This window comes from Hemitrygon akajei, chromosome 15 (genome assembly GCF_048418815.1).
Source record: "Hemitrygon akajei chromosome 15, sHemAka1.3, whole genome shotgun sequence".
Lineage (NCBI taxonomy): Eukaryota > Metazoa > Chordata > Chondrichthyes > Myliobatiformes > Dasyatidae > Hemitrygon > Hemitrygon akajei.
Window position 1 is genome coordinate 58,662,900 of NC_133138.1, and position 130,871 is coordinate 58,793,770.

General features: G+C 39.7%; 1 protein-coding gene across 4 annotated transcripts; it reads left to right on the forward strand.

Annotated features, from left to right (window-relative positions):
• Positions 1-44,021: 44,021 nt before the first annotated feature.
• On the forward strand, positions 44,022-119,875 carry fbxo38 (F-box protein 38). 4 transcript variants are annotated; one of them, XM_073067633.1, is made up of 22 exons: positions 44,022-44,110; positions 59,091-59,260; positions 62,316-62,449; positions 62,798-62,961; positions 65,481-65,646; positions 65,762-65,899; positions 66,084-66,221; positions 67,469-67,562; positions 69,512-69,642; positions 69,815-69,985; positions 70,851-70,993; positions 77,072-77,261; positions 79,220-79,333; positions 83,580-83,753; positions 84,450-85,226; positions 97,013-97,113; positions 98,021-98,123; positions 103,440-103,606; positions 110,389-110,534; positions 111,533-111,636; positions 117,895-118,008; positions 118,887-119,875. In XM_073067633.1, the coding sequence occupies exons 2-22, from the start codon at positions 59,133-59,135 to the stop codon at positions 119,063-119,065; spliced, it is 3,576 nt and encodes a 1,191-aa protein (XP_072923734.1). In that variant the 5' UTR covers positions 44,022-44,110; positions 59,091-59,132; the 3' UTR covers positions 119,066-119,875. The 4 variants fall into 4 exon arrangements, with proteins under 4 accessions (XP_072923734.1, XP_072923735.1, XP_072923737.1 ...); XM_073067634.1 differs by lacking the exon at positions 118,887-119,875 and adding an exon at positions 115,983-116,075; XM_073067636.1 differs by lacking the exon at positions 118,887-119,875 and having other exon boundaries at positions 117,881-118,008.
• The last annotated feature ends 10,996 nt before the right edge of the window (positions 119,876-130,871 follow it).

Consider the following 130,871-nt stretch of genomic DNA (forward strand, 5'->3'; position numbering starts at 1 on the left):
ATTGATTTCAATTTTACCGGGGTTACTCGATGCCACTCTCAAATAAATGTTGCCTTGTGCCGACAACACCCACTCTCATCTCAACCAGTGGAGTTCAGCTCTTCGGCTCATGCTAGGAGTAAATCAAGGCTTGGTGAGTAGGTTATTGGTGAGCAAATGCTGCTTGATTGCACTGTTGATAACACTTTTCATAACTTAGTTGTCGATTGAAAGGAGATCGATGGTAGAATAGCTGGGTAGGATTGTCCTGTTTTTACTTGTGAATTTGGACACATTTTCATATCGTGTTGCAACTGTCAAAAGTCAAAGTCAAAGTAAATTTATTATAGAAATCTAGAAACATAGAAAACCTACAGCCCAATACAGGTGCTTTGGCCCACAATGCTGTGCCAAATATGTACTTACTTTAAAAATTACCTAGGGTTACACAAAGCCCTCTATTTTTCTAAGTTCCATGTACCTTCCAGGAGTCTCTTAAAAGACCCCATCATATCAGCCTCCACCACCATTGCCGGCAGCCCATTCCATGCACTCACCACTCTCTGCATAAAAAAGCTTAACCCTGACATCTCCTCTGCACCTTAAAACTGTGCCCTCTTGTGTTAGCCATTTCAGCCCTGGGAAAAAGCCGTTCTGACTATCAATGCCTTTTATCATCTTTTACACCTCTGTCATGTCTCTTCTCATCCTCCACCGCTTCAAGGAGAAAAGGCCGAGTTCACTCAACCTATTCTCATAAAGCATGCTCCCCAATCCAGGCAATATCCTTGTAAATCTCCTCTGCACTCTTTCTATAGTTTCCACATCCCTCCTTTAGTGAGGTGATCAGAACTGAGCACAGTACTCCAAACGGGGTCTGACAGGGTCCTATATAGCTGTACATTACCTCTCAGCTCTTAAATTCAATCACACAGTTGATGAACACTGTTTGCCTTCTTAACTACAGAGTCAACCTGCACAGCAGCTTTGCGTGTCTTATGGACTTGGACCCCAAGATCCCTCTGATCCTCCACACTGCCAAGAGTCTTACCTTAATACTATATTATGCCATCATATTTGACCTACCAAAATGAACCACCTCACACTTATCTGAGTTAAACTTCATCTGCCACTTCTCAGCCCAGATTTGCATTCTAGCGATGTCCTACTGTAACCTCTGACAGCCCTCCACACTATCCACAACACCCCAACCTTTATCAAATTATGTATTCTTTACACAACCTTGAGATTTGTCTTCTTACAGGCAGCTACAAAGCAAAGCACCCCAAGAGAACCCACTGAAAGAAAAGAAAACCTTCAAGCATCCAACGTGCAGAGAAAAAGAAATGTGCAAACAATAAAAGTAAGCAACTAACTTTCGGAACTGAAATTCACAGAAGTGAGTTCGGTGAGAGTTGACTAAACATCATGGAGTAACAAGTTAAATTAATTTGAATTTGAATTTAATTTGAATTTATTTAAATTTTACATCCATCTCACATCGTGAGGGAGCGCATTATGACAAATCTTTGCATTATGACTCTGTCACAATGTACAGACGAGCGAATTTAAAAGTCTAATGGCTTGTAGAAAGAAGCTGTACCATAGCCTGTTGGTCCTGGTTTTAATGCTGTGGTACCATTTGCCAGACAGAAGTAGCTGAAACAGTTTATGGTTGGGGTGACTGGTGTCCCGATGATCTTCCAGGCCTTCTTTATACACCTGCTGCTGTAAACGTCCTCAATGGAGGGAAGTTCACATCCACAGATGTGCCGGGCTGTCCATACCACTCTCTGCAGTGCCCAGCGATCAAGGCTGGTGCAGTTCCCATACCAGGTGGTGATACAGCCAGTCAGTATGCTCTCAATGGTGCCCCTGTAGAAGGTCTTGAGGATTTGTGGCCCATGCCAAAGTTCTTCAATTACCTGACGTGGGAGAGATGCTGCTATGCTTTTGCTTTAGCCACACAGCCAGTGTGTACAGTCCAGGTGAGATATTTGGTGACGTGTATACCGAGGAACTTGAAACTATTCACCCTCACAACTGCAGTCCCTTTGATGTTGATCAGGGTGAACCTCTCTCAGTTCCTCCTGTAACCCAAGTTCAGCGATGAGACAAGTAAACCTCACTGAGCAATAATCTGAACCAGCCTATTGTTCACCTCCAGCCCTAACTCCCTGTCCTTTTCAATCTGGCCTGGCGCTTAAATCATCCAGACCTTGCTCTTGGACTCAGACCCTGCCGCATCAATACGCTCTTGGCCCGTGCCCCACCACCTCAATTTGGCCCATACCCAACTTTTCCAATTTGGTTCAGCTCTTAAATCGATCAAACCTCAGGTCTTTCTCCACTCTCAAGCCCAGGTCCAGGCTCTGGCATCTCGACTCTGCATCGTCTCCACTCACCGCACTTTGTTCTGCCGAATCGAATTGCCTCAAGTTCGCTCCAGGAATGGCCAAGCCGTGGCTCATTCCGGCTCTCCCCAGCGCCTTGATTCAGCCTGTAAACACAACTCCGCAGCTACCCTGCACCTTCGAGACTTCAGTTCACACTGCAAAAATGCCAGGTCATACAGGCGGTTCAAAAGCTCAGCTCCAACAGGGAAGTTATAGTCTATTGTCTGCACTGATCGTTTAACAAAACAGGTGTAATCAATGAAGTATTGAGTAGGTTTTATTTTCCACCGGAAACCAATCACTGAGCTTCACCAGCGACATCTTACACCAGAAACTGTGTAATATCTGTGTAAAAAACAACACTAACCACTCAATGTAGATAAAAAATATTTTCCTCATTTTAGCTCTACATTTGTTGCCAATCAACTTAATTTATGCTGCAAAGTGATGGGTCATTCACCTTCATTGGATTCCATGTCAGTTTTAATGTTGACTGTAGATCTCCAGCTCCCCTATAGGGTTAATAAGTCTGTCAGAGCTCACTAGGTTTGCCCACTCCCACTGAGTACTTAAATGAATGCCAGAGGACAGCTAAGATCAATAGTGTTAGTCACCGTATTCAAGAGAAGAAAGAAAAACATTGTCAGAAACAAATGTGCAAAAGAAAATGAATAAATATTTGGACACAATAAAGCTCTGATTAAGTACAATATATGCCAAAGAGATAATCTAATTCTATGAGCAACACAACGTGTTGGCACTGTGGAACACTGTGCCAACTTGTCTAGCTGTGTAGAGTATAATGTCAGATTAGAACAAGATCTAAGTTTTGCTTTATTTTAGGCACAAGTGAGGTCTTAAGGAGCAGAATACATTATGCACTGACTATGATTATGTCAGGAGCTTGTGATCTGAGGAAGGAGTGAGACTAGTAAAACTAATAATAAAATCTTGCTGATGCTGAAAATCTGCAGTAAAGAAGAAAAGGATGGTTTGTACAGGATCCATAGAGAGTGAAAATAAACTTTGAGTTGTTTGCCTTTTGCCCAAATTCAGAGACTAAATAGAATTTCAAGATGCAGAGGAGGAAAGCAGTGGGACAAAGGAGGAATATAAGAAATACTGTAGATGCACCAATTTGCTATTCTTCCCTTTGTACCTACTCCACTATTCAAAAATTACCAAGGCTAATCTTTTATTTCAGTCCACTTTTCACCACTAATTCTGTAATCCAAAATAATAGCAGAAAGTTGAACGCTGTCATGGCAACAATCTTGCACACAATGTCAGTAAGACCAAAGAACTGATTGTGGACCTTCAGAAGGGGTAAGGCGAGGGGACACACACCAGTCATCAGAGAGCGATCAGAAGTGGAAAAAGTGAGCAATTCCAAGTTCCTGGGTATCAATATCTCTGAGGATCTATCCTGGGCCCAACATATGGATGCAGTTACAAAGAAGGCATGACAGCGGCTATATTTCACTGTGAGTTTGAAGATATTTGGTATGTCACCAAAAGCACTTGCAATTTCTACAGTCGTACCATTCTAACTAGTTGCATCACTGTCTGGTATGTGTGTGTGTGTGTCTTGGGGAGGGGGGAGGAATCAAAATAAGCGGCAGAGTGTTGTAAACTTGGTGAGCTCCATCATGGGCACTAGTATCCAGGATATCTACAAGAAGTGATGCCTCAAAAAGATGACATCCATCATTAAGGACCCCATCACCCAGGTCATCCCCTGTTCTCATCGTCTGAAGGCACACACTCAGCGATTCAGGAACTCTTCCCCTCTGCCAATCTGATTTCTGAATGGTCATTGAACCATGAATGCTGCTTTTTTATTTTTATTTTTGCACTACTTATTTACACACACACACACACACACACACACACACACACACACACACACACACACACACACACACACACACACACACACACACACACACACACACACACACACACACGTATATTTTTTCTCTATTACAATGTATTGGATTGTACTGCTGCCACAAAGACAACAAATTGCATGACACATGCTGGAGATATTAAACCTGATTCTCATTTTATTCTAACCCCTTGACTTCTTTGATATACAAAATCCAGCAATCTTTTGAATATTCTCAGCACTTGAAATTCCACACCTCTTTCTTGGGCAAAGAATTCCAAAAATTTACTGTCCATTGGCTGTTGATATTTTTATTGTCATCTCAGCTCAGAATGGCCAGCCACTTATTTTGAAACACGCACCTGTGGCTCTAGACAGTCCATCCAAGGGCCATCCCTGTACGTTTCAAGATTATGGTGCATTCATCTAACTCTAGAAAGTATATGCCAGCTGGCTTCATTTCATTTCCTAGAATAATCACCCATGTCCTATTCCCATGACATCTTCCCTGCCACACATCAGTGAGCAAAAGAATAGATTTGCAATAGGTTAGAAAGCAGGAAAAATCAACTTTCAGTAGGGCAAAACTGAAAAGAAGTAGTATTAGATGATAGTTGATCCATCTAAGTTTCTACTTTATTCCAAAGGAACATTAACACATCTGCATGGTAGTCTGAGAGGAAGTGAAAGAGCAAGGTATATAGCTGGTGGTCCAGTGTAGATTCCATCATTCCAGATTACGACTCCAGTTCTCTGCTGAAACTCACCATTTGCTGCTCACTGCTACATCCACACTTTGTCTACTCCTTCTGGGCACGATGTATACATGTCTTCCCCGAAATGCAGGCATCTTTAGAGATTCTGCTCTAACTTATCTGTAAGTTTAATGGGCCACATCTCAAATAACAATGAGGAAAGAGATAGAGAGACTAGTGACATGGTATCATGACAACAACCTTTCCTCCATCGTCAGCAAATCAAAACATCTGGTCATTGACTTCAGGAGGCGGGGTGAGGAGGTAGTGCACATGCTCCTGTCTCCATCAAAAGAGCTGAAGTTGAGAGGGTAGGGAGCTTCAATAGTCTATCCTGATCCAACCACGTTTGTGCTATGGCCAAGAAAGCTCACCAATGCCTCGACTTCCTCACAAGGCTAGTGACTTCAAGAAACGGCAGAGTTGTGGACGCAGCTCGGCACATCACATAAACCAGCCACTCTCTAAAGGTCTATAGGATCTGTATATATTTTTCACTGTCTCAGTAGAGCAACGAGCATAATCAAAGACACCTCCAGACATTCCTCTCCCATTGGACAGGAGGTACTAAAGCAGGAAAACACGTACCACCAGGCTAGAGGACACTTCTACCTCTCTGTAACAAGTCTATTGAATAGTTAGTTAGTACAATAAAATTGACTCTTGACCTCATAATCTACCTCATTATGGATTTAGCTGTGTGCTTAACCCCCCCCCCCCCCACTCTACACTGTGTGGCTAAGCACAGCTTCAATGTCGTATCAAGTTTGCTGTCAAACTAAGTCAAAGGTGGCGATAAACCTGAATATAAGAGGGAAATATGGCTGAGAGATGCCATAACAACAACCTCAATGTCAGCAAGACCAAGGAGCTAATTACAGAATTCAGGAGGAGAGAATCAGAGGTTCCTGAGCCAGTCCTTATCATGGACAGGGTCAGCAGCTTTAAATTCCTTGGTGTTATCATTTCAGTGAACCTGTTCTGGGCACAGCATGTAAATGCAATTACTGTACAAAGAAAGCATGGCAGCACCTCTACTTCCTTAGGAGTTTGCAAAGATTCGGCAGGACACCTAAAACTCTGAAAAACTTGTCCTGCTCTTTTCTCACTGCTATCATCATAAGGAAAGTACAGAAGCCTCAGGACACACACCACCAGGTTATCACCCCTCAACCATCAGGCTCTTGAATAAAAGGGGTAACTCCAATCAACTTTGCTTTCTCCATCACTGAACTGTTCCTACACCCTAGGACTTACTTTCAAGGACTCTTCATCTCATGTTCTCGATATTTATTGCTTATTTATTTATTTATTTATTTATTTATTTTCTCTCAGCTCAATTGTAAAAGCTGAAGTATGGGCATAGTCAAGCATGCTCATTCCCCAATTGCTTTGAACTTTCTGACTAGTCTAGTAGTGCTTAGTATTGTGGATTTCTGAAGATGTACATAGATATTACTGTGTAGCCCTAATTGTTTAATGCTATTGTGTAGTGTCTTTGGAATGATTCCAATTGTAGATATTACTATTGGGAGGGTGTATACCCTGTTTGTGTTCCACAGTCTTTCAATTTCCTCTTTTAATTCAGCATATTTCTGGTATTTTCACATTAATTTCTGTAAGTTATGTGTGTTTGGAATGGCTATACTGTACGGATTAAGTTATTTTTGCTTGTTAATCCTATATTATCATATCCATATAGTTATTGTGGATTGTAGTAGCTGTTCAGCCATAATATAATCTGTGGTATTCTGACTCTAAAACTAAATCAGGGTTGCATTTATAGTAAGGTGTGATTTCATTTATGAGTTTGTATTTTAAAGCAAGATTTTGATGAATGACATTTGCCACTTGATTGTGCCTGTGTAAGTAATCAGATTGAGTTAAACTGCTACAAGATGCTGAAGTGTGTTGGATTGTTTCTGGTTTTTCTCGGCATTTTCTACATTCATCATCTTGAATTGGTGGGGTTTTATTATGTATTTTTGATTTTTTTGTGTTAACCACCTGGTCCTGTTTCTGGGAAGAGGTCTCCAACTCTGAGCAAGGTGTTTGGTGCTTCTTTGTTGACATCAAGTCTGCTCAGATTGTGGGAATGTCTTCCATGAAAGGTCATGTTCTTTCATTGGTTAACTTCTTCTTCAATGGTGCTAATTTTTTCATTTTTCTGGGTTGTGCTCTCATTTAAGTTTAGTGGTGTATACTGCTCACTTGGTGGGCTGAATCCTGTTTTCACTGATGACAATATATCCTTAGAAGTTTTATCTGACTGCTGTGTGTATTTTTAATGTCTATTATCTCTCTTCCCCCTTCAGTCCTAGGTAGTGTAATCCAAGCACATTCGAGTGTACATAATGCTTGCTGACATTTGTCATTTCAGTTCTTATTTTTCTTTGTAAATTTTCCAGATTAGATTCAGACCAAGATATTATGCCAATGTTAGTATGAGTAAAGCAAAAGTGTTTGCTGCCTTTCTTATCTTTTTACTGTTGAGCTCTGTATGGCAGATTTTCTTAAGCCTTGTGGTAAATTCTGTCAAAAGTTTTATTATCGTTATTAAAATTTCATTCTTTTTGCATTGCACAGTTTGCTGTCTTTTGCACACTGGTTGTATACCCTAGTGATGTGGTCTTTCTTTGATTGTATTATGGTTATTGGTTTATTGAATATGCCGGCAAGAAAATGAATCTCAGGGTTATATATGCTGACATATATGTACTTTGATAAATATTAAAGTTCCAAATAACTTTATTAAGTCCACTTTATTGTTTGACTGCACTGCTCTTTCTTTGTAGCTGTTACGCTTTATTCTGCATTGTCATTATTTCACCTTGGTCCACCTCAATGCACTGTGTAATGATTTTTTTTTGAATGGACAATATAGAAGACAAGCATTTCACTGCATCTCAGTACATGTGACAATAATATACCAATGCTAATACCAATCAGTATCAATATCCGCATTCACAGTGACATCCCTGGTGGATCCAATCAGGATCACTTGATTGTAGTCCCAGAAGATCTGTGGCATACGGTATGTTACAAGGACATTCTCTTCTTTGGTCACTGCTCTCCATACAGGTCCCTCAGATGAATTGAAAGCACCCTCTAAGCTGCACCCTGACAACAGCATTCCCCCCATCACCAGCACCTGCATGTTCAATTCAATTCAATCCACCGTGAGAAACTTCGTTTGTGTCGTGGTAGGGACAACATCACAGCACTTAAGATATACAACACCACACTACATATAATTAAACACAATATAAAATACTCACAATAGATAGTAAATACTAAAAATTAATGCATGTAATTTACAATACAAATACACATAATAAAACTGACTGTTTTTACTGTCAAAGCTCCCTGTTTACCACTCTCATGCTGATCTAATCATAATTTAAGCATTCATCAGTAAAGGCTGTCTCCAGGTAATGTATGTGTTCTATTTTTATACCATAGTTAAGTCAATTCTGTCCATAAATTGGAAGCTACACACACAAAAAAATCACTTGCCATTATTACCATACAACCACAGAATAGTTAGCCAGCTGGTGGCGTGGTGGCACCTGTGAATGGTCTCGGGTTCAAATCCGGCCGGCTCCTTGCGTGCTTTCCACCCATACTGGGTAAGTGTCTCAGCCTCGTAAAAATCAGAAAATGCTAATGAAACGACAAGGTTGCCGCCCCGTGTGCCATAAGGTACAAAAAGGAACAACACCACCCACAGTATTGTAAAGAATCATGTCAAAAACACATCAGACTGATTTGAAAGAATAATGACTAAAATGGAAAAAGAGAGGAAACTAATTCCGTTGTTCATAACAAGAAAGATATGTCTACATTTTGGACTTCTGAATGTATAAATATTATGAGAACTTGTTTGTATGTAGAAATGACCATAAGCCTTGGTTCATAACCCAGAGACACACTTCAGCTGGAAGCGAGCTGCTTGTATTGTTGTCTGTCACTTTTGGGGCTGATGAATGATGTTAGATCTGTGAACCTAAGTGTTGACAGCTTCAACAATTGTTCAAAACTATAGCTCATGCTGAAAATGACATAATGTGGGATTTCACAGGAAACCTGACAGTGCTGTTCAGGGAACTGCTCACAAAGGAGTGCATTGTTTATATGATTTGTTAAATAGCTTTGTGTACAATACAACACTCATGCTAATAGCACTGACAAGTAGTAAAGCTGCCTCTTGGCCTCTTAATTTCAAAATTAAAATAATCCTCTATCAAAATTATTACCGTTTTTTTCCTACTTTTCTAAAATATTTTGTATTCAGGAATAACGTAACAACTATTCCTCCCTTTTATGAGCCTTTTCCTTGTACCGCGGCCTAGAAGACGAGAGTAGCTTGGGGGTTCTGAGGTTTTGCAGCCCTGGGGACAAGCCGATTCTAGGCCGGTGCTGCCGACTGAAGCGTCATGGGAGGAAACAGAACGGAACGATGGATCTGTTGTTGGGGGCTCTGTATCTAATCACGCTCTCTCCCTCTCTTTATCTCATTGGTGGGGGAGAGTTTGGTGCTGATTCTTGAGTTGGAGAACTCGGGGGCAGAAAAGCAACATAGCAGACTTTAGCACCATGAATCAATGAGTTGTTTTGCTTAGGTCTCCCCTCCCGCTGTGAAAGGGTGACACCTCCCTGTCCCTTTATTAAGGAGAAAGAGAGTCTGTGGTATGTTGAATTGTCAGGTGAATGATCAGTTTTTGTTGTACTGCAGATCATGGTCTTTCTTGGGGCCTTTGCTATTGCTTGCTTGGTGAGTGAAGGGCGATGATGCTTCTTTTGGAGAAATAAGTGGAGCAGGAGGAGGGTCGTTGCTTTGGTGCTGCTTGTGCAAAGGAGAGGGGGAGTAGGGGGGCTTTGGGGTTCTAAGATTTTTGCTATCACTCATTCTTTGGGGAACTTCTCTGTTTTCATGGATGTCTGCAAAGAACAAGAATTTCAGGTTGTATATTGTATACATTCTCTGATATTTAATGGACCTATTGAACTACTGAACTGTCACCAAATCTTCTTACTTTCACGTAACATCACGGTTTGGTACAGAAACATATGAAGCTGCAGAGAGTAGTGGACTCAGCCCAGTACATCATTGGTACATCCCTCCCCACCATCAGGAACGCTGCATCAAGAAGTCTATCATTCAGGCTATACTATCTTCCCTTAGCTACCAGTGGGCGGAAAATACGGGATTTTGAAATTCCGCACAAGCAGACTCAAGGACAGTAACCATTCAGTTCTTGAACAAATCTGCACATCTCTAATTACTGCAAGATGGAGACATCAAATGAGAACATGGTCACTGACAAATTCATTTACAAGTTGCACTCCATTCTGACTAGTAAGTATGTTGTTGCTCTTTCATCTTTGGTGGAACTCACAAAGCACCAGTATTGTTGAAATATTATCACAAGAAGACTATTGATGTTCAAAATGGTCATTGGTATAGACAGCAAAAAACAATGGACCCAGCATCAATCCCTGTGGTACACCAGTAGTCACACACCTTCAGTCCAAGAGGTAACTATCTACTACCACTCTCTAGCTTCTCCTTCTAAGCCAATGTTAAATCCAATTTATTGTTTCATCCTGAGTGTCAAGTGATTGAAACTTCTGGACCAGCCTCCCATGCGGGACTTTGTCAAAGGCTTTGCAAAGGTCCAGGTAGACAATGTACATTGCTTTTTCTTCCTCAACTTTCCTGGTAACCTCCATAAAAAATTCTATAGGATCGGTTAGACACAACCTACCATGCGCAAAGTCATGTAGACTATCCTTAATGAGGCACCGTCTATCCAAATGCTTAAAGGTCTATCCCATCCCTCAGAATGCCTTTCAATAATTTACCCACTTCTGATGTTACCCTCACTGACCTATAGTTTCCCCATTTATTCTTGGAGCCTTTCTTTTTTTATTATTAGTTTTTTTATACATTTTCTACATAGCTACAGATAAAAAAAAGCCCGGATCAAAATGAAGAACATTGATACAGTGCAAAAATAAACATACAATAATAATATGATACAAAGAAAGATAATTGAGAAAGCACCCAAATTGAAGACATGTAAAATTAGTATCCTCCCCAAGCCCCGCAACAAAAAAAAACTCCAGACCAACCACAACACAATGTAGAGAATATAAATCAGGACAATCAAACCCCCAGAACTGTAAATACACTTAGCAACAGAAGATATTAATGCCTACTACCAACAAAAAAAAGGAGCTGAAAGCAAGGGACCGAAAAAAAACCTTAGTTAAGAGGAAGGTTATGAAAGTACTCAATAAAAGGTCCCCAGACCTTATGGAACTTTAAATCCGAATTAAGGACTGAATAATGAATTTTTTCAAGGTCTAAGCAGGCCATAATATCGTTAAGCCATTGAGCATGTGTGGGCGGGGCAACATCTCTCCATCTAAGGAGGATTAAATGTCTAGCCAGGAGAGAGTCAAAAGATAATATTCGACACTTAGTCGAACTCAGACGTAAATCTGTCTCACCCCAGAAACCGAACAAAGCAATTAAAGGGTTAGGTTCTAGGTGGTGATTCAGAATATACGATAACGTTATGAAGACATCTTTCCAAAATTTCTCCAAGCTAGGACAAAGCCAGTACATATGAATGAGAGAGGCCTCGCCCCTTTTGCATTTATCACAAAGCGGACTGATGTTAGGGTAAAACCGAGATAATTTGGATTTAGACATATGGGCTCTATGAACAATCTTAAACTGTAGAAGGCAATGGCGAGCACAAAGAGAGGTTGAGTTAACCGATTTGAGAATCGAGTCCCAAGTCTCATCGGATAAGGAGGCATTTAAATCATGCTCCCATGCCATTTTAATTTTATCCACAGGGGCACATCGTAGGGCTGCTAATTTATCACGAATAAATGATATTAAACCTTTACCTAGTGGATTAATAGAAAGAAAGAAATCCATAACATTTTTCTCAGGCATTTCAGGGAAGTTAGGGATTAAAGGAGTAATAAAGTGTCTAATTTGGAGATATCTAAAAAAATGAACATTAGGCAGATTGAACTTAGCAGAGAGCTGTTGAAAAGAGGCGAAGCGATTATCAATAAAAAGATCTTCAAAATGTCTAATGCCCTTCCTATACCAATCATGGAAGGCTGAGTCATACGTAGTAGGTAAAAAAAGGTGATTATGTAAGATAGGGCTAGAAAAGGAAAAACCATGGAACCCATAAAATTTCCTAAACTGAGCCCATATACGCAAAGTGTGTCTGACAAGAGGATTAACTATTAATCTGGACAAACTACTGGGGAGTACAGAGCCGAGAAGTGCAGAGATAGATAATTCTTTAGTGGAGCTCAACTCCATTGCCACCCAGTTAGGGCACTCGGGTTGGCCGTGGAAAAAAGACCAAAAGGTAGCACAACGTATATTGGCTGCCCAATAATATAAACAAAAGTTAGGTAAAGCCATGCCACCCTCTTTTTTAGGTTTTTGGAGATAAACTTTGTTAATTCTAGAGCGCTTATTCTTCCACAGATACGACAAAATAATAGAGTCTAAGGAATCAAAAAAAGATTTAGGAATAAAAATTGGGATTGATTGAAATAAATATAAAAGTTTAGGGAGAACATACATTTTAACAAAATTAATACGACCTACCAAAGACATAGATAGAGGTGACCATTGTAACAGACTCTGTTTAATAGTATATGAAAGATTGGCAAAATTTTCACGAAAGAGATCTTTAAACTTCCTTGTGACTATAATCCCAAGATAAGTAAATTGATTGTGGACTACTTTAAAAGGGAGATCACGAAATGTTAATTCTTGTGCTTCTTTATTAATTGGGAAAAGTTCGCTCTTATGTAAATTAAGTTTATATCCAGAGAACTGGCTAAACTGGTCAAGAAGTGAAAACATTGGAGGTAAGGATGTAGATGGATTTGAAAGAAAAAGTAATAAGTCATCCGCATAAAGAGAAACTTTATGCTCAACACCCCCTCTCCAAATCCCGGTCAGTTCAGGACAATTTCGAAAAGTTATCGCCAAAGTTTCTATAGCCAAATCAAAGAGAAAGGTACTTAAAGGGCATCCCTGATGGGTGCCACGTTTGAGGTTAAATAACTGGGATTTCTGAGAATTAGTTAAAACAGAGGCAGTAGGACACAAATACAGCAATTTGATCCAAGAGATAAAACTTTGACCGAAGTAAATTTTTTTAAAAACTGCAAAAAGGTAGTTCCACTCTATACAATCAAATGCTTTCTCCGCATCAAGGGAAATAACACATTCAGGAATCCCAGTTGGAGGTGAATATAAAATGTTAAATAAATGCTGAATGTTAAAAAAAGGAAGACGGTTTTTAATAAAACCAGTTTGATCATCAGAAATAATAGAGGGGATAACAGTTTCTAATCTATAAGCCAAAACTTTGGCCAAGATTTTAACATCAACATTAAGCAATGAAATCGGCCTATACGAGGAACACTCTGTTGGGTCTTTACCCTTTTTTAATAAAAGAATAATAGAAGCCTCATTGAAAGAGGGTGGCAATTTGCCGTAGTTAAACGAGTCAGATAATACTGAAAGTAACTGAGGGGAGAGAAGTGAAGAGAATGATTTATAAAATTCTACGGGGAACCCATCAGGTCCAGGAGATTTCCCTGAGGACAATGCAGAAATTGCAGAAGATATTTCTTCTGATGATATAGGCGCATTAAGTTTAGCTTTAAAATCAGATGAAAGCGAAGGAATATTCAGATTATTTAAAAAATGATCGATAGAGATATTGTCATTCAAAGATTCAGAGGAATAAAGTCGAGAATAGAAATTTTTAAATGCGTCATTGATTTCTAAGTGATCCGATGTAAGGTCTCCATTCTCCTTCCAGATCTTTGTAATATGTTGTTTGGCTTTGGAACGCCTCAGCTGATTGGCTAGAAATTTACCAGATTTGTCACCATGAATATAAAAACGACTCTTACTTTCAAGAAGTTGGCGTTCGACAGGTTGAGTGGACAGAAGATTAAATTTAGTTTGAAGTTCTACACGTTTCTTGTATAGTTCAAGATTCTTAGTTTGAGCATACAGTTGATCCAATTCTTTAATCTGATTAATGAGGTCTAATCGATCTGCACAGGACTTTCTATTAAGATTTACTGTATAGGAGATTATTTGACCCCTCAGATATGCTTTCATGGCATCCCAGACAATCTGGGATGACACTTCAGGTGATGTATTGGTGTTAAAGTAAAAGGTTATCTGATCCTTGATAAATTTTAGAAAATCATCATCCGATAGTAAAGTCGAATCAAACCGCCAGTGTTTATTCCTCTGAGGGAGGCCAGGAAAATTTAAGGACAGAGTAATTGGGGCATGGTCAGAAATCAGTATACTCTGATAATCACAAGAATAGACAAATGGAATGAGTTGATTGTCGAGTAAGAAGTAGTCAATTCTAGTAAAGGTATGGTGAACATGTGAAAAAAAAGAATAATCTCTCTCAGTAGGATGAAGGAAATGCCATATATCAGAGATACCATAATTAGAGAGAAACGATTGAATAGCTGAGGCAGATTTAGTAGGTGGTCTAGTAACAGAGGACGATCGATCCAAACTAGGATCTAACCAACAATTGAAATCACCACCCAGTATAAGAGAGTATGAGTTTAAGTCTGGTAGTGAGGAGAAAAAACATACAAAAAAATTAACATCATCAAAATTGGGGGCATACAGGTTTGCTAGTACAACTTTAGTATTATATAGTTTACCAGAAACAATAACAAAACAGCCATTTGTATCAGATATCTTATTATGGAGTTCAAAAGGAATATTTGAGTTAATAAGGATGGAGACCCCCCCTAGCTTTGGCAGCAAAGGATGAATGAAAATGCTGACCCGCCCACTTTGACAAAAGCCGGGAGTTATCAGAACAACGGATATGAGTTTCTTGAAGGAAAGCAATGTCCGCTTTGAGTTGTTTAATATGTGAGAAGACCTTCCTTCTTTTAACAGGGTGATTCAATCCCTTTACATTCCAGCTCACAAATTTAAGTGTATTAACCATTATCAATTGTTAGTGCGTAGAAGGCAGCAGGCATATAAAAAGTCAAGTAGTACAATAACAGTCTGGGAGCAAAAATGTAAACATAGATTCGTAGAATCAAAACAGAAACATGTCCTGAGTAACAGAGGAAAGCAAAGGAAACAGTGAGTGGTGTTGGAACTGGAGAATCCACCCCACCTCCCAACCCAAAACTAGACGGCTACCAAAAAAAGCAGCTAGCTCTACCAAAAAAATCAACCCAAATATGACTTCCAGTTCTGTGTCATTAACAACAGTTCCGTATAAATACTATAGCAAATGGTAACTAGTTTATGCACTAGAAAACATAACAAATAGGAGCAGCTTCAGCAGAAGTGTGAGACTTAATACAAAGAAAATCAAAAGAAAACCAAAACTAACTTACCCGCGAAAAATTATAGAAGATTAAAAGAAAAAAAAAGGGGAGGGAGAAAAGAGGAAAATTATAGATTCGAAAAGAGTACTTATCAACCATTTACAGAAAAAAAAAAGCAAAACTTAAACTATGAATCAACCAACAGGGAGGCCTTCAATAAAAACTCCCAACCTCCAAAACAAGTTAAATTGTAGATCTCTATAGATAAAGTTATACAAGAATACAATAGATTGCACAAGTACAATCTAAACGTCCGCAGGGAAACATTGAACTCAGATTATCTATTTAGAAAGAACGCACCAAGTCCAGGGAGAGATTGTCTACAGCCCTTAGAGTCTCAATAGATAATGTCTGAATTATTCAAGTACAGTCTGAGTCAGGAAAAAAAATAGCTTTACTACAAGAGGTACTTATCCACCATTTTAGAAGGTCAGACCGGGTTCCTGAGGAGACGGGATAGCCGGAAGACTTCCAACAAATGCTTCAGCATCCTTCACTGATTTAAACCACTTATATTCTCCAGTAGTAAGAGTAATTCGCAGGTCGGCTGGATTGCGAAGAGAGGGTCTAAAACCACGATCAAAAAGCACTTTCATTACACCTTTAAACTCAGCGCGCATCTTCAGAACCTGGGGGGCAAAATCCTTCACAAAACGAATGACTGGATTTTGAAAAGCAAAAGTACCTCTGCGGCGTGCCTCCATAAACAAACGGTTTTTCACCTGGTATTGATGAAAGCACAAAATTACCGGCCGTGGGCAGGAACCCAGAGTTGCATGGGGAACGTAGATCCTTTCAAGCTCAGGTGGAGTCGGAAGAAATTCTTTCCCAAAAATCTCACAGAGAAAATCGGAAAAAAAATTCCACGGGAGAGCCCTGTTCGGCGGCCTCTGGCAAACCAAGAATTCGTAGATTACAACGTCTGCTCCTGTTTTCAAGATCCACCATTTTGGAGAAAAGCTTACAATTCTGCTGCTCCAAGCTGGAGCAGAGGGTTTCCAAATATTGGGCACGGCGTTTTAAATCTTCAGAAGTTGAGTCGATGCAAGATAAATGTTCGGCATGTTCATCCACTCTAGCGTTGATCCGATCCAATTTGACATCCAGCTGGTTGAAAGAAGTTCTAAATTCCTTTAAAATATCTTGTCGATGCTGTTCCAAAGCAGCGAGAATGTCAACTGGCAAAGTTGAAGACATTTCTTTTTTCCCGGTTTTTGTACTTTTGTTAGACATTATAAGATAGATGTGTTCGCAGGCAAGTAAGAGAAACCTAATAAAATACCTAACTAAGGTTTAAGAATGGAGACATATAGTGCAAAGGTAGGGAAAATGACGGAGCAAAAGTTCAGAACAGCTAAACAGTTGCCATCTTGCCGGAAGGGCCTTTCTTAAACAAAGGAACAATGTTATCTGTCCTCTACTCTTTCGGCACCTCACTGCGGCTAAGGAAGTTTTAAATACCTCTGGCAAAGCCCCTGCAAATTAAGCAATAGCCTTCCACAAGGTCTGAGGAGACACCTAGTCAGGTTCTAGGGCCTTATCCACCCTAATTTACCTCAAGACAGCAAGAAGCTCCTTTTCTGTAATTCAGATACACTCCATGACCTCCCTGCTATTTTGCTTCAGTTCTATACACTGTGTTTATACAGATACAGAAAATCTATTCATAATCTCCCTCCATCTCTTTTGACTCCATGCATTGATAACCACGTGGATCTTCAAGTGGGGCAATGTTATCCCTTGCTATCTTTTTGCTATTAATATATCTGTAGAAACTCTTGGGATTCTACTTCACCTTGTCTGCCAGAGCAACCTCATGTGTTCTTTTAGCCCTTCTGATTTCCCTCTTAAGTGTCTTCTTATGCTCCTCAAGCTCTTCATTTGTTTCTTGTTGCCTAACCCACTACACATCTTCTTCTTAGCAACAGCCTCAATATCCCCCAGAAGCAAAGGATCTCTAAACCTGTTATCCTTGTATTTTATTCCAACAAAAATATACAAATTCTGTATTCTCAATATTTCACTTTTGAGTGCCTCCCACTTACCATGCATCCCTTTTCCAGATAATAACGTTTCCCTTAAGACCATGAGAGATTAAACCATACTGTCGGAGTAGAATTAAGCCATTTGGCTCATCAAGTCTTCTCCGCCATTCCATCATGTTTGATTTATTATTCCTCTCAGCTGCATTCATCTGCCTTCTCCCTGTAACCTTTGAAACCCTTACTAATTCAGAACCTATCAACCTCCACTTTAAGTATACCAAATGATTTGGCCTTGAGAACTGTATGTAGCAATGAATTCCACAGATTCCCCATCCTCTGGCTAAGGAAATTCCTCCTCATCTCTTTTCTGAGGCTGTGCCTTTGGGTCCCAGATTTCCCACAATGGAAACATTCTCTCTACATCCACTCTGTCTAGGCCTTTCAATATTCGATAGGTTTCAATGAGATCTCCTCCTCCTCCTTCTAAACTCCAACAAGGAAACACCCAGGGCAATCAAATGCCCCTCATATTTTAATCGTTTCATTCCCAGAATCATTGTGACCCTCCTCTGAACCCTTTCAAATGCCAGCGCATTTTCTTAGATAAGGGGCCCAAAACTCCTCACAATTCTCCAAGAATGGTCTGACCAATACCTTATAAAAGAATAGCATTACATCTTTGCTTTTATATTCTCATCATCTCCACATGAATGCTAACATTGTATTTGCACTCCTTACCACCCTCAACCTTTAGGTAACCTTTAGGGAATCCAGCACGAGGGTTTCCAAGTCATTTTGCACCTCTGATTTCTGAATTTTCTCCCCATTTAGAAAATTGCCTACACCTTTAGTCCTTCTACAAAAATGCAATTCCAGTACATTGTTCCATCTGCCACTTCTTTGTCCATTCTTCTAATCAGTCTAAGTCCATCTGTAGATTCCCTGCATCCTCAACACAACTTGCCCATCCATCTAACTTTGTATTGTCTACAAACTTGTGTCAAAGCCATCAATTTTGTCATCCATATGTAGGGTTCTTAGTAATATTAACTGCTAACTTCTAATAATGAAATAGCTTCTCTGCAGTGTTATAACGAAATGGCTTCGCTGTAGTGTTAACTATGAGGTAATGTTCTCTGTAGCTGAAACGTTTGGGTTATAACTACTGATAACAGGAGAACTGACCAATGGGTCTTGTTGTTCTATCTGTATGTGTGGGAACTGGGATTGATGCGTGGGAGATTCAGGAGGGGAAGCGAAGAGGAAGGACGTGCAGGAAGTGCTCTGGTAGACCACCGTGGTTGGTCCCAGGCTGAGGGTCGAGGAGTTCGGAGCAGATTGTTCGGTGGAGGAGTATCTGCTGCGTGAGCTCCAATGATTTCTTTGTGCATGAACTATTTCATTAAAAGTGGCGCCTTTTTCTTTTTCTTTTCCATTTATATTCTGTTTCTCTGTTAACCCTTTAGCCAAAGTAAGAGTTCTAAAGTGTAATCATTTAATTGCTTAAGGTGTACTGTCTGATATTTTACATTGTGGGTTGTACCGGAGTGCATTACACAGCATCCGCACAAACGTGATTACACCGCTTGGAGGGGCAGACGGCAGCTTTCCCTAGACGAACGTGACTTAATCGAGCCTGAGTGTTACACATATAATGTGAAAAGAAGCACTGACCCCTGACCCCAGCACTAGTTACTGGCAGCCAACCAGAAAAGGCCCTCTTTACTCCCCCTTTGCATTCTGCCAGTCAGCCAATCTTCTATCCATGTATCTTTCCTGTATCTAGTATCTTTCCTGCAATACCGTGGGTTCTTATCATGTTTAACAGCCTCCATAGGCCTTCTGAACATTCAAGTAAACAACATCCACTGATTCTCCTCTGTCGACCCTGCCTGTTAGTTCCTCAAAGATATATAACGGAATTGTCGAGCAAGATTTCCCCATAAGGAAACCATGATGACTTCACTCTATTTTATAATTTTCCTCAAGGAACCCCAAAACCTTATCCTTAATAATGGACTCCAACATCTTGCCAACCACTGAAGTCAGGCTAACTACCAACAATTTCCTGTCTTTTGCCTCCCTCCCTTCTTAAAGAGTGGAGAAACATTTGCAATTTTCCAATACTGTGGAACCATTCAGGAATCTAATGATTCTTGAAAGATCACTACTGATGCCTCCACAATCTCTTCAGCTACCTCTTTAAGAACTCTGGGATGTATACCATCTGGTCCAGGAGCCTTACCTACCTTCAGACCTTCCAGCTTCTCCTTTTGATGCTTCTCCTGACTTATAACACCTACATTCACTTCTGCCTCCCTGACACTCACAAATTTCTGGCATACTGCTGGTATACAACGAAGGCTGATATAAAATATTTATTAAGTTCAGCCACCATTTCTCCATCCCCCATTAGTACCTCTCCAGAGTCACTTCAAGTGGTTCAATATTCACTTTTGCCTCTTGTTTACTCTTTATCTATCTGAAAACTTTTGATATCCTTTTTTGTATTATTGGCTAGCTTATCTTCATATTTCATTTTTTCTCTCCATATTGCTTTTCTCGTTGCCCTGTGTTGCTTTTAAAAAGCTTCCAAATCCTTTAACTTTCCACAAATTTTTGCTATTTTATATGCCCTCTCTTTTGCTTTCGTGCTGTCTTTGACTTTCCTTGTCACACATGTTTGTCAACCTCCTATTAGAATACTTTTTACTCTTCAGGATGTATCTATCTTGCTCCTTCCAAACTGGTCCCAGGAACACCAGACATTACTATTCTCCTGTCACTGCCTGCTAGTAGCCCCTTCCAATCAACTTTGGCCGGCTCCTCTCTCATGCCTCTGTAATTCCCTTTATTCCACTGTAATACTGACACATCAGACGTTAGCTTCCCCCTGTCAATCTGCAGGGTGAATTTGATCATATTATGTTCACTGCCTCCGAAGTTCCCTAATCAAATCTACTTCATTACACAACACACAATCCAGACTTGCCTTTTCTCTAGAGGGCTCAACCAAAACCTGCTCTAAAAAGGCATGCTACACAATCGGGAAAACTCACCAATGTCTCTACTTTCTAAGGAGGCTGAAGAGAGCTGGACGATGCATGTCTACACTCACATCATTCTATAGATGTGCAAGCCGTGTCTCTGCATGGTATATAAAAAACTGCACTGCGGTGGACAGGAAAGCTCGACAACAGGTAGTCAAATCTGCTCACTGGCACCAGCCTACCCACCATCAAGGACATAGATACAGAAAGGTGCCAGAAAAGGGCCAATAACGTCATGAAAGATCCCATCCAACCTGCTCAAGGACTGTTTGCCCCACTCTCATCAGGGATAAGGCTATGTAGCATCTGTGCCAGGACCACAAGACTCAATAACAGTTACTTACCCAACACAGTAAGGCTGGTTAACACCTCCATCCACTTCATGCCCCCAACCATCATTACTTTATCACTTCCTCTTACAGTCTCCTTATGTACAGGCACCCATGTGCCTAGTGCCACTTTATAGGTGTACAATCAGTCTATGTCTGTAAGCTATCTTATGTATTCACGGTATCTTTATTGTGTGTTTTCTTATTATTATTGTGTTCTTTATCTAGTTGTGTCTTTTATTTTGCTGCATCAGACCTGGAGTAACAATCACTTTGCTCTCCTTTGCATTTGTGCACTAGAAATGACATTAAACAATTTTGAATTTTAAATCCTGAAGTCTTTAAATTCCACCTCTTGAGATCCCACACCAACCCAATTTTTCCAATTTACGTGCATATTGAAATCCCCCATGACTATCATAATACTTCCCTTTTTACATGCCTTTTCTATTCCTCTTTGTAATTTGTACCCCACGTCCTAGCTACTGTGTGCAGACCTGTACGTAGCTCCCATTGGGGTCTTTTAACCCATGTAGTTTCTACGCACAAGGATTCTACATCTTCCAGTCCCACTGTATGTCACCTCTCCCTAAGGATTTGATTTCATTCTTTTACCAGCAGAGCCACCCCTCTCTCTATCTGCTTGTCCTTTTGATACAATGTGTATCCTTCAACGTTAAGCTCCCAAATATTACTCTTATTTCAACCGTGACTCAGTGATGTCCATGACATCATACCTGCCAATCTCTAACTGCACTACAAGATCATCTACCTTATTCCATATGAAGCGTGCATTCAAATATAACATTTTAAATTGTGTTCACCCTTTTCAATTTTGTTCCGATTTTACATCTCAACTTAATTTTGCCCAGTTATCTCCCTGTCCTTCCTCACAGTCTCACAACACAGTACATGGACTTGTATACCAACTGCCCCATTCTTAGCCCTATTACTCCATTTCCTACCCCCACCAAATTAATTTAAAACCTCCCCAACAGCTCTAGCAAACCTGCCACAAGGATATTGATTCACCTCAAGTTCAGATGTAACCCATCCTTTTTGTACAGGTCATACCTTCCCCAGAAATAGTGCTGATGATCCATATAACTGAAACTCTACCCACTGCACCAATTCCTCAGCCACACATTCATCTGCCAAATCATCCACTTCCTACCTTCACTGACACATGGCACAGGCAATAATTCAGAGATTATTGCCCTTGAGGTCCTTCTTTTCAGCTTTCTACCTAACTCCCTATATTCTCTCTTCAGGAGGTCATATGTAATATGTATCACAACTTCTGGCTGTTCACCCTCTCCTTTTAGAATGCTTTGGACACAATCCGTGACATCCCTGACTCTGGTACCTGGGAGACCAACCATCCAGGTGCGTATTTCACATTCACAGAATATCTTGTCTGATCCTCTAATTATGGTATCCCATATCACTACTGCACTCCTCTTCAACCCCCTTTCTGTCTGAGCCACAGAGCCAGAGTTCTGGTCACTGTGGCTTCCCTTGGTAGGTTGTATCCAAAGTGGCATGCTTATTATTGAGGGGATCAGTCACAGTCAATTTAAAATTTCAACCCAAGAATCAGTCCTATCCTTCTCCATAACTATCTTAAAATGAATGGAATTATGACCACTAGATCCAAAGTGTTTCCCTACACACACTTCTTTCACTTACTTTGTCTCATTCCCTAATAGGAGATCTAATCTCCCATACTCTCTAGTTGGGACCACTGTATTTTGATTAAGAAAACATTTCTGAACACATAACTCTATCCCATCCAGTCCCACTATCATAACTTTATTTTTCTTCCAACTGTCTGTTATCTCTCGACAAATATGCTCCTCTAAATACCGCTGAATATTGGGTGGTCTATAATATAATCTCACTTCTTTCTGATTCCTCAATTCGCCCATACTGCTTCAGTAGACGAGCCATCCTGTTTTTCTCATCTGGGCAGTACTGTGATATTTTCCATGTGCTATCTTCCCTCCCTCTTAATACTTCATCCTTTGTCATGTCTAAAACAACAGAGCCCCAGAATACTGAGCTGCCACTCTTGCCCCTCTTGCGACCAAGAGTCACTACTGGCCACAATATTATAATTCCACGTGCTGATCCATACTCTAAGCTCAGCTGCCTTATCTACAATACTCCTTGCATTGAAGATGCAGCTCAGAACGTTAGTCCCAACATGCCAAACCTTTCAGTCCCTGTCTTTTTATGTAGGCTTAACAGCATTTTTCCCTACAATCACTCCGCTAGCTGTCCTACTTCCCATCCCCTTGCAACTCCAGTTTAACTCCCCGCCCCCGCCCCCCACAGAGCAGCACTAGCAAACCTTCCTGCAGGGATATGTGGAAGTTGTGAAATGACAAGGGTTAACATTATGCCCAGGCATGAATAGATTGCAGATGATGCAGAAAGCACAGGCAAGGATAGATTGCAGATAGACAGAGTGCAGAAAGCCCAGGCAGGAAAGATTGTGGATGAGCATAGCTTTCATTTTCACACCAGGGGTCTCAAGACAAAATAAGCAATCCAAGGCACCCACACCAACTAAGGAACAATTGCTTACTAACTTCAGAGTATTTTTGGTTGTTTGCATGTCGGTTCTATTGACTTTTAACACCTGTATTGTGAGTGGTGATTAATCTTGCAAGTAAGGAATTCAAACATACACAATTTACCAAATGATCAATATCCATAACTGCTGGTCAATTCTGAACATAAATGGCATTTCTCTGTTGAGACTTTAGAACAGTGTGGTGACAGGGCCCATGCTGTTCTCTTTGTACAGAAGTCAAATAAAATGTGATTGAGGAATGAGTACATGTGTTCAATCTAGTTAATTGGTGACTACAGTTACTTGTCCCCCTCCAGTTCAAGTGCAAAACATCCTGCTATGACGTCAAGTTTTAATCTAGGATCAATTCTGATGAATTCCTGTTACCATCAGGTAGGAGGTACAGAAGCCTGAAGGCACACACTCAGTGATTCAGGAACAGCTTCTTCCCCTCTGCCATCCAATTCCTAAGTAGGTATTGAACCTCTGAAAACTACCTCACTTTTTAAAATATATATTATTTCTGTTTTTTGCAGAATTTTAAATCTATTCAATAGATATATACTGTAATTGATTGATTGATTTATTTATTAATTTATTTCTTCTTCTATATTATGTATCGTATTGAACTGCTGCTGCTAAGTTAACAAATTTCACGACACATGCCGGTCGTGATAATAAACCTGATTCTGAATTCTCCTCGATGTATTATGTTATCATGACTTTTTTTGCTTCATGGTGCTTGTCTATTTTGTATTTTTTGAGGCACTATTGTCACCCTCACTAGCATTCATTGCTCTTAACAGCATCGAACTTCAATAGCATTCTTCCATTGCATTTCCATTCTAACATCCAGCAGTCCATGATTCTGAATTCTGCTTGTGAGGAGAGACACAATCATGAAGATACCAAATGCAACCAAGGTCTCTGACCTCAGATGAAGATGATTGAGTCCATGGGAATTTCAATGTGAACTGCAGATCATTCAACTTTGAGCCTCTAGTTGTGACACATGATTAAGCAGTGGTTTGAATGTTTGATCTAATCTTGTCCTTGGACATGTGTACATGTACCTAGCTTCAGGCTTATGAGAGATAGGGTCAGGGTTAGTGTTGCCAACATTGCATTCTAAATGTGATTAAGTAGTTTGGAGCAATCTTGTTGCAGAACGGCCTCAGTTGCCTTAAGGGATAGAGTTCTAACTGTTCTTGGAAGGACCCACAGGTTTCATTAATTTTTTTTGCTGCTGACTGGAAAGTTCAAAGTTCAAGGTAAATTTATTATCAAAGTACATATATAACACTATACACAACCCTGAAATTCATTTTCTTGCAGGCTTTACCAGTAAATACAAGAGATGTAATAGAACCAATGAAAGACTGCACCCAACAGGACAGACAAAGTGTGCAAACACCAAAAGAAATAAAATAGAAATAATAATAATAATAATAATAATAATAATAATAATAATAATAATAATAATAATAATAATAATAATAATAATAATAATAATAATAATAATAATAATAATAATAATAATAATAATAATAAAGGCAATAAACCTTTCACTAGACCTATATTAATGTTTTCTTTTGGCATAATACCTTGGTCTGAAACCAAACTGGAAAATTTACGAAGAAAAATAAGAACTGAAATGATAAATTTCAGAAAACATTATGCATATTCGAATGTGCTGACCTAACACTACCCAGGACAGAGGCGGAACAGGAATGACAGACACTAAAAATCTAAACAGCAGTCAGATAAAACTTCTAAGGATATACTTTCATCAACACAAGCAGGAATCAGCACTCCATGCAAGCATATGCAATTCTGGTAAGAAGTATACACCACTGAACTTAAATGAGACCACAAACCCAGAAAAATGAAGGCATTATCACTATTGAAGAAAAAGTTAACCAATGGAAGAGCATGGCCCTCCATTGAAGACATCACCACCATCTGAACAGACTAGAACACCTGGAAGTGGAAGCATTGAACACCTGGCTCAGAGTTGGAGACTTCTTCCTGGAGTCAGAAGAAATATTAAAAATACATAATAAAAGACCAGCAAATTCAAGGTGATAAATGTAGGAAATGTCAAGGAAAAACAGAAGCAATCCAACGCATTACAGGATCTTGCAGCAGATTAACTCAATCTGATCATACGCAATCAAGTGGCAAATACCATTCATCAAAATGTTGCTTTGAAATACAAACTCATTAATTAACTAACACCATCCTATAAATAAAAGCCTGATCCACTTTTAGAGTCAGAATACCACAAATTATATTACAACCTATCAGTTATTACAGATAAGACAATCCATATAACCGTCCGGATATAATACTACAGGATAAACAAGTAAGAAAAACTTACTTAATAGATACAGTATAGCCATTCCAAACACACTTAACTTACGGAAATTAATATGAAAAACACCAGAAATATGTTGAAAGCAAAGGGGAAATTGAAAGTCTTTGAAACATGAACCAGGTATACATTTTCCCAGTAGTAATATCCAGAACTGGAATCATCCCAAAGGCACTACACAATAGCATTGAACAATTAGAGCTACACAGTAATATCTATGTAAATCTTCAGAAAGCCACAATGCTAAACACCACTAGACTAGTTCGAATGTTCCAAGCAATTGACAAGTGTTTGTGCTTGGCTATGCCCTTGCCTCAGGTTTTTTCAGCTTTAGCTGAGAAAAAATAAATTAAAAATAATAATTATTATTATGAGCATTAAGAAACTTTTAACATATATAAATTACACCCAATACATGTGAAATTCCTTTGACTTCTGATGAAGTTTTGGTGTACTATAATTACCCTATCTATTAACAATTAAACAAAACAAGCACCATTATCAACATAAACTGAGGCATTTTCGAGGAGAACTCTCTAAGCCCTCTATCGTTGTGTCCAGATTTAAACCTGCTCTCTAATTTACTGAATCAGATGAAAATAGGGTATCAAATCAGAGACAACCAAATAAGTTATACCTTAGGACTCCTTTCACACATAGACAATTTGAAAGTGTACGCTCCTATATCAATAAAGCTAAAGCAATTAATTCAACCAGTAGAACTATTTTTGAGAGATATAAACATGAACTGGACTAGATAAGTGCTTAAGATTAAACATAAAGAAAGGTGCAGAAGATAATACAGAGCGGCAGGATATAGCACAACCAATGGGTGAATATGAAACATATAAATTCAGGGATATCAAGAAGCAAAGAAAATTGATCATATTTGCAGTAAGTAGAAAACTTTCAACAGAATTTACTTCAAGTTAATAGTTCAAGTTAATACTTTACTTCAAGTTAGAAGGGCCAAGATGGCCTGTTTCCGTGCTGTAATTGTTATATGGTTATATGGGTTCTGGGCTGAGTGTGGGCCAGTGGGACTAGGTGAGAGTAAGCATTCGGCATGGACTAGAAGGGCCGAGATGGCCTGTTTCCGTGCTGTAGTTGTTATATGGTTATATGGGTTCTGGGCTGAGTGTGGGCCAGTGGGACTAGGTGAGAGTAAGCATTCGGCATGGACTAGAAGAGCCAAGATGGCCTGTTTCCGTGCTGTAGTTGTTATATGGTTATAAGTTTTAAGAAAATGTGCCAAACAGAGCTCAATAGTAAAAATATAACAAAGGCAATAGACACTTCCGCTCTACCATATTAATGTAGTCTTTCTGCATAATTTGAAAGTCATATTTCAAACATAATTTCAAACATATTTGAAAGTCCTTTATTTGAATGCATGTAGTATTAGGAATAAAATTGATGAGTTGACGGTACAAATAATTATGTATGGTTATGATATTGTGGCAATTACGGAAACATGGCTGCAGGGTGACCAGGACTGGGAATTAAATATACAAGGGTATTCGACAATTAGGAGAGACAGGCAAGAAGGAAAAGGAGGTGGGGTGGCTATGTTAATAAAGCAAGAAATCACTGCAATAAAGCAAAATGATATTGGCTCAAAGGATCAGGATAACTAAACAATTTGGGTAGAAATAAGAAATAGTAAAGGGAAAAAAGCAGTGGTGGGAGTAGTCTATAGGCCTCCAAACAGCTGTAACTCAGTCGGTCGGAGCATAAATCAGGAAATAGTTGGGGCTTGTAATAAGGGAACAGCTATAATTATGGGGGATTTTAACTTTCATGTTGACTGGACTAATCAAGTCGGACACGGCAGCCTTGAAGAAGAGTTTATTGAGTGTATTCGGGATGGGTTCCTTGAACAATACGTTACTGAGCTGACAAGGGGGCAAGCAGTCTTAGATCTGGTCCTGTGTAATGAGACAGGACTAATAAAAATGTCCTAGTAAAGGATCCCCTTGGAATGAGTGACCATAACATGGTCGAATTCCATATTCAATTAGAGGATGAGAGGGTTGGATCTCAAACAAGCGTACTGAGCTTAAATAAAGGAGACTATGATGGTATGAGAGCGGAATTGCTTAAGATGGATTGGGAAAATAGATTAAAGGGTAGATCGGTACTTGATCAGTGGTGTATGTTTAAGGAGTTATTTTACAACTATCAAGAAAAATATATTCCACTGAAGAAAAAAGGGTGTAAAAGAAAAAATAGTTATCCGTGGCTAAGTAAAGAAATAAAGCAAAGTATACGACTAAAAAGAAAGTTATATAAGGTAGCTAAATCTAGTGGGAAGATTGAAGATCGTGAAGCTTTTAAAGATCAGCAGCAAATAACAAAAAGATTGATTAAGAAGGGGAAGATAGATTATGAAAGTAAATTGGCGAAAAACATAAAAGCAGATAGTAAGAGTTTTTATAGTTACATAAAAAGAAAAAGGGTGGCTAAAGTAAATGTTGGTCCCCTAGAAGGTGAAACCGGGAAATTAATGGTAGGGGACATGGAGATGGTGGAAACACTGGACAAATATTTTGTATCAGTTTTTACAGTAGAGGACACTCAAAATATCCCAACACTGGATAAACAGGGGGCTCTAGGGGGAGAGAAGCTAACTACGATTCAAATCACCAAGGAAATGGTACTTGATAAATTAATGGGACTGAAGGTGGATAAAACCCCTGGACCGGATGGCTTGCATCCTAGGGTCTTAAGGGAAGTGGCGGTCGGGATTGTGGATGCATTAGTGATAATTTTTCAAAATTCGCTGGACTCGGCAATGGTCCCGGCAGATTGGAAAAATGCTAATGTAACTCCTTTATTTAAAAAGGGCAATAGACAGAAGGCTGGGAATTATAGGCCAGTTAGCCTAACATCTGTGGTTGGCAAAATGTTGGAATCGATAATTAAGGAAAAAGTAACAGGGCATTTGGATAAACATAGCTTAATAGGACAAAGTCAGCATGGCTTTACAAAAGGGAAGTCATGTTTGACAAATTTGTTGGAGTTCTTTGAGGACATAACATATAGGGTAGATAAAGGGGAACCAGTGGATGTGGTGTATTTGGACTTCCAAAAGGCATTTGACAAGGTGCCACACCAAAGATTATTACTTAAAGTAAAAAATCATGGGATTGGGGATAATATTCTGGCATGGGTGGAGGATTGGCTTTCTAACAGAAAACAGAGAGTTGGGATAAATGGTTTATTCTCAGACTGGCAGTTGGTGACTAGTGGTGTTCCTCAGGGGTCGGTGTTGGGACCCCAACTCTTTACAATCTATATTAATGATTTGGAGAAAGGGACTAAGTGCAACATATCGAAGTTTGCTGATGACACAAAGATGGGAGGGAGTGTAGTGAGTGCGGAGGACATTGAAACCCTGCAGGGGGACATAGATAGGCTGAGTGATTGGGCAGACATTTGGCAGATGAAATATAATACTGACAAGTGTGAGGTCTTGCACTTTGGCAGGAAAAATAATAGAGCAAGTTATTATCTAAATGGAGAGAAACTGGAAAGTGCTTCTGTGCAAAGGGATCTGGGGGTCCTGGTGCAGGAAACACAAAAAGTTAGTATGCAAGTGCAGCAGGTGGTCAAGAAGGCCAATGGAATGCTGGCTTTTATTGCTAGGGGAATGGAGTATAAGAACAGGGAGGTCTTACTGCAGTTGTACCGGGTATTGGTGAGACCACACCTGGAGTACTGCGTGCAGTTCTGGTGTCCATATTTAAGAAAGGACATACTGGCTCTCGAGGCAGTGCAGAGAAGGTTCACTAGGTTAATTCCGGGGATGGGTGGGTTGATGTATGATGAGAGGTTGAGTAGATTGGGACTCTACTCATTGGAGTTCCGAAGAATGAGAGGCGATCTTATTGAAACATATAAGATTGTGAAGGGGCTTGATTGGGTGGATGCGGGGAGAATGTTCCCAATGATGGGTGAAACTAGGACTAGGGGGCATAATCTTAAAATAAGGGGATGCCGTTCCAGGACTGAGATGCGGAGAAATTTCTTCACTCAGAGGGTAGTGGGGCTGTGGAATTTACTGCCCCAGAGAGCTGTGGAAGCTACTACACTCAATAAATTCAAAACGGAGATAGACATTTTCCTGGATAAAAATGGCATTAGGGGATACGGTGAGCGAGCAGGTAAGTGGACATGAGGCTAGGTTTAGATCAGCCATGTGATCTCCTGGACCAGTTTTCGATAGCCTGGATGGGTCGGAGAGGAATTTTCCAGATTTTTTCTCCTCAATTGGCAACTCAGTTTTTTTTCCCCGGGTGATCACATGGGTTTGGGCGGGATGAATAATAAAATAAAATGGGCAGCCCTGTTGGTTGGCACTGTTGCCTTGTGGGATTCGGTGAAAACTAGAGTTAAGATTGGATCAGCCATGATCTTGTTGAATGGCGGAGCAGGCTTGAGGGGCCGATTGGCCTACTCCTGCTCCTATCTCTTATGTTCTGATAATATCTTGGACTGAAACCAATTTGAAAAACTTACAAAGAAAAGTAAGAACTGAAATGACATATTTTAGAAAACACTATCTACACTCAAACACATTTAGATTAACACTAGCTAGTACAGAAGGGGGAAGAGGAATAACAGACATTAAAACTTTACAAAGCTTCTAAGGATATATTTTCATCAACAAAAACAGGATTCAGCACTCTGCACAAGCATATACAATTCTGATTAGTAGTATACACCACTACACTTAAATGAAAGTGCAACACACAAAAATGAAAAAAAAAAATCACCAGAGAAGGAAAAAGTAACCAATGGAAGAGCATGACCCTTCATAAGGACATCCTCACAATCTCAGCAGATTAGATATTGACAAGGAAGCATCGAACACCAGGCTCAGAGTTGGAGGCCTCGCCCAGAAACAGAAGGGTTTCTTGTGGCAATACAGGATCAAGTGGTTAACACAAAAAAATGATCAAAAATACATAACAAAAGACCAACAAATTCAAGACGATAAATACCAGAAAATGCCAAGAGAAACCAGAAGCGATTAACACACTGTAGGATTGTGCAGCAGTTTAACTCAATCTGATTACTTACACAGGCACAATCAAGTGGTAAACATCATTCACCAAAATCTTGCTTCAGAATACAAATCATACTTTACCATAAATACAAGACTGATACTGTTTTCAAGTGAGAATACCACATATTATATTATGTTTGATCAGTTATTAACAATAGGACAATCTATAATAACTGTCCAGATTTAATATTACAGGATAAACAAGCAAGAACAACTCAGTTCATAGATATAGCCATTCCAAACACACATAACATACAGAAATCAACAAGGGAAAAAACACCAGAAATATGCTAAATTAAGAGGAAATTGAAAGAACATGAATAGGGTATACTTTGTCCTGATGGTAATATCTACAACTGGTGTCATCCAAAGGCACTACACAATAGCATTAAACGATTAGGATGACACAACAATATCTGTGTAAATCTCCAGAAACCACAATACTAAATTCCACTAAAGTAGTCTAAAGATTCCAAATCAATTGAGAAATGAGTGTGCTTGGCTATGCCCGTACCTCAGGTTTACCAGCTCAAGCTGAAAAAAAAATCAATCAATTAATTAATAAGCAAGCAATAAATATTGAGAACATGAGATGAAAGGTCCTTTAAAGTGAGTCCATAGGTTATGGGAAAATTTCAGTGTTAACAAGCTGACACACCTACGATACCTTGACACACCTACAATACATGGACGATTTGAAATTCCATGTTCTTTCATCAGTATAGCTGAATCAATTCATTCAAATAGTAGAAATGTTTTCAAAAGATATAAACATGAACTTTGGCTAGTTAAGTACAGAACATTAAACATAAAGAAAGGTCCAATACAGCTAATAGAAGACAAAACGAAGCAGCAGGATACAATACAACTGATGGATGAATGTGAAACCTATAAGTACCCAGAGTATCAACAAGCAAAGAAAATCGATCATAGTGTGATAAACAGAAAACTTTCAACAGAATTTACTTCTACACTTAAGAAAATCTGCCAAACAGAGGTTAATAATAAAAATATAACAAAGGCAATAAATACTTTCACTATACCCATATTAACATATTCATTTGGCATAATATCTTGGTCCAAAATCAACCTGGAGAATTTACACAGAAAAATAAGAACTGAAATGACAAATTTTAGAAAACACAATGTACACTCGAACATGCTTTGATTAACATTACCTAGTGCAGGAGGAGCAAGAGGAATAACAGACATTAAAAATTTACTTACACAAGTCAGATAAAACCTCTAAGGACATTTTTCATCATTGAGAACAAGATTCAGCACTCAATGCAAACATATGCAATTCTGAGAAGTACAGACCACTAAACTTCAATGAAAGCACAACCCAGTAAAATGAAGACAATTTCTTTTGAGAAGAAAAATTTAACCAGTGGAAGAGCAAGACTCTCCATGGAACGCTTTGAGCAGACTAGAAGTTGACAAGGAAGCACTAACCACCTGACTCAGTGTTCAAGACATAGAAACATAGAAAACCTGCAGCACAATACTGTGCCGAATATGTATTTACTTCATAAATTACCTTAGGTTACCCATAGTCCTCTATTTTTCTACGCTCCATGTACTTATCTAGGAGTCTTTTAAAAGACCCTATTATATCCACCTCCACCACCGTCGCTGGCAGCCCATTCCACGAACTCACCACTCTCTGCATAAAAAACTTACCCCTGACATCTCCTCTGTACCTACTTTCAAGCACCTTAAAACTGTGCCCTCTCATGTTAGCCATTCCAGCCCTGGGAAAAAGCCTCTGACTATCCACACAATCAATGCCTTCCATCATCTTATACACCTCTATCAGGTCACCTCTCATCCTTTATCACTCCCAGGAGAAAAGGCCAAGTTCACTCAACCTATTCTCATAAGGCATGCTCACCAATCCAGGCAACATCCTTGGAAATCTCCTCTGCACCCTTTGTATAGTTTCCACATCTTTCCTGTAGTGAGGTTACCAGAACTGAACACAGTACTACAAGTGGATTCTGACCCGGGTCCTATATAGCTTTAACATTACCTCTCGGCTCTTGAACTCTATCCCATGGTTGATGAAGGCCAATACACCATACGCCTTCTTAAGATTGGAACTTCTTAAGTTAAGATTGGATCAGCCATGATCTTGTTGAATGGCGGAGCAGGCTTGAGGGGCCGATTGGCCTACTCCTGCTCCTATCTCTTATGTTCTTATGTTCTTAACCACAGAGTCAACCTGCGCAGCTGCTCTGAGTGTCCTATGGACTCGGACCCAAGATCCCTCTGATCCTCCACACTGCCAAGAGTCTTACCATTAACACTATATTCTGCCATCACATTTGACCAACCAAAATGAACCATCTCACACTTATCTGGGTTGAACTCCATCTGCCACTTCTCAGCCCAGTCTTGCATCCTATCAATGTTCCGCTGTAACTTCGTACAGCCCTCCACATTATCCACAACACCTCCAACCTTTTTGTCATCAACAAATTTACTAACCCATCCCTGTACTTCCTCATCCCTGTCATTTATAAAAATCATGAAGAGAAGGGATCCCAGAACAGATCCATGAGGCACACCAGTGGCCACCAACCTCCATGCAGAAAATAATCCGTCTACATCCACTCTTTGCATTCTGTGTGCAAGCCAGTTCTGGATCCACAAAGCAATGCCTCTTTGGATCCCATGCCTCCTTCAGATTCAGATTCAGTTTATTGTCATTTAGAAACCACAAATGCAATGCAGTTAAAAAATGAGACAACGTTCCCCCAGAATGATATCACAAAAGCATATGACAAAACAGACTACACCAGAAAATCCACATAATGTTTGGCAATCCCCAATCCAGAGTCCGGAGAGACTGCTGCGTATTAATATCGCGCTACCGTCTAGCGTGTTCCCTGGAAAGGATCTCCAAATCCACCAGACAAAAACAAGACCAAAAACTAAAGCTACAAGACCTGCACAAAACCACATAGTTACAACATATAGTTACAATAGTGCAAACAATAGCATAATTGATTTTAAAAAGAACAGACTATGGGCACAGTAAAAATAGTCCAAGATGTTAAAGGACTGTAAGTTCAAAAGAAATCACCACAGTTTCCACAAGTCCCCAGGGAACCAACAGACTCGCCATCACACGCCGGCAGCAGAAGGGAATACCCCCGCTATGGACTTCCACGGCGCCGCCCGACTCAGCCTCGCAGATGCAGCACACACTGAAAGCAACCTGAGTCCGTCAAAAGGATTCCGAGTCTGTCGAACTTCTGAGCCGACGACCATCCCCTCCGGCACAGCTTCTCTGAGCACCATCCTCTGCTGAACGTATTAAGATGGCCCCGCCAACGGCCATTGGCAACGCGACCCCGAGGACTGGGGGCCTGTTCTTCCCAGCAGAGTCCCGGCCCTCACAGCAGCAGCAGCAACGAAGAAGATCTTCCTGGAATTTCCCGATGTTTCTCCGTGCTTCCACGTTCGTTTTCAATCAATTATGATTGCGCACGGCACCCCACTTCACAAATAACAAATAATCAGTTCCGGAGTGGCCGCTGCAAGCTGCGTCGCACCGCCATCTTTCGCGCCTTACTTTCTCAATAAGCTTTGTAAGGGGAACCTTATCAAATGCCTTGCTGAAATCCATGTACACCACATCTACTACTCTACCTTCATCAATGTGTTTAGTCATATCCTCAAAAAATTCAATGAGGTTCATAAGGAATGACAAAGCTATGCTGACTATTCCTAATCATATTATGCCTCTCCAAATGTACATAAATCCTGCCTCTCAGGATCTTCTCCATCAACTTATCAACCGCTAGAGTAAGATTCAGTGATCTATTATTTCCTATGCTATTTCTACTCCCTTTCTTGAATAAGGGAACAATATCTAGAATCCTCCAATCCTCTGGAACTTCTCCCGTCCCCTCTGATGATGCAAAGGTCATTGCCAGTGGCTCAGCAATCTCCTCCCTCGCCTTTCACAGTAGCTTGGGGTATACCTTGTCTGATCCCGGTGACTTATCCAACTTGATACTTTCCAAAAGCTCCAGCACATCCTCTTTCTTAATGTCTATATGCTCAAGCTTTTCAATCCGATGTAACTCATCCCTAAAATTGCAATGTCCTTTTCCATAGTGAAAACTGAAGCAAAGTATTCATTAAGTATCTCTGCTACCTCCTCTGGTTCCTACAAGCCCAGATAAGAACATAATAGGTGTAATTTTTAATTTGAAACCTTTTGAAAATGGCTCAATATCTTATATTTATGGTCTGTTGTCGGGATAGAGAATGCCTTCTTTAGATAAAATTTAAAAAGATTGGGAAAAGGATTTACAGACTTCATTATCTGATTAGACCTGGAGGGTTATTTTCAAAATGGTTAATTCTTCATCATTATGTGCTTGTCATTCCCTCCTACAACTTAAAGTAGTACGTAGGGCTCATACGCCTAAAGACAAGCTCTCTCGTAAAATTGTAGATATATCTCCTTATTGTAACATGTAATAATGGAGAGGCTTCATTAATTCATATGTTTTGGTCATGTTCATGCCTTGAAAAATATTGGAAAGATGTATTCCAAACTTTTTTCTGTACTTTTTAAAGTTAGTTTTAAGCCCAATCCTTTGACTGCCCTATGTGGTATTGTTGAGGAAAGAGCTATAATTTTGGAGCCTTCTCATTCACGGGTACTGGCTTTTATTTCTCTTATGGTTTGGAGGGTGATCTTGCTTAAATGGAAGGAGGTTGCCCCCCCCCCACACACATGCTCAATGGTTATGTGATGTTATGTCATGTTTAAATCTAGAGAAGATTCATTGTTCGATTTCTGATTCTAACCAAGATTTTCAAATGTTATGGGGACCCTTTCTGAACTATTTTAAAATTCTTTGAATTGTTATTAAAATATAGATCTGGGTTACTATTATAAAACACTATATGGTAAAGTACTTTTTTTTCCTCTTTTTTTTTACCAACCAGCTTTGTCTTGGTAGGGGGTGTAGATTTTTTTTATAATATAATTAACCATACTTTTGTATTTCATCATTCAATTAATTTTATTTGATTGATCATCAATATGGGATACTGTGATTGTATCAGTATGATTTATATATAGTGCATTTTGTGCTATCTTATTTTGATTTATAATAAGTATACTTATGAATTCTGTATTTGTGTATATGAAATTTAATAAAAATATTGGAAAAGAATCCTGCTCACCAAGGCCTTCTCATGGCCCCTTCTGGCTCTCCTAATTCTTAAGCTACTTCCTACTAGCCTTATAATTTTCTAGATCTCTCTCATTATCTAGTTTTTTGAACCTTCGTAAACTTTTCTTCTAGACTAGATTTTCAACAGCCTTTGTACACCACAGTTCCTGTACCCTACCATGCTTTCCCTGTCTCATTGGAATGTAGCCTTGCAAAATGCCACACAAATATTCTCTGAACATTTGCCATATTTCTGCCATACATATCCCTGAGAACATCTGTTCCCAATTTATGCTTCCAAGTTCCTTCCTGATAGCTTCATATTTCCTCTTACTCGAATTAAACATTTTCCTATCTTGTCTGTTCCCATCCCTCTCCAATGTTATGGTAAAGGAGATAGAATTGTGATCACCATCTCCAAAATGCTCTCCCACTGAGAGACCTGACACCTGACCAGTTTCATTTCCCAATACCAGATCAAGTACAGCCTTTCCTCTTGTAGGCTTATCTACATACTGTGTCAGGAAACCTTCCTGAACACATCTTCCCAGAAACAGAAGGGTTCCTTGTGGCAATACAGGACCAAGTGGTGTTTAAAGAAATCAAGAATACAAAACAAAAGACCAACAAATTCAAGATGATAAATGCAGAAAATGTCAAGAGAAACCAGAAACAAACCAACACATTAGAGGATCCTGCAGCAGGTTAACTCAATCTGATTACATACACGGGCACAATCAAGTAGCAAGCACCATTGCCAACAACTTGCTTTAAAATACAAACTCATCAATTAAATCACGCCTTACTATAAATACAATCCTGATCCAGTTTTAGAGTCAGAATCCTACAAATTATATTACAACAAATCTGTAATTATAGAAAGGACAATCCATTGTAACCGTCTAGATAAACAAGCAAGAACAACTTACTTCATAGATATGGCTATTCCAAACACACATAACCTACAGAAATCAATGCAAAATACACCAGAAATATGTTGAATTAAAAGAAGACTGAAAGACTATGGAACATGAACAGGGGAGACATTGTCCCAATAGTAATATCTACAATTGGTATCTTCTGAAAGTCACTACAGAATAGCATTAAACAATTAGGGCTACACAGCAATATCTATGTAAATCTCCAGAAAGTCACTATATTAAATACCACTACAATAGTCCAAAGGTTCCTAGCAATGGAAAAATTAGTGTGCTTGGTATATGCGTATCTGAGGTTTTACCAGCTTAAGCTTCAAGAAGAGTAAAAAATAATAATAAATGAATGAATGAATAAACATACAAACAAACAAAGAACTAAATAAGCAATAAATAAAGAGAACATGAGACGAGGGGTGCTGGAAAGTGTTTTTGAGAACAGTTCAGTCATGGAGAAAGTGATGTTATCCCGTCTGGTTGTTAATACCTCCAGTTGAACTTTGTCTTTTTGTGTGTTTTCCTCCTAGCTGTCAGTCTGTGGTTTTGTATTGCCATGTACTCTTGTTCATTTTCGTGCCCCAGCCCCTGTATCACTGATTACTCTGCCCTCACCTGTTTCTCATTATTACCTGCTTTGCTGCCACTTCTGTCTCATTGTGCTCCACCTATCATCTGCCTCTCTGTTTATTGCTCAGTGTATTTTAGTCCTGTGTTTTTAATCTATTTGTTGCTAGATTGTGCCAGTGAGTTTTCCTGAGTCTTTCCAGCATTTGTATCTGTAATCTGTCTGTCTGAATATCAATGCTGCCTGTTTCCTGATTCTGGTTTTTGGATTTCTCTGAATGTTTTGATCTCTGCCTGAACTTTGACGCTGACTTTGTTTGCACCTTGGGATGTGTTACTCAATTAATATCACTGTGTACACAGTACTGGGTTTGTGATTGGATCCCTGCTTCAGCGTCCTAACACTGAACGTAAGAAATAGGAGCAGGAGTCGGCCATCTGGCCCATCAAGCCTGCCCCACCATTCAATAAAATTATGGCTGATCTGTCTGTAAACTCAGCTCCATCTACCTGCCTTTTCCCCATAACCCTTAATTCCCCTACTATGTAAAAAGCACTGGTTCATCAACCTAATGGCTGAGGGGTAATAACTGTTCCTGAACTGGTGGTGTGGGCCTGTGGCTCCTGTACCTTCTTCCTGATGGCAGCAGCAAGAAGAATGAAGGGTCTGGATGGCAGGGGGTCATTGCTGATGGATGCTGCTTTCCTGTAACTGTGCTCTGTGTAGATGTGCTCAATGGCGGGGGAGGACTTCTGCCATGATGGACTGGGCCATATCCACTCATTTTTGTTGGAATTTCTATTGATGTTTCCATGCCAGGCCAAAATACAACCAATCAATATACTCTCCACCACACATCTACAGAAGTTTGTCAAAGTTTTAGATGACATGCTGAATCTTCACAAACTTGTGCTTTTTTCATAATGCAATTTACATGCTAGATCCAGAATAGATCCCCTGAAATGATAACACAACAATTTAAAGTTTGTTGACCCTCTCCACCTCTGATCCCCCGATGAGGACTAGCTCATGGATCTCCAGTTTCCTTCCCCGGAAGTTAATACTCAGCTCTGTGGTCTTGCTGACATTGATTGAGGGGTTGTTGTAGTGGCACCCTCAACCAAATTTTCAAGCTACCTCTTATAAGCTGATTTGGCACCACCTTTGATTTGGTCGACAACAGCAGTGTTGTCAGCAAATTTAAAAATGGCATTGGAGCTGTGCTCAGCCTCACAGTCATAAGTGTAAAGAGAGTAGAGCAGGGGTCTAAGGACACAGCCTCATGGTGCACTTGTACTAATGGAGATGTTGTTGCCAATCTGAACTAACTGGGGTCTGCAAGTGAGGAAATTGAGGATCTCCAACATCCAGATGTTTCAGGTTGAATGAAGAGCCAATGAAATAGCATCTGCCATTGACCTGGTATGATGGTCGGCAAATTGGAGCAGATCCAAGTTGCTTCTCAGGCAGGAGTTGAAACGTTTCAGCAACGACCTCTCAAAGTACTTTATCAAAGTGGATAAAAACTATATACTCTTCTGCCTGAAGTGTAAAGTAATGATGCAGACCTCAGTTCTATCAGATTTCAGCCTGGGATGGGAAAATTGTTAAAGTAAATGCTCATCCCATTCTGATATTGAGTGGATGACTCATTTCCATTTAAATACAAGGGACTTAGTTCATTTTAGGAATGTTGGGAACCATAATCCTCATTGCTCGCTGCTCTTTGCACTTTCCTTGCTCCTTCTGAGCTGTGCTCCTCCATCTTCCTTTCATAATTCCTCTCTCCTCCCTTTCCATTCCTCTCACTTCCTCCCATTCCCTTGCTTCCACCCCTTTCCTTCCTCTTTCTCTCATCCTCTCTTCTATCCTCCATTCTTCTTTTCTCTCTCCTTGTCAGATACCTTCCCCTTCCTCATATTTCTTCTACTCTCACATTTTTTTCCTTCCTTGCTCCTCTCTCCCCTACCCATCCTTTACTTTATTCTCTCTCCCACCTTTCCTTTCCCTATCCCTGGTTTCATTCACTTCAATTTCTCTTTTTTTTCTTGTCTCCTTTCCTCTCAATTCCCTCCTTTCCTTCTCCCAATTATTCACTCTCTCTCTCTCTTTCTCACTCTCTTTCTCTCTATTCTCTCTCTACTCTAGCATCAGCCATTCATTTCAAGACAGCCAACCAAGTCATGTCTCTGGCCCACCCAGATGGCTAAAAGGACATTTAACTTCTTGAGCAATACTGCTATGTGTGGGGCTTGAGCCTCCCATGGTACTCACTGAGAAAATCTATTCATTTGCAGTTATCAGGGAGATGGCAATATGCAGTCATCTCAAAGAAAAACTGAAGCCTTTTTAAACAGCAAAAAGCCAAAGAACTATAGTGTACACTCAGTGGCCACTTTATTAGGCATACCCATACACTGGCTCACTAATGGAAATACTGTACCTATTCAGCCAATCATTTGTCAGAAACCCAGTCTGCAGACAGTTCTAAAGCTGGACCATGCAGACACTGTCAAGAGGTTCAGTTTTGGTTCAGACTAAACATCAAATGGGGTGGAAATGTGATTTAAGCGACTTTGACCATGGGACAATCATTAGTTTGAGTAACTGAGGAACTGCTGATCTCCTGGGATTTGAACTTAACAACAGTCTCTAGAGTTTATAGAGAATGGAGCGAAAACAAAAAGAAAAAATCCAATGAGTGCCAGTTCTGTGGTGAAAAACACCTCATTAATGAGAGGGTTCAGAGAAGAATGGCCAGATTGGTTCAAGCTGACAGGAAGATGACAGTAACACGTGTTACAACAGTGGTGGGCAGAAGAGCATCTATGAATGCACAACACAACGAACTTCAAATAGGAAGGGCTAAAGTAGTCAAAGACCAAGCACATACACTCCTTGGTCACATTATTAGGTACTTCCTGTATGTCTCAATAGACAATAGACAGTAGGTGCAGGAGTAGGCCTTTCGGCCCTTCTAGCCAGCACCACCATTCACTGTGATCATGGCTGATCATACACAATCAGTACCCTGTTCCTGCTCTCTCCCCATATCCCTTGACCCCACTATCTATAAGAGCTCTATCTAACTCTCTCTTGAATGCATCCAGAGACTTGGCCTCCACTGCCTTCTGGGGCAGAGCATTCCACATATCCACCACTCTCTGGGTGAAAAAGTTTTTCCGCATCTCTGTTCTAAATGGCCTACCCCTTATTCTTAAACTGTGGCCTCTAGTTCTGGACTCACCCATCAGCGGGAACATGCTTCCTGCCTCCAGTGTGTCCAATCCCTTAATAATCTTATATGTTTCAATCAGATCCCCTCTCATCCTTCTAAATTCCTGTGGCCACTGAACGTATTTCCAAATTAAGATGGTGATGCACGTAAGAGAACCTGTATATGGCTCCAGTTCTCTTGCACCCTTTGCACTTCTGATTATTATAAGAGATGTGTCAGCTTTGTGTAATACCTCCTGGGAATGGAACACACAGCAGTTACAGTCTGCCTTGAGTATGCCGAGTAAATGTTGAGCGCAGTAGTTGGTCTTTTGTCTTAAGGAATATGTTTATTCAGTGCTTCTCTGAGTATGGCTAATCAGGATCTTCATCCTGACTTCTGTCTTGTAGGTGTTGGAAAGTCTTTCGAGAGCCAGGAGCTGAGTTGCTTGCTTCAGGATCTCCAACTTTAGAACTGTCCTGCAGACTGGTTACTATATGACAGGTCATTTATTGAACCTAAAAATATTGGTGATTGGTAGAATATGATGATTCTGAAAAAAAATGAATATTAAGGAGAGATGACTTGACGTTTGTTTTTGCCTGGACGTGCTGAGATGGTGCATGGTCCAAAGACATTGTGAGTGATTATCTTGGAAGTGTTTATTGTGATTGCAAGACCCTGTTGGACATTGGTAATGTATAACACTGCAAGTGTGGTTCACTGGTTCACCGGAGAGACTGACAGCAAGGGAGCCAGGCGGCCTCGGTTGCTGTGCGGACAAGACCCTCATGCCTTGGAGTCACCTGTTGCGGTTGCCAGTAAAGGAATTGCCTGAGCTGACTGTGTGTTGCTGGATTTCATACTGGCTTGGAGGCTGACCCATCCGTCAGTGCTGCTTTTCAGTGTTCACTCAGTCCTGCCCTCGAGTGTTTGCTCAGGGACAGATTAAGCTCAACCAGGACAACTCAGATATTTGTTATCACTTTGTGACTATAGTTTTCTGAAATTGTAAGCATATGTGCTGTTTCTGCTGTGTGCTATGTGCAGTGTGTGGTTGGTAATGTGTTTTGCACCTTGGTCCTGGAGGAGCCTTGTCTCATTTGCCTATATTTGTGTATGGTTGAAAGATAATTAAACTTGAAACTTGAACTTGATTTACTCTAGTTGGAAATGGGCAATGTCTAAAACATCTAAAGTACAAAATGGTACTTGCCACTGATCTTCTCCACTTCCCTTCCATATCCCTACATCCTTTAATTTTGAGTCCAAGTCCTGCATTAAGACCTGATGTAGGGTATCAATCCAAAATGTTGACAATTCATTTGCTCCCACAGACGCTGATCAACCCTTTGGATTCATCCTGGAGACTGTTAGTTACCCATGTTCAATCCTGACCAGTTTGCATGCCCTCTGTGATTCTGCCAAGTGCTCTGATTTTGTCACATATCCCAAAAATTTTCTCATAAGTTAAGTGGCACATTTATTGCAATAACATCTTCACCTTGATGACAATCAACACTGGTGCACCTCAGGGGTGTGTGCTTAGCCCACTGCTCTACTCTCTCTATACCCATGGTTGTATGGCTCGGCATAGCTCAAATGTCATCTATAAATTTGTTGGCAGAATTTCAGACGGTGACGAGAACGTGAACAGGAGCGAGATGCACCAGCTAGGTAAGTGTTGTCACAGCAACGACCTTGCATTCAGCGTCGGTAAGACTAAAGAACTGATTGTGGATTTCAGAAAGGATTAGACAAGGGAACACATACCAGTCCTCATAGAGGGATCAGAAGTGGAAAGAGTGAGCAATTTCAAGTTCCTGGATATCAATATCTTTGATGATTTAGCCTGGACCCAACATATCAATGCAGCTACAAAGAAAGCACCAAAAACACTCACAAAATACTACAGCTGTACCGCGGAGAGCATTCTAACTAGCTGCATCACCCTCTGGTCTGGGGGCGGGGGGGGGGGGGTGCAACTGCACAGAATCAAAATAAGCTGCAGAAAGTTGTAAACATAGCTCCATCATGGGCACTAGCCTCTGTAGTATCCAAGACCTCTTCAAGGAGCGATGCCTCAAAAAGGCAGCATCCATCATTAAGGATCCCATCACCCAGGTTACGCCTTGTTCTCGTTGCTAGCATCAGCAAGGAGGCACAAACCCAACGATTTCTGAACAGACACTGAATCCATGAACTACTTTTTTATTTCTACTTTTGCACTACTTATTTAACTTACCTCCAAGAGGATCACGACATTGTCACGGTTTGGAGGCTTGCGTGCCTCAATGACTCCTCCATGCTGGCTGGAGTCAGGGTTTTGGCTCTTGGTAGGTTCATCTATGCCAAACAGGTCAAAGGGTAGCGATCAGGCTAAGAGTAGTCCACTGGTTCTCCAGGTTCGGGAGTTCAGCTTAGGGCTAACAACCCTGATTGGTAAAACAAAATTTGTTACGGAAACAGCAACGAAGAACCATTTGACATCTGAATGTGATGCTATTCCTGAGTCTCCCCCGGGACTTGCCTGTGAAAACCAAGAAGTTACTGACATGATGAAATAATCTCAGAACACCGCTAGAGATGGAGGACCTTCGTTGGTGCCCTAAATGCCTGTGGTGTAACAAACAATAAATATTTAATTTAACTATATATATATATATATATATATATATATATATATATATATATAATTACAGTAATTTAGTTTTTTCCTATTATTATATATTGCACTGTACTGCTGCCACAAAAGCAAATTTCACAAGCATATCTACTTATCTTAAACCTGACTCTGATTCTGTTCATATGTAATGTGTGAAAAATGAGTGAGATGGATCACAAATAAAAAGCAGAAAATCCTACAGATATCCTAAGCATATGAAGGGTCATATTAATTTGAATACTCCTCCGAAGGCTATAGGCCTGAAACGTCAACTATTTATTCATTTCCAGAGATGCTGCCTGACTTGATAAGTTCCTCCAGCACTTTCTTTGTGTGTCTTAAGAGCGGATATATTTTACTTTGTGTTTTTTTCCCGAAAGAATACACAATGCAATCAGTACATATATCGATCATGTCATCAAACTAATGCAACCATAGTTCCGATATTCTTTTAAAGCACCAAAGCCGATGATCGAATTAAAAGAGGAAACTCAGGCCCAAACTGGGAAAGAAGCGAAACGCGTTTCCAAATTTGAGGAGGTTTATTTGGCTTCGCCAGCTCGCCGTGGCTGCGGAGCATGCGCAGTGACAGCCAGCGGACAGTGGGGGTAGGTGACCGATGTTGAAGTCGCCGGTCCCGAGCTCTCAGAGCGGCGGCTCCTTGGAGCAGGTGAGGGGAAGGGGGGCAACGGCCGGTCGGAGCTCAGAACGTGCATTGGGGTGGTGGCGGTGGTCGGGGGTCAAGCGTAGGCCGGCCTCCACCGGGGTGCGGCGGGGCTGCTGATTAGCAAAGGCACAGCACCGGGCCTGATCAGCACGGCCCGGAATCCCAAGTGACGGGAATAACAACAGAACTGCCCGGACCCATAGCCAATCAGTCCCGTCTTACCTCCCCACCAAATGACAACTCTATCCACCTTCCAAACAACGACCTGTCCTCCCCTCCCCCTCCAAATGCAGCCCCGTCTCCTCCATCCCAGTCCCCCCCCCCCCCCCCCAAGACAGCTCCAGCCTCCTCCACCCCGACCCCCCAGATAGACCTGGCCTCCTATAACACGCCAGAGACAGTCTCGACCTCCTCCTCCAAACCCCCCCCCCCCCCAGATAGCACCAGCCTCTTCCATTTCTCGGAAGCAGCTCCTCCTTCACCCCCCAAAGACAAGGCTTTCACTCCACCCCAGAGTCAGGCCTGCTCTCCTCTCCACAGTCCAGAGACACGTCTGCCCTCCTCCCCACACCCCCAGAGACACGTCTACACTCCTCCCCACACTTCCATGATGGCACTGCCTCCATCCCCACTACTACACAGAACCCATTCCTCTCCACAACTCAGAGACAGCCATATCTTCTCTAGGAACAGCCCTGTCCACCTGTCCATAAAGACAGTGCTGCTGCCCTCCATAGTACCCCTTTATTGTCATCCCCCCCCCCAACAGAGATGGCTGTTTTTCCATCCCCACCTTCAAAGGGCAGTCCCATTACCAAACTCCTCCCACAGAAATGGCCCTGTGTTTCCACCCTCCTCAGAGGTGTCCCTTCATCTTCCAGTTACAGACTTATCATTTCCACTGCACCACAGCCATAGACAGCTCCATCCCCATCACTTCACACATCTGCCCCTCAGAGACAGCTTTGCCCCTGGCCCGGCAGTGCAGTCTCTACCCATGTCCCAGACAGACATCCTCATTTCTGCTCAATCAGATTGATTGCCCATTTCTGACCCTGCAGACAGTTATTAGTGTCTTCTCCCCTCAATTTCCCCCCGCCCGCCCAAGCCATCACAGTGCAAGTGTCAGCCCCATCTCTAACCAATCCCTCCACAATTTACAGATAACCTCTTTTGCCTTAACTCCCCGCCATCTCTCCCATTCTACTCAGCCCAACAAATTCTTACAAACATACAACAGTAGCCGACAGCCTGTGGAATAAACATTGAAATTTCCAATTTCAAGTGCCCTGCACCCCCTGTGCTCATTCCTTTCCTGATCCATCCAGGTTCTCTCACTCTCACTTCTAACACCCAGACTTGCTACCCTCACTCTTCTTGTTTTGCACATATTTAATCCACGGGGTCTTCTGTCTCATCTCACAACTGGATCTGTCTGCCATTATCTCTTATTTAGTTCCATTTAGTACCTCCCTTATTCATCAACATCTGCAACATCTTGTGTCTCTACGTATTAGCTTCCGCTCTCCCCTCCCGCCACACATGGCCATCATCCCTGCTGTCATCTAGTTTTCATTCCCCCCTCCTTAATTTTATACTGGCTCTCCCCTCTACACTTGGAGTGTTGATGCACACTCTTGATCTATGTCGACCATACCTCTGCTTCCACAGGTGCTGCTTGACCCTGCAGCAGTCAGATTACAAAAGTTGCTTGATAGACACTCTCCCATCTCGCCCCCAGTGCCCTATACATGCCTGTTCCACTCCTCCTTCCTCGTTCCACAACCCTATAATGATATATTCAGCCCTTCTGTTATATTTTTCTCTCAGTTCTCCTGCACTCCCTGTCACCTGCAGGGCCAATATCAGCTGTGACCATCTCGAACTGTAGTCAGCCTTCTTTCCCCCATATAGGTCTACAGATCTACCTTTTGTTTCCATCCCCACCTGTATCAAGAGGCATTTTTCCATGTTGTATTTATAATCCATTCCTTACTACAAATGCCAGATTACTGTTTTCCTATTTACTATTTGCCAATATGCTGATACGTTAAGAGACGTGGATGAATAAAATGGAGGGTTATGGCCTGTGAGAGAGGAAACGTTTAGGTTGGTCAGCGCAACATTGTGGGCCTGAGAGTGCAGTCTATGTGGGTTCTGTTCTGGGAGATGTGGAGCTTTTGAAAATGACAAATTGCATTCCCTACCTTCACTTTTAAAACCGAAGAATGTTATCCATAATTCAACATTTCCTGGACATTTGTTTTTCTCTCATTTTTACTCTTGCTATTTACTTTCGCTGTTTCATACTGTATGATTGTTGATGGAGGTTAACTTGTATATACAGTATATTTAGATTTCCAAAATGCATTTGGGGCTGCTACTTAAATGAAGAGCTGAAGACATTGGAAGAATTGTTCCTTCATGGATTGAAAATAAGATGCCACATAGTAAACAAAGATTTGGAATAAATACGTCTGTTTTCGAGGGATATTTCAAAATTTGGTTTTTGACTTTTATTGACTTGGAGGACAGATGAATTGTAAAGTTTCCCAACTTGCTGCAATGATGAAAATCATTGGAATTATCATGAATATCATGATGATTCTGTAATGGGATTTAGATAAATTGAGTTCAGAGTCAGATTCAGGCTTAATATCACAGTACCTGTAAAAAGTATTCTCTACATGCCACCCCCTGGAAGTTTTCATGTTTTATTGTTTTACAACATTGAATCGCAGTGAATTTAATGGCTTTTTTGACACTGATCAACAGAAAATGACTCGTCATGTCAAAGTGAAAACAGATTTCTATAAAGTGATTTAAATTAATTACAAATATAAAATACAAAATAATTGCATAAGTATTCACCCCTTCAAGGCAGTATTTAGTAGATGCACCTTTGGCAGCAATTACAGCCTTGAGTCTGTGTGGATAGGTCTCTATCAGCTTTGCACATCTGGACACTAATTCTCCCCCATTCTTCCTTATAAAACTGCTCAAGCTCTGTCAGTTTGCATGGGGATCGTGAGTGAACAGCTCTTTCAATTCCAGCCACAAATTCTCAATTGGATTGAGGTCTGAACTCTGACTTAGCCACTCAGGACATTAACTTTGTTGTTTTTAAGCTTTCATTGTGTAGCTTTCACTTTATGCTTGGGGAAAACAAATCTCCCAAGTCACAGTTCTCTTGCAGATTGCATCAGGTTTTCCTCCAGGATTTCCCTCTATTTTACTGCAATCATTTTACCCTCTACTTTCACAAGACTTCCAGGGCCTGCTGCAGAGAAGCATTCCCACAGCATGACGCAGCCACCAGCATGCTTCATGGTAAGAATGGGGTTGTATTGATGTGCTGTGTTTGGTTTACACCAAACTTAGCATTTGGTCTGATGGCCAAAAAGCTCAATTTTGGTTTCATCAACCATAGAACCTTCTTCCAGCCAACTTCAGTCTTCCACATGCCTTCTGGCAAACTCTGAGATTTCATGTGAGATTTTTTCAACAGTAGCTTTCTCTTTGCCACTTCCATAGAGCTGCAACTGGTTAATCACCCAGACAACAGTTGTTTCATGCATATTCTCTCCGATCCCAGCCACTAAAGCCTTTAACTCCTCAAGAGTTGTCATAGGTCTCTTGATGACCTCCCTCACTAGTCCCCATTAATGCATAGTCACTCAGTTTTTGAGTGTGGCCTGTTCTAGGCAGATTTACAGCTGTGCCATATTCTTTCAATTTCTTGATGATTAACTGTACTCTAAGAGATATTCAGTGACTTGGAAATTTTCTTGTATCCATCTCCTAATTAGTGCTTTTCAGTAACCTTTTTGCAGAGTTGCTTGGGGTATTCTTTTGACTTTATGGTGTAGTTTTTGCCAAGATACTGATTCACCAGCAGTTACACCTTCCAGATACAGGTGTATTTTTACTACAACCAACTGAAACACCTTGACTGCACACAGGTTTCCAAAAACAGATCTCTGTTTTAACTAATTGTATGACTTCTAAAACCAATTGGCTACACCAGTAATGATTTGGTGTGTCATATTAATGGGTGATGAATACTTATGCAATCAATTATTTTGTATTTTATATTTATATTTAATTTAGATCACTTTGTAGAGATCTGTTTTCTCTTTGAAATGAAAGTGTCTTTTTCTGTTGATCGGCGTCAAAAAAGCCAAATTAAATCCTCTGTGATTCAATGCTGTAAAACAAAATAAAACGCAAAATCTTCTGGGGGGGGGGGGGGGGTGGTGAATTCTTTTTTTAGGCACTGTATGTTACGAAATTTGTTAACTTTGTGGCAGCACTACAATGCAATACATGATAGAGAAAAAAACTGAATTACATTGTATATATACATATTAAGTAGTTAAAATAAGTAGTGCAAAAACAGAACTTTTAAAAAAAGTAGTGAGGTAGTGTTATTGAGTTCAGTACCCATTTAGAGATTGTATGGCAGAGGGGAAGAAGCTGTTCCTGAATTGTTGAGTGTGTGCCTTCAGACTTCTGTACCTCCTACCTGACGGTAACAGTTAGAAGAGGGCATGTCCTGACTGGCAGGAGTCCTTAATGATGGACGCCGGCTTTCTGAGGCACTGCTCCTTGAAGGTGTCTTGGATATTACAGAGGCTAGTAACCATGATGGGGCTGACTAATTTTATTCCTCTGTGCAGTTTACTTTGATCCTGTGCAGTGCCGCCCTCCTTCCCCCCCCCCCCCCCCCCACCACATACCAGACAGTGATGCAGCCGGTCAGAATGCTCTCCACAGTACATCTGTAGAAGTTTTTGAGTGCTATAAATGATAAACCAAATTTCCTCAAACTTCTAATGAATTATATTCTCTGTCTTGCCTTCTTTATAGCTGCATCACTGTTGTTACCAGGTTAGATCCTCAAAGATATTGACACCCAGGAACTTGAGATTGCTCACCTTCTCCACTTCTGATCCCTCAATGAAGACTGATTTGTATTTTCTCATCTTGCCCTTTCTGAAGACCACAATCAGCTCTTGGGTGAAAACCTAATAAACAAAGTTTAATGTGGGGAAACCATGCTCTCTGGTAAGAGGTGTCAAATGACAGGTTATTGTCTAATGGAGAGAGCCTGTAAATAACTAGCTCAGAGGGATCTCGATGTTCTAGTGCATGAATCAAATACAGTTAGCAGGCCTATCCATAAAGTATTTAACAAGGCAAGTGACATGATGGCCTTTATTACAAAGGGGTTGGAATTTAATAGTTAGAGAAGTTCTGTTACAATTATGCAGTTTTGATGAGATCACACTGGAATACTGTGTATAGTTTTAGTATCCTTGTCTAAAAGTGGATGAAGTGGCATTGGAGGCAGGAATGAAAGGGTTATCATACGAGGAACGTTTGATGGCTCCTGGTCTGTACTTGCTGGAATCCAGAAGGATGATGGGGGATTGCATTGAAACCTTTCAAATGTTGAAGGGCTTAGGCAGAGTAGATGTGGAAAGAATGTTTCCCATGGTGGGAGAGTCTAAGATAAGAGGGCTCAGCCTCAGGATAGAGGGGCGCCCTATCAAAACAGAGATGCAGAGAAATTTCTTCAGCCAAAGGATGGTGAATTTGTGGAATTTGTTGCCAAGGCCAAGTTGTTGGGTGTATTTAAGGCAGAGATTGAACGGACTTGAAGGTTCCAGGGAGAAGGCCAGGAACTGGGGTTGAGGAGGAGATAGAAAAAAAGGATCAACTATGATTGAATGACGGAACAGACTCGATGGGCCAGATGGCCTAATTCTGCTCCTATGTCTTATGGAAACACAGATTCACCAGGATAATACTGGGTTGAGGGGTTGTCCTGTAAAGAGACACCAATTTGCATCTATATTCCTTGGGAGTTGAGAGAAATGAAGGGGAACCTTATTCAACACTTAAGATCCTATTGGGGGTTGACAGCATGGGTGCTGAGATATTCTCCAATTAGTGAAAATCACAAAATAATAAGATATGGAACTATTCATTCAAAAGTGCAGTGCAAAGAATTTGTTCTCTCAGACAGTAGTGCATCTGTGGAATTCACTGCCGCCAAGAATGGTAGAGGTTGGATTGTTAACTATTTATAAGATAGGGTGGATAAATGATTAACCGTTGGACCTGCTCCTTTTTCTTTTGTAAAGTTTGCTCATTCATCTTTGACCTAATAGTGCTATGATTTATTAATTGCCAAATTTAGGCAAACTTTTCTGTTAGGCTTACTTTTGCATCAAGGACATACAGATGAATTGTAAGACTGTACTAACACTTTAAAACATAGCTATTACTTTTTATTGTCATGCTTTTTAATGTATTTGCCTAGTTAACCACAACCAAATAGCCTTTATAATTTCTTATATTCCAATTAGGAATACTAATTTCAGACCACAATCAGAGTCAGGTTTACTGTCACCAATATATGTAGTGAAACTTTGTTAATTTTGTGGCAGCAGTACAATGCAGTACATGATAATATAGGGGAAAAACTGAATTCAAGTAAGTGATGCATATTAAATAAGTAGTGCAAAAACAGAAATAAAAAGTAGTGAGGGAGTGTTCATGGGTTCAATGTCCACTCAGAAATCAGATGGCAGAGGAGAAGAAGCTGTTCCTGAATCACTGAGTGTGTGCCTTCAGGCTTCTATACCTCTTTCCTGATGGTAACAATGTGAAGATGGCGTTTCCTGGGTGGTGGGGGTCCTTAATGATGAACGTTGCTTTTTTGAGGCACCGTTCCTTGAAGATGTCTTGAATGTCTAGAAATTTTCAAGTGTTTAGGTGACATACCAAGTCTCCTCAAACTCCTAATGAAATATAGCTGCTGTCTTGCCTTTTTTATAGCTGCATTGACATGTTGGGACCAGGTTAGGTCCTCAGAAATATTACCCAGGAACCTAAAGTTGCTCACTGTCTCCACTTCTGATCCCTCTATGAGGACTAGTATGTTTTCTCTCATCTTACCCTTTCTGAAGGCCACAATCAGCTGTTTGGTCTTACTGATGTTAAGTGCAAGGTTTTTGCTATAACACCACTCAACTAGCTGGTATATCTTGCTCTTGTTTGCTTTCTCGTCACCATCTGAAATTCTGCCAACAATTGTTGTATTGTCCCCAAATTTATAGATGGCATTTGAACTGTGTCTAGCCACACAGTCATGGGTGTAGAGAGAGTAGAGCAGTGGGCTAAGCACACATACTTGAGATGTGCCAGTGTTGATTGTCAGTGAGGTGGAGGTGTTATTTCCAATCCATATCGATAGTGATTTTCTGGTTGGGAAGTTGAGGATCCAGTTACGGAGGGAGGTACAGAGGCCCGGGTTTTGTAGCTTTACAATCAGGGCTGTAGTAATGATGGTGTTAAGTGAGAGCTATAGTCAATGAACAACATCCTGACATAGGTATTTGTATTATCCAGATGATCCAAGGCTGTTCGAAAAGCCAATTACATCACGTCCATAGTAGACCTATTGTGGCGATAGGCAAATTACAGTGGGTCCAGGTCCTTGCTTCCGCAGGAGTTGATTCTAGCCATGACCAACTTCTCAAAGCAGTTCTTGTAGATGTGAGTGCCACTGCACAATAGTCATTAAGGCAGCTTGCGCTGCTCTTCTTGGGCGTTGGTATAATTGTTCCCCTTTTGATGTAGGTGGGAATTTCCAACTGTAGCAGTGGGAGATTGAAAATGTCTTTGAACACCCGTCTGTCGGTTAGTACAAGATTTCAGAGCTTTACCAGATACTCCATTGGGGTCTGCTGCCTTGTGAGGGTTCACCCTCCTGAAAGATAGTCTGATATCAGCCTCTGAGACAGAGATCATAGGGTCACCGGGATCCTCATAGTCGTAGTTTTATTCTCTCTTTCAAAGCGAGCATAAAAGGCATTGAGCTTGTCTGAGAGTGAAGCATCACTGCCATTCATGATGTTGGGTTTCACTTTGTAGGAAGTAATGGCATGCAAACCCTGCCAGAGTTGATGTGTATCCAGTATTGCCTCCAACCTTGCTTGGAGTTATTCCTTAGCTCTTGAAGTACCCTTTTGCAAGTCATTTCCTGGTTTTCTTTACAGGCTTAGGTCACCAGATTTAAATTCCACAGATCTAGCCCTCAGCAGACTATGAACCTCCTGGTTCATCCACATTTTTTGATTTGGGTATGTACAGTAAGTTCTCATAGGCACACACTCATCCACACTTAGTTTTAATGAAGTCGGTAATGGCTGTGGCATACTCATTCAGACTCAAAGATGAATCCCTGAATGCAATCCAATCCACCGATTCAGAGCAGTCCTGTAAGTGCTCCTGTGCCTCCCCTCCATACCTTCTTGGTCTTCACTACTGGTGCTGCTGTCTTCAGTCTTTATCTATACCCAAGAAGTAGAAGTACAGCCAGGTGATCAGACTTTCTAAAGTGTGGGCTTGGGATAGCATGGTAAGTACTCTTGATAGTGGTGTAACAGTGGTCCAGTGTGTTGGTTCCTGTGGTACTACAGGTGATTTGTTGATGATAATTATTTAGAGATTCACTACAATCTTCACCATCTACCCTCTTCCCACCTTCTTCTCAAACTTGTATGGTACTGTGCAAAAGTCTTGGGCACTGTGGAGATATATCTGTAACCCTGACTTCTTAATGAATTTCTAACTTTTGTAAAATGTAATGTGACAAAATGGAGCCTATAAAATCCCAGAATGGTTTGCTGTTTTGGATAGAGGCTTATAAGAAGCTGTGTATGTTTTATGACAGGAGATGTGAGTTTAATGGCTGGGGTGGTTTAACAACAGAGGTAAATAGGACACAACTTCTAAACAAATGTCAGGACCAGATAAAGATGCAAATAACTGTGGAATGTTATACAATAGAATTAATTATTGTTCTTTGTAAAAAGTATAAAAGTCGTTTGGTTTGAGCTATAAGAATGAAGCTATTTCCAGATGTATGGTGTTAGATCTTCCTTTGCAAGTAAAATAATAAATGTGCTATTATTTGATCCATTCTAAATTTGTTGTAGTTTGTTACTACTGGATATTAGAAGACCTTTCTGAAAGGTACACAACTGCACCCTAGATGGTTTATAAAAAGTTTCTTTTAAATGCTTTTTTCTCTCTTCTGCATTAGTGTGTCAGTAGAAGAGAGTACATTTTAGATTTTCAAACATTCCTTTTCCAAAAAAATTAAATGTTACAAAGAAATTGTATTTTGATAAATAAAGTAACATATTAAGTAATGTGCCACTTTTCAGATAAAAGCTTGATTATTTTGTAGGAACATAGCCTTGTATATGATTAACCAAAGATAACAGACAGGTGCTTATGATCAATGACTGAAACAGAAACGGATGTAGAAGGAATCAAACTGGGTGAAGGACAAACAAACTAATAGGTGACAGTGTGGCAGTTGTGACAGTTTAACCTTCAAATCATTAGTTATTATACCATGGCAAAAGTGATCATAGCAACAAGATGCAAGGTGGTTATCTTGCATCAGCAAGATATCTCCCAAACAGAAATTTCACAGCAGACAAGAATTTCAAGATGTGCTGGCCAAGCTCTTAAGAAGCACAAAGAAACAGGCAAGGTCGAAGACCAGAAACGCAGTGGTCGGCCATGGAAACTGAGTGCATCAGATGAGAGATACATCAAACTGACATCCCTTCTAAATTGGAATAAGTGCAGCACTGTTATCAGCTCTGAACTCTCAGAAATCACTGGAATCCAAGTACATGTCTCTACAGTCCTGAGAAGTCTTGTCAGAAGTGGTCTTCATTGGAAGAGATCAAGTCAAATCACTTTTTATTGTCGTTTCGACCATAACTGCTGGTCAGTACACAGTAAAAATGAGACAATGTTTTTCAGGACCATAGTGCAACATGAAACAGTACAAAAACTACACTGAACTACGTAAAACAACACAATAACTACACTAGACTACAGACCTACCCAGGGACTGCATAAAGTGCACAAAACAGTGCAGGCATTGCAATAAATAATAAACAAAACAATAGGCACAGTAGAGGGCAGTAAGTTGGTGTCAGTCCCGACTCTGGGTGTTGAGGAGTCTGATGCTTGGGGGAAGAAACTGTTACAAAGTCTGGTCGTGAGAGCCCGTATGCTTCAGTGTCTTTTCCCAGTTGGCAGGAGGGAGAAGAGTTTGTATGAGGGGTGCGTGGGGTCCTTCATAATGCTGTTTGCAGATGCAGTGTGTGGTGTAAATGTCTGTAATGGCGGGAAGAGAGACTCCGATGATCTTCTCAGCTGACCTCACTATCTGCTGCAGGGTCTTGCGATCCAAGATGGTGCAATTTCCAAACCAGCCAGTGATGCAGCTGCCAAAAAGCCAGTCCTCCAAAGTGGAAACAAAGCCAAAAACACAAGGATTGTTTTGCTGAACAATGGCAGCAAGTGCTCTGGACTCACAAGTCAAAATTTGAAATTTTTGGTCCAAACAGGAGGAAGTTTGTCTGTAGAAGAGCTTAAGAGGTCTACATGGATGAGTGTCTGCAACCAACGGTGAAGCATGGCAGAGGTTCACTGCGGGTTTGGGGCTGCATTTTTGCAAATGGAGTCAGTGATCTGGTCAAAATTAATGGAGTGCTCAGTGCTGAGAAGTATAAGCGGATTTTCATCCATCACGTAATACCATCAGGTCTGACTGGTCCCAACTTCATTCTGCAAAGGGATAATGACCCCAAACACAAGGCCAAAGTCGTAAAGAACTATCTTCAGCAGAAAGAAGAACTAAGAGTTCTGCAACAAATGACATGGCCTCCTCGGAGCCCTGATCACAACATTGAGGCTGGCTGAAATTATCTGGAGAGACAGAGCAAATGAGACAGCTAAAGTCTGAAGGCAAACAATGGCAAGTTCTCCAAGATGCTTGAAACAACCTACCAGTCAATTTTCTTATAAAACTGCATGACAATGTACCAAAGAGAATTAAATCAGTTTTAAAGGTAAAGGGAGGTCACACCAAATTATCTTTTTTTTCTGTTTACTGCTTTTTATAGTAATATTTTTGATATTTAGAAGCTTTTCATTTCATTATTCTTGAAAGCGTCTTCACATTACAGAATTTTTCTCACATGTGTGTCTAAGACTTTTGAGCAATAATGTGTGTCAGTTATTTGGATGAAGACGTTGATGGCTTTATGGTCAAGTTTGTGGACGATACCAAGATAGGTGGAGGGGCAGGTAGTGTTGAGGAAGCAGAGTGTCTGCAGAAGGACTTAGATTGGGAGAATGGGCAAAGAAGTGGCAGATGGGATATAGTGTTGGGAAGTGCATAGTAATACACTTTGGTGGAAGGAATAGAGGGGTGGACTATTTTTTAAATGGGAAGAAAATTCAAAAATCAGAGGTGCAAAGGGACTTGGGAGTCCTTGTGCAGGATTCCTTAAAGGGTAATTTGCAGGTTGACTCAGTGGTAAGGAAGGCAAATGCATATAGATAGATACGTTATTGATCCCAAAGGAAATAGGTGTCGCAGTAGCATTACAAGTGCATAGATATACAAATATTAGAAAAGAAGCCAGAAAGAATAGTAAGTGTTACCTCAAGCAGTTGAACAGTAAAGGGTTATCTCTTCCCCAGCTATAAGCTGACTCACTATAGAATCTAATGGCCAAGGGTAAGAATGACCTCATGTAACGCTTTTTGGAGCAGCACAGTTGTTTTTGTTACTAAAAAGTGATCCTCTGTTCAGCCAAGGTGGTGTGCAGGTGGTGAGAAACATTGACCAGAAAAGATGTGCTGGCATTGGAGAGAATCCGGAGGTGCTCCATGTGAATGATCCTAGAAATGAAAGGGTTAACATATGAGGAGTATTTATGAGGGTTAATATATGAGGAGGGCCTGTACTCACTGGAGTTTAGAAGAATGAGAGTGGATCTCATTAAACAGAGATGAGGAAAAATTTCTTTAGCCGGGGATGTGGAATTCATTGCTACAGACAACAATATAGGTTAAGTCATTGGGTATGTTTAAGGCAGAGGTAGATAGTTTCATGAGGGAGACGAATGGGGTTGAGAAGGATAGTAAATCAGCCATAATGGAATAGCAGAGCATTCCATTGATGGGCTGAATGGCCTGATTCTCATGTCATATGGTCTATGGTCTGTTTCACTCAATTCATGGCACAATTAATGTAGGATCTGATTTTCATTGGAATTATTTTCTGAGACTCAAATTAGCAGATTAAGAGACTAGCTGGTTAATAGGTACAAAGATCTGGTACAATTCTCATTAGGGAGGAGAGCCATGAGGAACTGGAGTTTAGGGAGGGGATGAGTGGTGAATAATGATTCAGATGCTTGTAGATTATTGGTCTGTCAGGTGTGCAAAGGAGAAGGGACACAGGATATAGAGAACATATCCTCAGGGAAGCCACTGGAAGATTTCAGCTCATAAAGAACATCATGAAGGCATTGAATGATAATGGATTTTGCAATTATTGTGGATGTAAACTAGATAGGTTGGGCTGTGGGAGAGCTTTTCAGATTCACCAGCTATGTTGGACAGGTACTGAACTGTTAGAACAAGCAGTCAGAATCTCCCTTTAGCTGCTGGAAATTCCAAGATTTACAAAAGTTACTGACAAATGTTGCAGTTAGAACAGAAATAAAATCATCAGGCATGCAGTGTGATAAAAATATTTCAATCAGGAGATCTGTTCTTGTGAGTATTCTCATATTCACCTATGATAAAATCAGACATAGCTATACGATGGTCATTGGGTTTGTTTCTAAATTAGTTAACTTCCCATATAATTAATTTCATTCCTCCCTGCTCCAAATTGCTGCTCACCCTATTTTTAAAAGTACTCATTTTCACTCCCACAGCTCTTGCCTGGTCAACTGAATATGCTCAGTAGTGTTTTTTTTTATTTTGAATTTCCAACTTTTGCAATGTTCTTCCTTTTCTCTGTTTTACTTTCCGTCTTTAATGAGAAAAAAATCATTGTGCTTCATCGTGTCACTGGATGATAACATCGATTAGTTGTGATATGTAATCTGAGTCACCCCAACCACAATCTATTCCAGCTGCTACCATCCAGGAAACAGTACCGCAGCATAAAAGCCAGGACAAACAGGCTCCGTAAATTCTTCTTCCACCAGGCCATCAGACTGATTAACTCACACTGATTTGAGTATATTTCTCTGTTACACTGACTGTTCTGTTTATTATAAATTACTAGGATTCCATATTGCACATTTAGATGGAGACGTAACTTAAAGATTTTTATTCATGTATGTGAAGGATGTAAGAAATAAAATCAGTTCAATTCACTACTATTTTAAGCCAAATGTAAGAAAACTTTACACACAAGATCCAGAAGAGCTGAGTAAGATGAATAGCCAGGTTTTTCTTTCTTTCAAGTTTAGTGAGGAATATTATCCAGACCACTGCTCCTTCATTCTACAAGAGGTTTATATCTTCTCAGGGCCACACTTAATTTTCAATTTGGCTTGTTGGCTTATGTGACATTGAAAAGATTGTTACAACCTGATCTGATTTGATATTTCAGTTCATTATTTTGTTACCTTTATGTTTTTTAAATAATATTCTACTTTTTGTCACTTAAAAAAACCTGCCTGTGTAAGATCCTGGTTTAAATGTTGACTTAAACTGAGTACAACATTTACTGTGACCTCTTATGCATTTTTGCAAGAAAATCTAAGACCTCTCAGTAACGATATTAAAGAAAAAAAAATTAAAAATGGAATCAACCTAGAAATACACAACAGTTCTACTGCACCTGTTAAGAGAGGAAGTAGAAGAGAGAGACTTTCATGTTGGTGACCTTCTGTCATGTGCTGAGTCTTTCCAGAAGTTTCCACTTTGGTTTCAGATTAGATATTAGGTATTAATTAGGTATTTCTTTGTTCTACTGTGATTGCTCACAAGAAAATAAATCTCAAGATAGTATATAGTGACATATTCATACCTTGATACTAAATTTACTTTGAACTTTAATTTCCAGAATCTGCAGCATTTTGCCTTAGTACTAAGTTACATGGGTCTAAATGATAATTATTAATCTGTTATGCAGGTAACTGAATGGGCAGATTGCACAAGTAAGAAATATATAAAGACATGAAGCATTATAAAGGAAGTGAAGAGATGCTGTCCCACATTAGGTCTAGTGGTAAAAGTCAATTCAAGGGTGTTCTCTGGAACAACTTTTTCACAGGTTGAAGGATACCATTAAAGTTGTATTTGATGTTGTAATCTCACAAATCTTGATGCAAGAATGACCCTGTGTTTCAGACTAGGTTTATATGTAATACAAGTTGCTGTGACAGTGAGTTTAGTGTGCAGTGCATCGCTGTTGCACTTAAGAAAATGAGAGCAAGGCCCCCGTGCATATTTAGGTGAACAAAAAGTACCTTGTGGGATCTAGTGAAGAGCAGAAAATTCTCATGGAACACGAGACAACAATCATTCCTTGCGCAGTATAATCATATAATCATCTTAATCAATGCAGAGTGTATTAGTTGGCAGATGAGGAACATACATCTACATGGCACACAAGTGAATCAGCATATACTTACCATCTCTCTGCCACAGTTCACTTCTGTACTGTACCTTATTAACATGTGCAATAAACCACCATTTGTTTCCTGATTGTTTATATAAGCTATTCAAACAATAAGCTGCCTGCTAATTTTTGTATTCTAATGTTTTCTACTAGGGATGGAATGGCAAAAGATCTGTCATTACCACTTACATGAGATTGTCACTTGGTGCTAAATTGTGTTTTATTTTTGCCGACAGTTCTTGTTAATTAGAAACTTACTTTATCAGTGTAGATGAGATCAGAAGAACTATGTCAATGCCAAGCCATCTTCATTAATTAAGGTTATTTTTCTCAATTGATACTGCCCAACCTGAGCTTTTCCAACCTTTTGTGTGTGTTGTTCATTAATTAATCATATGATCCTAACTTACTGATTATTTTTTGAAAATGTTATGTTTGGATTTTTAGTGACTATATAAAGGAGTATACTCGAAGGGGTACTTGCTGAAGATGGGACCTCGACGAAAAATTATCAAAACATGTCCAAATTTGAATAAAATAGGTGAAGTTGCAAAAGAAGATGAGCCAAGGGATTATATGAATCATTTCTCGCATGAAGTGCTATGTCATATATTCAGGTGTGTGCATATAAGAGCTTTTACTATTTTTGTGTGGCAAGAGAGAACTATTTGACTTGTGACAAATATCTTGGTATGTACCCTACCTTTTAGGAACAGTAATCTCCAACTGAGGATACTTAACAACTTCTTCACCAAGCATGCGATCTAGAAGTGACTCACGATAATCTCATTTGTCCATATCAGCTCACTCAGTGCGGATGGACTATTTTTCAAATGCATCTGCAGTCACTGTTTTCTATGTGTGTATAGAATGTCCATTTATTTGGTAGTGATGGTCTGCCATCCACAAGTTTATTGTGGGAGATGATGACATTCTTCTTAAATGAAGCCTTTTAGTCTTGTTACATTTTCTACCACTTATCCTGCTTAGACTGACGCAGTGGTGATATTACTCTTATCACCTTAGTCCATTGTCAATACCTCCCCATTTCTCCTACCTCCAGCCCAATCAACTTTTCCCCGGCACTTCCATCTTTTTTGAGCATCTTGTGTTCTTCCTTTGATTCATTTGACATCCTGTTTCTCAAGTTTCCCACTGGATAGTTTCTCCAAAATTCTGCCTTGCAATTTCTTATTTTCGCCTTAACTTCCACCTTAATTCATCACGCTTGCTCTCCTCTCTAATTTCACTGATATCCCAAGCCTGATTAAATTTATTGGCTGTTCAATCTTAATTGAAACCACAGTTTTAACTTTGACAGCTCAAGTGTTTCTGTGATTAAAACCATAGATTTGGTCATCCATGTCTGAAGATAATAAATTTGCATCCATATTCCCAAGCTTTCTTCCTGTCCTGTTACTTTTTTTTAAATTTTAGCCAGTATTTTGGGGGTATCAAATGAAGCTATGTGGGTAGAATTTGGGAATAAGAGAGGTACAATCACTGTGCAGGTTTATGCTAGAGAACTTCTGTAGTCAATGGGAATTAGAGGAAAGAGATATGTAAGCAAATGGCAGAAAGGTACAAGAGTAATAGTTAGGGATTGTAGTTTTCGCAGTATTGACTATGGTTTCCTTAGTGCAAGGGGCTTAGATGGGTTAGATGCAAGAGAGGTTTTTGAGATGATACGTAGATGGCTCCACTAGAGATGGAGCAGTACTTGACTTAAGGAAATGAAACTAGGCATGTCCTAATGAAGGGTCTCAACCCAAAATATCGATTGTTTAATCCCCTCCATGTTGTCTGTCCACCTGAGTTGCTCCAGTATTTTCTGTGTGTTGCTCAAGATTCCCAACAGCTGCAGTCTCTTGTGTCTCCATATAGTAGAAGTGTCCATTTGGGAACAAGAGTCATATTTCTGTAAGTCTTAAGGTCATCATGGAAAGGGATAAGGTCAGTCCTCTAGTTAAAGGGAAGACTGATTTCAATAGTGTAGAAGAAAATCTGGCGAAAGTTGGGAGAAATAACCCAAGACATTCCATATATTTATCAATAGCAAGAGCAGTGTGCAGAAATAAGGTGGATCCATTTAGGATCAAAGGGCTAATCTGTGCAGGCAGGGTCATAAATAAATACTTCTCATCCTTGGTGTTCATCAAGGAATGGAATGTGAAAGATAGTGAGTGGTAGGGTACATTCATGGTCTGGAGCATATCACTATTAAGGGTAAGGTGTTAAATGTTATGGAATACATAGAATCTATCCCAGAATGCTGTGGGAAGCAATGAAAGAGATAGCTGGGGTCCTGAAAAAATTTGCATCTTTGTTAGCCACAAGTGAGGTAGACTTGAAGATATCTAATGTTGTTCCATTAGTTAAGGAGGGCAGCAATGATTAGCTTGGTAATTACAGGCTGATAAATAAATTATTTGAAACTTTATAAAGAATAGGATGCATGTGCATTTGGAAAGACAGATCAATGACTTGGATGTGACTGTAGGAGAAATGATTAATAATTTTGTAGATGACTTCAAAGTTCAAGGTTTTGTAGATAATGATGGAACTTATCCAAAGCTACAGCATAGTATAAATCAGATGGAAAGTTGAGGGAGTGTTGGCAGATCATATTTAATTGTGTTAAGTGTAAGGTGGATGCACTTTAGGAAGCCAGGTTGAGGTAGGACATAACAGTAAATGGTAGGGTGTAGAGGAATATTGATGAATAGGGAACCTTGAAGATCTAGATCCTAATTCCTTAAAACAGGTAGATAGAATGGTGCATAAAGTATGTTGCATATTTGCCTTCATCAGTCAGCATAAATCCGATTAAAGGCAACTTTACAAAACAGTTTAGTACATGTTTTGAGTGTTGTGTACAATTATGTTTGCCATACTGTGGGAACAAACTCATTGCCCTGGAGCGGCTACAGAGGAAATTCTTCAAGGCATGGAGTGGATTGGAGAACTTAGTTATGAAGAGCGATTGGACAGGCTGCACTCCCACCCCCGCCCCCCCCCAGAGTGAAGGAGGCTGAGAGATGACCTGATAGAGGTACATATATTGCAAGGTTAAATGCCTGATTCTTTCCTCTTTTGCAAATCAGACTTTTCAACCTTCGTCGCCTCTTCCCTTCCAATCTTGTCTTTAATACAGGTAAGAAGCTCTTTGACTTCTCTACACTAAAGTTGAATAATTTTGCTATATCTTCTTTATCCCTTATCTTAGTTCACAAAATCAGACTTCTTCCAATTGTTTCCTGTCCCACCCCTGAACTTGCACATTTCCCAAATTTTTCATTCTCGCTGAAGGTTTGTTAGTCAGGTCTGCCTATGCCGTTTTGACCCTATTTATTTAAAACTGCTAGCAATGTAGTTTTATGTGTGTTTTTAATGAGTAAATGTGTTAACTGATCTACTCAGGTTCTCTTATTGTAAATTTGTTGGTAGTGCTCTGTTTACCAAATAACAAGAGAAGGGTGAGAAGGCTAATTTTGTTTCCATAACAATGTGATTATTTGACCTGTGGTATGTTCATTTCCAGTAATATTCCATATTTTATCAACATTATTTCAATCAGCATTCTCTCTGACCTTGAACTATTGACTAACCAGGCATAATCATGTCAGTTTTCTAGGAAAAACTGTTATTGACCACATCCCAATCTTTTTGCAGGTATCTTCCGCTACAGGATATCATGTGTATGGAATGCTTGTCTCGGAAGTTGAAGGAGGCTGTTACAGTGTACATGCGAGTAGTGAAGGTTGTTGATCTTTGTGCTGGGTGTTGGTGGGAGTACATGCCATCAGGTACATCAAACGTAACAATAAATTACTGATTTATGCATTGCTCTCGTTTTAGGATTTAATTTAATTATACCATAATGTGTTACATTGTATTGCTGCTCCCAATAGTTTACTAACACTAAGAAGTTATGGAAACTGATCCATCTTGTGCACTTGAAATGACCTTATTATACTAATGTTATATAATCAGTATAATCTTATATGTCAGATATCTATTAATTTGATATATTGAAGATGCATATTGTTCTCAAAATGTTTAACTAAAATGTTATTACATTTGTTCCACTTAATGTTTCTAGTTTTGAATTTGTGGAAGAGTAATATGAACTAATTCTGTGTATTCAAAACCAGGATTCGTCGATGCCAGTTTTTTAACATTGTTGAAGAAAATGCCTGATTTAGAACAGCTGTATGGGTTGCATCCTCAACACTTAGAACGGCGGCGAGTAAGGGGACATGATGCATTCAGCATTCCTGGTGTACTTGAAGCTCTACAGGCCTGTCCTAATCTGTTAGTAAGTAAAGTTAATCTCCAGGAAGTGGTATAGTTTTAAAAGTTAACCATAAGGAAAGGCAGAATTGAGATTGCATGAGGTTCAGTTCCATTTAAAATTCCACTGTGCATTATCCTGTGCCCAGATACAGCAAAACCTGGAGAGTATTTGGCCATAGTTCATATATCACCTGTATCAGAAGCTGTACAAAATTAATATAGATGATTGCTGTTTTGAACAAGATGTACATGAGCGTCCTCTCCTGCATGCTCAAAAGCATGTTCATTGCTGAACGCTGTCAATATCAATATCGTGGTATGGGGATGTGATGACAAGAATTTTAATTGGATATAAACCGAAGAGCAGGTCAAAGAAAGTTTTCTTCAAATGACTCATAACATGCTGATGGGTCGAAAGCTTAGAATGGTTTACCTAACAGTATTTTGGAATATCTTTTAAACAAGAATCTAGAGCTCTTTTTACACCTGGTGAATGAAATAGATATTAAATAGTGAATATATTCTGTGTTTTTAATCTTAATCATTGTCCAAGAACCTGTTTTCAGCATTATGGTGTTTTGTCATTATCAGTGCAGGAGACCAAAATAAACAGGAATTTACAGCAAGACAGATGAAAACCTAAAAAAAAACTTGTTTCACTGTCATTTGTCTGAGTCTGCTGTTCGTTAAATCTTTTCACTAAATTTCAAATTCAGATGCTGTTATTTTGCAATTTGAGAAAATAGAGTAAATTGGTGTACTATTGTAACAAGTACTGAGACACAGTGGAAAGGTTTTGTTTTGCATGCGGTTGTATACAGATAATTTCATCACATTAGTGCATTGAGGTAATACAAGGGAAAGGCAATTACAGAATGCAAAATAAAATTTTAAAGTTATAGAGAAAGTGCAATGATTAGATCAAGGCCATAAGGTAGATTGTGAGGTCAAGAATCCATATTTACAAGGGGACCATTCGATAGTCCTATAACAGCGGGATAGAAGCTGGTGGTTCATGCTTTCAGGCTTTTGTGTCTTCTGCCTGACGGGAGGAGTGAGAAGTGAGAATGCCTAGGGTGCGCATGTGTTTGATTATGTTGGCTGCCTTACTGAAGCAGCAAGAAGCGTAGACAGAGTCCATGGAAGGGATGCTGCTTTTTTTGATGTGCTGAGCTATGTCCACAACTCTGCAGTTTCTTGAGGTCTTGACAGATCAGTTACCGTACCAAGCTGCAGACATCTAGATACAATGCTTTCTATGGTGCATTTGGAAAAGTTGGTGATGGTCAAAGGGACATACCAAGTTTCTTTAGCCTCCTGAGGAAGTAGAGGTTCTGGTGTACCGTAGATTCCGGACTACAGAGCGCACCTGATTTTAAGCCGCTGGCTCTAATTTTAGAAATAAAATCATTTTTTTAATTGTAAAGGCCGCACCGGATTTTCGGCCGCAGGTGTCCCACGTTGTAATATGAGATATTTACACAGAAAGATATTACACGTGAGGATTTTTTTAACTTTTAATTAAATCCATATGGTAACAAAAACAAATACATATTGCAAATGCTTTTTTTCGAACCGTGCCCGTACGCGGCTACTTTTAAATATACGTTGCGTATACTTCTTTACTGAACAACATTCCAATATCTCCTAACGACTGGTAAAAAATATATATACTGCAGCCTACCAGGAAAAGTTATTGATACCTTTAACTTAAAAGCAGAGTTCGCTCAGATCCAAAGCCGCTCGCGTAATGCGCTCCCCCCTCCTTTCCGTTTCATCGCAAACGGCATTTAAAAGCAGAGTTCGCTCAGATCCAAAGCCGCTCGCGTAATGCGCTCCCCCCCTCCTTTCTGTTTCATCGCAAACGGCATTTAAAAGCAGAGTTCGCTCAGATCCAAAGCCGCTCGCGTAATGCGCTCCCCCCTCCTTTCCGTTTCATCGCAAACGGCATTTTCCTACAAGACACCGCGAAACCGGGTGTGTCGTCATAGCATCCCGCGATGTAGTACAGAAAACAAATATAGTTTAAACTAAGTAGGGTAGGTAGCACAATGCTTCGAGTGTTTTCCATGTTGATGAGGGTGAGTACAAATGACTGATTTACAATAATTTAATTGTGAAAGTGCGCTTGATTTATCGTACAATTTCATTGGACCTCTGTGAACTACTCATCAATTTTATTGGTCTACTGTTACGAGGCAAAATGTTTACGAGGCGGCATGAAAAAAATAATGCATTAGCCGCTTCGGATTATTGGCCGCAAAGTTCAAAGCTGTTCAAAATGTGGGAAAAAAGTAGCGGCTTAAAATCCGGAATCTACGGTACTTTCTTGGCTGTGGTTTCTATCTGAATGAATCCCATTTTCCTTGCAGAAAGCCCTCAGTGATTTTCCAAGAAGTTTCTGACAAATGTGGAAATACATATTGACTGAAATGTATAATTTACCATCATGTATTTTAGATCAAAGTAAACTTTAAAGAGTGTTGGCTGTGCTTTTGTTTCCTCCATACCATCATAATTATGTTTTTTTTACTTTGGCAGGGTGTAGAAACTTCTCATTTAGAATTAGTTGAAGCCATCTGGAATTACATGCCACAGGTCCACATTTTGGGAAAATTTCGAAATCGTAATGGTGCTTTCCCAGTCCCTACAGAAAATAAATTAACAATTCCAGTAGGAGTGAAGATACAAACTCTTCATCTAGTTGGTAAGCCCTTTCTCTGACGTATGATTCACTGTTAGAAATGAAGGATTTTTCTCTTAAAATCTAACAGCTAAATTATTCCATTAAACTTGCATTAATTAATTTATTTTTCTTCTAGGAGTAAATGTTCCAGAAATTCCTTGTATCCCAATGTTGAGAAACCTGTATTTGCAGTGGGTGCGACTAATCAAACCTCAGCCTTTCAAAGACTTTCTCTGTGTCAGTTTACGTACATTTGTTATGAGGAATTGTGCAGGTACTAAGGAAGAATAATTCGAGCATGTGTTTTTCTGTTTTTTTCAAGTGTACTTTTATAAATTCTGTTGTAAGCCATGATTTATATATTTTAACTTTTAACTAATATTTTAACTTTATATAGTTTAACTTGTTCAAAGATAAATTTCTAAATTAAAATTTGTGTGTTATTTTGTATTTTTTAGGTCCCACAAATTCCTTAAAGTATGTTCCATTAGTGACTGGGTTAGCTTCAGCCAGAAATTTAGAACATTTAGAACTGGTTCGAGTACCTTTTCTTGGAGGATTAATTCAACATGTTGTTGAGGACAGCTCAAGATCAGGTACTGACTTGTCATTATACAATGGACTAATGTGTTAAAATTTTGACTTAGTTTATTATTCACACAGAAAAATAGTCCTCGTGCAAAACTTCAGTTACATCTAGCTCTAAGTAAACAAACCCCAGAAGACTTTCATTTAGTTAGAAGATTTGGAATTGAAGTGATAACAGATTGAAATATATTTGTGTGCTTTATGTTTGAAAGACCACCAATTTAATGGGATCTATATCAGGCTTTCCTGCATGTGCATAGCGGGAAAATATCATGCAATTTACATTCTTGTAATTTCCGAGAAAAGGTTGGTATTTCAGGAAAAACCAGGAATGACTTTCAACTTCAGTATTGAAGCAAAATTGGAGGAAATGAATTGGCCATCCATAATATATTAATTCTAATATTCTTATCCAGTGTGAAGTGCATCATTAGTGGGAGATCTAATATTCCATCTATCTTCTGTATTTGCTGAGCTTAGTCTCTTTTTAAAAATAGAATTACAGAAAAATCATTTATAAAGGATTATAATTATATTTAATTTGCACACTTTGTTACTTCGGTTTACTCCAGGAGCTAAACTGTAAATATAGAACTGCTTTAACAAAGTTAAATTTTTAGTTCAGTGTAAATATGTTCACTTTCTATTTTAATGTGTAAGTGGGGTTTGATGTGATAGTCTGCAACTCTTGAAGATCAAAATGAGATTTTGTGAATGCATAAAGTAGCCGAGTACTTAATGCAGTTACTCAACAGGATTTAATGATCAGCTGCATTACTGAACACTGCTTAGATGTCATGGTAAGTTTAGATAATCTGAAAGGTGCATGATGATGGGATTCTCCCTTGAAAGTGATCTCATAATACAGATAGTCACATTGATTTTTCCCAGGGTAGGGGAGTCTAGAAGTAGAGGGCATATATTGTTAGAAGGGAAAAATGTAAAAGGGATCTAAGAGACAATTTTTCAGACATAAATTGGTGGGTATATGGAACAAATTGCCAGAGTAAGCTATAGTATATAATTACAACATTTAAACTACATTCATACAGGATTTGGACCAAGTGCAGCCAAATAGGACTAGCTCAGGGCAACAACTTGGCCAGCATGGACAAGTTGAGGTGCAGACTCGGTCTCTGTGCTGTATAACTCTGACGCTGTGGTACAAAAGTTAAAGGCTTTTTTTTTTAAGATAAGAAATTTGCTTATGCCTCTCAGAATCGAACCTCTATAAATACTTTTTTTTTCATCATAGGTGGCTTCAGAAATCTGCATACTATTGTATTTGGAGCATGCAAAAATGCACTTGAAGTGGACCTTGGCTACCTCATTATTACTGCTGCACGTAGGTAAGTTTATGTAACATACTTCATAACCATTGTGAGTTGCATTGCATGCCTGGAATACTATGTGCTTCTGGACAGATTTGCATTTCATATGTTTTTTGTTTTAGTCATTTCAAATTACATTTCCTTAAAAAAAAACAATAGTGTGCCAAATGCAATAATATGTGAAGGAATACCCTAAGTATTTTATTTTAAAGATATCATGCTTGTTTTCTATATGATTTTTTTTTCTGGTGATGTCTCAGTAACATAAAGAATAACTAAATATTGTTGGAACAAATTGGAAGATAGTTCCGATGTGAAATTATTTTTTATAAGCTGGAAGATTCATAAGTTAATTTGTTTCCTCTGCAATATCATAAAATAAGAACCATTTTGAATTCTTAATGTCGTCTGTAGCTGTTGTACTTTATTCTGCATTCTGTTGTTGCTTAACTTTCTACTACTTCAATGCACTGTGTAATGACTTGAACAGTGAACAGTATGCGACAAGCTTTTCACAATACCTCAGTACATGTGACAATAAAAACCTAATTTCAATTCCATGTTGTGGGACTACAGGAAAGTTAACAAAAGGCTAACAAAAATGAAAGTAGAAAGGTTTGTGAGACAAATAAGATTTGAGAAAAATCTTGTAAACCTGATGGGGTTAAGAAGCTCATGAAAAATTATTGTATATTAATAATAATATCATGATGAAAACCTTAAATTGAATACTCTTTGCTGTCTGATTGATTTTAAATAAAATCTAACTTTAAATTTAGGAATCAGGCAATATTGGCACATCATGGAATCACAGAAATCTTGGTCTAATTAAGTATGAATTTCACTTCAAATGTGTATCACAGTGTTAACATTGCTACTGGAAGTAATATGTTCACATTTTATTGCTTTACACAAAATAATTGACGATCTTTTATGTACACTATATGGGTTATATCACAAAAACAAGAAAGTCTGAAGATGCTGAAAATCCAAAGCAGCACAGGAAGAACTCAATAGATCAGACCACATCAGTGGAAAAGAGTTTTGGGCTAAGACCCTTTTTCAGGACTGGAAAGGAAGGGGGAAGGCCTGAATAAAAAGGTGGGGGGGAGGGGAGAGAGGCCAGCTGGAAGGTGATAGGTGAAGCCAGGTGGGTGGGAAAGGTCAAGGGCTGGAGAAGAAAGAATCTGATAGCAGAGGAGAATGGACAATTGGAGAAAGGGAAGAAGGAGGAAAGTAATAAGCATGTGAGAAGTGAAAGGTCAGAGTGGGGTAAAGAGGAAGGGTGGTGTGGAGGAATTTGTTCAGCGAAAGGAGAAATCAATACTCATGCCATCAGGTTGGAGGATACCCAGATAGAATATAAGGTGTTGATCCTCCACACTGAAGGTGGCCTGACCTAAGCATAAAAAGAGGCCGTGGACTGACACGTCAGAATGGGAATGGAGTTTTTAGCCACTGAAGTCACGCTTGTAATGAATGGTGCAGAGGTGCTCGACGAAGTGGTGTCTCAGTTTACGATGGGTCTCACCAATGTAGAGGAGGCTGCATCGGGAGCATGTACATACACTGCAACCAAGGAAGACTTCAGTTTGTGAAGCTTGTTCATACCATTGGATCCGACCTTCTGGGATCGAGAGAGTTGAACTGCCCTAGTGCGACAGCTTTTCCACAACTGCCACCACCATGGAGAAGGGGAATGCAGGGTTGGTTGATGAGTACTCAAATATTCATTTTGGATGGGCAATGCACCATTGAGCAAAAACAAATAGAATAGAAGTGAAAGAAATATTTAGATTTACACCCAAAGCAAAAAGTTGAAACTAACAACATTTGTACGTTACTGTGCAAACAAGGCAGTACTTACTGTGCTCTGAGCTATTGGTTTAGTGAGTGATAAAATATTTAAGTTTTAACGAACTATTGAATTTACTAATAGAAAAATTGTTCTGTTTGTTTTACTTCAGGTTACACGAAGTTCGTATTCAACCTTCACTAACCAAAGATGGTGTTTTCTCAGCACTAAAAATGGCAGAGCTAGAATTTCCCCAGTTTGAAACTCTACATCTTGGATATGTTGATGAGTTTTTGTTGCAATGTAAGGATCTAACTTTCTTTTCCTTTTTCCTAAGCTGATGCTGATTTGATGATAATAAATCAGGGTGTTTTTGTAAACAGATACGACAGCTTGTTTGGAAAGAAGATGTTAATTATCTCTATATGCTCAAACTATCAAGTATGGTTTACAAGATGTACTTCTATTTTGCCAGGTCAAATGAATAATGCTGAATTAGTGAAACACGGTTTGGCAGATGTGGTGGAAAATCCGGGTATCATTACAGATATTGGGATGAAAGCAGTAAATGAAGTATTTCCTTGCATCAAATATTTACATATTTATAACTGCCCACATCTCCACAATGCTCACAACTGGATAACAGGTACATTGAAATTGTATAAGGTCTGCAGTTATATTATTCATATTTTTGTTAATTTTGATTAAGTAACCTAGACTTAAATTATCTGAACATAAATTGACTGAGGATACTCCAGATGCCTGAAGTTGAACCAGAATTGGGTTTATTATCAGTGATATATGTTGTGAAATTTGTTGTTTTGCAGTAGTAGTACTAAAAATTACTGTAAGTTACAAATATTAAATTGGAATTAAAATGTAAATTGCTTAAGAAAATCAAAAAAGCTAAAGCTGCCAATTTCAGTGACTAAAGGTAAACGGTCATTGTAGGTGATATTAAAGTCACTTTGAATCCAGAAAAAATGTCAATTATACCCCTTTTTAGTTCACTAAATTAACTAAGTTAATGGCATTATTTTACATTTGTCAGAAAGTGGTATACAATAGTAGTGATACCAGTAGGAAGTAATTTTTAAGAGACTACTTACTGCTACATTGCTTACAGTATATAATTTGTATATAAATGCAATATAAATACATTCTTTCAAACAGTTCATAAATTGAACCAGGCAAAAGAAGGTCTAGGCTTTCAAGTGCCTCAAATGACATATTCAGATTTCACTTGCACTGAATTAGATTAAAGAACTGTGACAGTGATAAATAAATTTGAAGATTTAAGGAAACAGACGTGACTTTCAGCACAATTCTTTAATATTTTTTTAATTGTGCAGTCTCATGCAAATAGGAATTAAAATTATAGCATTAATGTGCTTTAATATGGAGTAATTACTGAAATTCATAATGCATGAACAATATTACACTCATCATGTTTACTAGTTTAAATGTTAAAGAGAAATTCATTCTACAAGTAATCGTTTGATATTTTATAGACCACTCAAGATGGAGTCGCCTAGTGGATCTCACACTTGTTCGTTGTCATGCCATTAAATTGGAATCATTTAGTCAATTTGTAGAAATGTTGCCAAGTTTGGAGTTTATTTCATTGGATCAAATGTTCCGGGAACCTCCAAAGGTATGATATTTGTTGTTGTAAGAACAAACGCATCAATGGTAATTCTTTATAAACTGCTGTTTTGACTGTGTGGTCTCCAACTTTAATAGGCGCTATTTTGTCTGAAGGTTTTTTCAAGTTAAATCAATTCTGAGATTCATGAAACTGTTCTCCAAGCTAGCATATTCCATATTCCCTCGCGAGCAAAAACAACATTTCAGGAGCTTTCCTTAAATATGTTTCAGTTGGTCACCTTTGCACTTTCAAGGTTCAAGCTGATTAACCCAGTCATCCTTTGTCTCACTGTCTCATGGTACATATAACCTTACTAAGCAATGAGACCACAATTGTATTCAATCACTTAAGTCTAGAAGCAGAACTTCCTTACTATTGTGCTCCATTTCCTCTTAATTGAAGCCAGTATTTCATATGTGTGTTTGTTTAATTGCCTGCTGCACCTACTTGTTGAATTAGTGTTTCTTGTATATGGACTCTCAAGACCTCAGTGCATTCATTCAGTAGTGTCTCTCTTTACATATAATGAATAATATCATGTTTCTCCACACTGTTCCACATACATTCGTTTTATAAACCCCATCCTTCTCACGGTCTCGCATTCACCTTTGTATTATCAGCAAACTTCAATCTAGTACACCCAGCCTCCTAGTCTAGATACAGTGGATTCCGCTTAATTGGGATAGATTGGGACCAGTACATTTTGGCAAAATTAAGCAGCTACCCCAATTAGCTAGTTTCATGGAAATAGTTAAAAAGTCTAATGTTTAACTGAGTAACAAATTATGTATTTAAATTAAATACAAAAAAATTAGAACACTATCAATACTCCTACAGTATTATAAAACTGTTAGTTCTTAATAGTTATCGACTGAAGAGTTCATCCAATGTACTCTTTTGATTGACAGTAAATGAACAAAATCAGCGCAGACACCTAGTGTAGATCACATCTTCTAAATCCTCATTTTCATTTAAGATGATTGTCAATAACCTTCAAATTTTTCAGCGATTTGAAGGGTTATTTCTTCAGCAGTTTGAAGGGTTATTCTTCAACGGTTTGAATGGGGCATGACTGCGCAAACGCGTGGATGTCAGCCAGTGAGAACAGTGAGAAGAGTTTAAAAGTGAGAAGAGTTCAAAAGGTGATAGTTATTTCTGCAGCGGTTTGAACGGGACACGACTGCACAAGCGCGTGGACGTCAACCAGTGAGAACAGTGAGAAGAGTTCAAAAGGTGACAGCTGTTTCTTCAGCGGTTTGATCAGGACACGACTGCGCAAGCGAGTGGACGTCAACCAGTGAGAACAGCGAGAAGAGTTTAAAAAGAAGACAGGTTTATCGGAGTAGAGGGATACAGAGTAGGAAGGCTTTGGCTCAACGGGGCTTCGACAATAATGGGTTGAGGCAAGGTAGGTTATCAGTGTAGAATACAGACAGTAAGTATGTGTGTAAGGCCGGTTTTCTGTGCTCACTGTCAGATGTGGGAGGTCTGGGAGAATCCCAGCCTCCCGGATGACAACATCTATATCAGGTGCGTTGAGCTGCAGCTCCTTAGGGACCGCGTTAGGGAACTGGAGATGCAGCTTGATGACCTTCGTTTGGTCAGGGAGGGCAAGGTGGTGATAGAGAGGAACTATAGGCAGGTAGTCACTTCGGGGCCTGGGGAGACAGATGTGGGTAACTGTCAGGAGAGGGAGGGGCAAGAGGCAAATGTTAGAGAGCCCCCCCCCCTGTGGCTGTCCCCCTAAACAATAAGTACACCTGTTTGAGTACTGTTGGAGGAGACGGCCTACCTGGGAGCAGCAACAGTGGCCATGCCTCTGGCACAGCATCTGGACCTGTGGCTCAGAAGGGTAGGGAAAGGAGGAAGATGGCAGTAGTGATAGGGGACTCTATAGTTAGGGGGTCAGACAGACGATTCTGTGGACACAGGAAAGAAATGCGGATGATAGTTTGTCTCCCAGGTGCCAGGGTCCAGGACGTTTCTGATCGCGTCCATGATATCTTGAAGTGGGAAGGAGAACAGACAGAAGTCGTGGTACATATTGATACCAACAACTTAGGTAGGAAAAGGGAGGAGGTCCTGAAAACAGACTACAGGGAGTTAGGAAGGAAGTTGAGAAGCAGGACCTCAAAGGTAATAATCTTGGGATTACTACTTATGCCTCGTGACAGTGAGTATAGGAATAGAATGAGGTGCAGGATAACTGCATGCCTGAGGGATTGGAGCAGGGGGCAGGGATTCAGATTTCTGGATCATTGGGACCTCTTTTGGGGCAGGTGTAACCTGTACAAAAAGGACAGGTTGCACTTGAATCTGAGAGGGATCAATATCCTGGCAGGAGGGTTGTAAAGCCTATTGGGGAGAGTTTAAACTAGAATTGCTGTGGGATGGGAACCGAGCTGATATGATGGAGGAATGGAAAGTTGTCTAACAAATAGAAAAAGCATGGAGATAGTCGGAAAGGCAGGATAGGTAGATGATAGAAAAGGTACGCACTCAGACCGATAGTTTGAGATGTGTCTGTTTTAATGCGAGGAGTGTTGTGAACAAAGTGAATGAGCTTAGAGCGTGGATCAGCACTTGGAGCTATGATGTTGTGGCCATTACAGAGACTTGGATGGTGCAGGAGTAGGAATGGCTACTTCTAGTGCCAGGCTTTAGATGTTTCAGAAAGGACAGGGAGGGAGACTAAAGAGGTGGGGGGGGGGGGGGGTGGCACTGTTGATCAGGGATAGTGTTACGGCTGCAGAAAAGGAAGAAGTTGTGGAAGGATTTTCTACGGAGGCTCTGTGGGTGGAAGTTAGGAGTAGGAAGGGGTCAATAACTCTACTGGGTGTTTTTTATAGGTCACCCAATAATAACAGGGAAATTGAAGAGCAGATAGGGAGACACATTCTGGAAAGGTGTAATAGTAACATGATGGGAGATTTTAATTTCCCAAATATTGATTGGCATCTCCCTAGATCAAGGGGTTTAGGTGGGTTGGAGTTCAGTAGGTGTGTTCAAAAAGGTTTCTTGACACAATATGTAGATAAGCCTATAAGAGGAGAAGCTGTATTTGATCTGGTATTGGGAAATGAACCTGGTCAGGTGTCAGGTCTCTCAGTGGGAGAGCATTTTGGAGATAGTGATCACAATTCTATCTCCTTTACCATAGCATTGGAGAGTGATAGGAACAGACAAGTTAGGGAAACGTTTAATTGGAGTAAGGGGAAATATGAGGCTATCAGGCAGGAACTTGGAAGCATAAATTAGAAACAGATTTTCTCAGGGAAACGTACGGAAGAAATGTGGCAAATGTTCAAGGGATATTTGCGTGGGATTCTGCGTAGGTACGTTCCAATGAGACAGGGAAAGGATTGCAGGGTAGAGGAACCATGGTGTACAAAGGCTGTTGAAAATCTAGTCAAGAGGAAAAGAAGAGCTTACGAAAGGTTCAAAAACTAGGTAATGATAGAGATCTAGATTATAAAGCTAGCAGGAAGGAGCTTAAGAATGAAATAAGGAGAGCCAGAAGGGGCCATGGCGGATAGGATTAAGGAAAACCCCACGGCATTCTACAGGTATGTGAAGAGCAAGAGGATAAGACTGAGAGAATAGGACCAGTCGTGTGACAGTGGAAAAGTGTGTATGGAACCAGAGGAGATAGCAGAGGTACTTAATGAATACTTCAGTATTCACTACGGAAAAGGATCTTGGTGATTGTACGGATGACTTGCAGCGGACTGAAATGCATGAGCATGTAGATATGAAGGAAGATGATGTTTTGGAGCTTTGGGAAAGCATCAAGTTGGACAAGTCACCGGCACCAGACAGGATGTACCCCAGGCTGCTGTGGGAAGCGAGGGAGGGGATCGCTGAGCCCCAGGCAATGATCTTTGCATCATTAATGAGAATGGGAGAGGTTCCAGAGGATTGGAGGGTTGCAGATGTTGTTCTCTTATTCAAGAAAGGGAGTAGAGATAGCCTAGGAAATTATAGGCCAGTGAGTCTTACTTCAGTGGTTGGTAAGTTGATGGAGAAGATCCTGAGAGGCAGGATTAATGAACATTTGGAGAGGCATAATATGATTGGGAATAGTCAACTTGGCTTTGTCAAAGGCAGGTCATGCCTTATGAGCCTGATTGAATTTTTTGAGAATGTGACTAAACACATTGATGAAGGTAGAACCATAGATGTATTGAATAAGGATTTCAGCAAGGCATTTGATAAGATACCCCATGCAAAGCTTATTGAAAAAGTAAGGAGGCATGGGATGCAAGGGGACATTGCTTTCTGGATCCAGAACTGGCTTGCCCACAGCAGGCAAAGAGTGGTTGTAGATGGGTCATATTCTGCATAGAGGTCAGTGACCAGTAGTGTGCCTCAGGGATCTGTTCTGTGACCCCTACTCTTTGTGATTTTTATAAATGACCTGGATGAGGAAGTGGAGAGATGGGTTAGTAAATTTGCTGCTGACACAAAGGTTGGGGGTGTTGTGGATAGTATGGAGGGATGTCAGAGGTTACAGCTGGACATTGATAGGATGCAAAACTGGGCTGAGAAGTGGCAAATGGAGTTCAACTCAGGTAAGTGTGAAGTAGTTCATTTTGGTAGGTAAAATATGATGGGAGAATTTAGCATTAATGGTAAGACTCTCAGCAGTGTGGAGGATCAGAGGGATCTTGGGGTCCGAGTCCATAGAGCACTCCAAGCTGCTCTGCAGGTTGACTGTGTGGTTAAGAAAGCATATGGTGCATTGGCGTTCATCAACCGTGGACTGAGTTTAAGAGACGAAATGTAATGTTGCAGCTATATAGGACCCTGGTCAGACCCCACTTGGAGTACTGTGCTCAATTCTGGTCCCCTCACTACAAGAAGGATGTGGAAACCATAGAAAGGGTGCAGAGGAGATTTACAAGGATGTTGCTTGGATTGGGGAGCGTGTCTAATGAGAATAGGTTGAGTAAACTTGACCTTTTCTCCTTGGAGCGACAGAGGATGAGAGGTGACCTGATAGAAGTGTATAAGATGATGAGAGGCATTGATCATGTGGATAGTCAGAGGTTTTTCCCAGGGCTGAAATGGTTGCCACAAGAGGACACAGGTTTAAAGTGCTGGGTGTAGGTACAGAGAAGATGTCGGGTAAGTTTTTTATGCAGCGAGTGGTGAGTGCGTGGAATGGTCTGCCCACGACAGTGGTGGAGGCCAAAACAATAGGGTCTTTTAAGAGACTCCTGGATAGGTACGTGGAGCTTAGAAAAATAGAGGGCTATGGGTTAGCCTATGTAGTTCTCGGGTAAGGACATGTTCGGCACAGGTTTGTGGGCCGAAAGGCCTGTATTGTTCTGTAGGTTTTCTATGTTTCTAAATTACTAACATGTTGAAATAGTGAAATCGTTTTATTTTCATTTCCAGCTGTTTCTGGCATCTCCAAGCCTCAAGGTTTGAAATCGCAGTGAGCAAACCAGTTCTGAATTGTCTTGCTGCTTATTTCTCACGAGCCATCAGTGACAAAGATCACTGTTTTTTGAACACAAGCACACACAATTGACGCTATTTTAAAACTGTTCATACTAAGCATGGTGTAATATCTAAATGCCACATAAGTGCACGTGTCTGATACTAGTTAGAAGCTATTTGGCCACAGTCTCCTGCCCCAATTCAGCTGCATAGTGTTCCAAATAAATGAAGGGAATCCCAGCCTTTTTCTCAATTAGATTTTACTCTGTAAGAGTTCTCCCAAATAAGCAACTGCCCCGATTAACCAGTGGCCCAGTTAACCAGAATCCACTGTAACTGGTAAGGATTTGTAAATACATGAAATTTCTATACTGATCCCTGTAACATCTATTAGTTTGCTTGCTGTTTCTGAAAATGAGCTTGAAGCATCAGCATTGAATTTTTTGTTGTATTTTATGTAATGTAGTTGATGGATATCATTGGAAGAAGAATATTTGCTTTAACTGACTGCAGTCACCCGAGTTTATCAATTCCAGCCACACATAGATTTTGCTGATAATTCTGCAAATCATTTAATGCAAGGAAGAAAGCTTAGAATGAAATTGTAATAGTTGCTGTTTTTCTTATCTGTTACTTCAGGGCTGTGCTCGTGTAGGGTTGAGTGCCGGCACAGGAATTGGTGTTTCTTCTGCTCTTGTTAGTAATCAGAACTCCAACAATGATAATGATAACCACCAAAATAATCACGCTAACATCAATAACAACAATAATGAGGAAAATGATGTCCAACAAGAGAGAGCAGCAGCTGATCTCCCGAACCCAGTGAATGGTAATTTTTCTTTCAGCAGTTCTATAGTTTACTCAACTTTATGTTGCAAGATCCACATTATCAGATATATGAAGGAAACCCATATAGTCATGAGAATGTGCAAACTCGTCACAGCATCAGAGGCCAGGACTTCAACTGTCTCAGTGGACCTGTTAGCCAAGCATCTCTACCAGCTAGGTCTCTGTGTGTGGCTAAATCAGAGTGGATGCTTTGAGAGCTGGCAGTTTTTCAGCAGTATCTTTAGCTTATTCTGGCCAACATCATTCTTCCCTGTGATGGGATTTACACTATGCTAGTGCATCAGATAAGACTGTTGTAAATTTGTGGTTGCCTTCCCCATGTTCTCTCAGTTGTATGCAAATAAAGTAATTTTCAAGTTTGTCGTCTGACGCTGTACATAGATATATACAGCCAAACAAAACACAGTTCTTCTGGACCATGGTGCACCTACGAAACATGCATATACACAACTTGTAAAACAAAATATTACCACAAGTAAATTATTAAGTATAATTCAAAGTGCACATAGTGTGTAGCACAGGTAGACAGTAAGTAAACTATTTGTTGTCCTAGTGATAAGAACTTGGTGACAGGGTATTCATTAGTCTCACAACCCGAGGGAAGAAGCTGTTACCCAGTCTGGCAGTCCTAGTCCTGACGGTAGTGGGTCAAAGAAATTGTGGGGTGGGTGGTAGTGATCCTCAACAACGCTTCAACCCCTTTCTATACAACACTCCCAGTAAATGTCACAAATGGGGTGGGGGGTGGATTCCTGGTAATACTCTCAGCAGTGTTTACTATCTTAGAAAGGTTCTCGCAATCTGAAGTCTTGCAGCTTCTGTACCACGCAATGATGCAGCCTGACAGGATACTCTCGATGGTGCTCCTGGAGAAAATTGTTAAAATGGGGTCGGGGAACCTTGCACACTTTAGTCTCCTCAGAGAAAGTCTGGACACTGCTGTACCTTCTTGACTAATAAGAAAGTGTTGTGGGTCCTATTTGATTGTCTTTTCTTTTAAGTGCACACCGAAGAAGTTTGTGTCCACCACTCTCTGCAGCGGAGCCATTAATGCGCAGTGGAGAATGGTTGCCCTGCACCTTCCTGAAATCCAGAAACATCTCTTTTGTCCATGTTGGGTCAGCAGCACACTGAGCACGCAGTCCTGGGAGGCACCAGTACTCAGAGCGATGGAGCTTGAGATGTTGCTGTTCTCACACCATTTTACAAGCCTCTTTACCTCTCTCTGTATGTCGACTCATCGTTGTTGATGAGGCCAACCACTGTTGTATCATCAATGAACTTGATGCATTTTGAGCTAAATCTGGCAGTGCAGTCATGAGTCAGCAATGTACTGAGCACACAGTCCTGGGAGGCACCAGTACTCAATGTGTAGAACTTGCGATGTTGCTGCCAACTCAGACTGACTGGGGTCTTTCCATCAAGAAATCCAAGGTTCAGTTACAGAGAGAAATGTTGAGTCCTAACGAGGACAGCTTACCGGCCAATCTCTGAGGGATGATCTTGTTAAGCACTGAGCTGCTGAAGTCCATGAACAATAACATGGTGTATGAGAAATAATATTTTACTTCGGACAGAACAGAATGGAGGGCTGAGGCTATGGCATCATCAGTGCACTGGTTTGAACAGTAGGCAAACTGGAAAGTGTCCAGTATAGCTAGAATGTGGGATTTTATAGTCCAGAGATCAACAGAAAACATGAGCAGCTCTTCCCAAAATCTGGATCATTGTTACATGGCGTTTGCTTGAGGCTGTGGTGCTGCAGTTAGCATAAGGGTTGCTCCTTAAGATCACTTAAATAAGTAACACATGTTTACTTTATTGGCTTTTTCAGATGTTATAGTGACATTTTCTTTGTATTGGTAATTAATAATACACAGTGCTGCCTATTATTTTACTTTCTATATGTTAGGTCATTGAGGTCTTTTGCTATTTCAGAACAAGGACTTCAGGAAGCAGTCGAGGAAAGCAGGCCAGGTGGTGCTGACTGTAATTATGACCAAAATAGTGAACAATCTGTGACTTCCATGGATGTTGATGAAGAGCAAGCAGGTAAATTATTATGAGCATATAATGTTTGGATTTTTGGGCAGAAATCATCCCTGTCACTTCTGTGCTTTGTTTATGCTTCTCACACTTGCCACCTTAGTTCCTCATGATGCTAAATAATAAATTATTTAACCTTAACCAATACACTTTGTCATAAAATATCTGCCAACATGTTCAGTGATAAACATCATTTGTGGTGTTTCATGTCTTTGACCCTAATCATAGAGTTATAAGACAATACAGCATAGATGAAGAATGTCACAGCAGGACCCTGAAAAAAGAATTGTATTGTGTAGATTCAATATGGACTTATGAAAAGGAAATTGTGTTTGATTAAGCTGTTGAATTTCATTATGAAAACTATTAATATAATAGATAAAGGGGAAATGGTGTATGTAGTGGTGCATTTACATAGGATTTGATAAGCTGCCACACGGGATATCAACAAGAAAAGAATGTGGAAATAGGAGTTATAAACTAGCATGACCTGGAAGTAAAGAGCATGTGTAAATTAATATTTCTCAGGTTGGTGGGCTGTGATTAGTGTGTTGTCAGAAAGATTGGTACTTGTGCTTTGGCTATTCATAATCAATTGCAATAATTGGCTGAGTAACAAAGTAGTATATTTTGATTGTGAATTGGAAGTGGGTGGGCAAGATAATAGCAGAATAAATAAAATGTGGGAAAATCTAAAATCTTGTACTTAATACAAAGCAAGGAAAACAATATTTGTAAAATGTAGAGAATTTGTTAGTGCTGCTATTTAAAGGAATCTGGGTGCCTTTGTACGTTTGTAGATGCAGCAAGCAATCTAAAGTACAAAAACAAAGTTTATTTTCATATGCACAGGTACAATTTAAAAAAAACATGCAACCACATCACAAGCACTTGGCATCAGATATATAACTGTAACACTTACCCAAAAGGCTGGTATATGTCTAGGGGAGAAGGAGATCCAGCCACACACCAACCCCACCTCCCGTACACGCAGGTGCTGTGAGAATCGAGTTTATGCCTCGCGCCGCCCACCGTATCAACTTCACACCAAATACCGTTATGAAATGCACTTTATAGAGTTTACTAACATTAACTAAAGAAGTATTAGGCAATACAATATATATATATACAAGGAAAGAAAAAAACAAAAGGCGCCAACTTATCAAAGTTCAGTCAGTGTAGTGCACATCGTAGGAGCTCAATCAACGAATCATCCGACAGCCACGTCTTTGCACCTGGGACCACCCTGGTGGTCTTACGAGCAGTCCAGCGCCCGTCCGCCTTCCTCGTCCGTCTTCCTCCCGACTCTCTTCACACTCCAAGCCCGCGCAACCCCTCCCCCAAGTTCCCAGCCTCACAAAACATTTCCCATTGATTAACAAATGAATACAATTACCATATCAGCCATTCTAAAACGAAACAACGGTGAGAGAAACATTTATCAGACAAAGAAGCATTCCTACTCGTAACAAACCAAAGAAGCCATTTTGAGTAACATACACAGGACATTGTACATAACATTCACAAGAAGTCAAGTTTATGTTCCAAGTTTAATTGTCATTCTAAGTAAGTTTTATTATCAAAGTCCATACGGTTGCAAGAAAAAGTTTGTGAACCTTTTGCAATTCTCCTGGTTTTCTGCATTAATTGCTTATGATTTGCAAAATATCATCTGAAATGTCTTATTCTTTTATATTCAGGGGAATGCAGATGGGTAATGTATGCTAGCATTACCAGCAATTGGCACAGGAGCGGGATAAAGACAATTGTAATAATGTCTTGATTATATAGGACTTTAACAAGACTGCATTTGAATGTAGTTTTGGTCAATTTATTGAAAATTTGATTTACTTGCCATTGTGAGAGTGCAGTGAAAACTCATTTGACTGGTTCCTAAAATTGCATTTGTTGTATTTGTATCCAATTCCATAACTTTCTACTTCTGAAATTTGCATTTGTTCTTCCTCATCTGAATATAGACTTCCAGTCTATATCCTTCTTCCTTACTGTCTATCATGTTGTTTTGTTTTGTATCACAGCTGTGCTTTAGAATCTACTGTAAATCATTTATAGTTTCTATGAAAAACATTTGGTCAAGTATTGATCTTTGTAGAATCTCACAGGAGATTGCCTTCAAGACTAAGATATTGGTTGATAAATTACTTTGTTTCTGTCACTGAGCCAATTTTTAAGACATTTATCACTTCCTTTGAATTACCTTGGCTTTTATATGTTTCTCACCATTATGATATTGATCCTTGATATAAACCTTGATAAAACTCAATGTATTGTTTATGATGAGGCAGAGGATAGATTTTTTTTGTGTATTCATTTATACAAGGCAACTGTTTTGAAATGCCTCCCCCCTGAATTTAAGATTTCCCATTATAACTCCCTTTCAACTGAAAACAAACCTGATCTATCCAGTCTTTCCTCACAGTTAAAACTCTTCATTTTGGTCACTCGCCTCCATACCCTCTGAGTACATTTCCTGCCAATTAATACATTAAAAACATTATTGTCTAATAACCCCAGTACCAGATATCAACCAATGTACATATTAAAAAATGCATATTCGTCAAATCCCCTTTAAAATTATTACTTTTCTTCGTAAACTTAAGCTTTCTTGTTTCTAACTGTCCAACTACAAGAAAAATGTTTCTGACCATTTATACCTCTTATTTTATATAACTCCTATGAGATCACCCCTCAGTCTCTTGTGTTCTGGATAAAACAAATACAGCCAATTCAATCTCTTCCCATAATGCATCCCTTTTCCAGGCAACATTGTGGTGAATTTTCTCTAGTGCAACCTCATCTTTCTCATGGTGACCAAAACAGATTATCAAATCCCAACCCAAATCATACCAAATTTAAATCACTCGTGCAGCAACAAAATCAACAACCCCCAATCCCCTGCACTAAAAAGCCTTACAGATTGTACCAAATTTAAATTGTACAGTGGCAACAAGAGCAACAACCTTTCACCCCCTCCCCAGCAGAAAAGCAAATCGAGCAAACTCAAAGAACATCAAATCATAGCAAATTTAAATTGCTCAGACAGCAAGAGCAACAACCCTTCCACACCCCCCCCCCCCCCCGCGCAGAAAGAACTTATAGATCGTGCCAACCTAACACCCCACCCCCCACTCCTGGCAGAAAGACAAATACCCAGTATTGCTAAGTTAACAGTTTGCTGCATTTATTTTGGAACTTCATGAGATGGATAAAGTGAAAGAACTGAATCTGTAAATTTAAACCCATTGAAAATATTAATCTGTAGCACTTCCAGAGGCTACTACTGCTTGAGTCAGAAAGCCAAATTGTTTCTGCATGTGGATGGACTGTAATATTAATTTTATCTTTGTTGAATATACTAGTCTTATAATTTTAGGTTTTTTGGCTCTTTGTCATCCTTCATTTTTGTTGGAAGATCCTAATGCAATGCTGAATTGTGACTGCAATGATTTCATGCAATATTTTGTTGCATAGCTGTTTTACTGCCATGATATTCTTTAGTTTTCTACCAAACTAAGTCAGTATTAGTAAAGTTAGACATCCAAATTAATACTTAAGAATTCTTACAACAGTTTTGCAATATAAATGTGACATTTTCATTGTCAGGATACCGGATACTTTCTATATGATTTATCAGTTTGACTTGTGTTCATTCATTATTTGATATAAAGGGAAAGTTTGATTTCAAGTTATTAAATCTTGGTGGAGGATTTTTGAGTTTGAGTGTTTAATTATGGGAGTTGTGCTTGTAATCTAGGTTGGCAATCTACTCTGGTATTGTATAAATGCACCACTGCTCCCAAATTTCTGCATTTGCCCAATTTAGATCCCTTGTACATCTTAATTACTCCATTATTGTCTATTGTGTTCGGCTTCCTGAGCTTTGTCATTCTGAAGCTCAACTGAACTTCTATCCCACTACACTTTTGCTTTAACATGCATCAACTGTGTTAATAAAGCTTCACCTGGCCTAGTATTTTGAGTGGCTTGTCACATTTTGTTTAATGTTCTTATGAATTCTCTTCATTAAAAACACTAAATCGTTGCACTTAGTTGTAAATAAATTTCAAATGTGTATGTTGATCATCAAGAGATGATTAATTTTCTTAATAAATGCAAGTCCTTTAGTTTCCAGAACATTTGTGTACTTGCTTTCTTGATTTTAATCCATATATATAGGTGTTTACTTTGAGCAATACATTTACTATAGCTATGTGTAACCTCATTTATTTAGGACCAAGTGGACTGCAGCCAACTGTCAAAGTAAATCCAGTAATTGTACATGATTCAGATAGTGAAGATGACGATGAATATAACATGGATACTTCTGGGAATTGGAATGGACACAATGGTGATAATTTTTCAGATGAGGGGACAAAAAGTACACATGTACTTTGTGAAGGAACTGGTGAGTGTTGAAGGTGGTGTGCTTGTATTTTTTCCCTGAAGCTTTCGTTTGTGTATTATCTGAGCATCTTTTGGATGTTAGTTGTCAGTTAAACATTTTGTGTTGAGTGACATGATGTGTTGTACATAATTACATTTAGTATTTAAAAATGAATGCCAGCTTGAAATGAATAGGTAATTTTCATTATTTGCTATATGGACGTTAGTTCTCAAACTAATTGGGGCTAATGTTCTTGACTGGAGTTTTAATTCAAATTTTCCATCTGAACAATTAAAATTCATTTTTCCCTTCATCTCTAGTTCTCTTATTATTATTCTTGCTGTCTTTCTGGAAGTAGTCTGTTATTTGCAGCAAAGCATATTTGAGCACTTAAAAAAAACACATGTGAATGTGTTTAAGGAATATTAATTTTATTTACCACAGTTTTTCCTAAAGCCTTGTGGCCTATTTTATTCCAGTTTTCCAATCCAAAGCGTAGTTGGAGGTATTTGATCCAAGTAAAACCTTTATTATACGTTCATTTGAAGCTGCTTTCATCAATATAACTTTCATTTTTGGCTGTTCTCCAAGTTGCAAAAAAACCCCAGCTTATTTAGTTAGATGAGATTTTTGTATAATGTAAGTAATACAGTTTTAAACAATTTGGACATAATGCAAAATACATTTGTTTGATGCTTGATTAATTTTTATTTGCAGGCATTTGTGGTAAAGGCAAGGCCCCATTACGGAAAAAAAGCCCAGTTAATCAGTCCGGTTTGCCAAGACCATCCGTAGTGGATGAAAGCAGTTGTGAGAAAAGCTGTCAAGTGACCAGTGAGCAAATAAAAGCTGATATGAAAGCAGCCAGTGATATCCCAGAGCAGAATAGAGACAAAGATGTTTCTTCTACAACTGGAATTTGTTCAAGTCCATCAGGAGCCGCCAACTCAAACATTGTTGCATCTTCTCAGAGTATGGAATCTAAGGGGACAGACACCATGAATGGAGGCTGTGGACATTATAATGCAACATATTCATCACAGTTTGATAGTGGAATTCATACCCATTCATGTTCAACGCATAGTATTGGGGATTCGGCTAATAGCAAGGAGCAAAACTCAAGTAACGGCTCAGTTCCTACTTCCTGCATGTGCAACACAACTCAGGTAAATGAAAGGAGGACGTGTGGATGCTCAGAGCCTGAAGAACCTTCTACAAGCAAGGCTTTTTCTGAGAACTGTGATATAAAAGGGCACTGTAAAACAGATTCAATGGTAACAGAACCTTCACAGAGGGAACCTTCCATTTGCACCCAAGAGCAACAGAATGTTGATAATGGGAGGACTAATGGTGAGTGTGGTGTTACCAGAGACACAGAGAATGTGAATCATCATCCTATGTACTCCAAAGGGGGCCAGCATGAAGGCTATCCACGAAGACCTGTTACAAGATCAAGTAGCAAATTTGGCCAGATTCCATTGATCACAGAGCCAGGTAAAGCATATTTAACTGCAATTTTTTTGCAATGCTTTATACTTAATAGTACTAACTGTTGAAATTTTTTGCTGTAATACGAATATGGAATAGGATAACAATTTAGTTCATCCATGCACATCCCTTCTCTACACCAGAGCTTCCTAACCTTTTTAATGTCATGGACAATACCATTAAACAAGGGGTCAGTGGACCCCAGCCCTACACCAATGCATCTCTGTTGTTGTTTGCTATTTTTCTGTATGAAACACTTCACTTAGCTGCTTTGCAAATATTAATCTTGACAAAGGTATCTATTTGAAAAAGGTTTTTTCAGAGGTTCAGATAATCCCAAAGTCCTTCAATTTAAGTGATTAATTTTGAAGTTGAGCTCAATTTATTATTTGGACAAACCTGGCAACTAATTTGATAGTGTTCTACAAATAGAATTACTGTTTTACATAGCACTGCAACAAAGTTGATTCTTTGTACATGTACCTTTGCTCTCTGCATATGAAGTTAAATTGCTTTATTATTGTCACGTGTACCTAGGTAGAGTGAAAATCTTATTTGGCAAACCATCCATCTGGGTCTTTTCATCACATCATTACATTGAGGTTCACTCCACTGAACTAAAGGAAAATCAGCCTCTTTCTCAACCATTCTTAGCAGCTAAACATTAGTTTTAATTTTTTTTGTGGCAGCCACACATATAACAAGCCTTGGGGATGCAATAGGCTGACATGCTGGATCTGGTCTGCTTCTTCATTTCAGTGGTCCTTCATGGCCGCAGATACTTGAGCTGGATGCAGTGGGCTAATCTCTTTGACCATCTGTATTTAACGTTCCTAGGTCTTAGCTGTAACTGGGCCTCAAGTGACAAAGTGATGCACATCCAACCCTTGTGAGGTTCCTGGCAGATTCTGACAGAAGGCAAAGCTGGCTGAGGACCTTTGCCTTCTGTCATAACTGTTTCAGGTTTCAATATTTTCTAATGCCTGTGATTTTAGGCATTTAAAACTATTAAAATGGATGTAAATTATTTTAAAACATGCATTTTAAACAAATCTAAGGATAGATTACTACCTTATTAAATAACTTTCTCTTTTGCCTACTAATCAATAAGATTTAGATATTTGACTTGGTCTCATACAGGCTTTGCACTGTTATTTCCCATATTTAAGCCTGCTGGGGTACACAAAGTTAAGTGAGAGCTTAGATGTTATCTATAACTTGGGAATTGATAGATAACATACTCAGAAACACCTGCATGAAAATCACAGACCTAGTTTTAATAGCTAAAGTTTGGTTTTGAACAAATTTAATGTACGGGGGAGGAAAAAAACTTGAATGACTCTTAAGTAAAGCATTTTGATGTTGATTGCCAGGAATTTGTTCAAGTTTAATGTTGATGCTTTTCATGGTCTCCTGACCCAAAGTACCATTAGCCCTAAGCATCATTGACTGTAGTTAAAGTCAGAGAGCTATACAGCACAGATATAGGCTTTTTGATTCAATGAGTCCATGTTGACCACGATGCCCACCCAGCCAATCCCAATTTCCCATGTTCAGTCTATATCCTTTGGAGCCCCATCGTTCTGTGTACCTATTCAAGTGTTACTTAAATTATACTATTGTACCTCCCTTAACCACTTGTTGTTTCATATACTCACCACCCTCTGCATGAAAAAAATGGCCCTCGGGTCCCTTTTAAATCTTTCATGTTGCACCCCAAACCTATGTTCACTAATTTTGGTCTTGCATACCCTGGAGAAACACTATTACCATCTACCTTATTTATGCCCCTCATAATTTCAGACATTTCTATAAGGTCGACCATTAACAACTTACATAAGTGCCACATAATGTCCCAGCTCCTATTCTCAGTGCCTGGCTGAAGAAAGCCAGCATGATGAATGGATTTTTCACCACCCTGTCACTTCTGATATTGCTTTCAGTGAACTCTGCAGTTATGCTCCCAAGCCTCTCTGTTCTATTGTACACCCAAGTGCCCACTAATCATTGTATAAAACCCATATTGGTTTTACTTCACAAAATATATTACCTCACACTTATCTACAGTATATAAAAATCCAATTGCCACTCCTCAGTCACGTCCCAAACTGACCAGGGTCCCCTTGTAATCTGTAACAACCGTCTTCATTACCAACCACGGCACCTAGTCAGCTGCAAACTTACTGATCAAGCCTTGCGTATTCACAAACTAATTTATTTATATAAATAAGGAATAACATAGATACCAACACTAACCCCTGCAGCACTCCAGTAGTCACCAACTTATATTTTAAGAAACAACCTTTAGCTTCCTACCTCAGCCAATTTATGAACCAACTGTACAGGCTTTTCAGGGATTCTATGGGATTTTACCTTTCAGAGCAGTCTACCATGCAGGACCTTTTCGAAGGCCTTTTTAAAGTCCAAATAGACAACATCCACTGCCCTCCTCTCATCTACCTTCAGAAAATCTAAAAGGTTCATCAAACATGACTTTCTACATACAAAGCCACACTGACTCCTCTAGCTATCCAAATTATAATAGATTCTGTCCTTCAGAATTCCTTCAATTACTTATCCACTACTGATGTCGTTCTGACTGGGGTGTAGTTCTATGACGTATCCTTGCTATCCTTTATAAACAACAGAATACATTAGCCATCCTCCAGTTAGCAAATAACAGTTGCAAGGAAAAGTTTGTGAACCCCTTTCAATTACCTGGTTTTCTGCATTAATTTCTCATAAAATGTGGTCTGATCTTCATGTAAGTCACAATAATTGATAAACACAACATGCCTAAACCAATATCACACAGACATTTGTACTTCTTCTCATCAATGGTGAGTACACCATTTGAGCAATCAAAATCTTAAGTTCAAAAAAGCATGTGAGCCTCTGGAATAATGCCTTCTACAAAAACTATTTCAAAGGTTCATTTAGTATCAATGCATGTTTCCAAATACAGCTCTGTAATTTCCCTCCATATAGTCATGGAACAAAGAAAGGACATGAGAGTCATCCAGAGAGAAACATCAAACCTACCTCCCCCAGCCCCCTCCACACAAAAAAGAACAGCATCCCAATCATCAGCCCTCCCAAAACATCCCTTCCCTGCACAAAACAGAACAGGAAAATCAACCCCCAAACACCCACCCCTCACACAACAAAATGGAAAAGGAATGGGTGATTTAAAAAAATATATAAAAACCATAAGTCTGAAAAAGTCCACAGTCTATAGACGCAGTAATCCAATTCATAAACGCAGATTCATGATACCATCTGACAATACCAGCAATAGTCATCAAAAGAGAGGGATACTACATGAGGCAGAGAGGGAGGCCTACCCACCTGCCACAGCGAACCACAAGGTGATAGGTCGCTCACAGACTCCTTCTCTGGCAGCGATCAAAAGGTAAGCAGTTGGTGCTGAAACTCTCGCTCACCTTCCAGATGTGACTGGATGTCTCAATCTTCCTTGACACTTTAACGGCAATTAATGGACACTTCAGCCAGTGAAATGTCTTCACATCAGGGAAGTCCAAGTACCCGCTTGCTTCAGAGAATCTTCTCGGAGACAGCAAAGCGCTGAATCACTCAAACTATCTCTAAACTGTAAATCACAGGCTGTAGCAGTTGCAGGAACACATACAAGGTGAAAAACAGACTTAAAAGAAGTTAAAAAAATAATTTATGTAAGCTATCTGGAAGATGTCCATTGAAGGAGTGCCATCTTGACTGGATGTTCCAATCAATGTGATGTAATTGGTGGTGTGGGTTGTAGAGGTGCCCTGCCCTATAAAAAAGACACACAGATTACTGACAGAGCCTGCTCTTCTCCAGTAAGATCTATTTATGTACACCATGCCTTGATCAAAAGAACTTTCATAGGACCTTAGAAGAATTGTAGAGATGCATGAAGCTGGAAAAGGCTACAAAATAATTTCTAAAGATCATTTCTGAGTGTTCATCAGTCCACAGTAAGATAAATTATCTATAAATGGAGGAAATTCAGTACTGTTGCTACTCTCCCTAGAAGTGGGTGTTCTGTAAAGATCACACCAGGAGCACAATATACAATGCTGAAGGAGGTGAAAAAGAACCGAAGGATAACAGGAAAAGATCTGCAGAAATCTCTAGAACTTGCTAAAGTCTCTGTTCATGCGTCCACTATAAGAAAAACACTGAACAAGAATGCTGTTCATGATAGGACACCATGGAGGAAACTACTGCTCTCAAAAAAAATAATTGCTGCATGTCACAAGTTTGCAAAAGATCACATGGATGTTCCACAATGTTTCTGGGACAATGTTCTGCGGACAAATGAGACAGAAGTTGAACTTTTTGATAGAAATGCACTCCACTATGTTTGGAGGAAAAAGGGCACTACACATCAACACCAAAACCTCATCCTAACTGTGAAGCATGGTGGAAGGAGCATCATGGTTTGGGGCTGCTTTGCTGCCTCCGGGGCCTGCAAGTTATTGCTGCTAAAGGAGGTTCTACGAGTTACTAAATCCAAAGGTTCACATACTTTTTCCAGCCTGGACTCTGTATAATTAAACAATGTTTTCAATGAAGACATAAGAAGTACAATTATTTGTGTGTTATTAGTTTAGGCAGATTGTGTTTGTCTTTTATTGTGACTTAGATGATCATGCTATGTTTTATGGGTAATTAATGCAGAAAACCAGGTAATTGCAAAGGGTTCACAAACTTTTTCTTCCAACTGTATTTCTGCAAGGGACTTTGCAATTTCTCCTCTCACCTTCCACAAAGGGCCAGGATGTACTTGGTTAGGCCATGGAGATTTATCCACCTTAAAATGCTGTAGGCTGCAAATACTTCCTCCCTAGTAATATGAAAGCATCTTCATTTGTTTTACTCATCTCTTGAGCAACTATGATTTTTTTCAGTAAACACCAAGGAGAAATATTCAGTAAAAAAAAACCTACCCATCTCCTGCTGCTTGAGACATAGGCAGCCCTGCTGATCACTAATAGGACCTACTCTCTCCCTAGCCACCCCTTTACTCTTAATGTAGCTATAGAACTTATTGAGATTTTTCTTAGTCTTCCCTACCAGATCCATCTCCTACCTATTCTCTGCCCTCTTGATTTTCTTTTTAAGAGTATTCCTAATCTCTTTATAGTCATCAAGGTATTTACTTAGTCCTGTCCTTCTAAACTCAGTGTATTCTTCCTTTTTCTTGACTCGGTATCTCTTGGCAGCCAAGGATCCCTAAACTTGCCAGATTTACCCTTCACTGTAACAGGAACATTCTGCTCCTGGACACTTGCTTTCACACTTAAAAGCCTTCCGCTTCTCAATCCTTTCAAATTTCCCTCAAAATCATCTTTGCTGCAGTTTTAGTACCTTAACCTGTGGACTAGTTCTATCTTTTATGATCACTATCTTAAAGCTAATAGAATTATGTTCTCTAGCCAAAGTGCTCCCTTCTTTTCAGAATCAGCTTTATTATCATCGGCATATGACGTGAAATTTGTTAACTTAGCAGCAGCAGTTCAATGCAATACATAATCTAGCAGAGAGAGAGAGAGAAAAAAATAATAAATAAAACAAGACATAATAAATGGACAAGTAAATCAATTATGTATATTGAACAGATTTTTTAAAAGTGTGCAAAAACAGGAATACTGTATAGTCGGCCTTCCATATCCGCGAGTTCCGCATGCGCGAATTCAACCAACCACGAATCGAGAAAACCCGGAAGTGCTCTTCCAGCACTTGTTGTTCGAGCATGTACAGACTTTTTTTTTCTTGTCATTATTCCCTAAACAATGCAGTATAACAACTACTTTACACAGCATTTACATTGTATTAGGTATTATAAGTAATCTAGAGATGAATTAAAGTAGTTGGGAGGATTTGCGTAGGTTATCATAGATCGAGATTGAAAAAAATTGGATGTTCTCTTACTAAGTAAGTCAGAACAGGTACATCCCTTATTATTTAGCATCAGTTAGTCCAAAACGTTTGTCTTAGTATATAGTAAATACTTAACCTTTCTATGCATATAAAACACTTAAGAATGTATGTTTCAGTGCCGGGCATGGGAACGAAAGTTCCCGAGTTCGATCCAGTGACAGTTCGCTTCCGAGTGTGCTCTCCGTCCATGCCTGGTTGATGTGGAGGATCAAAAAACCCAAAACCCAATAATTAAACTACTGCATTGCTTAGTAATATTTGTAGCTTTCATCAGGGCAGGGCCTTTCTCACTTTATCCTTTAAAATTGTTCCGATCGTCGACCGACTGTAGCCTAACACTTTTCCAATAACAGATGGCGTTTCACCTCTTTCCGATCACTTTATTATTTCCACTTTATTTTTAATCCTGATGGTGATTATTTTCGTGAACAGAAACACTGCGGATTCAGAAGTCCTCCACCAGGTCCTAATGTCCACCGCACTGAAGCAGGTTAAATAAGGTCTGGGGTTCTGCTGGGTCCTAAAGTCCACCGCATTGAGACGGGTTGAATAAGGGACTTGAGCAGCCATGTTTTTTGGTATCCGTGAGGGGTCCCAGAACCAATCCCTCGCGGTTAAGGAGAACCGACTGTATATGTAAGAAAAAGTGAGATAGTGTCCAAAGCTTCGATGTCCATTTAGGAATCAGATGGTAGAGGGGAAGAAGCTGTTCCTGAATCGCTGAGTGTGTGTCTTCAGGCTTCTGTATCTCCTACCTGTTAGTAACAGTGAGAAAAGGACATGCCCCAGGTGCTGGAGGTCCTTATAATGGGCGCTGCCTTTCTAAGACATCGCTCCATAAAGATGTCCTGGGTATTTTGTAGGCTAGGTCCCAAGATGGAGCTGACTAGATTTACAGCCTTCTGCAGCTTCTTTCGGTCCTGTGCAGTAGCCCCTCCATACCAGACAGTTCCAGGTCCCCTAGGTGCCCCGAAACTACAACTTCAGTTACTCGCCTTTCCTCAATCCTTAAGAGGAGGCTCTATATTGCACTGTATTGGGTAGGATCCTCTAAATATAAACTCTTAACTATATTTTAAGAATGAAAGACACACTTTCTTGGACATGTCTCACAAATTCCACTCTGTCCAGGCCCTTAAAATGGGGGGCCTCAATCAGTAGTGAGGAATTTAATACAGCCGCATTATTTTTCCAACCATGGACAATTCCTCTATGCATTCTTGAGGTGTGCTAATGTTGATTGTCAGCAAAGAGGAGATGTTATTTCTGACCTGCACTGAGTGGTCTTCTGATGAAGAGGATCCAGTTGTAGTGGGAGCTAGAGCTTTAGAAATATTTTACTGGGTATATTCCTTCATTATTGGAGAATAATTTTGACTTTAAAACTGATTTAGAGACAACTGGGTCCTTTAATTCCAATACTCTTTTTCCAAACCAAAAATACAGAAAATTCTGGAGATGTACAGCAGAACAGGCAGCATTTGTGGAGAGTGAAACAGTTAATGTTTCCGATTGTTGATTTCAATCAGAATTCATAAAAGATCATCATCCTGAAACAGTATCTGAATCATAAATAACTCCAACATTTTCTGTTTTTCGTTCATAATTCCAGCATGTGTAGTTTCTTCCTAAATTGTTCACTATTGCATGCCCCACATATCCTTGCTTCTGTTCATACACTGCTCTAATTAACATGATCTTTAAATTTTGTTGCTCTTTATGTATTCGCTGGTCTTCAGACCTAAAAAAAAATGTGTGCATCTTTAGAATAATGTTGAGTCCTGAATATTTTCCATTGCAATTAATTTCTTCAACGTTGCCCCTGACTCATAATTCCAAAGCATACAAAAAAACTGATCAGCAACCACTGGGGCATCTCCGTTTTGAATGCATTATTTAATATCTTCAAATTTATTTAGTGTGCATCATTTACTAGAAATTGTGATTTTATAAACAGAATCTCAGAAACATAATGGCACCAAGGGAGATTATTTGACCCTGAAAATGCTTTAAATCCTTAAAAATGTTATGTTTCATATTTTTTTTAATTGCGAAAATATCCATGATGCTTCAAATTGTGTTTGTCCTTATGGAACAAAGCATTCATTTACGGCAAAGTGGCCTTTACTTTATTGCACTTCTACTTATTAAAATGTAGTTATTAAACATCTGTGATTGTACAGCATCTAGGTGGCTTATCAGCCAGTTATTTAGTTATTTCTGTAGTAATGTTTGTCACAACCCAAGAATGAGAAGACAGAATCAAATTCAAAGTGACTCTTTCTTCAACTGAATGAGAACTGAAAGCTATCCAATATGCATTAATGAACAATTATTCAACAGGAGAGCATTGTTTTCCAGAATCGGATGAACAAAACTGGGCATTAACTTGTGTTTATCATTAGGTGTAAAATAACTCAAATGTTAGAAAATTATCTTTGATGCTTTTTAAAATAAGTTAAGACCCAAGCGTGATCTTAAGAAAGCAAGGATAAAACTGGACAATGTGAAATCATCAAACAATACCTTTCATTCCCATCACTGTCTGTAAAGAGTTTGTTCTCTCCCTGAGCAGGCGGGTTTCCTCCGGGTGCTCCAGTTTCTTCCCATGGTCCAAAGATGTACCAGTTGATAGGTCATCAGATCTACCAACATCAGACACTCTCACCCAGGCGACCCTGCCAGAAGAGTTGGATGTACTCAATGTTAATCGTTCCGTGGTTAATCTATGATTAAATTGGGTGTTGCTGAGCAATGTGGCTTATAGGGCCAGAAGGACATACTACACACTGTATCTCAAAAAATTAAGGACAATTAAAAACATTTTCTGTGAGGTTATGAGTAGCTAGTGAAGCAAAGGAAAAGATTATTCAGTCTCAACTATCATCCATGTATATACAGTCGGCCTTATTATCTCCGGGGGATTGGTTCTGGGACCCCCCCGCGGATACCAGAAAAAGCGAATGCTCAAGTCCTTTATTTAACCTGTCTCAGTGTGGTGGACTTTAGGGCTCAGCGGAGTTCGGGACCCACTGCCTGCAGTGTTTCTGTTCTGTTGATGGAAAACGATCACGATCGAAAATAGAGTAGAAATAATAAAATGATCGGAGAGAGGTGAAATGCTGTCAGTCATTGGAAAAGTGTTAGGCTACAGTTGGTCAATGATCAGAACAATTTTAAAGGATAAAGTGAGAATAATGGAGCATGTGGAGGCCCTGCCCCGATGAAAGCTACAATTATTACTAAGCAACGCGGTCGTTTAATTATTGAAATTCATACGTTTCTTAAGTGTTTTATATGCATAGAAAGGTAAAATATATGCTAAGACAAACGTTTGTCTAACTGACGCTAAATAATAAGGGATGTACCTGTGCCAACTTGGAGAACTTTCCATTTTATTTTCACTTCCCGATCTGCATGTGTGCACCTGTATACTTTAAGTCATCTCTAAATTATTTATAATACCTAATAAAATGTAAATAGTTGTTATACTGTATTGTTTAGGGAATAATGACAAGAAAAAAAGTGTACATGTTCAAACAACAAGTGCTGGAGAGAGAACTTGTGGGTTTTCCTGATCCGTGGTTGATTGAATCCACGCATGTGGAACCCGCGGATAAGGAGGGCTGACTGTATTCCTACTGATGGTAATATTGACAATTCAGGCATTTAATTTACGGTGGTAAAAATCCATTTTACATGCTTAACTCCAAAATTTTAAATAGTATTTAGTTCATTGATGTTTTAAGTCTTAGTTTTGCACCTTCCAAGCGTGTGTACAGTGATGCTAGAAAGTCTGTGAACACTTTAGACTTTCTCTGTTTCCCCATAAATATGACCTAAAATGTGATCAGATCTCCATTAAACAACACAAAAAATTATACTTTTCATTTATTTATTGAGAAAAATGATCCAATATTACATGTATTTGTTGGAACCTTTGCTTTCAGTAACTGGTGTGACCCCCTTGTACAGCAATAACTTCAGCGACACATTTTTGGTAACTGTTGATCAGTCCTGCACATTGGCTTGGAGGAATTTTAGGCCATTTCTCCTTACAAAACTGCTTCATTTCTGGGATGTTGGTGTGCTTCCTTGCATGAACTTCTTGCTTCAGGTCCTTCCACAACATTTCTATAGGATTAAGGTCAGGACTTTGAGTCAGCCATTCCAAAACACGAATTTTCTTCTTTTTAAACCATTCTGTTGTTGATTTACTCTTCTCTTTTGGATCATTGTCTTGTTGCATTAACCAACTTCTGTTAAGCTTCAGGTGATGAACACTACCCTGACATTCTCCTGTAAAATGTCTTGATACAATTTTGAATTCATTGTTCTCTCAACGATTTCAAGCTGACCAGGCCCTGAGGCAGCAAATCAGCCCTAAACCATGATGCTCCTTCCACCGTGCTTCACAGTTGGGATGAGGTTTTGGTGTTAGTGTGCCTCCCTTTTTCCTCAGAGTACATATCTATGAAGAAGTTAAATTTTTGTCTCATCTGTCCACAGAACATTGTTCCAGAAGTGTTGTAGAACATCCAGGTGGTCCTTTGCAAACTTGAAATGTGCAGCAGTGTTTTTTTTTGGGAGGCCAGTGGTTTCCTCCGCAGTGTCCTTCTATGAACACCTTTCTTGCTCAGTGGTTTTCTTCTAGTGGACATATGAACAGAGACGTTAGCAAGTTCTTGATATTTCTGCAGGTCCTTTTCTGTGTTTCTTGGGTTCTTTTTCACCTCATTCAGCATTGCACATTGTGCTCTTGGTGTGATCTTTGCAGAATGTCCATTCCTAGGGAGAGTAGTAACAGTACTGAGTTTCTTCCATTTGTAGACAATTTCTCTTACTGTGGACTGATGAATGCTCAGGTCTTTAGAAATGCTTTTGTAGCCTTTTCCAGCTTGATGCGTCTCTACAATTCTTCTTCTAAGTTGTTTTGTTCGGGGCATGGTGCACATAAACAGATCTTTCCGGAGAAGAGCAGGCTCTGTCAGTAACCTGACTTTGTGTGTCCTTCTTATAAGTTAGGGCACTTCTACAACCCAAGCCTCCAATCTCATCTCACTGATTGGAACACCTGACTCCAAATAGCTTTTGTGGAAGACATTCCCCCTGAGGTTCACATACTTTTTCCAATAAATACATGTAACATTGGATGATTTTTCTCAATAGTTAAATGAACAAGTATAATGTTTATTGTGTTATGTATTTAATTTGGTTCTCTTTATCTCGAGTGAAGATCTAATCATATTTCGGCCATATTTATGCAGAAATAGAGAAAAGTATACAGGGTTCACAGCTTCCTAGCACCACTGTAGCAGAGGAGCTGAGGTGGATAGAATCTTATGTTGGCCCAAGCAGAGGTGCCCTTTCCCAGCTGTATTTTTTTGATGCTAGACTCATTAACCGTAGTTAAGACCAAATTGTCAGTCTTGGTTGGTCAATAAATTTTGCTTTCAGCCAGCTGTTTAATGTTTTGGCAGGAACTTTAATTGCAATAGATGAAGAATATTTTTCTCTTGCATAAGGCTGCTATTTCATTGCTAACATATTTTGCATCATCAACAGTGCTTCTGGTTCTGTGAATGAACTTGTGTTTCACATTTTTAATTTGTGCAGAATTGTGAATAAATAGTGCACAAGTTTGGGGGAAAAAGTAGGAAACCTGACACCACGTTAATATGGACATGCAATTCCTTTGTAATAATTCAGCTGTCCAAATGTAAAAGTTATGTTAGAAATATCCTAACTCCATCTTAGATTCTACAAAATGAAGTTATTAAATATATTCCTATTCACTTGTTTTATTTATGTTCTCAGTTTTCTCAGTGAACTATTTTTGTTTCCAGATGTTTCTAAACCTAAGCCCAGGCAAACTGTCAAACGGAAACGTACTGCAGATAAATCCACAAGCACCAGTGATCCTGTCATTGAGGATGATCATGTCCAGGTGAAATATGACATCAGTTCTTCAAAATTACTTGCTGTTTAATTTATGTAATATATCCAGCAAGAAGCATCCCAGCAATTGCCTCTTATGTTCAATGGAATTAACATCACAGAATGCCCTGCTGTCAATATCCTGGGGTGGGTACCATTGACTAGCAGTAGCCATATACCCAACATGACTCCAAGAGCAGGTCAGCGGTTAAAGATCCTGTGACTTCACCTCCCAATTCCCCATTGTGTACAGTGCTCAAATCAGAATTGTGACAGAATGTTCTCCACTTGCCTATGGCACTGTGGAGCATACACTCCTCTCAAGGACCACACTGCTTCAAGAAGGCAGCGCACCACCACCTTGAGCAACTAGGAATTTTCAGTAAAATGCTAACTAAGCCTGTGAAGTCGAAATCCCATGAATGAATATAAAACCATTGTCATTAGTACAAAGAACTCCCAGGTTGTTTTCTTTTTCATCGTTTTCAACAGACTTCTCTTTTTCCAGTCCATCTGAATATTCTGCCTCCATGTTGAGCTCTTGTGGGTGCCCTTTGGCCATTTTGCACGTGTGAGCCTTAGCAATGAATGTCAGGAAACAATGCAATCACATGGAACATTGGCATTCTTCAACCTCAAGCACATTGATACAGAATAATCATTGGGAATGAAATGCATTCCATCCCTCACTCCCCGCACCCCTTTTAGCAACTGTGCTGCTGCTGTGATTGCAATGATAGCACATGCCTTGAATCTTGCAGCAATATGCAGTTCAGTTTCCATTTAAATGATCAAATAATGCATTTATTAAATTGACCATTATCATGGTCTATGGGCCAGTTTTTGACCATTTTTATATAAATTACATAGCTGCCATTTTTGCGACTTCAATAATTAACAAGTAATATGTTTTGCAGGTTCTTAATCTCAAATCCAAAAATTTAGTTGGGATTACTCTTACAAATTGCGGAATTACAGATTTACTGCTCAGAGATTGTCCTAAAATGATGTTTATCCATGGTAAGTAGTAGCATTATTTTGGCTAAATCACCATAATGATATACTGGGACAGTATTTTTTAATATCATATGCCAGTCTCTTTAACAATGTAAACATGCTCTTGTGGGTAGTGTTCACAATCAAGAAATGAGGAAGCAGTTCAGCTTTGTAGAAGTACATTCAACTGTACCAAACTTTTTAAAACTATTACAAATTACTTTAAGTTTGCAATGCTGCCATAAGATATTCATTGTTTAAGACTGTTTTTGTTTTAAATGTCACTGGGTCAGTATCATGATAACATCATTGTAGGTGAACCGAACATAAAATTCTATTTACAGAAAGGTAGCAGGCCATTTGACCGAATAGATAGATGCTGGTGTTTAAATTTACACACAAACTTTCTTACACTTCATGGCATCATATCCATCTTGTTACTTTCTCTTTGTGTATTTGGTAGTTAATTGAAAAAAAATCATACAAGTTACTCATCTCAACCCCCCCCCCCCCCCCGATGAATAGTTCCACATTCTAGTGATTGAATAATGAAAATTCTCCCAAATCAATTATTTAGTTTTTAAGTATCGTATCTGAATTTACATCTGTTCAACACTGCCCACAATTACCTTCCGAGGAACAAAATTAGATGGACAAGTTGCCAGTAATGTCCTTAATTCCAAAAATGATTTTTTTTAAAAAAATTCATTCAGAAAGTATCCTGAAACATGAGGAAATCTGCAGATGCTGGAAATCCAAGCAACACACACAAAACACTAGTGGAACGCAACAGGCTAGACGGCATCTATAGGAAGAAGTGCAGTCAGCGTTTTGGGCTGAGACCCCTCATCAGGACTAACTGAAAGAAGAGATAGTAAGAGATTTGACAGGGTGAGAAGGAGACCCAAAATGATAGGAGAAGACAGGAGGCGGGGGGGGGGGGGGATGAAGCTAAGCACTGGAAAGTCGATTGGCAAAAGGATACAGAGTTGGAGAAGCGAGAGGATCATGGGATGGGAGGCCTAGGGAGAAAGAAAGGGTGAGGGGAGCACCAGAGGGAGATGGAGAGCAGGCAAGGAGTGATTGTGAGAGGGGCAGAGAGAGAAAAGAAAGAGGGGAAATAATAAATAATTAAGGGATGGGGTAAGAAAGGGAGGGGGGCATTAATGAAAGTTAGAGAAATCAATGTTCATGCCATCAGATTGGAGGCTACCAAAATGGAATACAAGGTGTTGTTCCTCCAACTTGAGTGTGGCTTCATCTTGACGGTACAGGAGGCCATGGATGGACATATCAGAATGGGAATGGGACGTGGAATTAAAATGTGTGGCCACTGGGAGATCCTGCTTTCTCTGGCATACAGAGCGTAGGTGTTCAGCGAAATGTTCTCCCGGTCTGTGTCAGGTCTCACCAATATATAGAAGGCCGCACCGGGAACACCGGATGCAGTATGGTACACCAGCCAACTCACAGGTGAAGTGTCGCCTCACCTGGAAGGACCGTCTGGGGCCCTGAATGGTGGTGAGGGAGGAAGTGTAAGGGCGGGCGTAGCACTAGTTCTGCTTACAAGGATAAGTGCCGGGAGAGAGATCGGTGGAAAGGGATGGTGGGGGGGGGGGGGGGGGTAATGAATGGACAAGTGAGTCGCGTAGGGAGTAATCCCTGCGGAAAGCAGAAGGGGGGGAGGGAAAGACGTGCTTGGTGGTGGAATCCCCTTGGAGGTGGCAGAAGTTACGGAGAATTATATTTTGGACTCGGAGGCTGGTTAGATGTTAGGTGAGGACAAGGGGAACCCTATCCCGAGTGGGGTGGTGGGTGGATGGGGTGAGAGCAGACGTATGTGAAATGGGGGAGATGTGTTTGAGAGCAGAGTTGATGGTGGAGGAAGGGAGGCCCCTTTCTTCAAAAAAGGAAGACATCTCCTTTGTCCTGGAATGAAAAGCCTCATCCTGAGAGCAGATGCAGTGGGGATGGAGGAATTGTGAGAAGGGGATGGCATTTTTGCAAGAGACGGTGGGAAGAAGCCACACTCAGGTTGGAGGAACAACACCTTGTATATTCTGTCTGGGTAGCCTCCAACCTGATGGCATGAAGATTAATTTCTCAATGCCCCTCCTCCCCTTCTTACCCCATCCCTATTTATTTATTATTTCCCCCACCTCTTTTTTCTCTCTCTGTCCCTCTCACAGTCACTCATTGCCTGCTCTCCATCTCCCTCTGGTGTTCCCCTCCCCCTTTCTCCCTAGGCCTCCCGTCCCATGATCCTCTCCCTCTCCAGCTGTGTATCCCTTTTGCCAATCAACTTTCCAGCTCTTAGCTTCATCCCTCCCCTTCCTGTCTATCATTTCGGATCTCCCCCTCTCCCTCCCACTTTCAAATCTCTTACTGTCTCCTCTTTCAGTTAGTCCTGATGAAGGGTCTCGACCTGAATTGTCGACTGTACTTCTTCCTATAGATGCTGCCTGGCCTGCTCTATTCCACCAGCTTTTTGTGTGTGTTGTTCAGAAAGGATCCTAGTCTTTTCTCTGTAGTGCTCAACAAAACAACCATATTTGAGAACTCTGGCTACCTTGGGCTTGGGCAGGCAGACTTCTCCTCCTTGGGCTACCACTGGTTCCAGCACACCCACAGCAGGGGGCCAGCTGATCATCTATCAGATGTAGCTATTTCCTCATGCATAGAGATATGTGGGAAGACGTCCAAGGCAAATTCTGATGTAAGATATGTCTAGCCAACATCTTGAGCAAAAAATAAAGGCATATGTGAAATTAGATAATCAGAGCAAAATGTCATTGACGAAGTCAACATTCTGTGACATATTCAGTATTCAAAGTTATGTTTTCCCATATACTCTAAAGTCATGTTCTGAAACGCCAGAAGAAGAGCCAGTAAATTTGTCATAGTCAATAGGAGGAGAGGCTGTTTACCCTTGCCAGCCCTCTTTGAGTGTGACTATAATTCCCAAAAACAGATAGTAAATCCCAACTGTTGAAGCTGCATGTGATAATTCACATCTTAAGGTCATTGCTGATAAGAATCCCCATTTGTCTGTTCTGCTAAGATTCTTCTGCTGCTTGACAGAGGCACCATTTGTGTACATAAGATGTGTGAACAGCCAAATGGTCAGCACATTACACCTTATGCCTAATGACGTGAGCTAGGTTGGGTCATAATTGGTGATGCATGCTGCAGTACTGCTCATCAGCCTGCTGTCATCACATTTAAGACTAATGTCCTGGAGAATCTATACAAAAGTTTGTAGTAAGCAAACCAAGTGCCCCGACATTCTTGCCTCTGCTCAACCAGATTTAGGCAAGCTGGCACCTTCCATCGAAAGTGAGGTCTTTGAATCACGAACAAAGAGCCTAACAAAGATGAATCAAACAGTTGGGGTGCTCCCCTTCCCTTCCACTCTCCATGACAACTCCTACCAAACACAGAGAGCAGGCCCTTAGTCGACTCATGTCCTTTAATCGCACATTGAGAAGGAAACCAGAAATGAAAGATCATTACGTGGAGCTCACCAAGAGACTCTGGAGGAACAATCATGTTGATCTAGCTCCTCCACTAGATCCGAACAAAATAAAAACTGGTATTTGCCCAACTTTGGTGTTTACCTCCCCGAGAAAACTGCACTGGTACAAATTGTCTTTGATTCAAGTGCTCAGTTCAAAGGCCTATCACTGAACAATGTACTCATTTGGGGTCCAGACCCCAATAACAGTTTGCTCAGCGTTCTCATGCCCTTCAGAACTGAATCCGTTGTAGTGATGGCAGACATAAAAAAAAATGTTCCACACCTTCCTAGTGTGAGGATCGTCGAGGCTACCTCAGATTCTTGTGGCTTTGTGACCACCAACTTGATAAAAAGCTTCTGGCATAGAGCATGAGAATTCATATACTTGATAACTGCCCCTCACCACCTGTGGCAATCTATGGCATTAAGAGGATAGCTATCTAGGGAGCAAAAAATTTCAGCACTGAAACATGGAGATACATCGAAAGGTAATTCTATGTTGATCATGGTCTTAGATCCTTTCTAGTGCCGAAGAAACAGCATGCTAAAAGTAGCATAAGGCATGTTGGCGCAAACTAGTTAAGATTGCCTCTAACGGTGCCGGGGTTATGCAGTATTTCCCATCTGACCAGAATCCGAACTTGGACAGGACCTCCCTCCTTTGCAGCACCACAGTCTAGGTCTTGGATGAGACCTCATTACCAACACCTTACTTTCTAAGTTGCTGATACCAAAAGATCTTTTACGTGTCATTGTGTGCTGTTGACTATTAACAGTCTATTTGACCCTCTTGAATTTGCTGCTCCAGCTAGTATCCAGGGATGCTTCATGTTAAGAGAGTTGACCACGGGCACTTGTGGATGGGATGTCCCACTCCCTAATGAGAAACATGAGCAGCGGCAGTAGTTGTGTTCTTCCATTCAGCATCTTAAAGGCTTGAAAAATCCAGGAATCTACACAACAAATCCACTAACTGCAGGAACACTCACAAAATGCTGGAAGAACTCAGCAGGTTACACACCATCTATGGAAAAGTGATGTTTACTCTTTTCCATAGATGCTGCCCGGTGTGCTGAGTTCCACCAGCATTTTGTGTGTGTTGCTTTAGATTTCCAGCATCTGCAGTTTGTCTCATATTTGTAATACCACTATCTACAGGGCCCTCTCTCTCACCGGATCTCTCAGAGGAAGGTGTCCACATACAAATGGTCTATTTTCGCCCTCTCAAATGACGGTGCAGGAGTCCTGGTTCTTGGGCAAGGTTTAATTGACACAGTTTGTGGTTTGGACTCCCAACAATCACATTTACCACTCAATTAGGATTGTTTGTATATTTTCATTCTACAACCAGTAACTGATACTTACGCTATGTCGCTAACCCCCTCACCCCCATCCTTCCCCTCCCCACAATTGTTGATTGGATAATGATGTTGAATAGCAAAGGGGAAAGTGCATGACAAGTAAAACCACAATGATTAGTCAGAAAAGGGTGTAAATCAGAAAAGTAGAATTGAAATTGCAATGGGATAATATCATGGATGCTGAGCATCTGAACTGAATCAGAAAATTCTGAGAATGCTCATCTCAGATTGAATCCTGAAGATTGATGTGCTTTGTCCAGTAAAATGAGGTGTTGTTCCTTAAGTTTTGTTGTTACTAATATTACTAAAAGAGAAGCCTCACAGGTATTGTTGAACAGAACCAGAAATGTAGTGTATACTGATTAAAACTCTTACTGTGCTAACCTTCCTGTCTGGCCCAAATAATTAATTTTCTATAATCTGTTATATAAACCAATGTGTAACGAAGCACTTCTTTTTAAGCTACACGTTGCAGGGTACTGAAACATTTAAAGGTGGAGAATGCACCAATTGTAAACAGATTTGACTACGTGCAGTGTCGGAAGCTCAACATTGAACAAGTTCTTGACCAGATTTTACGAATGCCTCCGGAAAGAAACCGAATCATTTATCTCCGACCAATGCAACAGGTGAATGAACCGAGTTACTTTTCAAATGAATTTGACTTTTTATACCCTTAAAATGAATGTTATCTTTAATTTCCTTTATATTTCCACATAAACAGTGTTTCATTTTGAAGTGGTTTTAATGTAAGTACATACAATTGCAAGAAAAAGTTGGTGAACCCTTTGTAATTACCTGGTTTTCTGTATTAATTATTCATAAAATGTGGTCTGCCTAAATTAATAACGTACAAACAATTGTACTTCTTGTCAATACTGTAGAAATATGTTCTCAAGTTTCAACCATCACTCATTTATCACTGTTCCACCTTGGCAGTGCATGCTTTGAGCATTTTTCATACTGAGTCCACCATTTAAACAATCACAACCTGCGTTCAAAAAAGTATGTGAACTTCTGGGATAATGTCATCTGCATAAGCTATTTGCAGTCAGGTGTTCCAATCAATGTGATGAGATCTCTGGAAGTGCTTCATCTCTAGAACCTGCTAAAGTCTCTGTTCATGTGTCCACTATAAGAAAAACACTGAACAAGAATGGTGTTCATGGAAGAACACCATGGAAGAAACCACTGCACTCCAAAAAAAAACATTGCTGCATGTCTCAAGCTTGCAAGAGACCACCTGGATGTTCCACAACATTTCTGGGACAAATTTCTGTGGACAGATGAGACAAAAGTTGAACATTTTGGCAGAAATGTACACTGCTATGTTTGGAGGGAAAAGGGCACTGCAAACCAATACCAAAACCTCATCCCAACTGTGAAACATGGTGGAAAAAGCATCATGGTTTGGGCTGCTTGCAATCGTTGAGAGAACAACAAATTCAAAACTGTATCAAGACATTTTACAAGAGAATGTCAGGGTAGCGGTCTGTCGCCTGAAGCTTAATAGAAGTTGGATGATGCAACAAGACAGTGATCCGAAGCACAAGAGTAAATCAACAACAGAATAGTTTCAAAAGAAGAAACTTGTGCTTTGAATTAGCCTAATCAGAATTACAAGGTGTGATTGATAAGTTCGTGGCCTAAGGTAGAAGGAGATGAGTTATTAACTTAGAACTTTCTGCATAATCACTCAAAGAGTTGACCTGCATGTGCATGTAACGAGAGCTGTATTTCCTCTACCTTAGGCCATGAACTTATCAATCACCCATGCAGTGGACACTTTCTGGAGGTTCAAGATCCTTATGCTCCACGACCGCTGGACTAAGTGTGTAAATGTAGGAGGGGACTATGTTGGAAAAAATATGCTAAGTTTTCTAAAATTGACTCCTACCTTAGGCCACAAACTTATCAGTCACCCCTCAGAAGACCTTAACCCAATTGAGAAGCTGTGGCATGACCTGAAGAGGGCTTTTCATGCAAGATATCCCAGAAATATTGAATGAACTGAAACAGTTCTGTATGGAGGAATGGTTTAAAATTCATCCTCTTCATTGTGCAAGTCTGATCAGTAGCTAAAGGAAACATTTGGTGGAGGTGCTACCAATTATTAAATACAAGGGATCACATTTTTCCAGCCTGGACTGTGAATAATTAAATAATGTGTTCAATAAAGACATAAAATGTACAGTTGTTTGTGTATTATTCGTTTAGGCAGATTGTGTTTGTCTATTATTGAAACTTAGATGAAGATCAGATCCCATTTCATGAGTAATTAATGCAAAAGCGAGGTAATTGCAGAGGGTTCACAAACTTTTATTGCAACTGTACCTGCAAGGTAACATTTCAACTTTCCATGGATATTCACTGTTTGTTTGACGTTGGATAGTGTTTATTTGGGTGAAAATTAAATTGCGAATCCAAGTCACAGGCTGCATTGAATGCAGTAATATGTAACATGGCAATTTGAATGAACGATCTTAGAGTAAAAGATCCTCTTAGAAGTAGTAGACACAGCTTAATGGAATTTAGCATTCATCTTCAGAGCCTTCAGCTCTTTCACTTCTTTATTGAAATGTTCATGTAATGAAAAATATCAAAGTATGTGGTTCATTTTGGTAAAGTTGAATTGAGCGGGAAATATGGTGCACACGGAATTAATCTAAATTTGGTAATAAAACAGAAAATACTGAGATACTCAAGTCAATCTACATCTGTGGAGAAATACGGCATGACATTTTGGGCTAATGCCTTATCATCAGATCCAAGAAGAGCTAGTAATAAATTCTGAGGTGCAGGGAGAGGAGAGAGCAACAGGAAAGGTTGATAAAAGAATAGATTGAATAAAGATGTTAAATATTAAAGGGGAAAGTGCAGAAAAGTAGAATGGAAATTAATTAGGAGTACTGTGGATGCTGGCCATCTAATGTGAAAGTGGAAAATTCTGAAAATACTCATCATCCCAGACCAATTCAAGAAGACAGTGATGGGCTGTGCCCGGTAAGATGAGATGTTATTCCTTAAGTGTAGATGTTACTGATATTACAAAAAGAACACATATATCACAACTGATTTTGTGAGGCTGAATTGAACCAGAAATGTAATGTACACTGAATTAAACTGCTTTTGTAGCTGCCTTCATAGCTAGCATAAACAATACATTTATTGCAATCCAATGTATAAAAGTGTTTCTTTTTAAGCCGCACAATACCGGGTACTGAAACATTTAGAGGATGAAAGTGCTCTAATTATAAATAAATTTGACTATATGCAATCTTGAGAGAAATTTGGGTTGGAACAACATTTTTAAATTTTAATCCATCTTGAAAGACTCTCACCATCCATGACACGCCCTCTTCTCACTATTACTATCAGGGAGGAGATATAGAAACCTTCACCATTAGATTTCTGAACAGTTTATGAACACTATCTCAGTATTTTGCTCTCTTTTTGCTCTGTTTATTTTAGCTTATATTTCTTATTGTAAGTAATAATCATTTTTATGTATTACATTGTACTACTGCCACAAAACAAATTTCATGATATATGTCAGTGATAATAAAGCTGATTTTGACCAGGGAGTTATAAAGAAATGGGAAAAGAATTAGCTAATTTAGCACGTCAGTATGGAGATGCAACAGGTAATTAGGGAGGCTATTGGAATATTGATTTTTATTGCAAGGGGTTTTAATAGTAAGTCATACTATTAAGTACAAGTCACTACTGAGACTTTTATACAGAGTAGTGCTTGTTCCCCTTTTGTTTAAGGAAAAATATTATTGAAGGCAAATTAGAAAAGTTTTACTGGGGTGATCCTGAGCATGGGATTATGTTATGAAAGACTGAACAAATTTGCTATATTTTCATTGGAGTTTAGAAGAATGAGCAGATTTGTAATCCATGTAATATGACACTCCCAGGTAGCTTGACACCATAAATGCCAGGAGGATATTTCTCTTCATAGGATAGGCTAGCAAAAAAGTACATAGTAAGACCATAAGATATAGGACAGAATTAGGCCATTTGGCCAATTGATTCTGCTCTGCCATTCAGTCATGGCTGAATAGTGAGGGGATGTCACGCTATGATTGAGATGACTCACTCAAAGGCATGCGCACCTTTGGAATTCCTTGTCCAGGAAGCTATGGAGGATGAATCCTTGAATATATTCAAAGTTGATACATGTTAGATTTGTAATCAATAAGGGAGTTGACAGTTACTGGAAGAGAAAAAGAAAGGGGACTTGGGGATAGCTGAATAAGACTTGATTTTATTTAAATACAGTGCAGGCTCAAGGGGCAGACAGTCCTACTCCTGGGGTTATTTTTTATGGTCATAGTGGAATGGATAGATTGCCTTAACTACTTGTTTTGTATTTTAAACAGATTTAGTTTATTAAGTGAGAGTTGACCTGCTCAATAATATTTGCTCCTTGTTTATACTTTCTCCTTGTGATCTATCTAATGTACTTCTGTATCCATATTGGTAAAGTCATGTAAATGAGGAAGTCCTAATAATTTCTTTGCTCCACTTGCAGCTAAGAAGTGTTACATGCAAGTACAGAATCCTACAGTGAAAAGTGAGACCATCATGTCTTTACTAATCTTTCGAAAGATTTATCTAATTAATTTCACTTCCCTGCCCTTTCCCTTAAAAATGGGATTCTACAATGGGGCTGTGGGAGTAACTTCACCACATTGTCTGCATTAGTTCAAGATGGAAGCTTACTAATATCACCATCAGCAGGTTGCAGTCTTTTGGGAATGGTAATACAAAAGTTGTGTGCCATTGATGCTTCCATCTCTTGAAAGAATTATAAATAAAAATACTGATGTAGCAGTATTTCAGTGGAGTAAATGAAATTACAGTGGTATGAGTGAGGAGTTGGCCATAGTCAGTTGGAAGGAGATGTTGGCAGAGATGACAGCATAGCAGCAATGGTGTGAGCTTCCAGGAAAAATGTGGAAGGTGCAGGATAGATGTATGCCAAAAACAAATACTCAAATGACAAAATAGGTCAACCATGGCTGACAAGGGAAGTCAAAGCTAATGTAAAAGTAAAAGAGAGTGCATACAACAAAGCAAAAATGAGTAGGAAGACAGAGGATTGGGAAGCTTTTAAAACCCTACAGAGAGCAACTGGAAGAATCATTAGGAGTGAAAGGATGAAATATGAAAGCAAGCTAGCAAACAATATCAAGGTGGATAGTAAAAGCTTTTCACGTATGTAAAAAAAATAAAAATAAAAGAGACATAAGAGTGGATATAGGACCGCTGAAGAATGAGGCCGGAGAAATAATATCGGGGACCGAGGAGATGGCAGATGAACTAAATGAGTATTTTGCATCAATCTTCACTGTGGAAGACACTAGGTGTCAGAGGTTAAGGGGAGAAAGCAGAAGAATGGGATTGAGAAAGAAAATAAATCAGCTATGATTGAATGGCAGAGCAGACATGATGACCAGATGAACTGCACCCTAGGGTTCTGAAAGTGGTAGTGGTAAAGATTGTGGAGCCATTAGTAATCATCTTCCAAAACTCATTGGACCAGGGTACCAGGGAACTGGAAAATTGCAAAGGTCACTCCACTCTTTAAGAAAGGAGGAAGGCAGCAGAAAGGAACTTATACACCAATTAGCCTGACCTCAGTGGTTGGGATGATATTGGAGTCAATTGTTAAGGATGAGATTATGGTGTACTTGTTGACACAGGACAAGATAGGACAAAGTCAGCATGGTTTCCTTAAGGGAAAATCTTGCCTGGCGGGCCTGTTGGAATTCTTTGAGGAGATTACATGTAGGTTAGATAAAGGGGATACAGTGGAAGATGTATATTTGAACTTTAAGAATGCCTTTGAAAAGATGCCACACATGAAGCTGCTTACCAAATTAACAGCTCATGGCATTACAGCAAAGTTACTGGCATGGTTAGAGCATTGGCTGAGTGGTAGGAGACAGCGAGTGGAATAAAAGGATCCCTTTCTGGTTGGCTGCCAGAAACTAGTGGTGTTCCACGAGGGTCGGTGTTGGGACTGCCTCTTTTTATGTTGTATACCAATGATTTAGATGATGGAATAGATGTCATTTTTGCCAAGTTGTAGATGATATGAAGATTGATGGAAGGGCAGGTAGTGTTGAGGAAACAGGAAAGCCACAGAAGGATTTGGACAGATTAGGAGAATCGGCAAGAGAGTGGCAACTGAAATACAATGTTGGAAAATACATGGTCATGCACTTTGGTAGAAGAAATAAATGTGCAGGCTATTTTCTAAATGGGGAGAAAATCCAAAAATCTGATATGCAAAAGGTCTTGTGAGTTCTTGTGCAGTTAACTTTGCAGGTAGAGTTGGTGATGAGGAAGGCAAATACAATGTTAGCATTCATTTCAAGAGGTTTAGAAATTAGAGCAGGGGTGTGATGCTGAGGCTTTATAAGGCACTGATGAGGCCTCACTTTGATTATTGTGAACAGTTTTGGGCTTCTCATCTAAGAAAAGATGTGCTGGCATTGGAGAGGGTTCAAAGGAAGTTCACTAGGATGATTCCAGGAATGAAAGGGTTATCATGCGAGGAACGTTTGATAGCTCTGTGTCTGTACTTGCTGAAATTTAGAAGGATGAGAAGGGGTGATCTCATTGAAACCTTTCAAATGTTGTAAGGCCCAGACAGGGTAGATGTGGAATCGTTGTTTCCCATGGTGGGGGACTCTAGGATAAGAGGGCACAGCCTCAGGATAGAGGGGCATCCATTTAAAATGATGTGAGAAATTTCTTTAGCCAGAGGGTGGTGAATTTGTGGAATTTATTATTAAGGGCAGTTGTGGAGGCCAGGTCATTGTGTAAGACAGAGTTTGATAGATTCTTGATTGGGCACGGCATCAAAGATTACAAGGAGAAGGCCAGGGAGTGGGGCTGAGGAGATGAAAAAAAGATCAGCCATGATTGAATGGTGAAGCAGACTTGATGGACAAAGTGCCTAATTCTACTCCTATGTGTTATGGTCTAAAAACAGAATAATACAACTGTTGGAATCAGAAATTAGAGAAGAGTATTTCAAAAGGACACACATGCCAAACAATATCTACTCAATGTTGCTGTTTATTATTTACAGTTTCAAAGTTTAGTGCTGAATTATTGGTGAATTGAAGATTTTTTTTTGTTTGCATTGTTTCTACTTCAGTATTTTATTGATGTCTAAAGGTCATTCACCCTCATTTCTACCAGTTTCAACAGTAATCCCTTAAGGAAATGTTAAGATGCAGAAAATTAGTGTAACTATGAAGAATAATTTAAATTGAAGGTTATCCACTTCATAAGAAAGAACTTTTGATTGTACCTATTGTAGATTTTTTAAGCAATTACTGAAAATAGTTTCAGTATCATTTCTGATACCATTCATATTGTGTTACAGATTGATACTTTGAAACTGGAACGGAGCATATTTAGTGGACCATATCCTTATCATATTTGTATTATTCATGAGTTTAGTAACCCACCAAATGTGCGAAATAAGGTTCGCATTCGGAGTTGGATGGACACTATCGCAAATATTAATCAGTAAGTATTTCTGTTCCTCAAAGTTAGGATAACTTGAACAATTCTTTTAAAAAAACTTGGCTTGTATAATGTGTAGATGGTGACTAATTATTATAAGAATTGTTTTGGTAAAGCTTAAACTGTCTTTAAAAAAATGCAAGTTATTTGGCATTTTCTCATACTAGTCATTTTGACTAGATGCAATTGGTCAGAGAATAGTTGGTTGGTTTGTGGGACGTGCATTAGATAGTGTCTGAAAGGCGTATAAACGATACAACTACATGATGGAAGTTTATGGTTCAGGAGATAACATTCTGATCCAATCACATTGAACTATGATTACAGGAGAGCAAATTAGTGAAGACATTAAATTATGAATTTATTAGGGAATTCTGAACAGGATAATTATGAATTTATTGAGGAATTCTGAACAGGGTAGTAAGTGAATTAACCAAAGATTCTTGTTGAGTTCAGCATTTAATCATAATTTTATTCTTCATTTGATTTAAGGACCTGCTAAATCTAAAAAGTGTGTGAGCAATAAGAGGTCCAGCTGCTCTAAGTAAATGAATAAATATTGTATCAAAGATGAAATCAAGTAATTTGTGTTTTTTAGAGTCTTTATCTTCCATAGGACGTTTCATGGTACTTTGCCAATGTTGTCGCCGTCATGAAAAAGCAAACACTTCAAATGTTATCACTTTCATTTGGAATGTTAAATGAAGCAAATTAATCAAATGAAAATTGTATTCCCTTGGGTCTGGACAGTTGAGTGAATGCGTGAATATTTTTAAGCTTTCAGAACAGGAAAATGGAGTTGGGTTACAGAAAAGTCAACTGATTTAATGACAGAAGGTACCACTGATTAAATGATTAACTTCTAAGCACTTTTTCGTGCTTAGAGATTAATTATATTTTGTATTTTTACAAAAAATGACATACTTTGCAAATTTGCTAGATAAGTACAATTTGAGATTTACAATGATTGCTGATTCCAACTTTAATTTGTTTTTAATTAGGGAATTGATCAAGTATGAGTTCTTTCCAGAAGCTACTCGGACTGATGATGATGTGAAGAAATATCCAAAGTACCCATGGGGGAGGGATATCTACACATCAGAGGGTAGGTATTGGAAACATTTACTGATTTTTTTTTTGTTTCATTGAGCAGGAATTTGTTCACTTAAAAAAGTCAGAAGGTCCCACTGTGGAAATGTGTTCGCTATGGAGTAAATACAGTTATCTAGTTATTCATTGTATTTATTTTTAACTAATGGGATAGCAGTAAGAGACACATTATTATTTTCAAAGTTAAGTTTTCAACTTTCAGAGCCTAGGTGTAATGATAAAAATAGGGTCTTGTGCTTTCCCGGTAGAGGTGATGAATAAACTCTTCTTCAGCTTTCAGCCGTGTAGAGGTATCGATTATAACCAACGTTTGGATGACAAACTCTGCCATCTTCTTCAGGAATAATGCTTGGGTATGTCTAATCCATTGGTATTTATACCCCCATAGTCTGTACCTCCTGATTGGTTAGTCCTCATCCATCAGGTTTCCGCTCTCCTACCTTGTTTACAATCGAATTCCTGCTCTTACTTAGAGTGACACCTTGTCTTTGTTAGAATCCTTTTCCTCTAGTTTTATTTCAGTGGCTTCCTTTACTAGGCGGTCCCAAAAGCCATTCGGGTGGCGAAGTAGGTTTGTGCTTCGAAGTCAATCCTATGGCCATTGCGAATGCAGGTGTTCTACTACTGCCGATTACTCCAGGTACCCAAGTGGATACACCATCTGTGCTCCTTGATGCAGGCTTCCACCGTGTGGCCTTTGAAGCAGCCTAGTAAAAGAAGACATTTGAAATGGAACTAGACGAAAGGAATTATAACAAAGAAGTTCTCTAAGTAAGAACTGGAATTTGATTGTAAACAAGGTGGGAGAGCAGAAACCTGATTGAATGAGAACTAACCAGTCAGGAGGGACTGATTATGGGGGTATAAATACCACTCGACCAGACACACCCAGACATCATCATTGGAAGATGGCAGAATTTATCACAAGCCTGAGAAAAGTTTACTCATCAAATGTAATGATGTTAAGACTTGCAATCTTGGCGGAAATTGACCTTTCTCTTGTCTCCAATCATTTATATCGGCTCCTGTGCTCCAGCTCCATACTATCCTGCTTTATATAATGCAGAATTTGGGAGAATTACCTGTGTTATGGCTATGCTGAGCAAGAGGAATCAGCATTTTGTATTTTTCATATATAATATTCATAGATAGGAGAAGCCAATATAGTCATTTATTGGAGCATGGCAGGGTTGTGGGAGAAAAAGCAACAGCTACACAAGCAACAAATGATCCCATCATAGTTTCACATCTACTTACGATAAGGAGATTGGAGTATTTTTTCCTTCCTGGTTTACGTTTAATTGGAGTAAGGGGAAGCATGAAGCTATCAGGCAGGAACTTGGAAGTATAAATTGGGAGCAGATGTTCTCAGGGAAATGTATGGCAGAAATGAGGCAAATGTTTAGGGGATATTTGAGTGCAGTTCTGCATAGGTACGTTCCAATGAGACAGGGAAAGGATGGTAGGGTACAGGAACCATGGTGTGCAAAGGCTGTTGAAAAACTAGGCAAGAAGAAAATAAAAGCTTACGGAAGGTTCAAAAATCTAGGTAATGATAGAGATTAGAAAATTGTAAGGCTAGAGAGAAGGAGTTTAAGAATGAAATTAGGAGAGTGACCATGAGAGGGCCTTGACAAGCAGGATTAAGGAAAACCCCAAGGCATTCTACAAGTATGTGAAGAGTAAGAGGACAAGACGTGAGAAAATAGGACCAATCGTGTGACAGCGGAAAAGTGTGTATGGAACCAGAGGAACTTAGGAACACTTTGCTTCAGTATTCACTACAGAAAAGGACATTGGCAATTGTAGGGATGACTTACAGTGCACTGAAAAGCTTGAGCATATAGACATTAAGAAAGAGGATGTGCTGGAGCTTTTGGAAAGCATCAAGTTGGATAAGTCACTGGGACCGGACAAGATATACAGTGGCATGCAAAAGTTTGGGCACCCCTGGTCAAAATTTCTGTTACTGTGAATTGCTAAGTGAGTAAAAGATCACCTGATTTCCAAAAGGCATAAAGTTGAAGATGACACATTTTTTTGATATTTTAAGCAAGATTATTTTTTAATTTCCATCTTTTACAGTTTCAAAATAACAAAAATAGAAAAGGGCCCATTGCAAAAGTCTGGGCACCCTGCATGGTCAGTACTTAGTAACACCCCCTTTGGCAAGTATCACAGCTTGTAAACGCTTTCTGTAGCCAGCTAAGAGTCTTTCAATTCTTGTCTGGGGAATTTTTGCCCATTCTTCCTTGCAAAAGGCTTCTAGTTCTATGAGATTCTTGGGCCATCTTGCATGCACTGCTCTTTTGAGGTCTCCACAGATTTTCGATGACGTTTAGGTCGGGGGACTGTGAAGTCCATGGCAAAACCTTCAGCTTGTGCCTCTTGAGGTAGTCCATTGCGGATTTTGAAGTGTGTTTAGGATCATTATCCTTTTGTAGAAGCCATCCTCTTTTCATCCAACTGTGCTAAGCAGTTGGAGAGGTGTTCTTTTCATGAAATTCTGCACCCTTTTTTCTCCAAACATACTTTTGCTCATTGCAGCCAAGAAGTTCTATTTTGGCTTCATCAGTCCACAGGACTTGTTTCCAAAATGCATCAGGCTTGTTTAGATGTTCCTTTGCAAACTTCTGACACTAAATTTTGTGGTGAGGACGCAGGAAAGGTTTTCTTCTGATGACTCTTCCATGAAGGTAATATTTGTGCAGGTGTCGCTGCACAGTAGAACAGTGCACCACGACTCCAGAGTCTGCTAAATCTTCCTGAAGGTCTTTTGCAGTCAAACGGGAGTTTTGATTTGCCTTTCTAGCAATCCTACAAGCAGTCCTCTTGAAAAGTTCGCTTGGTCTTCCAGACCTCAACTTGACCTCCACCATTCCTGTTAACTGCCATTTTTTAATTACATTGCGAACTGAGGAAACGGCTACCTGAAAACGCTTTGCTGTCTTCTTATATCCTTCTGCTTTGTGGGCATCATTTATTTTAATTTTCAGAGTGCTAGAGGAGCCCATGGCAGCTGATTGTTGGGACAAAATTTGAGGAGTCAGGGTATTTATAAATCTTTGAAATTTGCATCACCTGGCCTTTCCTAACAATGACTATGAACAAGCCATAGCCCTAACAAGCTAATTAAGGTCTGAGACCTTGGTAAAAGTTATCTGAGAGCTCAAATCTCTTGGGGTGCCCAAACTTTTGCATGGTGCTTTTTTCCTTTTTATCACTCTAAAATTGTACAAAACAAAATAATACACTAATCTTGCTTAAAATGGTGAAAAGAATGTTTTTGGTAGGTCAGATACGATAGCAGAATATAGTATTAATGGTAAGATTCTTGGCAGTGTGGAGGATCAGCGGGATCTTGGGGTCCAAGTCCATAGGACACTCAAAGCTGCTGCGCAGATTGACTGTGTGCTTAAGAAGGCATTCATCAACCTTGAGACTGAGTTCAAGAGCCGAGGGGTAATGTTACAGTTATATAGGACCTTGGTCAGATGCCACTTGGAGTACTGTGCTCAGTTCTAGTCACCCCACTACATGAAGGATGTGGAAACCATAGAAAGGGTGCAAAGGAGATTTACAAGGATGTTGCCTGGATTGGGGAGCATGCCTTATGAGAATAGGATGTGAACTTGGCTTTTCTCCTTGGAGAGACAGAGGATGAGGGGCGACCTGATAGAGGTGTATAAGATGATAAGAAACATTGATCGTGTGGATAGTCAGAGGCTTCTTCCCAGGGCTGAAATGGCTAACACAAGAGGGCACAGTTTTAAGGTGCTTAGAAGCAGGTACAGAGGAGGTATCGGGTAAGTTTTTTTCGCAGAGAGTGGTGAGTGTGTGAAATGGGCTGCTGGCAATGGTGATGGAGGCGGATACGATAGGGTCTTTTAAGAGACTCCTGGATAGGTACATGGAGCTTAGGAAAATAGAAGGCTATGGGTAACCCTAGGTAATCTTTAAAGTACATGTTCGGCACAGCATTGTGGCCGAAGGGCCTGTATTATGTTGTAGGTTTTCTATGTTTCTAATTTAAACTCTTATTCTGAAGAACATGTAGAATTGATTGAACCATGTTAAAAATTGTTAGATGAAGATTATGAGTGTACAGATAAAGTTCAAGTTTATTGTCATCTGACTGTACATATACTCTATACAACCAAACAAAAATAGAAAAATAGAGGGCTGTGTGGTAGGGAAATTTTAGAGTGGGTTATGTGGTCGGCACAACTTTGTGGGCCAAAGGGCCTGTAATGTGCTTGAGATTTCTATGTTCTATGTTTTAAAACCTGTGTCCTGTGGCACTGTACAGTAAGTGAACCAGTTTTGATGTGGCTTTTCCAGACAGCAAGATTATGGGCAAGTTCTCCCAGTTAAAGAGAATACTGAATATCGTGAGACTTAGTTGCTGCATCAGAGCCTTGATTTTTCTGTGTTGTGAGTAAATCTTGTGTTCTTCATGCAGCATGGCCTTCAGCAAATTAGCTTGGGGATTGTTTCATTTATTCTACCTGGTGAACTCTTTGGCCATCCAGCATAGTCTGCATGGATTAAAATGGGATAATTTGAAATAACTTAATATTCCTGGAAAAGATAGGTCTACCAGATCCCTCTTGAATTCTTATGGGATAGCAGATGAAAGGATAATGCTTGTCTACAGTCTAAAAGCACAACTTGGTCACAAACAGCTAAAGAATTCATGAGAAAACTTCTTACCCTTTAGGAATAAATGAGATAAACAGCATGAACCAATGTAAATCAGGAGAAAATCAATAGGAAGAAATGTTAATAACATTCCTTTAGTACTAATCAAAAAGCTACTAAACCTCGGCTTCTCTATGTCCTTCTAATTGGATTCTAGAATTTCTTACTTTGGAGACTACAGGCAGTGCGAATCAGAAATAACATCTCCTTGCTGACCGTTAACACAGGCTCACCTCAAGGATGCATGCTTAGCCTACTGCTCTACTCTCTTTACATTCATGAGTGTGTGGCTAGCAACAGCTCAACCACCATCTATCAGTTCACTGATGATGCCGCTGCTGTTGGTAGTATTTCAGATGACGACAGAGATGTGTAGAAGTGAGACAAATTGGCTGGTTGTGTTGCAAAAACAACCTTGCACTCAACGTCAGTAAGACAAAGGAATTGGTTGTGGACTTCAGGAAGAGGAAGTCGCATAAACACTCACCAGTTCTTGTTAAGAGATCAACAGTGGAAGGGATGAGCAGCTTTGTCCTGGGTGTCAACATTACAGGTTCTCTCTTGGGCCCAGTGGAGTCTCGAAGAAGGCACACCACAGTTGCTTTTCTGTAGGACTTAGAGGGAATTTGACATGTCACCAACACGTGCAAATTTGTACAATATTCTGACTGATTGCATCATAGCCTGGTATGAAGGCTCGAATATACAGAATCACAAGAGGCTACAGAGGGTTGTGAAGCCAATTCTATAACCCTTCCTTCCATCGAGGACATCTTCATGAAGCAGTGCCTCAAGAAGGCAGCATGCATCATTTAAGACCCAGTCAACCAGAATGTGCCCTCTTCATGTTATTACCATTGGGGAGGAGCTGCTGGAGTCTGAGGAAACACGTTCAACATTTTAGGAGCAGCTTCTTCCCCTCTGCCAATAGATTTCTGAACACTACCTCATTATTTATCTTTTGAACTTTTTTAAAAAAATTATACTGATTATGTCTTGCACTGTACTGCTACTACAAAACAATAAATTTGATGACATATGTCAGTGATAATAGACCAGAATCATAATTATGATGCTGAAGAGGTACTTGGTCTGCTTGTGTTCTAAAATTCTGCAGTTGTTCAATCTATAAATTTTATCTTAAGGCTGTCTTTAATTTGTTGTCTCTTGCCACTTGTCTTTTTCTTATATATGCCCACGTGTGCACAGGCACACATCTACTTACTAATTATCCATACTTCCTTTTCATGCCACTATAAATCACTTTCATGGATGCCACATGTTGTGAATCCAGACGGTACTATTTGAGCAGTGTTACCCTCGATTTCCAGATGTATACTTCCCAAAAAAAAGCTACTGTAACATGATCATGCTTTTAGCCCCTTCAACTCAATATTTCATTTTCATTTAAAATTTATTTGATAAATACTTTAGGAATATAATATAGTTTCACAAAGAGCTTGACACTTAGTGTTCTTTTTAAACTTGTAACTTTGAAAAATAGATTTTCTCAATTATGCAAAATATTCTACTCACAGTTTTGTTTTGACAGGAACAGTAGATGGAGCTCCGTACTTCATGATCACTGATTTCCCATGGCTTCGTTCACTGCGTACTGCAGAACCAAACAGCTATGCAAGATATGACTTTGAAGATGATGAGCGAAGTAAGTATTCTCTCTACACATTTACAGTTTCGTACCATATACTTAACACCAAAGGGACCATGAAATTACAGTAGTTACCTTTATTCTGACATTGTACTTTTCCAATCAGTATACATTCTTGATCTTTATAGTGAAAAGTGACAAATGCTGTCCATTAATCAACATCAGGGGATTTTTTCTTTGTCCCATAATCTGATGATCCCAGTGCCGATAGTGCCACCCATAGTAGAGTCTCACTTATGAATAGTTAATTTACAAGAAAATGAGATCTGGTGCATTCCCCTAACCTTCACTGCCCTCACCCGCATCGCCTCCATTTCCCAGACATATATGCTCACCCCATCTCCCCTTAACAGAGGTAGAGTTCCTTACTACCACCCCATGAACCTCCACATTCAACACATCATTCTCCGCAAATCTCCGCCATCTTCAACAGAGATCGTACCACCAAGAACATCTGCCTCCTCACTAATCTCCCTTCTGGCATATACCTCTGCAAGCGACCAAGATAGGACATGGACAGCAGAGTTTTAGAATGCCTCCAGTCAGTAAAGCAAGCTAGGAGGATGCCGGCTGACCATGAATACATTGATAAGGAGCTAATCCTGAAGTTAATATAGGCATGTAGAGGTAAGCAGGGGTGAAGTCAAGCATATAAATGCTTTGAAATTTTAACATTGAGTCATCCATCTTCAGCAGTGAGGAGAATGCTAGCTAAGGTTACTACTCCTTTCAGTGTTTAAACACAGCCATTGAATAGTTGCAAAAAATAATACTTTCTTTGGATCTAAAAAAGCAAGAATGTGGTAATTTAGTCATTATATTGAGTAGATTTGATCCATTTTGTATGTAATTGTTACGGCAATCTTTTTTCGCAGCTACTATCTATGCTCCTCGGAGAAAAGGACAACTGTCAGCTGATATTTGTATGGAAACAATTGGTGAGGTGATCTCTGAACGACGGCAGATGCGAAATGGTGTATTTCCACGTGTTGTAGCTATTTTCATACATTACTGTGATGTCAGTGGAGAGCCTGTTCATGATGACTATATCTGACTATGCCTTCCTTGCATATGACTGTTCAAAGGCCAGAGACTACAGCCTGCAAGATTTGAATTATCAGCACTGTGTAGCTGCAATATATCCCAAATACTTTTGGAAGAAATTATATAATTATGTATAAAGGAATTTGTGTACAAATGATTTCTGTATAGAGATGTTCTGAAAATAATTAACTTCCTGAAGCAGTATCATTTCATATGTCTATACAGTTTAATTCAGTTAATGTTATTGATAGGGAATTTAAAAAGAGGCTATTTATATCCCCAAGTTATACAATTAATAAGATGAACATTTTTGATATTTTGTTACAAAACAGGTGCAAATGTTAAAAAAAATACGAAGGCCACATTCTTTGGCATATTTCATAGCCCAGTAAAGAAGTGACTTAACTCAATGAATTTCCTTTGGTACTATGTGCCTTTTCCCCTTAAATTACACTTTTGAATGTGTTAATGAAGAAAAGAGGAAAAACAAGAACTTTGTGTGGATTTCCTTTATACTATATATAATATATATACATACAGTATATATCAAATTTGAACATTATATTCATGCCTTGTTATGAGGCATTTACCCTTGTTGGGAATAGTCTAATAACTAAAAGTAGCTTTTTATTATACAATGACATGCATTTTGTTATGCACTGCTTCCAAGGAATAAGTGGCAGGGAAATTCTATTATAATAAAATATTTAAATATAAGAAGAATTTTCTGATTAAAAATTTCTTTAGGTTTTTTTTCTCTTCCAAATGTTCAGAATTTCTGGTTTATAATTAACTAAATGCTTTATTTTGTTTCCTGAAAGATGAAAGTGTTGCTTTCAGTTATTTTAATTATATCTATAGAAGCACCTTAACTGACATTTTGTGTTTGGTGAAAGGCATTTTAACATCTTTTCCTTGTACTTTTCAGCCTGTTGATTCACAATACCAGACTAAGAATTTAACTAAGAATGAGCATTTGAACTACAAACTCAGTCAGTTTTGAATTAGCCTGTAGTTATCATAGTTGTGAAGGAAACCAGACTTAATCATATTACCCAGTGCTGATGTTATCAGCTGCCAACCAATAGACAACTCCTTAGGAGAACATCGCACTCAACTTGAGTAATTGCACTAGTACTACTATAACATGACTAATACAGTGGGAAAAAATCATTCTAAGCACAGATTAGAAACAAACATTTTCTATCCACAATCTTTTTTATAGCTGATATCTCATTGCCAGTTGTACTTTGTACCCAACGTGCTAAACCTCGCATTTCTACAGAAATTTGTGTAAATGTTTGGTGGTTTCAGTGCAATAGTAGTTTACTATTAGAATAGCTGTAACATGTTTCACAGTTTTAATATGATTGGGGAATAATTGGTAGTAGCCTATAAGGCCTTATCCAGTATGCCTTCTTCCCATCCACATACACTTGCACTTGTGATCTGCAATCTAACCATTAAAATTTTCATATACAATGGCCTTGCCCTTTGTTATCTATGTAATCTTATCCTGACCTCTATACAAACCACCCTTGCATTTCCAAGATCATCCCTTTCAGGCTTATTATAACCTTGACTTTAATTTCCCTTTGCTGGGAGCTGTGTCTTGGGACCCTAAGTGCTGACATTTTTTCCACAATGTATCTACTTCTATCAAGATGTTTTTTAAAACTATCTCCAGCCAAACTTTTGACAACCTGACCTGATAAACCTTTATTTGACTGCATCAAATGCTTGTTAATCGTGGTTCAGTGAAGTGCCTTGAAAATTATGATTACATTACAGGCCAAGTTGTAGTACAGCTGTAACTATTCATTAATCCATATTTTTTTCCCCCTTCTGGCCATTAGTTTTCTTTCACTCCTGATATTTGAGCAATCCCATGAGTGGCCAATTCTATATTTGTGGTTCAGTAGGTTAGTTTATGGTGCTTTAAGTCAACAAAGATTATTTTGTGATAACTCTCAAATTATAAAGTGCAAGTGAGCTTAAAATGACAACCTTTAGGTACTATCACAATTTGACATTAATTTTGTGGCTTTTGACTAATAATGTTATGACTGCTAAATACAGCGTCTGTATCTTTATGTTCTTTATGGGTGTTTATTTTTTCCAGAAATAGTTTGTTCACTCTTCTTTCTATCTCAGAGATATATGTGAAAGAAAAAGTACCCCTACACCCCCCCCCCCATGCATTTCAAGCAAATCATTATCCTTAACACAAAACAACATTGTTTGCACATACCTCAAGAAGACCATAAGATTTAGGAGCAGAACAAGGCCATTTGACCCATCAAGTCATTTCGTTATGGTTAATCCAACTTTCATCTCAGTCTCAATCTCTTGCCTTCTCCTCATATCCCTTCATGCTCTGACCAATCAATAATCTATCAACCTCTGTATTAAATATGCATAAAGACTTGGTCTTCATGGCTGCCTGTGGCTAAGAATTCCACAGATTCACCACTCTCTGGCTGAAGAAATTTCTCCTCATCTCCATTCTAAAAGGACGCCTCTCTATTCTGAAGCTGTGTCTTCCAGTCTTAGACTCCCCCACCATATGCAACATCCACTCTATCGTGAACCTTCACCATTTGATAGGTTTCGATAAGGTGACTCCTTATCTTCTGAGTTCCAGGGGATACAGGCCCATAGCCATCAAACGCTCTTCACTCAACCTGGAATTATTTTCATGAACCTCCTTTGAACCATTTCCAGTTTCAGCACTTCCTTTCTAAGATAAGGTGCTCAAAACTGTTCACAGTACTCCAAGTGAGGCCTCACCAGTGCTTTACGAAGCCTCAACATTAAATTCTTGCTTTTATATTAAAGTGAATCCTCTTAAAATGAATGCTAATATTGCATGTGCCTTCCTCATCACAGACTCGACCTGTAAACTAACCTTTAGGAAATCCTGCACTAGAACTTCCAAGTCCCTTTGCACCTCAGTTTTTTTTTTGTATTTTCTCTTCATTTGGAAAATAGTCAACCCTTTCATTTCTTCGACCAAAGTGCATGACTTCCTGATGCTGTCTTCTGTCTGCCATTTCTTTTCCCATTCTTCTAATCTGCCTAAGTTCATCTGTAGCTTCTTTACTTCCTCAAAACTATCTGCCCCTCTACCTAACTTCATATCATCTACAAACCTTGCAACAAAGCCATCAATTTCATCATCCAAATCATTGACATATAATGTAAAAAAGAATCGCTCCCAACAGAGACCCATGTGGAACACTACTAATCACTGGCAGCCAACCAGGAAAGGCTCCCTTAATTCACACTCTTTGCCTCCTGCCAATCAACCACTGCTTTATTCGTGCTAGAATATTTCCTGTAATACAATGGGCTCATAGCTTGTTAAGCATTCTCATGTGTGGCACCTTGTCAAAGGCCTTCTGAAACTCCAAGACCACAACATAAACCAGTTCTCCTTTGTCTATCTTGTTTGTTATTTCTTCAAAGAATTCCAACAGATTTGTCAGGCAAGATTTTCCCTTGAAGAAACTGTGCTGACTACAGGCTATTTTACCATGTGCTTCCAAGTACCCTGAGACCTCATCCTTAATTGTCGACTCCGTCATCTTCCCAACCTGAGGTCAGACTAAATGGCCTATAGTTCCAAGAACCTTCTCTCTAGTTATGGTAACTTCACACACTTCATGACCCTGACACCTGGAACTTCTATCATACTGCTAGTGTCTTCCACAGTGAAGACTGATGCAAAGTACTTGCTCAGTTCGTTTGCCATTTCATTGTCCCAATTACTACCTCTCCAGCATCATTTTCCAGTGATCCGATATCCACTCTCACCTCTCCTTTACACTTTATGTATCTGAAGAAACTTTTGGTATCCTCTTTAATATTATTGGCTGGTTTACCTTCATATTCCATCTTTTCTTTCTTTGTGACTTTTTGTTGCCTCTTTCAGCTTTTAAAAGCTTCCCAATCCACTCACCCCACTAATTTTTGCTCTATTATATGCCCATCCTTTGGCTTTTATGTTGGTTTTGACTTGATAGCCATGGTTGTCTCATCTTTCCTTTAGAATACTTCTTCTCTTTGGGATGTATATATCCTGTGCCTTCCAAATTCCTTCCAGAAATTCCAGCCATTGCAGCTCTGCCATCGTCCCCGGTAGTATTCTTTTCCAATCAAATCTGGCCAACTCCTCTCTCATGCCTCTGAAATTCCCTTTATTCCACTGCTATACTGATACATCTGACTTTAGCTTACTCTTCTCAAATTTCAGGGTGAATTCGATCATATTATGATCACTTGTCTCTAAGGGTTCTTTTACCTTAAGCGCCCTCATCAATTCTGGTTCATTGCACAACCCCCCATCTAGAATAGCTGATCCCCTCGTGAGCTCAACTACAAGCTGCTCTAAAAAGCCATCTTGTAGGCACTCTAGAAATTCCCCCTTGTGGAATCCAGCACAAACCTGATTTTCCTAATCTACCTGCATATTGAAGTCCTCCCCCCACCCCCAGGACTATTGTAACATTGCCGTTTTAGTGTGCATTTTCCATCTCCTGTTGTAATTTGTATACCACATCCTTAGTGCTGTTTGGGGGTCTGTTTGGCATTGACCTCCCACATTATGAAGACCCTGGAGAGACTTGTTCTAGAGCAGCTCCGGCCTATGGTTAGGCCACACTTAGACCCCCTCCAGTTCGCCTATCAGCCCCGACTAGGAGTTGAGGATGCCATCGTCTACCTGCTGAACGGTGTCTACGCCCGCCTGGACAAGCTGGCGAGCACTGCGAGGATCATGTTTTTTGACTTCTCCAGTGCGTTCAATACCATCCGCCCTGCACTGCTGGGTGAGAAGCTGACAGTGATGCAGGTGGATGCTTCCCTGGTGTCGTGGATTATTGATTACCTGACTGGCAGACCACAGTACTTGCGCTTGCAACACTGTGTGTCAGACAGAGTGGTCAGCAGCACTGGGGCTCCACAGGGCTGTCCTGTCTCCCTTTCTCTTCACCATCCACACCTCGGACTTCAGCTACAACACAGAGTCTTGCCATCTTCAGAAGTTTTCTGATGACTCTGGCATACTTGGATGCATCAGCAAGGGAGATGAGGCTGAGTACAGGGCCACGGTGGGAAACTTTGTCACATGGTGTGAGCAGAATCATCTGCAGCTTAATGTGAAAAAGACTAAGGAGCTGGTGGTGGACCTGAGGAGGGCCAAGGCACTGGTGACCCCTGTTTCCATCCAAGGGGTCAGTGTGGACATGGTGGAGGATTACAAATACCTGGGGATACGAATGGACAATAAACTGGACTGGCCAAAGAACACTGAGGCTGTCTACAAGAAGGGTCAGAGCTGTCTCTATTTCCTGAGGAGACTGAGGTCCTTTAACATCTGCCGGAAGATGCTGAGGATGTTCTATGAGGCTGTGGTGGCCAGTGCTATCATGTTTGCTGTTGTGTGCTGGGGCAGCAGGCTGAGGGTAGCAGACACCAACAGAATCAACAAACTCATTCGTAAAACCAGTGATGTTGTGGGGGTGGAACTGGACTCTGACGGTGGTGTCTGAAAAGAGGATGCTGTCCAAGTTGCATGCCATCTTGGACAATGACTCCCATCCACTCCATAATGTACTGATTAGGCACAGGAGTACATTCAGCCAGAGACTCATTCCACCGAGATGTAATACTGAGCGTCATAGGAAGTAATTCCTACCTGTGGCCATCAAACTTTACAACTCCTCCCTCGGAGTGTCAGACACCCTGAGCCAATAGGCTGGTCCTGGTCTTATTTCCACTTAGCATGAGTAACTTATTATTATTTAATTATTTATGGTTTTATATTGCTATATTTCTTCACTGTTCTTGATTGATTTCCCCTCGGGATCAATAAAGTATGTCTGTGTACAACTCCCATCAAGGTCTTTTAACCCTTGCAGTCCCTTAGCTCTATCCACAAATAATTCAACACCCTCTGACCCTACATCACCTCTTTCTGTTAATTTGATTTCTTTTTTTTTTAATCAACGGAGCAATGCCATCCCCTCGGCCTTCCAGTCTGTCCTTAACGTCCAATGTGTATTCTTGGACATTAAGCCTCCAGCTATAATCTTCTTTCAACCATGATTCAGTGATGCCTACAACATTATACCTGCCAATCTGTAACTTTGCTTTATTCCATATACGGTGTGGATTCAAATATAACACCTTCAATCCTGTATTCATCTTTTTCGATTTTGTCCACCTTTTATGTTGCAACCCATCCAATTGACTGCAATTCTGCCCTATCAGCAGCCTCTCCTCACTCCACATTGCCTCTGTTTGTAATCCAGCTACATCATCTTCAACTCTACCATCCATTTTTCCTATGATACTTCATGCATTGAAATATATGCAGCTCAGGACACCAGTCACACCATGCTCAACCTTTTGATTCCTAACTTTGAGGAATTACCAACTTCTGCCTTCACAATCTCTTATGCCCTCCTTCCTACACCAATTCCTTAGCCTGAAGGCTCTACCATTTAACTTAGCACATAACTCCCCGAACTTCCTATGCAGAACCTCGTCACTCGTCCTACCTATGTCATACATGTACCAACTGCCACAACTTCTGGCAGTTCACCTTCCCACTGAAGAATGCTGAAGGCTTGATCTGAGAGGAAGTGGCTTGGACTACCGTAATGCCTTAGCAGCATAGGACTTAATGGGAACAGAGCCCTTTCTCTGCCAATTTCTGGCCTGGTGGAGGAATATAAATGTGCCAAAGCAAGGCTGGAAATGACACTCAAAGAATCTCAGGACCCAATCATAAGAGCCGTTGCTCCTGCTGTAGCAACAGGGAAGAAATGGACCCCAGCCACAGCAGTACTGGACGCAGAAGCCTGCCTCCGATACCGGGACATAGTGGGCTATGTCCAACAGGGCAGAGGAGGCTTTGGCCTTGGAGTAATGAAACCTACCTGGCAAAACGCTACTACAATTGAACACCGGCACCTGGTGGTGGAGGAGGTGCACCACCAAGAAGAAGCAGCCAGATGTGCCAAAGCAGCATCCCAAGCCAAGCAAGGCTGCTGGATGAGGTAGGAGGGTGTTAAGAGGAGGAAAATCACATGGAGTGAGCTGTAGAGCATGGAGTCAAATAGATTGAGCTTCATCATCAGAGCAACATATGATGTCCTGCCCTCTCTTACAAACCTAAATCCTTGGCTGGAAGAGGATCCAGCCTGTCCTCTGTGCACATTTCCGGCATCCCTCAAGCACATCTTGGTTAGTTGCAAGACCAGCCTAATACAAGGCAGATACACCTGGCGACACAACCAAGTGCTGAGGTGTTTGGCAGCTGAACTTGAGTGTAAGAGAGTAACCACTAAAGCCAGGCCTCTCAATGCCCAGACAATGGTCCCACAATTACCATCCTTCATCCGGGAAGGAGAGAAAACGGGGGCTAACCCCTTGCCTCATGACTCATGCCCACTGAGTGCAGCCAGAGACTGGGAAATGCATGTTGATTTAGGCCAGAAACTTACCTTCCCATCTGAAATTGCAACGACCAACTTGTGGCCTGACCTGGTCCTTCGGTCTAACCCCTGTCTTTATCATTGAGCTGACGATCCCCTGGGAGGATGCTGTGGATGATGTACATAAAGTTTAGGAAACTAGAATCAAACAGAAACCTTGAGGACTATATAAAGAAAAGCCAGAAAAGAACTCAAGAAGGGAATTAAGAAAGTCAAGGCATTCTATTTCTATATTATGAACAAGATTATAACTAGGAAAAGAGTAGGACCACTCAAAGATGGGGGGGGGGGTGGGGGGGGGATGTGGAGGATGTGGGTGTGGTCCTTAATGAGTACATTGACATTTACCGAGGAGAAGGTCATGGAAGATAGGGAGATCAGTGCTGAGCGGATTAATATATTATGGTCATTTCAAAGTAAAGGAGAAGGCTGTGTTGGGTCCCTTAGAGCATTAATTTGGATAAGTTCCCAGAGCCGGATGTGATATACCCCAGGTTATTGAGAGGCAGGAGAAAAGAAGGCTGGGGCCTTTGTGTCTGTCCCAGCCACAGGCGAGATTCTGGACGACTGGTGAGGAGCTAATGTGCCATTATTCAAGAAAGAGACCAGCAAGTCCGTGAAAGTGGTAGGGAAGTTACTGGAGAGAATTATTAGAGGTAGGATTTATGAACATCTGGAGAACCATTGCTGAGTTAGGAAGAGACATTAGAATTTTGTACAGGGCAGGTTGTGTCTTACTAACTTGATTGAGCTTTTTGAAGAAGTGACGAGAGTGACTAATGAAGGTTAGAACTATGGTTGTTGTTTACATGGATTTTAGTAAGCCATTTACTAAAAACACCTAATAGGAGCATTATCCTAAGATTAAGATGCATGAGATGCATATTGGATTCTGAACTGGCTTGCCCATAAAAGACAGCGTAGTATTTGAAGGGGCTTATTCTAGCTGGAGGTCAGTGATTTGCGATGTTCCACAGTGATCTGTACTAGGACCTCTGCTGATTGTGATGTAAATAAATGACCTGGATGAAAACGCAGTTGGGAGGGTTGGTAAGTTTGCCGATGATACCAAGATCAATAGTGTTGAGGATGGCGTAGAAGACTAGCAAAGAATACAGTGGGATATAGATCAGTTGCAGATATGGGTGGAGAAATGGCAGATGGAGTTTAACCCAGACAAATGTGAAGTCTTGCACCTTGGTAGGTCAAATGTAAAGAGACAGTACACTTTTAAGGGCAAGACCCTTAGTGGTGTTGATGAGCAGAGGATCTTGGAGTGCAAGTTCATAGTTTCCTGAAAGTGGCTACACATGTTGGTAGGATGGTTAAGAAGGTATATGGCATGCTTGTCTTTATTAGTTGAGGGATTGAATTCAAAATTCAGGAAGTTGTGTTGCAGCTTTATAAAACTCCAGTTAGGGCACATCTGGAGTATCGCATACAGTTCTGGTCACCTCATTATAGGAAGGATGTTGCTATTTTGGAGAGGATCCAGAAAAGGCTGATCAGGAAGTTGCCTGGATTAGAGGGCATATGCTGTAATGAGAGTTTGCATAAACTTGGTTTTTTTTTCTGGAGCGGCAGAGGCTGAGGGAAGGTCTGATTGAGGTTTATAAGATTATGAGAGGCATACATAGAGAAAGCAAACAGTATATTTTTCCTAGGGTTGAAATGTCTAATACCAGAGGGCATGCATGTAAGGTGAGAGGGGGTAATTTCAATAGAGATGTGAGGGACAAGTTTTTTACACAGAGAGTGGTGAGTGTCTGGAATGCATTGACTTTTGTGGTGGTAGAAGCAGATACATTGGAGATTTTTAAGAGATAGTAGATAAGCACATGAATATGAGGGAAATAGATCAGAACATCATTGTGGCAAAGGTCCTGGACCTATGCTGTACAGCCCTGTTCTGTATGTTCTATACTTAACCCAACAAACCATTGTTACTTACTTTGTAGTAACATTTTACATGACTCAGTCAAATTATATTTGACAATGGTTCACTTGCTTAAGCTGCTCTGAGCCTCAATTCCCACAATGGCTACCTTTATTTATCTCATTCTCGGTAGGTGGACGTTGACTTCTGAATATTTAATAGATTCTATCGCTTCAACAGCTGGTACCTTTTTTAATCCCTCTCCAACTTTCCATCTCTACAATGCTGCTTTATTTTGAGAAAGGGTTTTTAATTTTAACATTATAACTTGAATCTCACAGTAAACTGTAAATCAGCACTTGTTAATTCTGCCTGAAACTGCCTATTTGGTTAATCTTGTGTAAGTGTCGCTTCATGCAACACCCTCTATTGGGAAACAGGATCCTTTCAGAGCAAGGCAACCAAGAGCCTTAGCTAATCAGATGGTAGAATCTTGATTGAAATTAAGAGGTTTTTTTTAAATGAAATTTAGAGTATAACCTAGGAAAATGAGAGTTAGAATATGTAAATAAATGTATAACTATATACAGAAAGCAAATAAAGTTGTGATTGACAAGAAACACATAGAAAAGTTTTAACTATTTTAACTCCCAACTTTAAAATCCAAAGAAATTATTCTCCGGTCTCTGAAAGTAAATATTCAGTTGTCCTGTTTCTCAACAAATCTTGGTGTTAAAACCTTTCAAACTATTAGATGAATAGTAATTTTTTTTAGTGCTCTTTTTTTCTACAATTTCATCCCCATCAGGTACTTTAAGGCTGGGCCTCCTGTTAGGGTTCAAAGTAAATTTATTATCAGAATATGTACTGTATATGTTTAAATTTTCTTTGCAAGCATTTACAATAAAAAATACAATATAATTTACATCAAAATATACATAAAGACTGATAATGTGCAAAAGAAGACAAATTGTGCAAATAAAAAATACAATGCTGAGAACATGAGTTGCAAAATGAGTCTGCACATCATAGAATCAGTTCGAGTAGTGACTGAAGTTATCGATGCCAGTTCACAATCTTGATGTTTGTACGGTAATAACTATTCTTGAACCTGGTTGTGTGGGACCCAAGGCTTCTGTATATCTCCTGCCCAGTGGTGATAGTGGGAATAGAGCAGGGTCTGAATGGTAGGATTCTTTAATGATCGGTGCTGTGGTAGTGCTCCATGTAAATGCATTCAGTATTGGGAAGGACTTTGCCTATGATGGACTGGACTTTGTCCACAACTTTCTTTTCCTGGGCATTGATGTTGCCATACCTGGTCATCTTGGTTAGACACACACTCTCTACTGTGTATCTATAGAAATCTGTCAAAGTTTTTGACAAGCTGAAGATACTCAAGCTTCTAAAAAGGTAGAGGCACTATCATGCCTTATTTGTGATGACATTGAAGTGCTGGTCCCAGGACAGATCCTCATTTATTAATACCAATGAATTAAGCCAAGGCCAAAGAATGCCAAGTGTCATGATATTGAGAAGCTTTTTGAAAAGCTGTACTTTTCAGACAACAGCTTAAATATTTAAGCAGACACCAAGTTTTCTTAATTACTCTCTTGTCAGAGTTCCATGGATTTTTCCTGCCTCAAAGTTCAAGTTCACAATACATTTATTATCAAAGTACGTATTGAGTGTACAACCTTGAAATCTGTCTTCTTGCAGACGGTCACAAAACAAAGAATCACCATAGAAACCATTTAAAGAAAACCCCCACACAAGACCAAGTGTGAAAAAAGAACAAATGGCACAAACAGCAAAAATTGAACAAATGACCCACAAAACATTAAACAACAAACTGTAGAGTCCCCAGAAGTATGTCCACAGCCACGAGCTGTCAGGGTAGAATAAACACAGTCCAGGAGCCAATGTCTGTGGCCACAGCCACCAAATCAGTCAGTTCAATGCTGTATCAATGGTTGCAGACTACAGTCACAGATCCAGATCCAGTTCCATGCTGAATCGCCTCAATCAAATCATGCTAACAGTAAATCACTGAGGAATGGATGCAGCTTACTCACCCAGCGACAGACATCGCTGCACTCCACACTGAATCCACCATGAGATTGCAAAAGCACCAAATCATTCAGTCAACCCAAAACTACATTTCTTAAAAGAAAAATTACAAGTTGCAGTCAATCCCAGTTAAATATCAAATATTTATCAACTGTTATCAAAAATATTCAAGTATCTTGTTAAAATTAAACCTTATTTCTTAGGTTTTTTTTACATTTGATAAGTATCAGGTATTTTGGGAGAACTGTGAGAAATGAGTAAAGTCACAGGAAAAAAAGAGAAAGCTATGTGGAAAAAGTCATTCTCGTTGTAGGGGCCCAAAATTTGATTGGAGCTACCAACTTTTATCTTCATGACCAAGTACCTCA

Excerpts from the sequence above, each read along its gene's own strand:
- fbxo38 (XM_073067633.1), top strand. The coding sequence starts at position 59,133 with ATGGGACCTCGACGAAAAATTATCAAAACATGTCCAAATTTGAATAAA. Across the intron at positions 65,647-65,761 it reads ACAAACTCTTCATCTAGTTG|GAGTAAATGTTCCAGAAATT; the intron begins GTAAGCCCTTTC and ends TTTTTCTTCTAG. Across the intron at positions 110,535-111,532 it reads ACTATCGCAAATATTAATCA|GGAATTGATCAAGTATGAGT; the intron begins GTAAGTATTTCT and ends GTTTTTAATTAG.